The following is a 144179-nucleotide window of genomic DNA, read 5'->3' as shown; positions in this document are numbered from 1 at the left end:
ATAATCCGAAGCTTTTCACTGGAGGCTATGCTCCGGAGGCTGCTGTCAAGTGGATAGAGGAAGTTGAGATTGTCTTTGAGGCTATGAGGTGTACCGAGGAGAGTAAGCTAACCTTGGGTACTTATGTACTTCGTGAGGAAGCTAACAAGTGGTGGAGGAATGCTAAGCTGAGGATGGGAGTTGGTGGTGTGGTAATCACTTGGGAGATGTTCAAGGGAGAGTTCTTGAGGAAGTACTTTCCGGCTGATATTAGGAACAAGAAAGTGGTGGAGTTCATGGAGCTCAAGCAAGGAAACATGTCTGTAGCGGAGTATTCCGTGAAGTTTGAGGAGCTATGTGCGTTTAGTCCACACTACAACACCGTGGAAGCTGAGAATGACAAGTGTGTCAAGTTTGAAAGTGGGTTGCGCCCGGACATCAAGCATCTTATCGGATTTTCTCAAATCCGAGACTTTGCAACTTTGGTGGATAAGTGCCGTATTTGTGATGATGATGGAAAGGCCAAGACTAACTACTACAAGGCCATGAGTGACAAAAGAGGAAAAGGTCAAGACCGTGGGAAGCCTTATGGTGACAAGGGGAAGAAAGTTGTTGAGACTAGTGGTGGAAAGAAGAGAGGTGGTGGACAATGCTACAAGTGTGGTGAGATGGGTCATAAGTCTTATGAGTGCCCAAAGAAGGTGGACAAGTGTTTCAATTGTGGGAGGTTGGGACACAAGTCGGATGTTTGTCAAGTGAAGGTGACTTGTTTCAATTGTGGTGAAGAAGGTCACAAGAGTCCTATGTGCAAGAAGCTGAAGAAGACTATGGGAAAGGTGTTTGCTTTGAGTGGAGATGATGCGGATCAGGGGGATAATCTCATTAGAGGTACGTGTTTCATCTATAACACTCCTTTAATTGCGATTATTGATACGGGAGCAACACATTCTTTTATATCGTTGATTGCATGAAGCGTCTTAGTATACCTGTGTCTGAAATGTCTGGTCGTATGGAAATAGAAACTCCTGCTAATGGTTTTGTAACTACCCGTCTCGTATGTCGTGACTGTCCCGTAACCGTGTTTGGTAGACACTTTGGAATGGACCTAGTGTGTATCCAACTAAGTGGAATAGATGTTATCTTTGGTATGAACTGGTTAATATTTAATCGAGTCCATATCAATTGTTGCGAGAAGACCGTTGTGTTTCCTAAACCGGAGGAGAGTTTGCATTTGATGAGTAAGAAGGAAGTAGTAGAATCGTTGAAGGAACCTGTAGAAGTGTATGCGTTGTTTGCATCCTTGAAGATGGAAGGTGAAGTTAAGGTGGAAGAGTTACCGGTTGTCTGTGAATTTCCCGATGTATTTCCGGAAGACGTGTCAGATGTACCGCCGAAAAGAGAAGTAGAGTTTACAATTGATTTGGTACCTGGTACTAGTCCGATATCTATGGCACCGTATCGAATGTCAGCGTCAGAGTTGAATGAGTTGAAGAAGCAACTAGAGGAACTACTTGAGAAGAAGTTTATTCGACCTAGTGTATCGCCGTGGGGTGCACCTGTGTTGTTGGTTAAGAAGAAAGAAGGGAGTATGAGGTTGTGTATTGACTACCGACAGTTGAACAAAGTGACAATCAAGAACAAGTATCCACTTCCGAGGATAGATGATTTAATGGATCAATTGGTTGGAGCTTGCGTGTTTAGTAAGATTGATTTGAGATCCGGATACCATCAGATTAGAGTGAGAACGGAAGATATACCAAAGACTGCTTTTAGGACGAGGTATGGTCATTATGAATATTCAGTGATGCCTTTCGGTGTGACCAATGCACCTGTCTGTGTTGATTTCTTTGTTATATAAGCTACATATAAATGAATAATTTAACCGTTTGATATTCATATAACTATACTGTTGGTTTCATTACTTTTTGGTATAACTAAGAGGAAATATAAATAAAAGTGTATGGAAGGCTAGTTAATTATGTCGCAGGTGAGTTAGGTCGAAGAAAGTGGAGTTTCATGCATCATATAGGATGTGTATAGCAGAGTTTCTATAGGTAGCCTTTGTGGCTTGGTTTATTTTTAGGGCATGTGTGGCAGAACTTACTTTTAGCCTGTGTGGCAGAACTTATTTTTTAGCCTGTGTGGCAGGAGCCTGTGTGGCAGAATCTACTTTTAGCCTGTGTGGCAGAACTTACTATTTAGCCTGTGTGGCAGATTTTCTTATCCGGATCATTGTCTCATATAGGAAACTCAGTTTGAGGTGGAGTCTTCCATAGTGGTAGACAGTCAACATTAGCTCTTGGTTATCTAATCGGAGATAGGGAGGAGAGTGGTATTGTTGAGCCGAAGGGGATGACCATGGAGACCTTGTGGGTTATGTTTCAATTGTGGCTGAAGAAGTGCAAGACCTTGAGAGGATCTTCAGGGAGGCAATTGAAAGCAACATGTGATCAGACTTGGTAACTTGTGAGACTGCTGGAGGTAGTTGGATACAAGGAGAGTTTGATGTTGCAGCTTGTGGAACCACCTAAAATTCCAAGGTTGGTTTGGAGCCAAGCAAAACTTCGAGAGTACGGAAGGCATTCCGGGGTCGAAGAGTGGTGAAGGCTTGTAGGGTTATCACAAAATCCCATGGATAGTCGGAGGCAAGCGATTCTTCAGGAGGACGGAAAAGGCACAATCCGGGGGTTGAAGAGGGATGGTGGAGCTTGTTGAGCTATCTAAAATTCCGATGATAGTTGGGAGCAAGCGTTTCTTCAGGGAGGTACGGAGTTGACCACTTCGGAGTCTGAAGAGGGTGCGGTGAATCTTGTGGGGCTACCTAAAATCCTATGGTAGTGGGATGCAAGATCTTCATGAGAGCGGAAGGCATTCCGAGGATGAAGAGGGAGGTACAATCCGGTGATCTTGAATAGAAGATTCAAGATGGAGAGAGCAGCACGGTGGTTGATGGGATCACCATCGATTTAAAGGCAAGGTGGAGAATTGTTGGATATGCCTTGAAATCTCAGTTACAAGAAGTCAGAAAAATCTTTGTTGAATCTTTTTGCATCTTTGATGTTTTGAAGATTTTTTGAAGAAAAAAAAAATATATTTTCTTGGAAGATATTCTGACTTGGATTTGTTTTATTTTAAAACAGATTTGTTACTAATTTTTTGGCATATATTTTTCTATAAATAGGGAGTGCTTTATTCATAGAAAAATTGAGAGAGAGAGAAAGAGAGTAGAGATGTAGAGGCAAGGATTAGAGTTTGCCACCACACAAGGGCTAGGGTTTTAGAGAGGAAAAAGAGTTTTCTCTTGGTACAACTCTAGGGTGGGTGAACTATCTTTGTGGTACACCTTGGGAAACACTTATCAAATTGAGTCTCTTGGCCACGGGAAGAGATTCGGGTTTTTGGGTAGAATTAGGATTAATTCTTGTAACTCAATTGAGAATTTCTTTGTAAAGTTACTCGTTTGATATAGTGGAACGGAGGGACTGCTCTCTCTCCCAGACTAGGTCATTATTGGACCGAACTGGGTAAACAAATTATCATGTTCTTTCTTCTCCTTTATCTTTTATCGGTTATTATTATTATTGCTTATTCCGCTTAATTATTGGTTGTTGTTCTATTGCTCCACACATCAAGTTATTCATTGGTGTGATTTTAAGACTAATTCACAACACCATTGAAAGGAAATATAATGTGTCATTACAAACAAAATCAGTGAATTAAAAGGACAACCTTCACAATTAAGAAAATCTTCTTGTCTTCTACTATAACTGAGGCGGCTACAGCAGGGCAAGTTGGGGATTGCAAATTGAGAGATTTAACAAGTGGATGATGGCTGGTTTTGGCGGTGAAAAAAAAAGAGGATGCTTACACTTGAAGACATATTTAATCAAGAGGGTTATAAATAGAGCTTCTTAGTTGCAATTGGGAATTACGCTTTCTTCTATTCACGACCGTGAGAGGAAAAAAAAATCACAAATTGAGATTCATTGAAGTTACTGATCGTGATACATTGGAAGAGCTTTGGATTGAAGATTGAAACTTTGGAGCAACATATTTTCTTCATTCTAGGGTTATTCCTTACTCTTAATTTCATGAATTCTACTTCTATCTTAGTGTTCTTTTTGATTATGGATAGCTAAATATTATTCTAGGGTTTTTCGTGGATCTTGCAATTAAAATTCCTTTTGCTATGTCTTCTTAGCTATATGTTCCAGTTTCTAATTTGAATTTCGGTATTTTGTTCAATTAATTTTATCCTATTGATTTTATCACATAAGTAGGAATGATCAACCTATGAATGTTTATAATCAATTGATTGATCAGCGACCGTACTGCAGTTAATTGATGGACCTATACGATAAATGAGACTATAATTATTGCATGACCAAACTTTAATCTTAGTCTTCCAATCATTCAACCTTTTTGCACTTTATGCTTTTCTTAAATTTCAACTCTTTGCATGACCAAACAAAGGTTAATTTAGGAAAAAGAATATTAATCACGAATGACCAAACGGATTAATAGTTTTAGTAAAAGGATTGGTAATTGAATTAAAATAAAGGAATTCAAATGGAACTAGACATAGGGAACCGAATATTGCAAGTGAAACCATGACCCTACCTCTCTCTACTGGTTTACAACTTCACGTTTTTATTCTTGTTCTTATTCTTACTCGTCAGTATTTTCTCTTTAGTTTTCATGACAACTCAACTACTCGTTAGTTTAAATAATAAATAATCTTAAATAGTTTGGTACTTGTTAATTAATCCATGTGGATACGATAATCTTTTATACTACTTCTGCGCTAGAGTACACTTGCTCTAGGTGTGTTTTTAACGCAACATATATCAATCATTTAGAAAAGTAGATTGTAAAAAAAAATTAGGAAGACGTGAGAAAAAGTAAATATAGTAATTGGAGAAAATGAAGTTTACATAGTTTAAAGATTACATTGCAGTTTCGATGATTAATTAGTCATGGTTAGATCAGAACATGAAAGATATAGTATTTTTTCTTTTTTATCAATTTTGAAATAAGTTACAATGTTTTTTTTTTGAACAAACAAAATTACAAATACTCATTATTTCCACACCAAACAAAGAAGAAGTACTACCTATTTATTTGATTTGAGCAATTTGGTAGTCGATGGTGATGCTTGCGCTTCCTCTTATATTGGTGTTTCCATGTACAACTTTGCAAATTAGATTCAAGTGATTAAAAACAAACAATGAGAAGAAAAAAGAAAGATAAAATATGCAAGTGACAAACTTTATTTAATGTTCGAAATGTTAGATTCAAGTGATAGAACGTCCTTGACAAATTTGTAGAAGATATGTAGTAGATGTGAAATCGTATAATGGAAAGGCTACACCGAATAATGGAAAGGATGCATCAAATAAGTAGGAATGGAAACAAATGATAGTGTGAGAATTCATTAAGAAAAGAAGCATGAATGGAAATGAATAGTATGTCGGTTAATACAAAATAAAAATCGATGGAAGTTTATTTTATTTTAATTTTTTTTAGATGAACTAATGGAAGTTACTTTGTGGTTGTGTTTAAAATAAAGGGTAATTTGGACAATATAAAAAATCAGCCCAAACTCTGAAACTCACCTATCATTTTTATATATTGTTATAGATAATAAAGTTTTGCAATTGGGTTATGCTAACCGGTGCCCCCGGGGCACTGGTTAAGGAAACCAAAAAAGGAAATTTTTAAATTGAAAATAATACTTTTTAGACATTCGAGGCGTTGACTGCACAAAGTTCAATGTCATATTACTATATTTGCTTTCTTAAACAGTGCTTCGGGGGCACTGTTTAGCATTTTCCATTAAAAAATGTATCTTATTTAAATTTCTGCAAGAATTGTGATAGTTGGAAGACCTTAATAAAAAAGAACCATTGTGTTATTTGAATTTAAAATGAAGGGTAATTTGGACAATATAAAAAATTCAGCCCAAACTCACGTATCCTTTTTATATATTGTTATAAATATAGGGTAAATTTAGAATAAGAAAAATTCAGTCCAAACTCATCTATCCTTTTTATATATTATTATGGATGTCACTTTTATACTATTGGATGAAGGCTCGGTCTAGGGTGAGAAACCTTGTAGTCCTATCAGTTTATTACGCGCTTTGTACCTGTTATATTTTACCATTTCGTTGTTTAAGTATCGAGCGTTGTAAAATAATAAATTTGTCATTGTTATCCGTTACCTAAGTCGCGGACTAGTCGGTGATCAATTCAACTGCATAAGTTAAAGGCACGTCATGCGACCAATTTTAATTGGCCACTTATTGTTGTTTTTTATGTTAACAAAGATTTGTGAAAATTGGAACCAAAAAATTATTGGCCGAGTCGCGTACTATGTCGCTCACTTTAATACGTTTTGTAGTACCGCTAAAATTGTGCAAAGTAGACGATCAACCGTGATGTTCTCAAGATGAAACAACATATTTCAACTACACCGTAACCAACCGAAAGAAATACCTTGTTGAATAATACAACAATATCACTTGAAATTGATACAACAATATCAATTGAAACTGATTCAGTGACATCAGTCCACAACCAATCGAACACTAAAATGCCCTTAAAACATCTTATCAAAATTACTGTGCAACATCCTCCTAGCATTGTTTTATTAATTGGATTAATTTAAGCTATTATTTATTTAGATTATTTAAAATGTTACTAGTAAAAAAACAATATTTAAAATGTTATTATTAATTCTTTTTGTTGGAGGATAGTATTAAATTGATTAATTTAATTTTAAGTTTAATAAATCAACGCACATACAACGATTTAAGAAAAGATAAAACAAAACAAACACAATTTTTTGAAGAAACCAATTCTTACTCCCACTGTTCAAGCCAATTCATCCCCAAATTTTTTACAATTAATCCCTGACTAGTTAAAAGACCCGTGCATTCGCACGAGTCTATTGATTTTTATTCGATATTTAAGTTTGTCATTATATTAAGGTAAAAATTTATTTAGAATAAAATATTTAAAAATTTATTGTATAATATTGTTAAAATATAAATAAAACTTTTGTGTTGTGTTATTTCTTGTAAGACTTTTTGAATACTTATTTTTTGTAAGATTTATTAAATGAATAAATTATTAATCACAAATAATGGTCGGTGTATATTTTTTAATAAAAAATTTAGAAATTTGATTAGGAATACTTAGGGTAATTTAGTAAATTTGATAGTAATTAACTTTATTATATATTTTTATAATAACTTTATTATTATTTTGCTTAAAAAGTCTATATTATTGTATTTTTTTATAATAACTTTATTATATTATTATTAAATATTAGTAGTAAATTTGGTGGTAATATTATTTTTTTATGAGAAATATTGTTTACGTTTCTTTTATTTTTTTGAAAAAATATTGTTTATGTTTCTATTTCTATATTTCTATTTTTATGCATACTTATCTTATTTTTTTTATAGTTTTTTTATTCATATTTTTAAGCATAAATATATTGTCTTATTTTATTTCTATCTATAATCTGTTTTATTTCTATTTTTAAGCACTTTTTATTGTATTTATATCTTATATTCTTTCTATATTCTTTTTTTTTTTGTATTTATTATATATTCTTTCAATATATATATTTTTCAATAAAATTACAATGAAGAATATAAAACCTGTCACTTAGTTAAAAGTAATAAGGATAAATTAATAAGTGATAATCGATTTTAATTAATAGATTATCCATATCACTCTTCCCACCTCTCCACCACGTAGTCTTCTTCTTCTCCTCCCTCAACCCATGGCAATGGCAATGGCAATGGCAATGGCAAGGCAGTCTCATTTGACCAGATCTGGCTCTTGCATGTGTCATTAACCATAGTTCCAATAGGGTGTTGATGGTTTTGTTGCTGCTAACGAAGAACAAAAGGGTAAAAAAAGGAAAAGAATAAGATTAAGCTTTCTCTCATCTTTTCTCTTCAGTTTTGCGAAGAAAAAGAAAGCACGTGGGACCCACATGAAAAATTGGCATCTCTTCCCTATTTTCGGTCTTCGAAACGAGAGAAATGTGATCTCTCTTCCCTCTTTCTCTCTTGGATCTCTCTCTCGTCTTTGTTTCTCTTGTTCCAAACACACCCTTAAGAGATTGTGCCTCATTTTAAACCAATCGATCAATATTCAAGGAATTATCTTCTTCCCTCAAACTCTCAGTAAGTCTGAAGCTATATGAAAGGCTATTATGTATGACATTTCCTATGAAGCACGGACTCCGACACGGACACCGCGATGCGACACGACACGTACACCACGACACCATTAATGTAAAAAATATAGGACACCGACACCGCTAGATATTTATAAAACATATAAATTGATAATCAAAATATATACATGTAAATCTAATTTGAGCAAGTTATTTCTTGAAAAAAGTTTTAAAACAAGATACGATAGTATTTTGCCTTTATTTATTCATCTACTATTGGAAAAACTAAAAATATTGTAATCAAAATATAATGTCTTCAATCCTTTATTGATCAATATTGTTGTTTCGACACATCTTTAACTCTTGTAGATATGTCTGATATGTGCTTAAGAAAAGTATAAGAAAAGAAAAATAATTTTTTTGGGACATTGTTTGACACGTGTCGTATGAGTGTCGGACACCAATCAAAGGAGTGTCAAAGTAAAAGAAAAATTGAGATTTTTCCGACACCGCTATGAGCTATCTGACACGTGTTGTACGAGTGTCATACGAGTGTCTGACACTGACATGTGTTGGACACCGCGACACACTTATTCATAGAGGTGTCTGTAAGGCATTTCTACTATCTTTGTTGCATTCTTCATTAATTTGTTACTTTCTTGTTGGTTGTTGTTTCCTAGTTCATTATAATTCAGTGAGAGGGGTAGCGGCAAGTATCGACTAAATTCGTTAAAGCACCATTATGATCTTTTACTTTGTCACTTTTTCTCCATGATAAGCTAAATAAAGCAAAGTAGAGATTGAAATTAAGGTCAATTATGCATAGTATTCAGTTTAATGAACTACTCCTTAAATGTATATTTTTATAAGTTATTTGAGTATATATTTATGTATAAGTTATTTGAGTGCATCAGTTTCACACATTCTAGTATACAATAAATTTTCTTGTTTAAAACAGTCCCTTGCAAAAAAATCTTAACAGTCACAGGACCTACTTTTACTCTTGATAGTTTTTTCTTTTTGAAAACAACCATGACTTTTATATCAAACTTACATAAACGATGATTACCCAACTCATCAATTCCAACACTCAAAACTTGGCCTTTGTCAAAAAAAAAAAAACTCAAAACTTGGCCCATCAAATTTTTTTCCATGAAACTGTAATCAAACATGAACGACCTTTTAATTTACATTGATAGATACAAGTAACCACATTTTGTGGTCCTCTTATGGTACTTGAAGATGATGAAGATGAATCTGCAACCTAAATACCATTTTCTCCAAAACAAGAAGGAATCTCCTTGTGAATCTTGAGTTCTTTGGCATTTTTCCAGATCCAGGGATTTGGAGTTATGTGTGTAAATAGAGAAAGAGATTTGGAGTTATTTGACTTTTCTCTTTCAAAATTCCTACCATTAGATTGAATCAATGACTGAGATTTAGAGAAGGATAAAAATTATGAAGAAGAGGATCCAATTCCGGTTCTCCACTCTTCTTTGACGTTGTGAGAGTAGAGGAACCAAGGAACGATGCAGTTGTGAGGGTAGGAGATAAATTTTTCTTTTTTTCTTTCTATTATTATTCATCAACCAAGGAGTCAAGGACTCAAGGGTTCGATTCACCCAATACAGTTTTATTATTTTTCTTTACTATAGCGCTCATGCAAAAACGTGTTATTATAGGGTATCAACATTAATAGCGCTTTATCAAAGTGCTCTTATAGAGTTCTGCGTTTATAGCTTTAATAGCGTTTTCTCAAAACCGCTATTGTAGCGTTCTCGGGTTTAAGGATTTAATAGCGTTTATATTAAAACAGCTATTATAAGGCTCAATTTCTATGTTTTTAATAGCGTTTTTCAAATAAGCGCTATTAAGGGTGCGTTTGTTACAGATTAAAAAAATAGTGATTTTGATCTAAAATAATTTAGAGATTAGAACTTTAGAAAAGTTGAATTTACTTTGTGTTTGTTTATTATAATAAAAATCATTTTTTTAAATAAAATAATCTTTAGTTTGTTTTGATACAACTTATAAAAGTGATTTTTTTAATTACAAACAATTTTCTCCTTTTAACATTTCTTTTCTCTCTCCTCTACAAAAAATCTATTATTTTATAAGTTACTCTTAGTAGCTTCTCATTTTTAGCTATTTTCTGATTATTTTTAGCTTCTGATTATTTTAAAAATCTGTAACAAACAGACGCAAAACAATTAAAAGTGATTATTTTTATAAAAAAAATGTTTTTTTTTTTCTAAAATAAACTATAACAAACGGCCTCTAAATATGTGCTATTAAAACTTTTTTTTTTTGTAGTAGTGACATAACAATGACTACGTTAAAAGATACACAATTATAATGAACTATGTGAACTTTAACAAGTTTGGAAAGTTTGTTTATGAGGCATGCTTTTATTTGATCTTCTTTTAATATGAAAGTAGGGTATATGTTCTCGTGAGTTTAACTCAGTTGGTAAGAACATCGCGTTATAAACTCAAGAGTTGGGGTTCGAACTCGGACACTCCACTTATCCACCTTTAAGGTGGAATTTCTAGCCACTAGGCATGCTACTGGACCAAAAAAAAAAGTAGGGCATATGAATTGTCAAAATATGAAATGCATATTTTAGTGTTATTGTTATTTATTTATTTATTTTGCGCAAGAAAGTATTAAATTTAAAATTGATGATCTTGTATTATATGTGTATGATAATATGAAATTTATTGTTAATTTCTTGCTTATATATTGATATTAAGATTGGTTGGGTATTGCTTGTTCAAAAAAAAATATTAGTTGGGTATTTTGAAATTATTGTAAGTTGTTAAATGTTTATGAGGAAATTATTGTAAGTAAGTTCACACTCTTACTATCTTTCTCACTTAAAAATCTATCTTTGCTTTGTTTGATTTGAGTGTGTTAGTTCATGCATTTGGAAGATTACAGTGACACAAAACTGCCACTAAAAATAAAAAAACTGTAAAAAGAACCCACTTGGGTTGGTGCATTGGTATTGGCTTGAAACCTGGGAGTGTGCTCCTCTTGACGTCTGAGGTTCGATTCTCTCTGGCGCCAATTTGAGTGGGCTAATTTAGCTTCTTCAAAAAAAAAAATCTGTAAAAAGATCTTACTTTCACCAATACCAGAACTATTTTTCAAAGTAATCTGGTTCACACCTTATTTTTTAAAGTAATCCGGTTTCTTATTTGAAAGTAAATTTGACTTTTAGTGTCAGTTTTGTCTATCACTGTAAGTCAAAATAAACTCAGTTACATCCTGATCCATCGTTCTTATTGTTTGGCAATAATTTAATTAAACCAGTTTCATCGAAATCCTAGCTTCATCTATCGTTTCTTCTTCAGCCAATAATTTAATTAAATTAGTTTCACCAATCCAAAATTAAACCAAATTTGACCCAGGTTTAGAGAAACGAAGGTAATCGGTGGCGACTCCAGGAATAATATTAAGTCTGGGCACAATTTTAACCGCAAATGCACGAATGTTTATTGGTTTAAGGTTTTCCGATCGGGATTCAACCGGACCGAACCGTTTTTAACTAATAAAATATATATTATTTATATACTGAAATTATAATAAAAATAATGTGGTTACACAACTATTTATGAATTATATATATAGATTACATATTTATTAGGATTTGTTTCTATGTTTTAGTTAATAATCCCTACCTTTTAGGAGTTGTTAGTGGGATTTAGATGGTTTTCTCCACCACAATATGATTGATTTGTTTTTGTTAAATTTTAGATTTTGTTTTTTTAGATTTGTATCAATTTTTTTTTTTTGGATTTGATTTGTTTCAATTTTAATTTGTTTTATTTGTTATTTGTAAACTTTAATTGAGGAGAAAACCAAACTGATATAACAGTAGTTTTCATAAGATTTTTTATTTCTAAATTTTAATTTTTTATTTCAAAATTTTAATTTCATTCAATCTATAAACTTTTTTTAAGTAACAAGTTAGTTTGATTGAATGTATTTCTTCTCCATGAACATTAAAACAAATGAGAGACAGAAGCATGGTTGTAAGTTGTAACGTCCTTTTCATCTGTCTCTCTCAAAAGCCAAATGTTGCAGCGCTAATACCTGTTTGATATGTTGCCACTATTGTTGTATTTCTGCTTTGTTGGAATCAATTTCAAAATTCAATTTATCCCACTCTTTTTCAATATCTAAACTCACTTTCTTACTCATCTCTCTCCATTTTTTGTTGATTCCTTTGAACTTCGTCTCTCTCCATGAATCAACCATCTTGGATGGCACAAGCCATAATCTCCAAAGGTTTCAAATTGCTTCTCCATCTATCTGTTGTTTTATGGATTTAATTTCATCATCTGATTTTTATGTGGCCTATTTCTTTTTTGTCTATGTTTGCAAATTAGGTTTTCTTCTCAATCTTCTCAATCGAATCCTCCAACATGTTTCAAGACTCATCCAGCAGGTAATTTCAGTTTTGTTCTTTTTTCCAAATCCCTAATTTTCTTTTCATTCCTCTTTATAATCCTCTTTCTGTTGCCATTGGGTTTTATTGTTCATCATGATGATTTTGTTGTTTTTTTAAATGCAGAGATTTTTGTTGATTTCGAAAGTTGGATGCTTTACTGCTCTAAAAAGTCAGACAAACAGGGGTAAGAACTTAATTGTTTTGCTAATGATAATTATTTTCATGTTTCTTCATCAAATTTTAGTTTCAAATCATATCATTTTTCTTGCTTTGGAATGTTTTATTGTTTGTCAGGTTTACAAATTAGGGTTTGACAGGGTAAGTTTTATAAACTTTAATTGATTAAAGAAAAATATAGCAACACTATGCCTCTTGATTGTAAGTACTATTTATGTTCTTACCTTGACAATCATATATATCATGTTTTTTTTGTTCTTCAATTGGTTGTGGTTATTAGATGGAAAATTTAGTTACACTAGATAATTAGGATTTTATTTAATTACATATTTATTATGATTTGTTTCTATGTTTTAGTTAATAATCCCTACCTTTTAGGAGTTGTTAGTGGGATTTAGATGGTTTTCTCCACCACTATATGATTGATTTGTTTTTGTTAAATTTTAGATTTTGTTTTTTTAGATTTGTATCAATACTAGTTTTTAACCCGTGCGATGCACGGACCGATGAATTTTTTTTGTTCCGCTGGAATATTTTATACTGTATATATTAAAAAACGAATCAAAATAGGATATTTTCTCTTTAGGCCCCCAACATATATTTTATATGTCTAAAAATTCAATTTTGCCTCTGATAAAAACTCTGGTTCGTAGAAACTGAAATTTTTTCTAGTTCAAATTCGGGAAAAATACGGTTGACAGGAACCGAAGTTTTTATTGAAAGACAAAAAAGTAAAATCAAGAGGATAAAAAGATACGTTGGGGGTCTAAAGAGAAAAAATCTCAAAATAATACCTTGTAAATTTTCATAACCAATATTCTTGACTTTTCATGCTACAAAGTTCAATTAGTGGTTTACGTAATACCATAAAAAAGTCCTTTTTTTTTTGTTGGATTAAGAAAAAAACTCATTCTATAACACTTGCTGTTGCACTAATCCAAATATTTAAATTGAAAGAAAATGCATTTGATTAAAAAATGTATATTCACACCGTTGTTTTAATTTTTTTATTGTGAGTGTACCTAAGATGAATTTATTTGGTTTTGTATCTATATTAGTAGTTCTCTATAATTAAAATTCAGTTAGACAATGTACCCAAAAAAAATCAGTGAGGGCGAATAAGATAAACTTAAGATTCAAAAACTAATTCAAACTAGCAGAACACCCGTGCGTTCGCACGGGAGTCGCGGCGTTGCCGCTCCTCACTTGGTAACATGAAATAATAATTTATTGGAAAGTAAATCAAAAGATAAAAATTAGAAAGGATATAATATTTGGTAAAAAAAAATAGAAAAAAAACAATGGTAAAACCACCAAAAAACCTTAGGTATCCGTATTAATATAATATAAATTTTGTTCAAAAAAATATATAAATATAGATAATATACGTAGAAATTATGAAAAAATAGGTTACCTTATTAATATATTAGTAAAAACATAGGTCTTGTAAAAATCACCAAAAACCTATGTCCATGTATTCAATATATGAGTATAAATATAGTCCCGTAAAAATTATTAGAAAATAGGCAACCTTATTAATATGTTAGTGAAAATATAGGTCTCACAAAAATCATCAAAATAATTAGGTCACCGTATTAAATATTAAATATGAGTATAACCCGTAAAATTGTAAAAAAAATAGACAACATAAAAAATAAGTTTTCATGTTAATATATGAGTATAAATATAGGTTCCGCATATATTATAAAAGAACGTGCAAGCTTATTAATATGAGTAAAAAACATAGGTCCCGCAAAAATTACACAAAATATTATGTCATTGTATTAACATATGAGTATAAATATAGGTCTCACAAAAAATAGTAAAAAACTAAAAACTTTATTAATAAGAGTAAAAGCATATAACCCAAGCAGAAATCACACAAAAGATTAGATCATTGTATTAATATATGAGTATAAATATATGTCATGTAGAAATTATGAAAGAATTGACAACCTTATTAATATATTAATAAAAAACATAGGTCACATGATCTACTATAACTCGTAAAATTATAAAAAATTAAAAAGCTTTATTAAAATATGACTAAAAATATAATCTTGTAGAAATAAATGTAGGTCCTACATTTATATATGAGTATAAATGAGTATAAATGTAGGTCCTACATAAATTATTAAAGAACAGAAAACCTTATTAATAAGAAGAAAAACATAGGTTCCTCAGAATTCACACAAAAGATTATGTCCCTGTATTAATATATGAGTATAACTCGTGTAAAATTAATAAAAATATATACAACTTTATTAATATATGAGTAAAAATATAAGATGTGTAGATATAACCACAAAAATTAGGTTTCCATATTAATATGAATATAACCCGTAAATTATTAAAAAAAAAATAGACAACATAATATATTAGTAAACACAAGTTCCGTGCTACTAAATATAGATACTGCATAATGTATTGATGGTCAATCTATTCCAAAAGAATGACCAATGTATTGATGACAAGTGAATTTTTTGTTCCGATAAAATAAAAGGTAATTTATTTCTCAAAAAATTAATAATTAGTCTTTATATCAACCACAAAATATCTTCCCAAAAAAAATCTTCTAAAAAATGTGATTTATTTTTCAACTATTTACAACTTGTATTTAATTCTTATATTTTTTTAAACTAAAAGTATCATCCGCGCAACCTTGTAGAGACAAATCCCCTCGAGATGACTGAGAATTCTTATTGTTTTAGTCTCATCATTTTTTCGGAAGTTTTTCAGTTTTTCTCCCACCATATTCTCATATTAAATTAATTAAATATAGGACAAAACTTAGAAACAGTGCATAGGTACTGTTGATATTGTTCACCAATTAAAACGCGACACCTGAATTAATTTATTCGTCATTAATAATTTATTAAACTCTGTCAGTTCACCGTTATCTAAAAATCTAAAAGTGAAACTCGGTTTTTAATTTCCGCCATTGTTATCAACATTGATTGTATCAATGAAAGTGAAATCAACAACAACAACAACAACAATATAAACATGACAATAACCCCCAACCATGGAGAATCTTGCAACCATATAACATGGAGAGACTTTGATGAAAGGCCAACGAACTGAAATCGTTTGAGTTCTCCCTTGATGAAGATATATATATGTGTGTGTGAGAATCTTGCAGCCATATGTTGTTAAACCATAAGTTGAGATGGTGAAAAAGGAAGGGATGAATTGAAGGAAAGAGTAGTGGTGATCTCCATCGCTTTACTCTTCTCTTCCACTTGCTCGACGAAATTCGAATTGACAACATGAATTTTATTAAAATTGAAATTAGTGATATGAAATAAATTAATCCATGTGTCATGTTTTAATTGGTCACAATAAAACCCGTTTATATGGTTGTACAAAAAAAAAAAAAAACAGTTTCTCTGGAACTGTTTCTAAGTTTTGTTCTTAAATATATTTAGTTGAATTAAAAATCAACTTAATTGAATATTGGCTTGAATTCCATAAATTAAGTTGATATTAAAAAAAATTCAAAAAAATTAAGTTGATATTAAAAAAAATTCAAAATAATATGTGTAGACAAATATAAAATAAACGGACAAATATAGCATTAATATTTTATTTTTTTTAGGTAATTAGTATTGCTGGCTTATTGATGAAAAATTTTCATATAAAAATTTTCAGAAAATAAAAAAACGAAAACATAAAATAAAAGGACAACTATTTTTGTTTTAAGTAAGATTAAAAAAAAAAAAAATTGTGTAGACAAATATAGCATTAATATTTTATTTTTTTTAGGTATTTAAAAAAATGGATTTGTAGATTAAAAGAAAAAAAAATGTGGGAGAAATAACAAATAAAGTGTGGTAATTTACAAACAAATAAAGTGAGGTAATTTGAATTTGGGTTACATATAAAAAATTGGATTTGTATATAAAAAGAAAAAAAAAAGAAATGTGTAATCTACCTATATTAAAAAAAACGTGGCAGATGGTCGATGCCCAATTAATAAATATGTATAGGATATATCGATGCCTAGTTAATAATTGATTTTTATTTAATAAATAAATTGAATTTGTATAAAGTGAGGTAATATGAATTTGGTTTACATACAAAAAATTGGATTTGTAGATAAAAAGAAAAAAAATTGTGGGAGTTTTTAGATAAAAAGAAGAAAAAAAAAGTGGGAGATGTGACAAATAAAGTGGGGTTTTGTGGTTGCAATTGGGCATTTAACTCATATTGATTATATGTTGGTTACAAAAATATATCAAATTAATTGATATGGCTTAATGGTCAATGTAATAAAAAGTGTAACTAAAGGTCAGGGTTTGAATCTTGTTGAATTTTTTTTTTAACATTTTAATATTCTATTAACTTTTGAATAAAGACACAAAATAACCATTTTTTTGAACCAAACAAACTTACTGCATTTCATTAAATATCAAAAGTTCAATACATGAAGGAATAATCTCAAATCTACGGAAACTAGTCCAGGAATTGGCCGCCCTAGCTAAAGTCAGGGCCGGCCCAACATATGTTGAGGCCTAAAGCGAAAAATTAAATGAGGCTTTTTAGAAATGATTAAAAAAAAAGTTTGCCAAAAAAAATAAAAAAAAATGATAAAAAAAAAATATTAATCCTTTTATACAATAATAGTTGTCACACCTCGGCTAAAACAATTGTTTTAACAATTGTTTTATTTCTAATATTATTTTTAATTACTTTTTTCAAGTTTTCAAAAAATAGTGGGATTGGTCCCTTTGATTAGTCGATCCTAGGGCCGGATATCAAGTTTTAAAAAAAAAAAAAAAAGAAGTTATAGGTAATTTTGTAAAAAATAGTTTTTTTTTTGATAATTTTTTGTAAAATATAATTTAATCACTTATGAATAATTATAATAAATAATAAATCATCAGGTCAAAAAATTAACTTTGTTAGTGAATTAATTATATTGGTGTACTCACCAAGAAAGCAATTACGGTGGTGGTAGTGTGTTATTATTCAAACATTGGAAAATGAGGCTTATTAATAATTTTTGGAAAAATAAATTGAAAATGCAACAGTTAAGTTTCGATCCTGTGACCAAGAGCTAAAAAATGCAAGGCCTTCAGCCGCTGCGCTATTACTAAAATACTATCAACAATTAGGAACAAATATCTCTATATTAAAAATTGAGGTCTATTTCCCCAACAACAAAAAAAACAATTGAGGCCTATTTCTTGGCCCAAATTTTGGGGGCCTAAAGCCCTAACTTCACTTGCTTTGGGCTTGGGCCGGCCCTGGCTAAAGTGTGAGCAACCGAATTCACTTGTCTCCTAATAAACTTAACTTCAAAGTTCACACATGATAACATAACAAGGATAATTTCGTTAACGATTGAAAGAAACTCTAAATTGCCTCGCCGTTTGGTACGAATAGCATCAACCAGCACTTGAGAGTCACTTTCAAACTGGACGCTTTCAAAACCTCTACTCTTAGCTTCATTCATTGCTTGCAATAGTGCCCATGCTTCACCCTCCTCTGTTGATAAAGTCAGTTGCTGCCACTGCGTAATTCCAGCCATAAACTCACCAGAACTATTACGAAAACAAGCACCCATCGCGGTCCTACCTGCACCGACAAAAAATGCTGCATCTACATTGCACTTTAACCATCCTATACGAGGTTTTTCCCACCGAATGGTGCTGACAGGCGGAACATCATGATCATCGTTACTTCGTAATTTATGGACGGCAATCCACTCGTTCCACTGATCAAACGCAGCCCGGCCAATTTGGTTTGGGGTTCTAACATTATCGTTCCAAATTTTATCATTCCGGTTATGCCATATACTCCATAACAGCATAGCCACTCTACCTATAGTAGCGTAATCCTCATTCCGACACAAGGCAAACACTCTATCTGCCGCACTACCTTGCTGACAAGCTGCGGAACCCAAGACAGATGACAGTCCAGCTGCTTGCCAACTGGATTGAGCAGAAGCGCAGGTGAAAAAAGCGTGTACATCATCTTCTACCTCATCTTCACACAATGGACAATGAACATCACAGTCAACATGACGTTCTAATAACCGACGCCTTGTTGGAATACATCCCCTACATAATCGCCAAAGAAGATGACGCGCTTTATGTGGAGCATGCGCTTTCCATATTTCTTTCCAGTTACCTTTCACATGGTATTTATCAGTACGGAAAATACACTTCATAGCAAGCTTGTACCCGGATTTGACAGAGTAACACCCATCTCGTTCCTCCTCCCAAACCATTTTATCCACATAAACCGACCCAATGAGAGGTGTCGCAATAATCCTCTCTGCCACCTGGACTGGGAATAACATGCGAATTTTAGTCACATTCCAAGCTTTATAATCATCTATCATCAGATCCCTAACAAATAAATTATACATTCCTTCAGGTTGAGGCGAAGGAATCCAGCGTTCTCCATTCCCACGTAACCAAGGATCCGTCATGACGTGAATCTTGTCCCCACCACCAATCCTCCACCTACACCCAAGTAAAAGAACCTGTCTAGCTTTCCAGATACTACGCCATGCAAAACTAGGATTATAGCCCAAGGACGCCTCCAACACAGTAGATCGTGGAAAATACCTTGCTTTCATAAGTCTAGCCACCAATGTATCTGGATTTTGTAAAATTTTCCATGCTTGTTTCGCTACCATAGCCATATTAAAGGCTTCAAAATTCCGAAAACCCAAACCCCCTTTATCTTTGGGGCAAGCAAGTCTCTCCCATGCTAACCAATGAATACCTTTACTATTACCATTACCACCTCCCCACCAAAAGGCATTTATCATTTTTTCAATATCATCAATAAAAGAAGAAGGGAGGATAAACATACTCATAACATAAGCTGGGATGGCTTGAAACACTGACTTTATCATAATCTCTTTTCCAGCTTTCGATAAGGCTCGTCCTCTCCATGAATTTATCCTCTTCCAAATACGGTCTTTAAGATAGGAAAAAATTGCCTTCTTGCTTCTACCTACCATAGACGGTAGTCCGAGATAAATATCTGTGCCCAACACATGTCGCACCCCAAGTATACCGGCTAAATCTGCTTGAGCCGCCTGTGACATATTGCGACTAATGAACACTTCAGACTTAGACAGGTTAATTTCCTGACCCGAGGCCTGTTCATAAGTTTGTAGAATACTTAAAAGTTGGGTCACCTCAGCAACATTAGCTCTGCAAAATAAGAAACAGTCATCTGCAAACAAGAGATGAGACACTTCAGGGGCGCCTCGACAAATTCGCACACCATGAATGTCTCCTTGTCTGACAGCTTGGTGTATTAGAGCGGTCAGTCCTTCCGCCACAAGTATAAATAAGTAAGGGGACAATGGGTCTCCCTGCCGTAAACCTCTTCCCGGAGTAATAGGACCAACTTTGTCAAAATTCATAAGCACTGAGTAGTTAACAGAACTCACGCACATCATCATCCATTGTATCCACTTCTCTCCAAACCCCATTTTGACTAACATACCACGAAGGAAACCCCAATCCACCTTGTCATAAGCCTTACTAATATCAATTTTTAATGCTAGCTCACCTCTATATCCTTTAGTCTTTCTCTTCATAGCATGTATAACTTCAATAGCAATAAGGGCATTATCAAGGATCGACCGACCTTCGACAAAAGCTGACTGCTCCTGGGAAACACATTTATCCAGGCAAAGCTTCAACCTATTAGCAAGCACTTTAGAGACTATCTTGTAGAGGACATTACAGAGAGAAATAGGTCTCAAATCTTTCATCGAAGTAGGATTATCACATTTAGGGATGAGACAAATATTAGTTTCATTAAGGCTAGAAGGAAAATACCCCCTCTCTAACCAGGCAGATGCGGCTACAAAAATATCGTCTCCGCAATGTTCCCAGAACCTTTGGTAGAAAGCTGGGTTGAAACCATCAGGACCTGGTGATTTATCCGGGTGCATCTGAAATAAAGCTTGTTGTAATTCAATTTTGGTCAGGGGTGCCATAAGTAAATGATTATCCTCCTCTGTCACCCTTTGCTGGATAAGATTAAGCACAGGTTCATGAATACCACTTATATTTCTGAAAAGAGCATTAAAATAATTCTTAGCTACCCCGCACAAATCCTCTTGACTATGAACTGCAGTACCTGCTTCATCCATAAGTTTGGTAATCTTTTTTTTCTTACTACGAGCTGAAGCGGACATATGAAAAAATCGAGTATTCAAGTCACCTTCTTGAAGCCAATGCATCTTGGCTCGCTGAATTGAATGATGTGGCAACAAATTAAAAAGAGGCAAACTTGGAATTTATTATGTATATTCTTTTCTAAGATAGGTAGATTCAACAATAAGCCAGCAGATTTAGGTAGACACTACCTTGTACTAACCAAATATTGGGCTTGCCCCACAATATTTCATTAACCCACAATATTGGTCAGGATTCCCATAACAATTCTATCTATTTTCATTCTGTAACCCTAATACTAAGGTCTTCCATCTCTCCCTGCTCATATACCGCCGCCGCAACCTTCCCGTCGACACCCACCGGCGATCTAGTCCTCCTTTTACCAAAAAATCTCATTTTCTTCATCTCCTCAACTGTTTCTATATATCTATCGGAAAAAATCACCAAAAGGGTCTGTTCTTTTTTGTTACCGAACTATCTCCTCCAAAAGCTCCATCTTCAACCACATCCGAGCTATTTAGTCGAGTTTAGTACCGAATCTGAAAGTTGATCAATAAATGCAACCACCGTTTCGGGAGTCATTGAAGCAGCCAAGATTATTGTTGACCACATTCCTTCATATATTATGTTGGCTCAAAGTGGATTTTCTCTTCTGTTGCATCCAAGGGTAAGTGTTACACCCTCATTTTATTTGTTTTGTATTTTGAAGAAATATCTTTTAGTATGTGATTCTGTTTTATTTAAAAAAAATTATTTCTTTTTAGACAGATTAAGTAAAATAATTTTTTCTCTCCATTTTGATAATATATTGAGTTTTTGTTTTTTAATTCAACAATAAATCAAACTATATATTTATTTTTCTAAGCAAAAATATTCTTTCTTTTTGTACAGAGATTGCATGCAAACCTTTTTACCTTCAAATTAGTATTTAATTAGGTAGTGGTGTTTTAATTGGCGATTCATGATCTAACAACTGATTTTTTGGAATAGGGTTTAATAATTTGAACTTTTTGGTTATATTACCCTCATTGAATTTTAACTGGTAATATATGTCTCCTATCCAATGTTATACTTCATTGAGTAAATGTAGTCTTGTTAGTTAGATTGATTGTCCATGTTATCAAGATTTTAACAGAAAAGGAAAACAGAATGAATGGGAAAAGAGAACCATTAAGTGAGTTTTTTTGTAAATGTTTTATTCTATTTAATCTCATTTGTGCTATGTTTTAATTATTGTTTTCTTTTGTGGATTTTCATTGTTGTTCCATGAGTTTGTGGTGGATACCCATTATGTGAAAAAAAGATGCAAATAAAATGGAGGGATGGAAGTTTAGGTATGTTTTGCGATTGAGTATATCAAAGAAGACAAAAATTTCATGAAAGTCATAAGTTTAAAAAAGAAAATATAACTTTACTCACCTTTTAGAGAATGTAAAGGAGTTGAGATGTATGAATATGTCATGAATATATAATATGGAATTAGTGTTAAATTTTATACCTACACTATTTTGTGATAAATTTTGAATTAATACTCTTCTTTCCTTCCAAATTTGAATTTAAACTTATAATTGTTTTGTTGCCTAAAATGATTTTAGGACTTATTAATATAAATTACGAATTTCAAAGTTCTAATCTGAACTTTAATTTACTCTCAATATTGGTGATATATTGGACTGTTTTGCTTAAAATCAATCTTGCTTGGTTTTGTTCTCATTTCTATTGTTTAAATCTGAAATTAATCAACTTGGAGCATACATTGAACTCTAATTTTTTTTCCTCTGGTCCCAAACCTCATGGATTTTCATATTTTGTGTAGAGTAGGATAATCTTGAAGAAAGGTTACATGTTTTTATCTTCAAATGTACCTGCAAAATCAATCAATTCTAGAGCATGAATTATAAGAATTATAATTTTTGAAAGACCTATATTGAGTAGAATGATAGTATTACATTGGATAAACTGAAACTGATTTTTTAATTTGCATGTACATGATTCTATATTGATTTCAGGATGTTGAGCGCTGTCACTATTGAACAACCATGTTATAATGTCTTCCCTTCCTCGTTAAGTTTTCTATTTGCAAATTATATTGTGATGAAACTTTTAAAAAAACTAAAATGATATTTTATTTAAATAAATTATGTTTATTGCACATATTCTATGCTTATATATATATATATATATATATATATATATATATATATATATATATATATATATATATATATATATGTCAATGAAGATATGTTGGATTTTCTCTATAATAATATGTAATTATAAAAAACATTTGTACTTGCAGCACAACTTTTTGATATGAATGCATAAAAAACATCTGTACTTGCAAATGAATATTTAATCTTGTGGACATAACTATTGTAATACAACTTGTACATGCTTTTGATTTCCATTTATTAATTAATTAGTAAATGCAAAACATATGCAGAACTGCTGCTTATAGAACAATTAGATAGTTAACTCAAATGGAGAAAACAGGATTTCATGGCTATTACAATAAAAATTTGATTATATAATATTTTAATTTTAATTACCATATTACCATATTTGTTTTCAGCAGAAGACACACTCTGAAGGACAAAATAGCCAAGATGCTCATGATGCAAAATAATTTGAACCATGCCTTTGAATATGAAGGACTTCAAAGTGGCTAAGAATCAGGTAAGATTTCTTAGGATTCTTTTTCTTTAATCTACCTTGACCATTAGGTGCCACTTTTTACTCCAAGGGTTTAGATTTGATGGTTTAATTTTTTTTTTTTTTTTTATAAAAACAAATGCTCTTAAACTGAAACAATCATGTCCATCCCATTTACATGTTCCAATTGTTAAAACAAAATAAGTAATAGTTAGTTAAGCTTGAGAAATTCATAAGTGACTCCAATGGCGTCATATGTCTATGAACTTGATTGGTTATGCATGATTCTTTTCTAAAAGAACAATACAAAATAAATACCAAAAACTGAACTTGATAGAAAAACATTTCTTTACCTTTGTGAAACACAAGCAAGATCCTTTGAAGAAGTGAGTCTCACCTATAAAAAAAAGAACAAAAATAATCACAAAACTTAAGTCTCAAACAAAGTAAAATAATAAATTGCACACAAAAATAGTTCATGGGCTTCATGCTTTGTTCATATTCATGCTTCACTAAAAACTGATTGTACATGGAATCTAATAAATTGAGTTTATCATTTTCAGGTTCAAGAAATGAATGCAAAGAGAATGAGAATGAGGAAATGAAGATTAATCACTGAGTTCTTTGCCTAGTGGTGAAGGAAAGAAGGCAAGAGAATGAGGGAATTTGAAAGGAATATGAAGGGCAATTTATATTGTTTAGATTTTGTACAAATAAGACCAAATTGTCCTTCTACTTGCTCTCCAAGTTTTGTATTAATATAATTTATTATTATTTTTAAGCAATACACTGAATCTGGACCATATATGAGACTTTAAATTCAAAATATCATGTCCCTTTGTTTGGGAGGGAAAAAATAAACACAAGTTAAAACTTGCACAAGATAATAGGACCCCAGTTAAAGCCTACACAATAAAGCATACACTTGTCAAAAAAAAAATATAAAGCCTACACTTGTCAAAAAAAAAGATAAAGCCTACACCAGATGCATTTTTAAATTAAAAAACCCATATGCCAAATTAGGTGACGTGGCATACTTGAATGAAATCTACAGTTGCAAAAGACCGTATACCTGTGTCAAGTATATAGATTTTTTTTTTTTTTGGATTTGATTTGTTTCAATTTTAATTTGTTTTATTTGTTATTTGTAAACTTTAATTGAGGAGAAAACCAAACCGATATACCGGTAGTTTTCATAAGATTTTTTATTTCTAAATTTTAATTTTTTATTTCAAAATTTTAATTTCATTCAATCTATAAACTTTTTTATAAGTAATAAGTTAGTTTGATTGAATGTATTTCTTCTCCATGAACATTAAAACAAATGAGAGATAGAAGCATGGTTGTAAGTTGTAACGTCCTTTTCATCTGTCTCTCTCAAAAGTCAAATGTTGCAGCGTTAATACCTGTTTGATATGTTGCTACTATTGTTGTATTTCTGCTTTGTTGGAATCAATTTCAAAATTCAATTTGTCCCATTGTTTTTCAATATCTAAACTCACTTTCTTACTCATCTCTCTCCATTTTTTGTTGATTCCTTTGAACTTCGTCTCTCTCCATGAATCAACCATCTTGGATGGCACAAGCCACAATCTTCAAAGGTTTCGATTTGCTTCTCCATATGTTATTTTATGATTTAATTTCATCATCTGATTTTTATGTGACATGTTTAATCTTGTGTCTATGTTTGCAAATTAGGTTTTCTTCTCAATCTTCTCAATCTAATCCTCCAACCTGTTTCAAGACCCATCCCGCAGGTAATTTTAGTTTTGTTCTTTTCCAAATCCCTAATTTTCTTCATTGGCATTTCTAATCCGCTTTCTGTTTTGGTTTTTCTTTTCATTCACTCATTAGTAGTAAAGTTTTGATACCTGATCGAAGGAATCGCTCTCTCGCATGACACAATCAGGTGAGAGATATCCAAAGATTGTTATCATTATTGCATTCTCTTTGATGAAAGTAATATTCTTGAATTAGTTTTGGAAATGTTTTCACAAATTAAAGAACACACAAATTTCGATTAAAAAATATTGGCTTTTCTGACTTTTTCTATATTCATTTTCATCCATTATTTGACACTTGGAAATAATCAAATTATACAACTTTGGATCCATTATTGGGGTTTATTGTTCATTATGATTATTTTGCTGTTCTTTTTTAAATGCAGAGATTTTGTTAATTTCGAAAGTTGGATCTTTTACCGCTCGAAAAAGTCAAAGAAACAGGGGTAAGATGCCATTATACATTTATACCTTCATTTTTTATATATAGATATAGATATATAGACATTGACATTTAATAACTTATTTTTTTATGTTCCTTGTGCGTTCATCAATTGACTTTTGCACTTTTTATTTGCGTCAATTTACTATTAGGACTATTTTACATGGAAGTGCCTCTTACAGAGTAATTTCAGTCTCATTGTAATGCATGACCATATTTTTGAAATACATATTGAATTGTGCTTTATGTAAGAAATGCGACCCTGTTGTACTGGTGGAAATAAGTTTATTTTTTCATTCCCTTTGTGAAGTACTATTAGATTAGAGGCCTCAACATTTTAGACATTTTGTTACATGTGTTTTAATTGCATAGGTTGGAAGAATAAAGCAGAAGAGGGGTTATAAAGATCGATGGATGTACACGGATGAAAATGGAAAAAATACGGCTGATGCGTGCCTTATTGCTTACAAAGATCCTTATTTAGCTCACTTTGCTGGTAGTTTTTTCAATGGTATTTCTTTGAACTACATTTTGGTTTTGGTTTTGTATAACATGAAATGGCATTAATTCTCATTGCTTTTGGTTTTGTAGTTTTTTTTTTTTAATTATATTCATGATTCATGAGATTATATGTGATGTGTGTTCAATCAGACTTGGTAGTCCATCTAAGATTTAGATTTTTGTAATTATTTTACTTAGAAATACCAAGGGACTTATAGCTCAATGGTGCTTCTAATCATATGGCTTTTTGTGCTGTCAATTATCAGAGCATGCATGCTAGCAGCTAGCTTGGCATCCATCTTCACTATCCTGCAACTATCACCTCTATCCTGCATCTAACAACACATATCGTTTGCTAAGAAGTATTTGATAGATAAACTCTTGCTGAATCTAGGATTGTTACATTAAAAACCATGCATCATGCATATGCCCTTCAACATGACTCAATGAGTTCAAGGCTTGCAATAATGGAATAAGCTTATTTTCACTATATTTGCTTTTGATTATGTTACATTTTCTGCACATGAACTATGGTTTCTATTGTCATTATATAAGACTTTGAATTAGTTAAGAAAATTGTGTTTCAAGTTTGGGAGCTTTTACACAAAAACTGGTGCATGTATTTTGGACGGAACATGCTCCTTTTGTTACTTAACTATCATGCCATATATTTAACCTACTATTTGATGAAACATGTTGCATTTTGTTACTTTACTTTCTCAACTTTCATACCATATATTTGACACTTCTTTTATTGCAGATGCACCTGTAGTAGATATGCTTTTTGAGAAGATAGAATAAGACACTGATACACATGATAAGAACGTTGAGGGATAAAGAGAAGAAAAATGAATAGAATGGTAAAACTGATGCATAGTATAGGGAGGACCGTGTAATGTACATATATGCTATCATACATTTAAAACCACACATTCAATTTGTTGACTCTATATTTGAAGAGATTATTATGCAATGGCTTAAATTTTGAATTTGGAGTTAAGACAAAAGTTATGTATTTTAGGGTTTTACGAAAACTATGATTTAATTTTTTTTCTTATTATGTTTTCTATCCTTGGGCAAGTGAATTATGTAACTTTAGTTGTAGTAATAACTTCATTCTATTTCTTAACAAGTACATTGAAGAATATTTGAAGAACTACATTTTCATTTCTATTATCTAAGAAGTAATGCTTAATTTCTGCACAAAATATTTGAGAATTACTGCCTCTCATACCACATTCTCACCAAAAGAACATGTTAATATGTGAGAAAAACATGGAAGTACTGGTGTTTTTCTTTTCTTTTTTGTAGTGTAGTGTAGTGTAGGATTACAAGTATATTATCTTTTAATGGATATAGATATAACTTATAAGTTTACAAACATAAAAATACCAAGAAAATGAGGTAAGTGAAGCATAGTTTTGTCTTAATTTTTAATTTTTTTTCTTTCTGAAATTAATGAATTAGTTATATATCCAGTTATATGTAAAAGTTAGCATATTTCTATTTTGGAAAAATTTCTTTGGTATAGTGTAAACATTCACTTTGAAAAGGAACAAAGAGTAGTAGGCAATAAGCAGTATCCTTGATTTGAAATGAAGAAAACAAAACGAAAGACCATTGATAGTTAAAAATTTTGTTACTCTTTATTGTTCAATTCTTACAACACGCTACCTTTTGGCACTCCTCGTGAAATGTCAATATTATGGAGGGATTGAATTTTAAGTTATCCCATTCTATGGAAATAATTTTATATAGAATAAATTGTAGGTTTTAAAAGTGAAAATTTGTTGACACAAAACACGGGGAGTGTCCCATATGGATGCTGAATTAAAGGAATTTCAAGTTATCTCAATCTATGGAAACAATTTTGTATAGAAGAAATTGTAGGTTTTAAAAGTCAAAGTTTATTGAGACAAAACACGGGGAGTGTCTCATATGGATGCTGAAGGGAACGAATTTCGAGTTATCTCAATCTATGGAAACAATTTTGTATAGAAGAAATTGCAGGTTTTAAAAGTGACAGTTTATTGACACAAAACACGGGGAGTGTCCCATATGGATGCTGAAGGGAAGAAATTTCAAGTTATCCCAATCTATGGAAACAATTTTGTATAGAAGAAATTGTAGGTTTTAAAAGTGAAAATTTATTGACACGAAACACGGGGAGTATCCCATATGGATGCTGAAGGGAAGAAATTTCAAGTTATATCAATCTATGGAAACAATTTTGTATAGAAGAAATTGTAAGTTTTAAAAGTAAAAGTTTATTGACACAAAACACGGGGAGTGTCCCATATGGATGCTGAAGAAATAAATTTCAAGTTATCTCAATCTATGAAAACAATTTTGTATAGAATAAATTGTAGGTTTTAAAAGTGAAAGTTTATTGACACAAAACACGGGGAGTGTCCCATATGGATGCTGAAGGGAATGAATTTCAAGTTATCTCAATTTATGGAAACAATTTTGTATAGAAAAAATTGTAGGTTTTAAAAGTGACAGTTTATTGACACAAAACACGGGGAGTGTTCCATATGGATGTTGAAGGGAAGGAATTTCAAGTGAACTCAATCTATGGAAACAACTTTGTATCGAAGAAATTGTAGGTTTTAAAAGTGGAAGTTGTTTGTTTGTTGGTTTATGTTCTAAGTATAACAACAATTATATTATTACATGTCTTTATTATATGGTTGTGTCATGTTAACAACCAATTGTCTAAGTGCTGTATTTAATCAGATAATACAATCGTCCTCGCCCATGCGTTGCACGGGTTCCTAACTAGTACACATACAATTAGAAGAAAACACTCCTACTAATGCTAACTACCATTCCAATATAGAAAATCAAAACACTAAGGGCCTCTTTGAAACCGTTTTACTTTTTAGTTTTTAAAATGCGTTTTATAAATTACATTTAAAAACAGTTTATAGGAAAAGGAAGAAAAATGGTAATGTGACTTTTCAAAACTGTTTTACAAATGAGAAAATGAGAAAACTCATTTGGTTATCTAATTTTCAAAAACAGTTTTAGAGACAAGAAAATGAGATTGGAAACTTTTTTACCGAAAAAACTCCGGAGTTGTTTTACCTGAAATCAAAACTTTTTTCCCGGAAATTTTGGGGAAAAATCGGTTTTTTTCCCAAAAAAAGTCGGAAAATTTTTCCCGATAAAATATTGGAAACTTTTTCCCCAAAAAAAACTTCGAATTTTTATTTATCTGAAATCGGGAACTTTTTTTCCGAAAAAAAATTGAAAAATTTTTTTCGAAAAAAACTCAAGAATTATTTTTATCTGAAATCAAAATTTTTTTCCACATAAAATTATTGTAACAAAAAAAAATTGATTTGTAGGTGTAGAGGTATAATTGTAGGGGTGGGAGAATTTTTTTTCCATGTTTCTAAGGGGCGACCCATTCAAAACCGTGGCTAAAGTGCCGACCCATTTTTTTTACAGTTGTAATTATAAGAGGATGGAGGGCAGGGGCAGCCCTAGGGAGGTGCAAACAGCTCTACATAGCTGGACCTCCAAATATTTGGGGCCTCAATTTTTTTTAATAAATGTTTTACCTAGGGGTGCAAATAGTAAGTTAATGTAGCATTAGGGTGTAAACAGCAATCTACTTCCACCAGCCCACTCAATTAGAATGCTGACTTGCTGTTTACACCCCCTAGGCTACGCTGATGTATGCACCCGCTAGTTAAATGATTTCTTTTGGTATTTATTTACAATTTAAATAGAAAATTGCTCTTTTATAACAATTTAAAATTGCTCTTTACGATGAGAGTCGAGCCTCTAATTTAATTGGAACGACCTGTTAATTACTCAGTTTTTCTGATTGTTCTTCTATTCTAATTGCTAAATTATTATTCTATTTTGCTAATTTGTGATTGTATTTGGGAATTGTTAATTATCTATTAATTTTTTTTTGTTGGTTCAACTCCAACATTGTCTATCAATCCATTTTATGTTCAATGAGGGTTATTATTTTGTATTTTTTTATCAGTTCAACTCCAACATTGTCTATCAATCTGTTTTATGTTCAATGAGGGTTATTATTTTGTATTTTTTTTGTCGGTTCAACTCCAACATTGTATTTTTTAACCCACTTGGATTGACCTGATGATACTGGATTGAGACCTAGGAGTGTGCTTCTTCTTGAAGTCTTAGATTTGATTCTCTCTTGTGCCAATTTGGATGAACTAATTTAGCTTCTTAAAAAAAATTGATTTGTATATTTTCATATAGTCGGAATCAGATAGAGGAGTATTAATTTCACTTTTTTGTCTTCTTTCACGAACATCACATCAACGATCAACCAAACCGAGGTTGTCTTGTCAAAGTTGCTTATTACTATTAGACCATCCACAAATGGTTTCAACTCTCAACACCACTTTTTTCAACTCCCAACACTCCACATCATTTTATCTTTCTTCCACCTACTCATTCAACACTCATTCAACTTTTACCCTCTCCAATAGTTTTTTTCATTCAACATTCTACCCCACCACTTTTTATTTCATATTCTTATTTAATTTTTTTTTTATGATTACATAAAATTACAATTATTGATTAAAATTAAATTAAAATAATTAACATTTAACGATTTATTTTTTAGTTTTTTTGTAATAAAAACAAAATTTATTTAAATAATTTATACAATACAAATCATCTTAACTTAATTTAATATACAACACACAAGTAACATAATTAGTACGATACAAATAATTTAAAATGCAATGCAACACAACGTAATTGTTGGGATTTTGATAATTATTGGGATAATTAGAAGAATTTTGGCTGTTGAAATGATTATTGAGATCCATTTCACAAAAAAAAAAAACTAATACTTCAAGATTAACACTATTAGGAAGATAATAATAAGATTAATATAGTGAAGAAATAAATAAAAAAATTATGTGTCCAAATCAAATGAACCAAGTCTCTATTTATAGAAAAAAAAAAATCATGAATTTTGGTAAAAAAATAAAAAAAATAATTTGTGATGAAATAATTGAGTTCAAAATATTAATGTGATAAAAATCCAAGCAGCCCGCGTCATGTGTCCTGCACATGTGCTTTCAACACCTCTCTCATCCACATCATTCAACACTCATTTTCAATCATTTAACACTCATTCAACATACGCATTCAACATCATTCTATATGGTCTTAGTACGTACTACTTCTTTGGAATTTATCAAAAAAAAATTTTGGATCTGAATGTATCAAAATTTTCATAAGCAAGCAAAAGTAGATCTCCTATCTAGTTACCTCCACACCTACTTATCGTATTCGATCCCATTGATAAGCACCCCTCCAACAACTCTCGTCTTTTAATTTTATTTTCAATTCATTTGCCCTCAAAACACTGTCGTATACACTAACTAGTCACTAATGCCAATAATATCCACCTCACCCTTATCTTATTAGCTAGAATATTCTAATTCTAGTAATAAAAATAATAATTAAAATAACAACAACAAAAGGTCAATTAACTTACTTCATTGTATAAAAATATAAGCAAAAATTGATAAACCAAAATAATATTTTTATTCGAATTTTGAACAAAATATATTAAAATTCTTTGAATATTTTTTGTTTTTCTTTGTCAAGAATACTTGTTAATTTTATATTGAGCGAAATAGTTTAATTGTGTAGCAAGCATTATGACATAAATAAATATGATCGAATTTTAATATCATTAATCATAAAACTGCTAGTAGACTTGAACGAGAAATTCTTGTGTGAGTCATCAACTAAGCATTAATGGTTATACACAACCAATCAAATGATTACAAGTAATTAATAGAGTAGTAATTAAAATAAATATCTACAAATTAAATAAGGAAAGAAAAAAAATGTTCACTTAATAAAAAAAAAAATAATCGGTCACATTTTTTTCATTCCAACTACTATTTTTTTTTTAATTTGCTACAAACTAATTAAGCCCTCTTTTTTAATATTTTATTTATTTATTTATTTTGGTTTACAATGACATGGAAATCGAACCCAGTACCTGTGACGTATTACCCAAACCCCTCACTATTAAACCAAACCTAGTAGCTTTAATTTTTTATTTCTTTGTTCCAATTATTTGTATACTATTATTTCTCTGTGTTTTGGAAATTTAGGGACTATACAAACTATTATATCCCGTTTTGTAAAAAAAAAAAAAATAGTGGGTAGTTAAACAAGCCATAAGTTATAAGTTCAAAATTTGACATTACAAAACATAGATATATGAATATGTACAAACTATAACCATAACTTAAATTCAACTAACAACAGTTAGTAAAACTCAATTTAACAAATATTAGAAGAAAAATATTGTATTATAAATTCGTCAAAAAAAAATTGTAGTATAAATGTATAATTTTTTTTTTGTTACAGTATAAATGTATAATATAAATTAAAACATCCTTCACCTTGTTAAACTTAGGGGGGTGTATTGGATTGGGATTTCATGGGATTTTAAAAGACTTTTTTATGACAAAAAAATCTTGAGGTATTCAATCAAGACTTTTAAAAAAGTTAAATAAATCTTGTGGTATTCAATCAAGACAAATAAGATTTTTTTTTCAGGGCAACAAATTCGTTGGTATTCAATTGAGATTTGTTCATACTTTTAAAATGTCCATTGGTATTCAAAAGTCTACCAATTTTGATAGATTCTTGTTTGGAATGGATTTTGATAGACTTTTTAGTTGAAAATACACTTGACCGACTTTTTCAACAATCTCACCAAAAGCCTTGAGACTTTTTTGAACTCTCAAAGACTTTTTACTTTCATCTGTATAAAATTTCTTCTTCTTCTTTATTACTTTCACAGTTCATCATCACTGCACCCAATTTTTTCTTCTTTTCTTTGTTCACCTTTTCAACAATCTCCCCAAAAGCCTTGAGAATTTTTCAAACTCTTCAAGACTTTTTACTTTTATCATCATTATACCGGTTTTCTTCTTCTTCTTCTTCTTTACCTATCAAATATGTTTTTTTGCAAAAAAATATTTTAACAAATTCTCCATTTTTTTACAAAGTTTTTATTAATTACAACGGCAAACAAATTTTTTTCGTCACCCATTCATCTGCTTCTATTTTCCGTCAATGGTGGTGGTGGTGATAACCTTTTTATTGGTGATTAGAAACATATACGTAAAAATGTACCAAAAAAAAAAAAGAAACATATACATAAAAAGAAATGTAAGGTTTTTTTTTAAAATCTTTGGATTCCCAAAAAAATATAATTTCTTTTATTAAAATTTATTGTTTCTTTTAAAATTTTCCTAATATACAAAAGTTTCCTAATATATAAAGTGTTATGAAATCTTGATTGTAAAAAAGTCTTTTGAAAAAATCTCTCAAAATTCATTCAAATCATGTGTTAAAAATCTTGATTGTAAAAAAGTCTTTGTAAAAAAGTCTTTAAAATCTCACAAACTCAATATAGTGCAACAAAATCTCATAAAATCATCAAGACTTTTTTTGCCAAAATTGTCTCATAAAATCTCAATCCAATACACCCTCCTTAAAATATAAATGGAACAAGAAATAAACGAAAATATAAAAAAAATAGAGCTTTTTTTTATTATTATTATTTCTTTCTTTATTTTTAGAGATTTAGTTTTAATGACTACTTCATTAATTACTAATAATTATTTATTATAAAAAGACTTTACTATTAATTACTTGTAATCATTTGATTGGTTGTGTGTAACAATTAATGCTTAGGTGGGGACTCACACAAGAATTTCTCGACTTGAACTCCTCATATGATGGCATATATGTACAAACATTTTCTTATAGAATCGTTCCATTTCTTAATGGTATAGATTGCGTCAAACAAAAATCGACAGCAAAATTGAATGCATTGAAGATTTTTATAATAATATTTCAAAAGGAGAATGTGCACAAGCACAACCAAGAAGTGGTTAATGAGCGGAAAACTAAAAAAAAAAAGTGGTTAATTAGTTGACGGATTTTTTGAAAAAATTCGAATTTGATTTTTATGGAATAATTCTTGACCAAATTTTCCAAATCTGACGGCCGAATTTCAGATTGCTAGGTTTTTCCTATGAAAAAGATTTGGAAGGCGAATGTTTGCGGCTTAAGAAGAATGAATATATGTTACAAAAAGATTTATTGATGTCAAAACATTAAATTAAATTAAATTAAATCAGGTTATATTTGGAGGTTCAATACATAATAAAATTGGGATATATATATACTGTCAAAAAAAAAAAATTGGGATATATATAAAATACCGAAGATGTCCAGTGAATTAAATAACATCTAGCCACAGGTCGATATTTGCATCCGGTGCTCCAAATTTAATGGTCTATAATCTATTGACTAGCTTGAAACTAAAGTGAACAAATAGAGAATAAATAGATAAATAAATAAATCAGAAAATAAACATCAAAACAAAAGTAAAGGAGGATCCATAACTTCTTTACAAACCTATTTATTTAAACCTTTAAGTGTTTAACCTATAAAAGGCACCTTTTGTAAATAAATAAAAAAAACATATAAAATGCAATATAGAAAAATAAAGGAATAATTTGAGAAGACAAACATGAAATAAAATTGTTTTTTTTTAACGGCAAATATATTACTAATACTAACCAGGTTTATGCACAAGACGAACAGAGACCCGTAAACGAGAGGTTACAAAACAAAGGTGCAGTATATAATCTGAACACTAATGAAAATACCAAAACATACATCACCTAATAGAGGTTCACTTCTAATCTCATTCTTATAAAGTCACTCCTCAGCTACCAGACTACCAGAGAAAACATCAACCTGACCCGTAGAGATGTCATTAGACATTAACTCCCGATCTCGAATCAAAAGTGATCGACCCATAAGAATTCAAAAAATAGCTCATCGAGTCAAAATTTGATAGGGCACCGGTAAAATGAGAACCTAGACAGTTAAGTCTCAGCTCGCAGACCACCTCCAAACAACCAACACCGACGCAGTAGAGATCAATCAAATACAAAGAAACATGCAAATCTCAACATATATGGAAACCATCAGAGACTCAGAAAGAATCCTGCAAATCTCATAGAATAAGTATCGTAGAAAATCAATCACACGCGACATTAACCACACACCGACGCCAAATCCAAACACCACCACACCAGAACCGAAACACCTCACCACCACGTCACCACCTCAGCACATCCAACCACCACGATCACCCCATGTCAACACCACCAACAGTCGCCAGAACCAACCACCATCCTAGAGAATCGACGGCGCCGCCACCCACCGCACTACCCACGAATGCAAGATATGTGAAAACAAAACCTATGACCCTTAAAATCACCACGATATAAAAATCCAAACCGTGAAACACCGAAGAATACCGACCACCAAAATACATAAAACCAACAAAAACAGCGGTGCCGAATTGTACCAAGGTGATGCGGAGGGCTGCATTGCTCAACGCACCACCACTGTCCACAGCTACATGATGAAGGGAAGGTTATTCTAATAAAAATGATGTTTTCTCTCCCCACCCCCATGAATCTTTTATCCCCCTTGAATTTCCAATTTTGCCCTTGAAAAAACTTCGGTTTGTAGAAATCGAAGTTTTTTTTTGCCTTGAAAACAAATTTCGGTTTCTAAAAACCGAAATTTACTCTGAATTTGCACTAGAAAAATTTCGGTTTCTGCGAACCGAATGTTTCTGCAAGAGCAAAATTGGAATATTGGGGGTATAAAAGATTCATGGGAGGGGGGAAGAGAAAATATCAATAAAAATTGATTTCGTGCACAAATCCCTTAAAGAAGATAATGAAATATTTAGTTTGAAGTCATTGTGAATTCTGAATTTTCGGCCCAAAGTGTGTTTGTTTGCTTTCAACTATTTGAGTAAAACTTTGTTTTAAAATGCTTATTTATATACTACCTATCCCAAATTATAAGGAAAAAATAAAAATCACATTTATTAAAAAAAGTCAAAACATAATACTCCATCCAGTCCTACATATATATTTTACTTTTAAGGTTCATTCAACGATTAATGTATTTGATTTATAGTATAGACCAAAATAATTTTTAAAAACAAACTTTTAATTTTCCAAAATATGACAAAAGGTATAATTGAAAAATTATACTTTTAAAATACCAAAACTGCAGTCCAACATAAAAAAAAAAAAAACACTTATGTGAAAAATATTTCCAACCATCCACTTAAAGCAAGAGTTTTTTATATTCTAACACACGAAAATTGTAAAGAAGAATCTATAATCTATAATATGTAATAAGCCAGACTTATTTCCCTTTCTCTCTCCTCTCCTCATTCAACCTCATTCCTCACATTTAATGTTGATATACATATTAATTAAGAGAAGAAATACAATGTGCAATTATTTTGTTCGTCTCTCACTTGCCTCAGCTGTTATGATGTGGTTTGTTTCCTTCTAACTTTCTCAAAAGTTTATGGTATTAGTATTACTATTATTATTATTATTATTATTATTATAGTAGGATTTTATTTTTTGACAAATATTAAAGATTTAATTGACTAGCAAACACTAAATAATGATAGTTTTTGTTGTTATTGTATTAAAAAATTTGACTAATAATGAGAAAAATGAGAAAAAAAATTACATGATAAATTACAAAATTAATATAACGATAAAGATTCTTATCAACATATATATATATACACCATAGCTGTCCAATTTTTTCCATATATATTACCATTCTTATCAACAAAAAAAAAAGATGTGTCCAGTCACGAATTATTTTTTCATAATGATATTTTTTTCCATATATATATATATATTCCATATATAATGCTATTAAGATAGTCACGAATTATTTTTGTCCAGTCCAATCCATTTGCAGGTCTTAACTGATTTGATCCTTATCCAAATGATCTGCAAGAATGACCATTAATCTTACAATTAATTACCTTCATAAAATTGATTTGTGTCAACCGTAAAGATGTTAAGGTAACTAATTAAGGTAGTATCATTCTTATATAAAAAAAAAACATTAAGGATAAGCATCAATTACTGCTATTAAGAATCGCATTCCTTTATTATAGAAAGTTTTATCTTTTGACTACTTCTAATTTTTTTTTGGTCAAAATTTTGACTAATAATACCATAGCTGTCCAATTTTTTCCATAATGATACTTTTAATCACGAGTATATATATTAACACACACACACACACACACACATATATATATATATATATATATATATATATATATATATATATATATATATATATATATATATATATATATATATATATATATGTATACACCATAGCTGTCCAATTTTTTCCATATATATATTATCATTCTTATAAAAAAAAAGATGTGTCCAGTCACGAATTATTTTTTCATAATGATATTTTTTCATAATTTATACGATTTTCATAATTACACTATAATGTCGGTTTCATGTATTTTTGGTTGAAATTAAATTTGGGGAGCTTTACACCTATAAATAGACTGTCTACAACAAGTTTATATTCACCCAGATCAAAACAACCATATAATATTTTTGCATCATCAACCTTATTTACAATATATCATAGCTTCATCATATGATTCTGTTGCTTCGATCAATGCTTTGAAAGAGAGTTGGAACCTGATGGTTCGTGTCGTGCATTTGTGGTATGTCAAAGATCTTGATTCTTGAAAATTACCATTTTCCATTGAAATGGAAATGATGTACAAGAATGTAAGTGTTTTTTCAACCAAACTCCTTTTTTTTTTTTATGTATTTGATATTTTTGCGTTTTTTTAAATCAAGTGTACAAGTCCTGTTCAATAATCTATTTTAATTTTATATTTGATTTGTAAGGGTGATCGTATTCAAGTATGGGTGAAAGGAAGCTAGCATTTTATTATGGGAGAAACATGTAAAGTATCAGGTTAGCTTTGTAACCAATAAATTATAGTTCTTAAACGCAACAATTATTCGTAAGTTTTTTCTCTATTTTATTTTTAATCTATTTACCTTTTGATGTGCGAACATTTGAGTCAAAGGGTTCAACTGATTTTGTTTTGCTCTTTTTTTTTTTTTTTGAAATTTAAAGGGGTTAAAAGATCCAAAAGAAGATGTTACGGAGATCAAACAGTAAAGAGAAATTCTCATAACATTGGCAACAACTAAAGACTTATAACCTCAGTTATTGTTAGAAGAATTGTGGTGGAAGGATTGTGTTCGTGATAGAATTTAAGCTATATGTATTATTATTTATATGTAAAATAACTGTAAAAAAAAATTTGATATGTAAAATTGATATTTGATAAAAGTAATCAAAATGATATTATCACGTGGGCCACAATTTTGTTGTTTCTTCCTTATTTTATTTTTTTGGTAGAAATTTCTTCCTTATTCGGTTATTCTTTTTGACATGAATAATTTTCTCTTTTTCTTCGATCAAGCAAGGATTCACATTTTGAAATTATTTATTTTATTTGTCATTGAATTCTTAAATGAATTATTAATCATTTTTTGGTATGTTTTTGTGTACCTAGATCTAATGGGCATGGTTACAGGTGTTGAAGTTGAGGAGCTCTATGAAAGAAACATGCAAGTTCAATTACAATTGTTATTTTATTTTTTGTTCAATCCTAAATAATTCCTAATGGGTAAACTGTCAAGTACCCTCCTAAAATTTTAAAATTTGCCAAATACACCGCTGAAATTTAGAAATAAACAAATACCCCTAAAATTATAAAATGTCAATCAAACTGTCCCCTGTTCCGTTTACTCGGTCTATTTCAGGGGGTATTTCCCAATTCCTAATGCATGTATACAATATAGTCATATTTTTTTTGTTGGTATTTCAACATTTAGAAGAATTCTAATGTTGGAGATGATAATGTTAGGTTGAGTGAATTTTATTTTTTCTATAAACATTTCAAATTGTACACGTGGCATCTCTCATTCTTTCTTCTCCTTATTGTTTTAGCCATTAATCTATTAAATGCTTTATATGGTTTTTTGTTGATAATTATGCATTTTTTTCATAAGATTAGTCATTACGGCATATGATTTGCTGTAAAATAATTTATTCTTCATTTAGCATTCAATATCATTATTTGATTATCATCTCATTATTTCATTGGATTAATTTTTGAATTCGAAAAAAACTGTAAAATAGTTGTCATCTATAATTATTTTCGCAAATTAAATATTGTTGCCTTAAATAATGATATTATAAGAGGTGCCAACTTTCACGTCTATTCATTTGGCAGTAATATCATTTTTATTGCCTTAAATAATATTTTCACAGTAATATCATCATTTTTATTGCCTCAAATAATATTTGAGCAGTAATATCATCATTTTTATTGACTTAAATAATATTGAGTTAAATAACTTATTGCCTTAAATATTATTTTCGCAGTAATATCATTATTATTATTGCCTTAAATAATGAAATTAATGCCCCGTAGATTAAACACAGAATGGAAAAAGACATTTGATGTATATATCAAATCAAGGTTAATTATAATTTGATGTATATCATTATCATTACTTTTAGACTTAAATATCAATGTTGAAGATCTTAAAATTCTGTCTTTGGTCGAGATAAGATCAACAAATCTATTAATATATTATTTGGGAGCCTTTTCTCAAATGATAGTGTATACGTGGCGTCTCCAAATGCATTCTTCTTCCATATTATTTTGGTCATAAATGTATTTAATATAATTCTTTGTTCTTTATTCTTTATATGACAATATATGATTTTTAGTTTTTTCGTTTTTTTTTTCTTTAAATATTGATTGGCAATTAAGGTTAATTATAATCTCATAAGCAAATTAATTAAATGTTGACCAAGGTATATTTGTGGACAAAAAACGTCCGTGTATAGCTGGAAATCCCAATTTACCTTTAATTGTTGTACGTATATTTATTGTTGTACTATTACCGCTAATTTATCGTGACAGAAAATCAAAGAAATTGATGTGTGTCTTTATTACTGGCCACTAATTTGGAAATTTTAATGAGACTTTACAAAATTTTAATATGCAATAAACAACAAATTTTTAAAAGAAGATTAGAAAAACAAGTTTTAAATTTTTATCGAGTGATAAAATCTTTTACAATATCTTTATAGGACCAAACTTATGTACAGTTCCATATACACAGTTCTTACTGTGCTAGATACATGGGGGAAATTATTTTTATTTAAAAATAATTTTCTTTTTGTTATGAACAATTTCTAAGCATGAACAATAATATGGAAGAATAGATGAAGGAGAGAAAGAGAAGAGAGAATAGACTATTGTATTATTCTATTCAGGGTGTGTATTATGAAGATCACTTGTGATATAGTTCTTGAAAAGCTAAAGCTTTAATATTAGCGCATCTTTGATGGATTGCTCAAAGAATATGGATTTTCTTAACCAATATTATGAAAGATTGTAAAATTGTGTTTTTCTCTAGCCATTCTGAATAGAGATTTGTTGTTGAGTTCCTGAAGAACTAATTTTTGTTTACAACATGATTAAAGTTCATATGATCTATTTGATCTTAGTATAAATTGGACCAAAATTAAAAGAACAATTATGTATGTCTCTTGAATATGCTCCTGAAGTAGCAAACTTATGAAAATAATTTAAAAAAAAAAATATTTGATTAATCATATTTTAGATTGGTACAATTTCAATAATTATCAATTGAAATGTGAAAGTTTTTACATGATAATTCGACTTTATTTCTCGATGTACAACTTAGTAAGATCTCTATCTATCTATTTTATATTTTACTATGAGGTAGAAGATTATTATTCCCTATGAAATATATGCCTAAGAAAAAAAGTTACATTTAGCTTTTTATACATTAAACTTTGAATTTATTTTATGGTGATTATGTTTTCTTAAGCTTTGAATACAATTATTTTCTTAATTACTTATAATTATAATTCGGTTACAGTTTGTAAATATAAACTGATTTTAATTATTCCGGTTACATATTTAAATCAATTGATTGATTTTAATTTTAAAATCTTTTAATTGTTACTATATTTTAATTTCTAATTCTACTGAAATCCACATAAAAAAAAATTTGTTATACTTTATTTTTACTCTTTTAATTCTCATACAAATAAATTATTACTATTTTTTATTGTGTTCCACCGAAAAGATTTTTTGTAGAAACATATTTGTTTAGCTTGAAAATATTCATCGATACTACTATTCATGAAAAATTAAATTTTATATTCGGTAGTACGAAAATTATTGAAGACTCCAGAAGAGTCAATGCATTGTTATATCGAGAAACAAAGTTGCACTTTGCTAATGTATTTTATATTTTAAGTCTTAAAGAAATTTGTTACCGAAGGATATTCACATAAATGAATATCATATTGAAACAAGAAACGACGGAGATATTTTATCACTATATTACGAGACATATTATCAACTTTTATCTCTAGTTTGTGGTGTACTTATGATATTAGTGCAACTTAAGCACATGTTTAAGTAAACCAGAAGTTTACAATTTAAATTATATTAAGTTTGTAATTGGCAAGATCGGATGGGTCATCCCGAATCTATTATGATGTGAAATATAAAATAATTTTATATGAATTGAAGGGCCTGAAGTTTCTTCAATCTAATAATTTTTATGTGTTACTAGTTCCCGAAGGAAGTTGATAAATTAAGTAAATGAGCATCTTTTATTTTTTAGAATATATATATAAGGTGATATTTGTAAATCAATACACCGATCATGTGGACCGATTAGATTCCTAAAATTTTAATTGATGCATCAACTAAATGGTCACATGTATGTTTGTTATAAACTCACAACCAGAAGTTTGTGAGATTATTTTTAAGAGATCGTTTTATATATATTATTCTAGAAAATATTTGATAAATATCATATGTTAATTGAAATTTATACCAAACATCTTGTGAAATATGTTCATACAAACAAAAATAATGGACCTGAAGATTCATTCTAAGTTATAGTTGGGAACACTCAAACATGTATGTTGAGATATTGAATAGCATCATGCCAACAAATTATTATATACATAAGCTCTCCCCTAATTTATTTGAATTTTAGTTTATAAACCTATTTTCCCATATAAACATTTTTGGATGTGTTGGGTACGTCTCAATTGCTCCAATATAATGCATTTAAATGGGTAGTAAAAGAATATTGGGAAAATAATTTTTATATGAATCTCCAAAGTGAGCCAATAATTGGAGATTTTTTTACTTATGGGCTGATTATCAATTGGTGAATTAGTTTTCCCAATATTAGGGGGAGATAATAAGCAGCTAAAAATATGAACTAGAAGTTCAATTGAAATGTTTTGAAATAAATTAATAATTGTTATTTTGATCCTCTTAGAAATCAATATGAACCAGAAGTTCAAAGATAACTCATTTGCAAAGTTTATGAAATCAATCAACAGCTGCTAATGCTCCAATAAAAATGAATGTCCCTGTTGGACAATCTAATATTGCAAATGATTCCTAACCACGCGTGAAGCATGGTAAGCAAATCGGTTCCAAAGATAAAAATCCTCAAATAAGAAAATGAGCTAAAAACAAAGATGACCCGAGTGAGGATATGAAAATAGTATTTGACATAATTAATTTTCCAGTTCCAGAAGAACTTATCAGGTACCTGTAATTTACGAAAATATAGAGATCTCGACAAACTATGTCATGAATAGAATACGATGGAACCGAGATGAAGTCAACGTTGACAATATTTTTGCACATAATAAAGCGCTATATATGTGATAAATGACAATGAGGATCATAAATCAAAGTCTATTAAGGATTATAGACAATGAAATGATTGACTAAATAAGATAGACGCAATTGATACAAAATTAAACTAGCTTTGCAAAGCGAAATGTTTTTGGACCAGTAGTCCATTTCATCTGCAGATGGAGATAAATCGATATGAATAAGTTTTCAAGAGAAAAATAATAAAAACAAAATGTTTAGAGTTTGAATTGTTATTCAAGTATATTGATAAATGTCAATCATTGATTTTCAAGAAGCATATTCACCTGAAGTGAATTCAAAAATTAATTAAGTTGAGTAGCATCTGAAAAACTCAATTCATGTGAAATATGTGTTTTAACGTATTTTACTGGCTCACTTGATAATGATGATCCCTGAAGGATTTAGTTATATTTGACAATGAATTATTTATATCCGAGGCTTATATTAATGATAAAATATCATCTAGACTCCCGAAGAGCTTATGAGATATTCTCATTTAAATTTATAATTTAAATAAGATTATATAGCAAAAGTGTTAAAACAGTTTGACATTGACAAATCTAATTTGTTGTATACTAAAAATGGTTGCAATGTCATTTGATGTGTCATGCCTCAAGAAAATGATGAACAATTTGAATTGGTCCTGAAGTACCATATCTTAATTCAATTAAGCTCACTAATATATTTGCTATAATTTCGTAGTATTTTATTTTTGCCTATTCATCCAACCCAAATATTGAAGTAAAGCAAAACATAGAATTATTATATACTTTAAAGAAACAACAATATCATCCAATCATGTGAAGATTTTAGCACTACATCAAGCAAGCTGAGAAGATGTTTTTGTTGAGGATTGTAATTCAACACATACAAGAAATTCGTTGTTTTATTACAAAATGATGGTTCCTGCAACAACTCAACATGAAGATAATATCAGACGCAGTGCTAATTTAGAGAAGAGTATAATAAAGAAGATATAACAGATTTTTCTACAGAGTCAACTTTTAGTAAAACTTTGGAGCAGCTAGTACATAAGATTATTTGATTTTTCATCTCATGTATAATAATTGTCTTTATGAGGGGGAGATATAAATATGTTCTGCACTCTTTTTCCCTTCACCGTGGTTTTGTCCCACTGGGTTTTCTTGGTAAGGTTTTTAATGAGGCAGTTCACACACAAATGATGATGTACTCTTTTTCCTTCACTAGGGTTTTTTTTAGAGAAAGAATATCCTTCATGGACATTCAAGGGGGAGTGTTATGAATAATATGTAATGAATGTCCATTATTGTGTAGGTTTTCTTGTCCCCTAATTGTGTCCTATAAATAGGACCTCTTTGTTACAATGTAATACACACCCTGAATAGAATAATACAATAGTCTATTCTCTCTTCTCTTTCTCTCCTTCATCTATTCTTCCATATTATTGTTCATGCTTAGAAATTGTTCATAACACTTTTTCTTTTTTTAATTAAAAAATATAAATAACTATCTTTTTGTGAGAGGAACATGAAAAACTGTATCTAAAGAAATGCATATAAGTTTTGTCCATCTTTATATTAGTATTATATACACAAGTATACAATATAAAATATAGTTATTTTTTTGACGAAAAAAATAAAATATAGTTATTGTTTAATTTCACAAATATTATATTTCTTTTTTATTTTTGAAAAAAGCATACATCTCATATTTATGCACATTTACATAAATAAAATGAGTGTACACGTGTTTATAAAAATAATGTCTGGTATTCTCTTTTAATTTATTTTTAAAAAATTTCAAACTGGGAGGTTTTATTTAATACTACAATTTTGCTTTTATAATTCAAATTTACAAATTTAGGAAATTACTACTACTGTGTAGACTTTTTTTTTAGCATTAATGTACAATTTTAATTTCCTGCTATTTCATCTATAATACAAGGACTATTATTTTTAATTACTACATAAATTTATATTTCTTTTGACATATTAATACTGGATCTATTTCATTTTTGTAATTTATATTATAGTTTATATTTTTATTCATATATTAATACAAAATCTTTTTATTTTTATTTTTAATTTCTATGTGGCATATATTTCAACTCATACATCAAAATTGGGCCTATTTTTTATTGTAATTACTACGGGAACATATATTTTTACTTATGCATTAATACCGATGACTTTTTTTATTTATAATTTCTACTAAGATCTACTATTTTTATTCATATATTAATACGAAGATCTATTTATTTTATAATTTTTACGGGATCTATATTTTTAGTCATACATTTTAATTCCTATATTTCTTTCTACTTAAATAGTAATACGGGAATAGATTTTTTTTTTTTTTTTGTTGTTATTTATATTGTAGTCTTAGGGATGACAATTTGACCCATACCCAGAGGGTACCCGCAAAAATTACCCACAACAGGTAGGGTAAAAACCCGCATTTTGGATACCGCCACGTGTATGGGTAATTACCCGCAAAAATGAACGGGTATGGGTGCGGGTACGGGTACCTTAGTACCCACCCCGCCCCATACCCGCATAATATATATTTATTTATTTTATTTATATTATTATATTATAATATATGTAAATCAATTTAAAACAATACAACTCTACTAAACTATTACATATTTTTAATAAAAATGTTTATTTATAACATAATATAAAAATAATGTGAATATTTAACATAAATATGAACTTTAACATAATGTTAGTAATAATTTTGTTTATAATTTTCATTAGTCAATATTAAAATCTTTGAATTTTTTTTTAATTCTATTAAAATTATATGATATTTTATAATTGATTAATTTATTTTTAGTAAAAATGCGGATAACGGGTACGGATATGGGTACCTAGGTACCCATAGGGTATGGGGATGAGGGCAAAAGTTGTTACCCACACGGGTATGAGAATGGGTACGAGTATTTTTTCAATCCGTGGGTATGGGGATGAGTACTATAGTACCCTACCCATACCCTACCCATTGCCATCCCTATGTAGTCTATATTTCTACTTATATATTGATACATACTTTTTATTTGTAATTCATATACACCTCAAAGTCTTTTTATAAAACATTAAAGTTTCTTCCATATATCCCATAGAGAAATTATTTTCCATCAATTTTATAATTCTTTTAGTGGAGAATAATAGAAAAACAACTATGATACATTTTTAATTTGATAAAAAAAAATACGAACTATAAGAATCTTCTCTAAGAAAACCTATGACACTATACATAAATTTTACAGTGTTATTTTAATTATTATATTATATAAGATTATAAATATAAATATTTATGTAATTGTCAATCTTCTTTTTGGTTTACAATGTTGACAATGAGGATCGAACCTAAAACCTCATGCATACTACCCAATTCCCTCACCACTAGACCAAATATAGTGACTTATGTAATTGTCAATCTTCCATTAACAACCAAAATTTTAATTTTTCAATTTAAAGTAAAATTTATTAAAATATATTATTTATAAGTCAATAATTCTATAAATGCATTTTTACCCGGGCTTGGCAATCACGGGTTGGATACTAGTTGAAACTAAAACCTTAGAAAAAGGTGGAGCACACTCGAAGCCAATAAATACCCCGTTAGTTACATTGATGAAACCATTAAATTGAGGAGAAGAAAAAGATGAGGGTGAAGTGAAAATAAAGAAGAGATCGATAGAAAAGAAAGGTGAAAATCACACTAAAGACACGTGACATGAATTTATTTTCGCAGTAGTATAGTAGTATTTATTTAGAGTGAAGAGTCTCTCTCTCTCTCTCTCTCTCTCTCTCTCATTCTATCATAACTTTGTTTCTCCCCTTTCTGGCGATTTCTTTCTCGTTCGTTCTTCCTCTTTATCGTTCCACTTTGTGTGTTACAGATTTCATCACGTTGCGCGGTGAAAGAGGGTGATTTGCCCTACCTGCATGTCAGTGTACTGTCTTGATACCTATTGTGGTGCTGGAATCGGCGAAATAGCGAATCCTTTGCAATGGCCTCAGCTTCGAAAAAGACGGCGCCACCATCGTCTTCTCCTTGTTGTCCCCCTGTCGACTCTCCCCGCTTAGCCGTCGTCCAATCCGACCGCGTTCCTAACAGCACCGTTGCCTTGATTCGTCCTCTCGATTCTCTTCCAGAACCTTCCACCACCAATGCCCCTTCTGCTAAGGGTATATAATAACTTACTTTTTTACACCTCATTAAATTATATTAATAATTATCATATTATTTGATTAATAATTTCACCTTAAGTTATCTATATGTTCATGTTCAAGGATCAATGGATCATAGTTGCCAAGTTCATGGAAATCAATACTATTTTAATGATTTGTTAATTTATTTCTAGTTGGAGTTTCATCTGTGGCTTTTCAGTTGGATTTTAATATCATGGAATCTTGATTTGTTAATTTTTTTCATGTATTTTAATGAATTGTTCATTTAGTTAGAGGAGCCTGATCCTAAGCTCTGTAGTTGCAAATATTATTTTTGCATATATGTTTAGCTTACCAGATCACTGAAATTGGTGCTGATAAAATGTTCTTTGCGTTTTCCCCCTTCCATTTGTTTGCAAATTCTTGAATGCCGAGTCTGCTTGTTTTCACTTCTTTTCCATTTATTTGCTGTAATGTTGCGCAGGAATCACTTCAATGACAAGGCCTCAGTCAAGCCATCCTTTGGACCCGTTAACTGCGGCCGAAATTTCCGTGGCAGTGGCAACTGTGAGGGCTGCTGGAGCCACTCCAGAGGTTGTTAGCTATACTATGTATTTTTTATTTTTATTTTTAAAATAATATATATGTATAGTGTGGATATTATTAGAGAATGAAGTTTGTATTGAAGAAGTGATTACATATGATGTGTCTTCTCCTCCCCAATTGTCTTTATATCTTACAGCTTAGAGATAGTATGCGCTTCATTGAAGTAGTTTTGCTGGAACCAGATAAACATGTTGTTGCACTGGCAGATGCTTATTTTTTTCCACCTTTCCAACCATCATTACTTCCTAGAAGTAAAGGAGGGCCTGTAATTCCCACTAAACTCCCTCCAAGATGCGCTAGACTTGTTGTTTACAATAAGAAATCAAATGCGACTGCTCTGTGGATTGTCGAATTATCACAAGTGCATGCTGTAACTCGAGGTGGCCATCATCGAGGAAAAGTAATTTCTTCACGTGTTGTTCCCGATGTTCAGCCTCCAATGGTATGTTCATATCTTCCTTGTGGCTTCTGATTTCATTTTTAACCTCAGCGTACATTTATAATGTTTTAGAAATAATTTAACTCCTGAATGTGATTTCAATTGGTTTTGCACCGAAACCCTTGCACAGACAATCTGATAAACAATTGCAGAGTTTGCAGTATAAATTGAAGCAGTATATGTATAGAGTGGGACGAGAGTTTCTTATAACAGTATTTAATATTGAAGCAGATTAAAATATTGAAATTCAACTGCAATTTTTTGGTAGTATTACTTGCTAATACATATTTTCTTTCCCTCAGCAGTATAAGGATAAGGATCAATAGTAGGGGTGGCAAAACAAGCCCGAACATCCGGGTCAGTTTGTTTGCCCTGCTGATTTTGGCTGGTTGGGGTTGTTTGCTCAACCTACCAACCTGTTTTGACCTATCTTGACTAACCCTACATTATACAAGTTGGGATATCTGAACTATTAAGGGTCATATTTATTTATTTCTTAAGTTTTTGGTGGGCCAGTCTACCAGTCTTTAATTTTTTTCCCCCCCGCATGAATGCCTAAGTTAGACTTTTCAACCCAATTTTTTTTTGCAAGAAGTTGATCCAAACTTTGCTCAATCTATGTTTTCAATACAAGCTCATTCGGTATGTATTGGTTTTTTCAATCTTACAAAGTGAATAAAGAAAACTGCATATCCCTCTTCATCATGAGAGTAAAAGAAAATAATGTTTCTTTCTTTAGATTGGTAAACCTGAAATTAGATGTCTAGATTTTGTAATGAAAGAAAATCAAAATTTTTGAGCTTTCAAATGCTGTTATTTATACATATACATTCGTTTTACTCACATTTGACAAGCTGCTTTTTTTTGAAACAGCCAATTGTAAGTAGTTAGTAATTTGTATTGTTAGTTTTTGCTGTGGGTGGGAATTGAACCCCTGACCTCCTTATCACTCCACTCCCTATTTCATCCACCACCCTAGCCACCAAGCCATCCTTATAACTCCAAGCTGCTATGGTTCTAATATGCTACAATACTTAATTCCATAATATTCTCTCTTATCTTTAGGATGCTGAGGAATATGCAGAATGCGAGGCTGTTGTTAAAAGTTTCCCTCCTTTTATAGATGCTATGAAGAAAAGGGGTATTGAAGACATGGACCTTGTAATGGTTGATCCCTGGTATTTTTAACTGGATGTCCATTGTTGATAACTTTCTTGTCTGGAGACATTGCTATTCTTTGCATTTTCTGTATTGAAACTTTGATCTGCATATCTCTGCTTCAGGTGTGTTGGTTATCACAGTGAAGCTGATGCTCCTGGTCAAAGACTTGCTAAACCTCTCCTATTTTGTCGATCTGAGAGTGACTGCCCTATGGAAAATGGTTATGCCCGCCCAGTTGAGGGTATCTATGTTCTCGTTGATATGCAAAACATGAAGGTGATAGAGTTTGAAGACCGTAAACTTGTTCCTCTGCCTCCAGTTGATCCCTTGAGGAACTATACTCCTGGTGAATCCAGAGGTGGCTCCGATAGAAGTGATGTCAAACCCTTACAAATTATTCAACCTGAAGGTCCAAGCTTTCGTGTCAATGGGTATTATGTTGAATGGCAGAAGGTAGATTTTATTATGTTAAATTACATATTGATTCGTCTCTGGAATATCAAAATAGTTGATGCCTAATATTAATTACTAAATTTGATTATTACTTGTCTCTTTGTCTTTTCTTTACCAACAGTGGAATTTTCGTATTGGGTTCACACCCAAAGAAGGGTTGATTATATATTCTGTTGCATATGTTGATGGTAGTCGAGGGAGAAGGCCTGTTGCTCATAGGCTGAGTTTTGTGGAAATGGTTGTACCCTATGGAGATCCAAATGAACCTCATTATAGGAAAAATGCTTTTGATGCCGGGGAAGATGGCTTGGGGAAAAATGCACATTCCCTCAAGAAGGTTTTGGACTTGCATATTTGTTCTCTTGTATTTGTATTGTTTGACATGTTATTTTTTTGTTTGGATTCCCATTTGTATAAAGTCAAACTTTGTTGTTACAGGGATGTGATTGTTTGGGCTACATCAAATATTTTGATGCTCACTTTACAAATTTCACTGGTGGGGTGGAAACCATTGAAAATTGTGTATGTATGCATGAAGAGGATCACGGGATTCTCTGGAAGCATCAAGACTGGAGAACTGGCTTAGCAGAAGTCCGGAGGTCTAGAAGACTTTCAGTTTCTTTTGTATGCACGGTGGCCAACTATGAGTACGCATTTTTTTGGCATTTTTATCAGGCAAGTAGGGTATCATCCTTTTAAGGGATAAACACGCTTAAATTAATGACATTTTGAATTGATCTGGTTTCAGTTATTGCATAATTTCACCAATATCCAAGTCTCCGAGCACCCTTTAAACTATTGAGACTTTGCGACTATATGCTCCTGTGGTTACCTTATTAATTTTTTCTTGAAGATACTGTCAGCGTTATAAATAATTCTTGATATGCTATTCAAGAAGATTAGGTGTTTCTATATTTTCTGCAATCTTCCTGATATATGGTATTTGACTGTTGAAAATGATGCCATATGTTGTTGCAGGATGGAAAGATTGAAGCCGAAGTCAAGCTGACTGGAATTCTCAGCTTAGGCGCCTTGATGCCAGGAGAATATCGAAAATATGGAACCATGATTGCACCAGGGCTATATGCTCCAGTTCATCAACACTTTTTCGTTGCTCGCATGGACATGTCTGTTGATTCTAGACCTGGTGAAGCTTTGAATCAGGTAACTTGAATTGAATTACTAAATTTTACCTTTATATGTTATGCTATAATATTGTTGCCTCTATGTCTCTATGTAGCCAATTTTTCCACTTCATCATTCTTAACACTGAAATGACTCAAATAACTGAGTTGGCTACTTTTTTGTGTTGTTTTTAATTTTGCATATGAACTGCATCCACTGTGCCCAATAAAATATACAACTTGGCTAATGCATCATAATTATTTCATGAGTGCAAATTTTTAGTCTTGATACGTTTGGTAGGTTGTGGAGGTCAATATGAAAGTTGAAGAACCCGGTGAGAATAATATTCACCACAATGCATTCTATGCCGAAGAGACTTTGCTCAGATCTGAATCGGAAGCAATGCGTGATTGCAATCCTTTAACTGCTCGACATTGGATTGTAAGCCTTGATCTTTACAACCAACTTCTGAATAAAGATTTTATAATTTAATACTTGTCAAACTGTTGAATACTTTGTTTGCAGATGTGAGAAAATGTTGTTTGCAATCTTTAAAAAAATTATTTATTTCTTATGGAAGTAAGCATAGTGTCAGAAACTATGTAGTACCAAAACTTCAAATAAAGGTGTGTCCAAAGTCTGACACATGTCAGTGTCGAACACCAACACACAACCGATAAATTTGGTTACATTCAATCACTTTCACATTCTTAAATAATTACCAGTGCCTACGTGATGGTGTCAACGTTGTTGTGTCCGGTGTCTATGTATCAGTGCTTCATAAGTTGGAATTCCAAATATATGTCTTTCTGTACTAGGTTTTTTCTTCCGGAAAATACTTACCATGGTATGGTATCTGGTTTTGGACCTTGCTTTTTAACATGGAAGACTAGAGCTTTTTAAATTGTGTTAAACAATTGTTATAACATATTTTGACTCCATGAAGTAACTCTTTGATGATAATGCTTCAGGTAAGGAACACAAGAACTGGCAACAGAACCGGACAATTGACAGGCTACAAGCTGGTACCAGGCTCAAACTGCTTGCCATTGGCAGGTTCTGAGGCCAAGTTTTTAAGAAGAGCTGCTTTCTTGAAGCATAATGTTTGGGTAACAGCATATTCACGTGATGAAATGTTTCCTGGAGGAGAATTTCCTAATCAAAATCCACGTGCTGGGGAAGGACTAGCTACATGGATTAAGCAAAACCGGTCTTTGGAAGAAACTAATATAGTTCTTTGGTCCTCTCTCTCTCTCTCTCTCTCTCTCTCTCTCTCTCTCTCTCTTCCCCCCTCTCTGTCTCTCTCTCTCTCTCTCTCTCTCTCTCTCTCTCTCTCTCTCTCTCTCTCTCTCTCTCTCTCTCACACACACACACACACACACACACTGAATACGGTGCATGAATAGGTTACTCGGGATTTTGATTTCATGTTTTATAAAATTTGTAATGCTAAATTAGTTATCTTGTATCAGCAAAAATAGTACCCTGTAACTCCACAAAGCAATAGGGTGTTTTGTGTTTACTTGTTTTATTAAAATAGATCCCACATAAGCTTCCCAGATTCTATTTTCTCTCCCAGTTCACTTTATGTTCCCAAAAATGTTTTCACATTTTGCCTTCTCCAGACTAACTATGTTATCTTCAGGTATGTATTTGGAATCACGCATGTTCCTCGTCTAGAAGACTGGCCTGTTATGCCAGTGGAACACATTGGTTTTATGCTCATGGTAATTACATGTGTTACTGTTTTCATGTTCTTATTTTCCAAGAGCCTTTGGTCTCTGTTGTTTGCTTATTCTCTAGAATTACTGGATATGGTGGCTCTGTTACTCATGCTTTTTAGCTTTTCAATGTTATTATAAAATGCTTGAATGCGAACAGGCAAAAAGCTTTGAACAGTACTAAAATATCAAGAATTGTTGAGTTGGCTTTGTTGTTGTGGACAATGTTCGGTGGAGCACATCTTTTCCTTCAAATGACTACTGATCTTAATATGATCGTCCTTTTCATGTTTTTTTCTTGCTATTTTATTGTTTTTGGTGATTGGGTTTTGTTATTTTGCTCATTTTATGTATTTATGTGCATTTAGAGCTTTTCCAATTGTCTGACATGAACGTGTCTTCTTGTGTGCAGCCTCATGGATTCTTCAATTGTTCCCCTGCAGTAGATGTCCCGCCTAATTCATGTGAAGTGGAATCTAAAGACACTGACATCAAGGATAATGGTGCTTCGAAGCCAATTCAGAGCGGTTTAGTGTCAAAGCTTTAGGCGCTTGTCTCATTCTGAAGTTATGGCTTCCCGCTGCTGAAACAGGAGAAACACCAAGTTGAGCAGATTACATGTTAATCTACAATAATAATCATAATCAAGCTATAAACTTAAATCCTGATTTTATAGTTTATGCTGGGTAGTTGGCTGGTAATATCCATTAGGTTTTTCTTTGTACTTGATACGGTTATGTTTTCAAATTCGATGTGAAACTACTGGTTAGATTTTTCTGGTGGTCTTATTGTGTTTGCCTGTTTTTTTTTTTTTTTTTTCCTTTTCATTATATAGCTCAAATCTATAAATTTTTGTGATAGCATTTGAGGGATGGACTCGAACAGGATAAAACCAATTCAGCAACGAATTGGGACTAAGTTGTCCCTTGTAAGTTTTAATTATTGGAGACAACTGACAATCGGAACATGGTTTTTTTTTTAATGAGATGAGCTTTGGTTGACTAATCGTTTGAAAGGTCCGGGTCCGTATGTGTTTGTTGTGGGGCTTTGGTCGATTTGGAGGGCCAGAAACAAAATGTGCATGAGTAACAGGGTATAATTTCAATTCAAGCAAACTTATATCAATTTTTATAGAAACAATAGCGATTATGATTGATTGGTTTTGAGAGTTTAGTGATCAAACAAGCAATTGATTATATTTCTTATATTATTTAAGGCCTCGAGGTCATAGGTCACATTCCTAACATAATTTCCTAATTCCTTCCATATGAATTCATATTGTGTGAAACCCTATCTTTTTAAAAGCAAGTAAAGAGATACCTTAGCATTGTGAAAACACTTTCCTTTATCAATGTGGTGGTTAATTGCATCAGTTCGTCATAGACAAACACCAAGACATCCCAACACTTCCATTTCCGAGAACATATGTTCCTTGTGACACTAGAGCGCCCTAGTGTACTAGAGGATTCTTCTATCGAATATGAATAGAAATATTGCTCACCAACTACGGAGAATCCAAGTACCGGCTTCACCTCTTGATTCTTCACAGAATACTTTAAGGTTTTGACGAAGAACAGTTGCAGATAGGAAACATTTGTTCCTTGTCACCACACCTGAGCGCCCTAGTGTGCTAGAGGGTCTTCTAACGAATATGAACAAAAGTATTGGCCACCATCTGCAGAGAATCCAAGTATCGGCTTCACCTCTCGATTCTTCACCGAATACTCTAAGGTTTGGACCAGGGGCGTCTCCGAGTTTTAGGAGACTCTGTGCAAAATATAATTTAAAAAAAAAATTGTTGATTTAAATTGCATATAAAATAAAAAATCAATCTTATAAACATATAAATTATCAATATTAAATCAATTGCATTAAATTAAATGGAACAAGAAATACAAAATAATTATCTTTGTATATAACGTCAAAAAGGAACATCCTAATCTAAGATCAAATTGTATGCAAAGATTAAAATGGACTAAAACTATATTTACGATTATAGATAACTAATCTATTGATACATATGATATTTTATGAACATTAACAATATATAACTATTATTTTAGGGCCTAAAAATTAATCTATTAATATACATTTGATATTTTATAGGTATAAATAATATATAAGTAATATTATAGGACCTCAAAATTTTGAGTTGAGGCCCTCAAAATTTTGAGGCCCGATGCCATTGCACACCTCGCACATGTGTGCGAGACGCCTCTGGTTTTGACGTAGAACAACTATAGATAGCAATAATTCTTGCTAGTAAGTAGTAATCATCAACAACAATCGTACACATGGAAACAGATTAAGAAACTAGGCTATGGAATGATCACCGTAACATCAAGGTGGGAGTGGACTACTCACACCTTGACATGGTGATACTATATCAATATATCTATATGAACAAAAAAAGAACAATAAGGACACACAAAAACAACAAAAAAAAACTTTTATTTGATTATTGGAAATGTGATAAAGCTTGCATGATGCATTACAAGAGTGTTTATAGGCCTTTAAAACTGAGAAAAACGTAGGAAAATAGATAAGCTAAGGTTAATGGAGCTTTATTATCATGATATTTTCTCTTCCCACCTCCCATGAATCTTTTATACCCCCTAATATTCCAATTTTGCCCTTGTAAAAAAATTCGGTTCGCAGAAACCGAATTTTTTCTAGTGCAAATTCAGAGTAAATTTCGGTTTTTAGAAACCGAAATTTGTTTTCAAGGCAAAAAAAACTTCGGTTTCTACGAACCGAAGTTTTTTCAAGGGCAAAATTGGAAATTCAGGGAGGATAAAAGATTCACGGGGTGAGAAGAGATAACATCTATTATCATTAATGGACCTTTATTGTGTCTGTCATGGCCGTGTGAGTTCTGCCACGTGACGGGCTTCAGACCTTTGATTTTTGATTTTTTTCCTTCCTCAATGCATAGTGTAACAGTAGGAAATGCCATAATGCACGATTTTAACACTTTGGCCTTCAATTTCCATCATCCCTTCATAAAGGAAGTGTCCCTTAAGAACACATATGATGTCATACTTGAATAATCATTAAATTGGGCTTAGAAAATACTCATTTCCACTTATTCATGTTTTTGGACCTACAAAATGCAAAACAAGAGAATTTTAGTAAAATAGCTCAAGTAACTTAAGCAACAAGCAATGTTTATTAAGTAAAATTACTACTAAAACTATGCATATTTTAGAGGCATAATGATGTTTATTACGAAGACTTGGCCACAAGAAAGTAAAGAATTACACTGTTGTAAAGTTGAAATTACCATGTATGGTATATTGGTACGTGGGTTTTGATTTCGTCAAATTGTGTCGGCTGTTTCCCGTGCTATATAGCAATGTTGTATTTTGAGTTCAGATCCACTCCATTAGTTTATCCTCCACTACCCTCCAGTTTTCATCCGGATGAGTGACATGTGGCAATTAAACTTTTCAATGGGTGAGATTAAAAACATCAAATTATGCTGTTACATAGAAACAACAACAACGACAACAACCCTTGTTCTTCTTTGCTTCATCTTCTTGCCGCCCCATTTATGTTGCTTCACCATGATCTCTTTGACTTCTTGCCGCCGCCGTCGTAGCGCTTCCGTTCATCCGTAGCGCCGCCGTTCATCTCCCGCCGCCCATCTCGATCCCACTGTCATCTCTATCTCTAAGTGATAAAAAAAAAATCCACTTTGATTAAATCTGATTTTGCAGTGGTGAGAGGGTGATGGGGGTTAGCTATTGTTTGTTTCCGTCTCAAGATACATGGCAACAAAACCTGGGTTAAGAACTGATTTCTTATTTCCATGGCACAAAACAGAAACTTGTTACAATTGCAGAAAAACTTGTTTCCATGGCAACAACTTTATTTAGAGAAGCTTATTTCCATGGCAACAAAACCTTTTGAAGGAAAAACTTGTTTCCATGGCAGAAATTGCAAAAAAAAAAGAAAACTGATCAATTTTAATTTTTTTCTTCAGTGGCAAAAATTTTGTTCCGGAGCCTTCTCCGGTGAACACCTTCTCCGATTCAACCGTGTTGTAGCCGTGACGGCTAGGACTGACGGGGAGAGGTTGTTCTGGGCAGAGATGGATGGCGGCAAGAAGATGAAGCAAAGAAGAACAAAGGTTGTTGTTGTTGTTGTTGTTGTTGTTTCTATGTAACATGCTTAATTTGATGATTTTAATCTCACCCATTGAAAAGTTTAATTGCCACGTGTCACTCATCCGGATGAATACTGGAGGGTAATGGAGGATAAAACAATGGAGTGGATCTGAACTCCTGTATTTTAGAGGAATCATTTGTTTATACTTCTTTAATGTTAAACAATTTCTTGGTTGTCCTTAAATGGTAACATGAAAATGAATCAAATTGTTTTATCAAAGTGAGACTTCATTACTTTTCATAAAAACCATTGATTATAAAATCATTTAATTTTAATAATTATATTTTTTTTATAAAAACTTTAATTTAGTAACAATATACATTTTTTTTTGCAATCAACGTTGATTGTGTCAAAAAATAAAAAAAGTTGATTGTGGCCTGATTTTTTTTTTATAACCAAAATAACAAAATTATTATCGAATAAAGGTATTGTCCAATTGGACCTGAAAACAATTACATTTATATAATCTTCAATTCACATCCGATAATTTCTCTTCAGGTCCCTGTGTTTTTTTTTCTCCCCTTAGATTTCCTTTTTTGTCCTTCAATAAAAACTTCGATTTTTATTTACCGAATTTTTTTTGCTTTGAAAAAAAAATTGATTTATGTTTACCGAATTTTTCCTGAATTTGAACTAGAAAAAACTTCGGTTTCTGCAAATCGAATTTTTTTTCAAGGGCAAAATTGGATTTTCGGGAATAAAAAAGAATCACAGGGGCCTAAAGAGAAATAATCTTCACATCCTATCAATATTATTGGGATTAAGCATAGGCAGCCCAATTGCATTTTGTACAACAATGACAAGCACTAGCAACATAATAAAAACCCTAATTTGGTAGTTATCATTTCAGCCCCAGTATCATTTCTGAGGTCAATGCATCTTCACTCGCGGTCTCTAATAGGTTTCCTCTTGAACTAAAAGTCCATCTCTTCACCACATTCAACCACTTCTTGCTTGAATCTGACTCTCTTCTTTTTGCACAACAAAATATTCTCCTAGTTATTGTGAGATCCCTACGCATACACCACCCATCCTCCACTACCTCCTCAACATCATCTTCCTTTAGCCAAATGTTTTCGAATCGGAATGAGTAAGTTTTCCCATTTCTAATTAGGTAAATTTTGGAGTAAAATGGGGCTATGATCATAGTGTGAGGCAAGAAGATTCAATAGTTTGACGTTTGAGTACGCCAATCTGAATTTGCTTTTAAACATATAATTATCAGAGTTTAGATATGTAAGAATTCACCATTTTTTTTTTTGGTTAGCATATCAAAATTAATTTCTCTAAAAGTTTTTGAAGCCAATAACACCTATTTTTTGTGACATGAATTTTCCCATTTAGTTCATTAGGTCTTCTTTTTGTTCTCTCAGTTAGCACATCAGAAGTTACTTACGAGACTCTCCAACTTACTCCCTCCGACATAAATATAAGCAAAAAAATACTTCAAATTTTGGTCATTATTATAAGCAAAAGTTAACTACTTTTAAACTAATTAATACTACTATTCATAATATACCTTATTTAATTCTATTTTATTTTAGACATTTATTTCACTTTTACACTTTTACACTTTCAAAATAGGCTAAATAGTTAACTTAACTCATGTTTTGCATTAAATAAAAAAATTAACTATACTTAACTAAATTTCTTAAATACCGCGTAAACAGTTTTTTTACTTCTTAACTAATTTCTTAACTGTACATAGGTCTTTTGAAAGGAAAAAACAACTCATAATATAGGTTGGAATAACTTGAGTTGCGTATGATGAGAATTAGAATCTCTCTCTCTCTCTCTCTCTCTCTCTCTCTCCATATATATATATATATATATATATATATATATATATAGAGGATATATATACACACACAGAAGATAAACATTTTCCATCTCATCCTTTTAGTCTTGTCCATATTCTATATGCTAAGTAGTTAGCGGGTTTAAACCCTAGCTATTTAGCAATTCCGATATTATAATTAGAATATATATACCTTGATATAAATTTGAACGAAAGACCTTATAGTTGTGTATATGAGTTTTAGTGATACTTGCCACTTTGTTTAAAGAAGAAAAAAAATAAATCAAGTTTTGCACCAAAATTGGAATGTAAATAAAGTTTTTTTATGTTAACCCTTTAGTTTCAAGGGAAGAGGATCATGATAATTTAGTATTTAGAATTTGGCTGAGAGTTAAAGTGAAATCCGGATAAGAATTATTTCTCTTATGATCAAACTCTATTTTTCCTGAATGATTCGTCTTAAGAGGAAATCATTAATCACTCAGGGCCCATTTGGTGCACATGATAAGAGACAGGATAGGATAACTGTATCATATCCTATTTCAGTCCAGTGTTTGGTGACACAGCAGGATATGATAAGTTAATCCTGTAGCTTATCCTATCCTGTCTCTCTAGTTTAAATTTTTATCCTGAATTTGAGCCGGTTACCAACAGGATAGGATAAAGTATTTTTTTTACTGATTTATTCTATAAAATATATTTTAAAATAAAAAAAATGAAAATTAATAAAATATAAATAATAAAATAATTTGATAGTAAATTAATAATAAAATAATTAATTTTTAAATATACATGTGATTTTTTCACAAGGGTAATTTTGTAATTTACATAATCTAAAAAAATCAAAATTATACTAAAATTACAATATTTTAAAGTAAACTAATTATTAAAAAATCGTAAAATATGGATATTAATTTAAATTTTATAAGAAATTAAATATAATTATTTTGCAATGATATTTTTATTATTTACGTATGAGATATATCATATATTTATTTAGCTTATCTAGCATGTATATATCATTGGGTTATTTATTTGATCATGATTCATATAAAAAATTAAACTTTATTATTTTCTCATTTTTTTTTATTTAAAACTATATAAATTTATTTGATTACTTATTTATATTTTTTATTTAAAAAAATTCAAAGTATTACAAAATAATTTTAAAAAAATAACAAATGATTTACAAGGGTAATTTTGTCATTTAAATATTTTATATATCTTATCCTATTATTATGAGCAAGTATGTATTAAAAATATGATATAATAGTTATCATGTTTGTTATCTTGTATCCATTCAAAAAAAAAAATGTTTGTTATCATGTGTGCACCAAATACAAGATAAGATAACTGTTATCCTGTTGATATCCTATCCTATCTTTATCCTGTTTTATATCATATCCTATCACTATCCTATCCTGCGCACCAAACGAACCCTTAAACTCAATTATTTAGTTTAGATATTAATAAAGTTCGAATAATATCATTTGTGTCATTTTTATTATTTCCTGAGTTTTAAATTCATCTCTCGGTGTATCAACTTGATGTCATTTTAGTCTTTACATTTTTAAATTCATCTCTCCCGTAAACAAAAATGTATTTTTTAAGTTATTGTATATTTAATGAATTTAGTGTATAATAATAATAATATAGATGAGATTCATTAAATATACAAACCTACAAAAAAATATGTATTTTTGCTTATAAAATACTGCTGAGGAGAAAGTTATAAATCAGTAGTCAATTAAATTAAACCCTTTTTCTGTTGTATATATGTTTAATAAAAAATTATATATAGTTGTGCGTGCGTAGCAGCATCAGAGTAAAAGGAACAGAGAAGTAGAAGAAGGGTTTGTGAGTGAAACGAAAATCTGAGAATTGAGAGAGAAATGGGAAGCGGTGAAATGGGAGTTGCAGAAAGCGGTGGCGCCTCACTACCATCCGTCGGCACCGACGCAATGAAACGAAGAGTAACATACTTCTACGAACCAACCATCGGTGATTATTACTACGGTCAAGGTCACCCAATGAAACCCCACAGAATCCGCATGGCTCACAATCTCATCATTCACTACGCACTTCACCGTCGTATGCAAATCAACCGTCCTTTCCTCGCCGCACCTGAAGACATCCGCCGTTTTCACTCCGACGACTACGTCGACTTCCTTTCTTCCGTTTCTCCTGAGATCCTTTCGGAGAATTCTCATTCTCACTACCGTCAGTTGAAGCGGTTCAATGTTGGTGAAGATTGTCCCGTTTTTGACGGGCTTTTCCCTTTCTGTCAAGCATCTGCTGGTGGATCTATTGGTGCTGCGGTCAGGCTTAACCGTGGTGATGCTGATATTGCTATCAATTGGGCTGGTGGTTTGCATCATGCTAAGAAAGCTGAAGCTTCTGGATTTTGCTATGTTAATGATATTGTTCTTGGTATTCTTGAGCTTCTCAAAGTTCATAGGGTATTTTTCCTTTCTCCTTTTCATTCTATTTATGATAATTCATTCTGTAACTTATTCATCATGCTTTGTGTTTGTGCCCTAGATAGATTGTTTGGAACTGATTTCAACTTAGTCATAGATAGGAGGACATGGTGTGTATGAAATGAGGTTAAATTTCAAATTAAAAATTAATTCAATACTCATTTAAATTTTGGCATGAGTTTTAGTAAACAGAATTATTTAATGTTACATGATAAAACCATTTCACACAAAATACCTTTTATCATTTTATTATAATAATAATAATAATAATAATAATAATAGTTGGAATTTAGCCATTTACTTTGTATTTCTATGAGAAACTTTTTTGCCCTATTGACACTTAATGGAATTTTACACCTCTTGTATCCAGCCGTTCGTGCACTGGATCTTTACTAGTTTGATATGTAAATATAAGAGTATTTAAAGTGACCCGCCCACATGTATGTTGTATAGATACTACTTTGATAGGCTAATATTTCTTTGCTTTTGCCAAACATAAAAACAAAATTGAATTGAATGCATGCTTGTAATGTTAATGCCAATTTTCGTTTTTTAGTTGTCTTTCTCACATGTCTTTTATTCCTATCCTGAACTTATTGTTCATTATGTTACTTGCCAGCGTGTGCTGTATGTTGATATCGATGTCCACCATGGAGATGGCGTTGAGGAGGCATTTTACACTACTGATAGAGTGATGACGGTTTCTTTTCACAAGTTTGGCGATTTTTTCCCAGGAACTGGGCATATTAAAGACACTGGGGTTGGCCCTGGAAAGGATTATGCTCTAAATGTTCCTTTGAATGATGGAATGGATGATGAAAATTTCCGTGCTCTGTTCCGTCCCATCATGCAAAAAGTCATGGATGTTTATAAACCTGATGCAGTTGTTCTTCAATGTGGAGCTGATTCATTGTCTGGTGACAGGTTGGGTTGCTTTAACTTGTCTGTGAAGGGTCATGCAGATTGCCTTCGTTTCCTGAGATCTTTCAATGTTCCTCTAATGGTCTTGGGCGGGGGAGGATACACAGTACGGAATGTTGCCCGTTGTTGGTGTTATGAGGTTCCTTTCTTCTACTTGTGCACTTTTATAAATAATGTTTTTATAGTGATGGCCTAATATGCTATTTATTGATTATTGGTTATTACTCTCTGTCTTTTTCTTTCTTTTAGACAGCAGTGGCAGTAGGAGTGGAGCCTTGCAATAAGTTGCCATACAATGAGTATTATGAATATTTTGGCCCAGACTACACACTTCATGTTGAACCAAACAACATGGAGAACCTAAACACAGCCAAGGATATGGAAAAAATTAGGTGTGATTTTATACTAATATCTTTTTAATTGTATTAGAAATTATCGATGACTCTGATTTTAATCATAATTATGAATTTAAATACTAGCCATAAATAATTATGAATTTTTACTCGTTTTCTATATTTTTCTGCTGCTTAGTTACATCCTTTATACTAAGTTTTTGACTTTCAAGACTCAAATAGTTACATTCCATGAACAAGCTGTAGTTACACTTCAAATGTGGCCCTTTCCATCGTTGGAAAATTGGAGTTGTATCGACCATGTAGACTTTGTGTGTTATTCTAGATTTCAAATATTCTAAAGTCTGTGGCAGAGCTTGATCCAGTTTGTTGAGGGAGCCTAAATAGTTAATTAAAATACTCAATTTGAAATTATACATACTAAATTCCTTAATTATATTAAATTTTGTTGTACCGCGAGAGTACAAATGTTTTTGGTAGCAAGGTGCTCAAGTTGGATTATAGGAATAGATGCTATTTTATGTGGAGAGCATATTTTCTCTCACAGGGACAGGGCGGGTAAAATTACAAAAACTACTCACCCAGGATCGATACTGTTCCCTGGTACTTCTTAAAGAAGCCTAACCACTCTGGCACTGCGATTTCATGTGAGATAGATGGAAAAAGTTATATATTATACTATAACTGAATAGTATAATATCTATATACATCGATCAATTAAGAAATTTTTTTAGGTGTGTCATGGCACCTCCTGTCTCCATCAAGTAGGCCTTTGTGAGAAAAGTCGCCATGGCACACGTTGTGTCTTGTGCATATAGTGCCATATATGTGTGTATAGAGGTGGTGGGCTACTCTGCACAGCAGATAAAGTTGTGCAACAACTTTATATAACTGCTTCAGGGAAAAACCTTGTTTTTTTAGCAAGTATTTTGATTTTTTTTTTTTGGTATTTACTTAAGACCCATTATTTTTATTCTCATTTATGAATGTTTCATTAATTTTGAGTATTATTTTTATTTACTTTCCAGGAACACTTTACTTGAACAAATTTCCAGACTTCCTCATGCACCCAGTGCTCCTTTTCAGACAACACCATCAACTACAGAAGTTCCAGAAGAGGTTTGTACTTCTTAAATTAGTGGAACATATTGTCCTTCTGCCATTTTCTTTTGGTTTGATTTTACTTAGTGAATGGATTCAGGAAGAAGAGGACATGGATAGAAGGCCAAAACGTCGTATATGGAGTGGTGAACATTATGATTCTGATCCCGATGAAGATGAAGATGAGAAGGCCGGCACAAAGAACTCAAATTTAACTGCCCATATAAGGTAATGGTTTTATTTTGTTTTAAAATATTAAAAATGCCTTTTTGTTTCTCACTCTTTATAGTGTAGTAGCAGTAGATAGGTAGTTATGGATTTTGTTCCTGGCGGATCTAGAAATTTTCTATAGTGGATGCAATAAAATATAGTCTATTTTTTTCCGAAAGAAACATAACATAAACTTGGTAATCTTGGTAGCCTCCTACTACATAACATAAATCTGCCACTATATAGGCTGGAGACTCTACCCTCAAATTTAAACTTTTGTATAGGATTCTATACCTCTATTCTTTTATTTTGAAGAAGCTAAATTAGCCCACCCAAATTGGCACCAGAGAGAATCGAACCTGAGACCTTAAGGAGGAGCACAATCCAGGTCCGAAGCCAATACCACCGGACCAACCCAAGTGGGTTCTATACCTCTATGCTTAGCCATTTGTGTTAATCAATTTGCCAACTTCCTTTTTCCAAAGCAAATTATGTACGTGGTTGCCATGTTATTTGATGACTTGATGAGAGACTGAGCTGTCCTACTAGCCTGAGAATTAATCCAGTATCAAGGCCTGTGTAAGCCATGTCAATGGGCTTGACTATAGTGTTATAAATGCAGAGTGATTATTCATGTTTATGATTGTTAACTAACTTAATTTTAATTTAAAGATAATATTGCAAATGAAATGTTAACTAAGGGTCTAATAGGCTAACATTAGTTGGATTGGAAGATGCACGAACCATACTGAATTACAGTGATTAGGAGGGTGTTTTTTTTTGACACTGATAAACTTCCTGCATTTCATTATCAATAATGTTTCTAATACATATATGGGTATATCAAGGAGGGTGTTTGTTTCATGCATTTAACATTTATGAAAATTTTAATTACTTACCAAACACGTTAATAGAAATAACACTCTCGAGATTGTGATTTTAATTCTCGAAATAAAAACACTTACTTTTAAGATCGTTTTTTATTTCAGTGTGGTTATTTTATCATTTGCAAATGAATTTGATTACCATTTGGTTCCTCTATTAAAATCTAAGAAATATACGCTACTTGAAGCAGGCGCACAACTGATGAGATGGAAGAAGATAAGCCAGATATTATGCATGATGTGCATCCTTCGTGCTAATAGTGATACAACTGAACAAGTTCTAGATTGTCATGTTTTTTTAGTGAGAAGCTCATAATGTTTGAGCTCTGATACAGATTTTCTTCCTTTGTGACAAGTGTGTTTTGAAGTTTATATATCTTTTGTTGTAGATGTATAAATTAGGAAGTATATTACCTGGGGATGGTGCCATTGTGCTGGCAGGTTTCTAGAAGTACATTGCACCAAAAATATATTTGGTGCTTTGAGTGAACGAGTGACCACCAATATATAGATATAGGGGTGCAAAATCTTGGAGTTACTTTTTTGGTTTATATTTTGTTATGCTGTTTGTAGCGCGCAGAATAGAAGAAAGAGTTCTAAAAAATGATTAGAACTCACTGGGGTTTGATCTTTACAAATATTATTCTTTGACTATTTCTTTGATCCCCTTCACTTTGTTTCGACTTGTTATTATTAGCCAGCCAGCTAAATTATGTTTAAAATAGCCTGATGGAAATTTTGTTTACAAATTGATATGAGATAGGATAGGGGTGGTAATAGTTATGGTAATATGTTACTCATTTGCATCTGTATTTGAAAAACAGGGATTCAATTCAGATTTACGTTAGTATCAACTTCAATGTTTGTTTTCCCATAACATCAACCGAGCCTTACATGGATTAAACGGTGTTATATTGGTCTTTCTTAATAGTGTCTCATTTAGTTTTTCCATGTCTTCTTCAGCTTCTAGCAATTTGACTATCCCACATCTGATATACTCTCTTTACTATATAATCTGCACGTTTTCTAAGCCTAGTTTCTACTATCTGTTCTATGACAGGGGCTTACCCAAAATCTTTCTCTGTTGGAGTCATTCCTAATGCAATCTCATTAAGTCTTGCCTTACATTCAACACAATATTTTCATCTATGCTCCGGCTTTAAATGGGCCCCCCGTCAGCGGTGGGATTGGTCCCTCGGATTAGTCGGTTCTAGAGCTAGATACCGTTTTTTTTTTTTTAAAAAATAAAAATTCATCTTTGCTGCGTTTGTTGCGTTTATTTGATTCTAGAGTTGATTTTTTTTTTTTAATCACCCAACATCTGTCTGATTGTTGATCTCAGAATTGTATGATAAAGTTTTCCTTCAATTTGAGTTGGAAATTTTGTATGACATAAACTTTTGCTAAACTTACATTCTATATACTTTATCTTTTTTCTACTAAGGTGGAAGTCACATTCTTCTGAGGATTGTCTTCAAGTGTCTAACCTCTCCTATTTTCATTAACAATGATTTTTTCCTTCTTCTAGTGGTTCTTTGCACAACTCCTCTGCCTATCACCCGCAGATTAATAGCCAAACTATCTTGAAACTTGTTTTGAGATGAATGCGTTATGAGCAGCTTTCACCCTTGAAGACAATATTGTTTTAAAGGGACGATTATTGTTGCAATGAAATACCTGAGAGAAATATTTTGCTAACATCCTTTTTATGCATTATTACTTCGATATTTTACTACTTAATTGAGACAATGTCACACAATAATATGACGTGGTGTAAGGTAATGCTTTTATGCTAGAATAACATACTACCTATGGTCTTTAACCACTTTATAAATTTATTAAATGAATCTACTTGTTTCATATATATATATATATAGGTTTAACGCTTTAACGAATTCATATACACTGCTCAATAACGCTTTAACGAATTCAAATTTTACAAAATCCACCGTTGGATTGAAAGCTTATATCGTATAGATTATTCATGTTGAATTTTACCAAAATCTAAAATTGTTTGATATGCTATTGAGACGATGAAGATTAATGGTTTATGCGTTTTTATTGAATACCGTTAATCTTGATTTATCTCAAAAACATATCAAACGATTTTAGATTTTTATACAATTCAACATAGATGATCTATACGATATAAGCTTTCAATCCAATGGTGAATTTTATAAAATTTGTATTCGTTAAAGCGTTATTGAGCGGTGTAACATTACTTAAATGTTACACCGGTGTAATTTGATCTCTCCCTATATATATATATATATATATATATATATATATATATATATATATATATATATATATATATATATATATATATATATATATATAATATTTCTATTTAGTAAGAAATATTTAAACAAGAAAGAAAAGAATCCATAAAATTAGGGAATTTGACAAATCAAAAATTGGCTAATCATACATGGGAGAGAGAGAGAGAGAGAATGATTCTAATTTGTAAGTGTTAAAACTTAAATGTTGCCACAATAGATTCTTTTCTTTCTTGCATCAAAAAAATCTTATGAGCAATGGATTCTTCTCTTTCTTGCATCAAAAAAATCTTATGAGCAATGCTATGGACACACCTTTAAACACACTCTTTTTAACACACCCTATAGTGTGAAGCCATGTCACCTTATTTTTTAATAATTTTGTTTGGTTACCGGATACAGATTTAACTCTTTTTCTTTTCTTTTTTATTATTTGGAATTTAATCGTTTGTCTTCTACACTCACCCCTAACCAAAAGTTGTCTTTGTTAAACTCCCTTAGACCTTTCGATTCAATGTTCTCCGTTTTTGGGTATTTTGATTTTGATTTTGATTTTGGATTTGGAGATAGAAAGAATGATTGTACCCAATTTCCTCCCCTCCTAGACTAAAAAGGCAGAATTATTTTCTCTCTCTCTCCCTCTTTCTCTCTCTGGCAAAATTGTTTTTAAGCTTAGACAGTAGGGATCTATGGTGTAGGGATTTGGGGAGGTTGGTGAACTGTAATCATTCAAAAATCAAAATCAGGTGTTGGTGATACAAAGAATGATGATGAGTATCTTGTGAACAATTTTATTAAGGGACTTAGAATTAGCAATGTAATGTGTGAATGAGTGAAATGCTTCTGTGTTTTAAAGATGAAACTTTTTTTTTAATGGCTGTGAAGATGAAATTGAGATCTCACCGATCCGAAGTTGCTCTTGCTACCATATTACTCATACTGAGTCAAAAAAAAATGAAAATAATCAATACTTATATGAAAAAAACCTTGCAAAAGAAAACGAACCACCTAGATCTAGGAGGATTCTCGGTGACTGTGGGAAGAAGATGCAACAGTTTAATTTTTCCAATAAAAAAAAGAAAAAGAAAGTCTTTTGGTCTTTTTCAACCTGCAGAACCGGTTATCAGGTAAAGGGGTGTGAAAAATGGGTGACGTGGATCTATATTACCGGGTGCGTTTAAAAGAGTGTGTTTAAGAGTATGATATTATCATTACTCAAATCTTATTTTTTTGACAATAACAAAATGATATTCATTCATTCAAATTGATAGATTACATCAAAAACAATCACATAATCAACATCGCTAAAAACGTAAAGGATGAATCTGCGAACAACACTCACAGCATCCGAGTTAATAGCATACAACGGCAAAATGCCTACAACAAATAATATGATAAAGTTAAAGTCACCGAAGTATCCATGCCTCCGGATCTGCAGCGTTGAAGCCCAAATCATTGGTTGAATCTGTAATTGACTGAAGCCGGTCTTTTCAATAGAAATCGAATGAACACCGCACAATACGGGACAACAAAAACGTCGCACAAGACGATGAACAACACAACGCCGCACTCAGACGACGAAATCACAAAAAAGAAAACACAAAAGAAAAACTTGATCAATGTGAAGATCACTTATTTAAATAAAGAAGAAAAGGAAAAACAATTATGAGGGGTGATTTTGGGTCAAAAATTGACCCTAAAACCACCCCTCCTTGATAGATCAAGAAGAAAAAAACTAGGTTAAAGTGGGGGGCGGCGGCTATGAAGAAAAGGAGAAGAAAGGTTAGTTGTTTATTACTCAAATCTTATTAAATAACATTTTCTTTGTAAAATAGGGAGCGGTGGCAAAATTGTAAATAAAACAAATACAAGAGGGCTTATGAAAAAAAATAATACAAGAGGCCAAAGAAAAAGTTGACACCGTAATGTAAATAAAACATGTTAACGCCCGGTTTAGATTAACTTATTTTTGAGCTTATACAAATAGTTTATGCAATATAAATTAGATTTATCCTATTTTATAAGTTCACGAATTTTATTTTTATAAATTATTTTATCATAAACTACATTGACAAACTTATAATAATACATAAAAATTATTGTTTGCATAAACTTAAAAATAAGCTAATCCAAACGGGGCGTAAGTATACTACACTAATTTTACTAACAAATAGAAGAGGCCTTATGAAAAAAAAAAATACAAGAGGCCAGACAAAAAGTTGACACCGTACAAGAGACCCGCAAAAGATGGGTTACAAACCAAGATGCCGTATATAAGCGAAATACCAATGAAAATACAAAAACATACACTATCTAATAGAGGTTTACTTCTAATCTCATTCTTAGACAGACACTCTTCAGTTTCCAGACACCCAAAGAAGACAAAAATATAACTCATAGAGATGCACTTGAGGCGTTCTCTTCACTCACAATTGAGAGGTGCAAAAACTATTTAAAAAAACAAAATTTTTGACAAGAGGTCGGAATAAAAATTTGACACCTCTCTCTCTCTCTCTCTCTCTCTCTCTCTCTCTCTCTCTCTCTCTCTCTCTCTCTCTCTCTCCCCTCACAATATGGATACCAACGTGTTCTCTTTACTCATAATACGAATAGTGAGGGGTTCAAAAAATATAAAAAAATATAGTTTTATTGTATGTATTTCTTAAAAAATTGTGTTTAAATACTACTCCCTCTATTCTTATATATAAGAAAAAATTTACTTTTTATATTTATTGTAGAGTTGATGCATTACTTTTTAGATTAATCTTCATAAAAGTCATTTTAATATTAATTTAATAATTTTTATTCACACCGTGTCAATACCATATTACCTTCTATTTTATTTTATTTTTGACGGAATTACCTTCTATATTTTTTTTTTGAAGGAACCTTCTATATTTTTGTTGTCCCATAAACTGTCAAAATATTGATTGTTGAAATAACACAATTTTTTCCTTTTACTGTAATTTTATTTTTTATTTTTTTTTTTAATTTTATTCTCTCTGTTTTATGAAAGTTTCAGTCTCAAACCCTCAAACAGACTCGTGTTGTCTCGTGCTCCTCCGTTCTGAACCTACTTTCTGGTAGCGCCTTCTGAACTCAGTTACTTGTTATCATAATTAATTAATGTTGGCTTCTTAGTTTCAATGCCTCCATTCTGAACTCACCAACGTTTGCAAGTCCCTATTGCGGGTGAAGTAGTTACATGCTTACCTTTTGAAGACGACTCATTTCTCACAAGACCCTTTTTATGCAACTCAAATCATTAGACACTTTATGCATTTAACAATCACATTAACTATGCATACCATGTGTTCGACAAAACTTCCATTCGAAGTGTCTACCTTTGGAATTCCATGATTCGAGCGTTTGCAAAGACTCAAAGATTTCGGAATGCAATCTCTCTTTTTAGAACCATGCTTCAGGCTGACATAAGGCCTGATAATTAGGCATGACAATAAAACCCATACTCGCGGGTATCCACCCAAACCATACCCGCTTTGACGGGGAAAATCCGAGTTGACTGGGTTTGGGTTTTCCCCGATTTCAAAAGATGGGTTTGGGGCGGGTAATGAGTACATTGATACCCACCCCGAACCCGCCCCGCTTATGTTAAAAATTAGATTTCACCTATTGTTTACGTAGGAATTTGGTAAACAACCGCTAGTTTAAGTATTTAAACTCGAGAGATCAACTAGTAAATCTCAGGACAATTTTGTGTTTTGTTTACTTAGAAAAATGTTTGAGTGTTCGTCTAAAAAGTATAACAAACACTTAAGAATTAAATCTTGTGCAAACAATAAAAGAAAAAGCTAGTTCGAATCGCCTCGAAACAGCAGTTTTATGAATATATATCAAATAAAACTAAAGAACATTGCTGGAAAGTAAATTGCATTGAATGAAAATCAATTACAAACTAAATGGTTCACAAAACATACATCTTCTCTTCAAGATTCATTTCGTTCGATCGCCGAGTACTTAGAATTTTCAGAGAAAGTTTTGTATAAAATTTTGTGACCCTGATTCTTAGTGAAAAACTACTATAAATACTATGGCGAAGTGGTAACTGCTCCTTGATCATCTGGACGTTCTTTGATTTGCCACGTCGACCTACGTTCGACTCTTCTTTCTTCAGTGCGCGCCAATTCTCTATTGGGTCAGTGTTGTTTCTTTGGGCCTGGATCGACTGGCCCTTTGATCTGCTTCACCGTTTCGACGCGCCTCTTGGCGAACTAACCTTCAAGCAATAAACTTCGATGCCTTCGAAACTCCTTCCCACTTCGACACAGTTGAAGTTTCGACACAATATTTGAAAGTTTTATTTTAACAACATAACCTTCAAATAAATATTGGACCCACCACTTGTATTTAATTGATAAATACCAAATTTATGCCCAATAAATTGCCCCCCAAAAATGCCATTTTCGACTATGTCTATCGAAAGAGGAAGTGGCATTTTTGAAAGTATAAAGAGATATCTCTCTTTTGTCGTTTCCTTTCTCCTATCTCTTAGGCTAATATCCAAATTTTAAGATTGGCTCCAATACTTACTCTCTTTTCCACCTTTCAAGGGAATTAGACACTTATCAGCGTAGGAAGTTGAAGAAGTAGTTGTTTTTCCTTTTTGGATTATTTAATTCCAAAATAGCGCGCCCCTATATATAGGCAACTCCTTTCTTCATTGTTCTCTTTCCAAACCTTTCAACTGTTTCTCTTTCCAAACCTTTCAACTGTTCATCTTCCTTCTCAACTTTGGTGATTTTCTGCTGAATCTTTCGCTTTCAAACATCTTTAACTTTGAAACCTTGTTTCACTTCAACCCATCGTTCCCTTTTTCACTCGATTTCTATTAAAGTCGTTGTACCATCTCGCGATTCCCAATTTCAACCATAATCACCAACTCTGTAAATTTTTGAACCTCATCAATGGCGTCAAGTTCAAACACTAGAAAGTTGCTTCCTTACGCTGGAAAATGGACCACCAACACGCTCTCTACTTACGAAGAGGGTACGGTTCCAGAACCATCACTCAGACTTGATTTGCAAAAGATTTGGGAGAGTCAGGTAATCTTCCCATATTCTATTAATAACCTGGTGCATGCGTTTGGTGGACCTAAACCAGATGATAAGAACCGAAACCCCAACACCATGTCTATTTTCCCTATTTACAAGCTTTGTGCTCCTAGGGTTTTCATTAGCGAACCTTATAACTTTAGTTACATCAAAGCACCAAACAGGGTATTTCGATCAGCTCCTTCTTTAAATGAACAATATCTTGCTTGGTTAGAGAGGGTACAGCGCGACAAAGCTGATATTTGGCAAGCTTGTGGTATTTATGACCTTATTCAACTTTCTAGGACATGCCTCAAATACCAGCAAGAGATGATTATTGCTGCTTTGCACTTCTTTGAGTCTTCTACCAACACTTTCCACTTTGAATGTGGTATGATGACTCCCACTTTGTTTGATGTTGCTGCTATCACTGGTTTACTACCAATTGGGGATACTTATGACCCTTTTAAAGCCTCTGACACCATCAAATTTGACTTCCATAACAAATCCTACTCCAAGTACATCCTAGAAAACCAAAAGGATGATGATGAAGTGAGTGCTGAAGAGCATGTTGCCTTCTTAACTCTTTGGTTATCCCAACATGTGTTCTGCACCCAATCTCTCCAAGTGGCCAAGAAATATATCCCCATGGCCATTCAGCTTCATGAGTGCCAGCAATTCAGCTTTGCTCGACTCCTCCTTGGATGTCTTTACGAATCCATGAGAGATGCTTGTGAGCACATCAAGAAAACAGGTGATGGATCTACCTTCTTGGGTGCTGGCCCCTTCTGGTTACTGCAATTATGGCTGAATGCCACATTTCCTACAGAATTAAACCTCTTCTTGCTAGAGCAATTCTATGCTGAATCAAGTGCGCGCCAAGTCGAAGGCACAAGGCTAGCAAGATTGGTTCCTAGGATAAGAGGCCTTTCTTATGATGCACTCTTCCAACAGTATTTCAACACCTTTTTGAACTTAAAGGCATTTAAGCCTAGCTTCGCCCCTTTTATAGACAGACCACTTGGTCCTCACTAGTTTGTTCATCAATTTCCTCCTCTACCAGACTTTGAAGAATTGATCACCAACATTTGGAGGGCCTACTTAATGCCTATAGTCCTCTCTTGTCGAGTTGGACCAGCTGCTGGGGAATTTGGGTTAGTTGGTTATTTCCCAAATTTGGTATCTCGCCAATTTGGCCTAACCCAAATACTCCCAAAAAGCATATACTTAGAGGAAAGGGAAGTTTGCTTAGGCAAGTATGGCATGACAGAACCACAATATCGTTTGTTCTTGGAACATTTCGACAAGCCTACTTATGAGCTCACCCCTTTCGAATTTGCACCTTCTCATGCTTGCACTAGGGAGTTATCCAAATGGTGGTCTCTCCATTATGAAGGGCGACTGGTCGACAAGACTGTCCTGCTTACTGCTATTTCTAATGGATTCGACTCATCCATTTTGAACAAGATCAAGTCCAAACTGAACACCAGAGGTAACCTTTGCTTCGAATCATACTTGTGTAATCCCTAAAGCTGGCTCCAACAATTCTAATAAGCCTCTTCTTCCACCAACAAAGGTTGAACTAGGGGTAAGTGTTTTACCTTTGAATACACTCCAAATTCATATGTGGAATTTGGCTGAGCTTTTGCTATGCTCTTTCTCAGGTTACCACGTGAGGCGGGTGAAAAAAAATGCGCGAGCGGTAAGCGTTCGCTAGATAGTAAAGTCGCCACCGAACTTTATTTATTCCATGAGGGAAGAGGAAAAATATCGATAAAACCTCGGAAAGAACGGAAAGGTGGTCATCGCAACCAAATTTCAGGTTCGGGAGTCGGTTATGCGAGGGGAAGGTATCAGCACCCCTCACATCCGTTGTACTCAACGGGAACCTTCCCTCTAGACTTAGGTTTAAAAAATGCTTGCTTGTGTGTGCTTATAATTAAACTATTTGACTATAACTATACATATACAAAAAAGGTTTTTTTTTTATTATTGTGCTTGACGAGATCTTGAATCTCGCTCCTACGTATTCCCCGGTGCGATGGGAAATTCAAAGCTACACGCAGTTCTGGGGTAGAAAATACTTGTGGGTTGATTTGATTTTACAAAAAAAAGGACTCACATACACATAATTTTACAAAAGAACTCAAAATTTGATGGGTTATGTTCATTTTATCATTATTTACTTTTTTTGAAATAATATTCCTTATGAACGCTAATTATTCGAGTTGCTAGGTATCTACCAAGAACCCAAATAACTAGAGAATCGGAAAGCCATTTGACGGACCAATCATTTTCATTCAAGTTTTTATTTTAGTTACAGTTTTTTTTTTCAAGAAATAAGCACTTAAAGAAATTAATTTACAGTTAAAGTGCATAGTAGGCTATCACGGATCTGGGCCTTTCTGATTCAATCAGGTGGCTTGGATTTAAAGAAATCCTATAACAGATCTCGGCCTTACACTAGATCTAACGGATGGGTTTTAAAAATAAAGGGATGGGGGGCGCGCTGAGCAAGAAAGGGTGTGCGATGAGTAACAACTCATCTTCTTCCTCACATCCTCTTCCTCAACGACATCTTCTTTCATTAAAGCTCAAACGGAGCTTTTCGAAAAAAATCATTTTGGCCTCAAAAATCATAAACGAATACACTATTTCGCTTCATTTTTCGCATTGATCATGAATCTATGCTTAGATTTCACAGTGGAGGCTTATAATTCGAAAACCGAAACAACAACTTAAGAACATAAAAAAAACCAAAACGTGACTCAAGCAAAACCACACAAAATTGATGTTTGGAAAAGCTTCAGAACGTGTTTATAAACATAGATACACTGAAAACTCACTTGGTTTGAACCTCGAGTTGTGTTAACCGACCCAAGTTTTTCTTAGCAATTTTAGAGCTTCGGGTATGCTTTCTCTGGTGCTTTTCTTCGTATTTTTCTTGTGTGTTTCGCTACTGGTATGTGTTAGAAGATATTAGTGAAAGAAAATTGAAGTTTGAAGGTGGTTTGAAAGGATTTCGAAAATATGGAAAAGTGGTGAAAAGATGAGTTTTTTTGGTTATTTTTCTGTCTCTCTCGTGTTCTCTGTGTCCTCTGAAATCGCCTCCCTTAGCTGGTTCTCATTTGGTTGCATTTATAGGCAAAGATTAGGGTTTGATGTCAACAAAAGAGGGAAGAGGAGACCACTACTTTGGTTGTTTAGAGATGTTTGATCTTTTTTGAGAAAAGGTTAGAAAAAATTGGTTTTGAAGAAAATGGTGGGGAGTGGGAGGAGCATGTGATGCTGCGTGCTGTTGTTGTTGGTTTCCTTTTGATTTTTTTTTTTTTTTAATAATAACAACAATAATAATAGAAATTAATTTTTTTTAAAAAAAAAGGTAGGACAAAATTAGGGTACAACAGCTGCCCCTATTTAATTGGCTTTCATCTGAGGCCATGTTGACGACAGTCTTTACATGCTCATGACGGAAGATAATTAAATACTAAATGACCCGGATTTTGACCAGAAACAAGACGAGCCTCTAATTTGCTGATAGGGTAGGACTCTAGAATAATGAAACTCAAAGCAAATCGCTCACATGAAGCCCAAGTAAGACCCAAAATATTAACTCAAGATAAGACCTTGACATCAACTCTTAATAGGACCCATTTGAAATCCCAACACAGATAGGACTTAGGTACGTCTCTAAAACACCACATATAGGACTCAGGTAGGACCCTTAAACACCAACACATATAGGACCCATTAAAAACTTAACATCTACATAAGCAAGACTCAACCAACATTCATACAGGTAGGACTCACTTCACATTCATACAGATAAGACTCATCAAAAACTCAACACATACACAGGCAAGACTCAATCTACATTCATACAGATAGGACTCACTTCACATTCATACAGATAAGACTCATCAAAAACTCAACACTTACACAAGTAAGACTCAATCTACATTCATACAGATAAGACTCATCAAAAACTCAACACTTACACATGTAAGACTCAATCTACATTCATACAGATAAGACTCATCAAAAACTCAACACTTACACAGGTAAGACTCAATCTACATTTACTCGGATAACACATATCTAAAACTCAACATCTACATATTCTACATTTACACAAATAAAGCTTAAGCAAAACTAATTCAGATAAACTTCAAACTTAACGTCACCTCTATACAACACTCAAATAAGACCCAACTATGCTAACTCAGATAGGGTCTTTACTTGGACAGATTTTCCTCCCAGACGAACTAATTGCTAAGGTAAACTCCTAACAGCATCCTCGCAAGGTAAATACATCTCTGTGAGATACTATCCCATTAAATGAAAAAATTTGATTCCTCTTAGAGATTAAAGTGGGTTTAACCGGGAAAAGGTTCAGAATCCTCTAGATTATTGGGTTTCCACATACCATGTATGAATGCTATATGCGAGCACGTTTGTTTATGCAGAACGTTTTTTCTTTTAGGTCCAGCGTAATGATGTGATCTCTAAGTGCATGGTTTCTTTTGAGATGCATGAAATGACATGTCAGTACACGCCATCCTTCTCATCCCTTCATAGGCGTGCCTCTATTATTCTCTTTAAAACTGGTAGTATTTCTGACACTCCATGTGCTTTATGCTGCATTTTTATTCTTCCTTCAAGGAACATGATCTCTACATCTTTGTTTACTTTTATGGGACTTTTAGTCTGTACTACAGATACAAAGTTGGGAACCAAAGATCATCTTTTCATTACTTAAAAGTAAATATCTTTTTCTTGGAAAAACTTTGGCTGTATCTCTTTTTTTTTTTTTTAAAAAAAAAACCTCATGTTTTTTATGCATTATCAAGAACAAAAACCACGTTTTATGAAAAATAAGACACAAAAACAAAAACAGGGGAGAAAGAGAGATTTTATTGATGAAATACTGACCCAAGAATGGGTGTCAGTACATGAGAAAGTAATTCCTACAAGAGGAAATTACTGGTTAAGGACCAAAAATGGCAACATGAAAATAATCAACAACGTCATACACGCTGTTTCCCTTGTGACTTCCAACCTACAGAAAACCTCGTCCTCGAAGTTGATGATTAGACTGTTTACTTCCACTTGAGCTTTTACTGTGATGCTGACGCTTGCATTCTTTTGCCTTTTCTTTTGTTTTTATCTCCTTTTTTTTTTTTTTTTTTTTTTTTGACAAAATCCCTAACTTTTGCCTGGACCGCCCTTTCAGGTTTTCAGCCCACCGGGATTACATTTCCTTTTTTGATGCCCCTAATTTTTGCCTGGACCGCCCTTTCGGGTTTTCGATCCACCGGGACGCTCTCTATTGCCTAAATCTCCCTTTCGGGTTTTCGATTTAGCGAGCTTTTATTTTTCACAATAATTTTTTTTAGGCATAATATTTTTTGACTGCGTCAGCATTCACCGAGAGCGGGAATTCTTCTCCATCCATGGTGGTAATGATCAAAGCTCTCCTGAGAATACCTTCTTCACCACGTACGGCCCTTCGTAGTTTGGCGTCCATTTACCTCGTGGGTCTTTGTGGATAGGCAATATTTTCTTTAACACCAGCTCGCCTTCTCGAAACTCTCGGGGTCACACTTTCTTATCGAAAGCCCTTTTGCGTTGTTGTTGGTACAGCTGACCATGGCACAATGCTGCTAGGCGCTTTTCTTCTATAAGATTCAATTGGTCAAACCTAGTTTGGACCCATTCAGCCTCCTCCAATTTAGTTTCCATCAGGACCCTTAATGAGGGAATTTCCACCTCGATAGGAAGTACTGCTTCCATGCCATATACTAAAGAGAAGGGGGTTGCTCCAGTAGAGGTACGGATTGTTGTTCTATACCCATGCAATGCAAATGGGAGCATCTCATGCCAGTCTTTATATGTCTTAACCATCTTTTGGATGATTTTCTTGATATTCTTGTTAGCTGCTTCTACGGCGCCGTTCATCTGTGGTCGATATGGTGATGAATTATGATGTTCAATTTTGAAGCTTTCGCACAATTCCCTTACCACTTTGTTATTCAGATTTGACCCATTGTCCGTGATAATCTTGTTAGGAATGCCGTAACGACAGATTATCTCTTTCTTGATGAACCGAGCTACCACTTGTTGTGTCACATTCGCATAGGAGGCCGCTTCAACCCATTTGGTGAAATAATCAATGGCAACCAAGATGAACCTGTGCCCATTAGACGCTTTTGGCTCAATCATGCCAATCACATCAATACCCCACATAGAGAATGGCCAAGGTGCTGTCAAGACGTTCAACGGGGTTGGTGGCACGTGTACCTTATCAGCATAAATTTGACATTTATGACATGTCTTGACATAACGAAAACAGTCAGCCTCCATGGTCAACCAGTAGTATCCTGCCCTCAAAATCTTCTTTGCCATTGCATGCCCATTGGCGTGAGTCCCAAAAGATCCCTCATGGATTTCTGCTAAGAGAAGGTCTGCTTCTTGCCGATCTACACATCTGAGCAGGACCATATCATGGTTTCTCTTGTAAAGTACTTCTCCATTCAAGAAGAACTGTGATGCCAGCCTCCTCAAAGTTTTTTTATCATTGGTCGAGGCATTTTCTGGATACTCTTGCCTTTCGAGGTACCGCTTGATGTCATAAAACCAAGGTTTACTATCACATCCATCAGCGATCACTGTGTATACAGTTGGTTCATACTTGTAATCCACCTTTATGAGTGGCGCTTCGTTGTGGAAGTTCACTTTGTACATTGACGATAACGTAGCTAAAGCGTCTGCCACCTGATTTTCCTCCCTAGGAATATGGTGAAAAGTGATTTCGTCAAAGTGTTTTGCTAACTCCATGACACGAGCACAATATGGGATTAACTTGGGGTGTCGTGTCTCCCATTCTCCTTTTACCTGACAAATGACCAACGCAGAATCTCCATACACTTCTAAGATTTTGATCCTCAGATCAACTGCTGCTTCGAGGCCCATGATACATGCTTCATATTCCGCCATATTGTTTGTACAGTCAAAGCCTAATCTCGCTGCAAAGGGTTTATACCCATCCCTTGGTGATATCAGGACAGCTCCAATTCCATGCCCCATAGCGTTTGAAGCTCCATCAAAAACTAGTTTCCAACGAGCACCTGGCTCAGACCCTTCTTCATCTCCTATGACTTTTTCTTTTTCTAAGACCATGATATCCTCATCTGGGAAGTCAGATTGAACTGGTTGATGCTCTTCTAAAGGTTGATGAGCTAAGTATTCTGACAATACACTTCCCTTAATCGCCTTTTGAGTGACGTACTGGATATCATACTCAAAGAGCAACATCTGGCAACGTGCAATTTTTCCTGTGAGAGCAGGCTTTTGAAAGATATACTTGATGGGATCCATCTTCGAAATTAACAGTGTAGTGTGAGTCAACATATACTGCCTTAAACGTCGGGCAGCCCATGCTAGCGCACAATAGGTCTTCTCGAGGGCGGTGTACCTTGACTCGCAATCAGTAAATTTCTTGCTTAAGAAATAAATGGCATGCTCCTTCCTTCCGGCTTCATCTTGTTGGCCCAACATGCAACCCATCGAACCTTCAAGCACTGTCATATACATGAGGAGAGGCCTGCCCGGCACGGGAGGTGCTAAGATTGGCGGCTCTTGCAAATACTCTTTGATTTTGTCAAATGCTTTTTGACAATATTCATTCCATTCAATAGCCTGATCTTTTCTTAACAACTTGAAAATGGGCTCACAAGTGGCTGTAAGATGTGAGATGAATCGGGCGATGTAGTTCAATCTCCCTAAGAAACCACGCACCTCTTTTTCAGACTTTGGCGCGAGCATTTCTTGGATTGCTTTGACTTTATCGGGATCCACTTCAATTCCTCTTTGACTGACTATGAATCCTAGCAACTTTCCCGATCTGACTCCAAAAGTACATTTGTTGGGATTCAATCGCAATCTAAATTTCCTCAAACGGGTGAAGAGTTTGTATAGGTGAACCAAGTGGTCTTCCTCCTTTTGAGATTTGGCAATCATATCATCCACATACACTTCTATTTCTTTGTGAATCATATCATGAAAGAGTGTCACCAATAGCCCTTTGGTAAGTTGCCCCAGCGTTCTTTAAGCCGAAGGGCATGACCTTATAGCAGAAAGTTCCCCATGGGGTAATGAAAGTAGTTTTCTCTATGTCTTCAGGATCCATCTAAATCTGATTATATCCTGAGAAACCATCCATAAAGGAGAATATTGATGACTGGGCTGTGTTGTCTACCAATACGTCAATGTGGGGCAAAGGGAAAACATCCTTCGGGCTTGCTCGATTCAAGTCTCGGTAATCAACGCACATTCGCACTTTACCATCTTTCTTCGGGACTGGCACAATGTTGGCAACCCATTGAGGATATTTAGAAACAGCAAGGAATCCAGCGTCAAATTGTTTCATAACTTCTTCTCTAATCTTGAGGGCCATATCAGGTCTTGTCCTCCTCATCTTTTGCTTTACCGGTGGGCATTCGGGCCTGAGTGGTAGCTTATGTACGACTATGTCAGTATCTAACCTTGGCATATCTTGATAGGACCAGGCAAACACGTCGACATATTCTTGCAACAAACTGACCAAATTCCTCTTTACATCCTCTTGTAACGATGCGCCTATTTTGACCTCTTTTCTATCCACATCAGTTCCCAGGTTGATTACTTCTACGAGCTCTTGGTGCGGTTGAATCATTTTTTCTTCTTGTTTCAAAAGACGAGCTAGCCCTTCAAGAATTTCACAATCATCTTCATCAACTTCTTCGGCTTGGTTTATTGGAAGTTCGAAGTCAATAGGGACCCTAGCGGTGTAGGTTTCAAAGGGTATATCGGTAGATCTGCATGGGGATGTTTTTTCTTATTTTAGGGAATATGCAAGTAACAAAGAAAGAACTAAAAATAAATTGCACGAGTTTTTTCAAAAAGAATGTTGCCATTTGAAACGAAATAAAAGGAAAAAGGTTCTTATTAGACATAAAAATGCACTTTTATTGATGATAAATTTTCAAAACAAGAGGTGCCCTAAAAGAGATATCCATTTGCCTTGGGCAGAGCAAAGGAAATTTTTATTTTTCCAAGAAAAACAAAAACATTACTTAAAAGAAATTGCTGGGATCTCCTTGGCTTCCCAATTGCTAAGGACCTCATCTGGAACACAACTGCGTACTAAGCCGAGCGCATTCCCTTCAACGTCTTCAATCATGTTCACTTGCCCTTCATAGCTGAACCCTGCACTGCAGAAAGTCTCTTGGAGAGTGCGAGCTTTTCCTTGGTCAGCATTTAACAGCCCTTTTGCTGATGGTTGGTATCCCAACCCAAAACGGTTTTTTTTCTCATGGATTACTGGTATCTTTCCCCATCCTTCCTGTTGGTGTAAGCCCTAGAGGCCAATTATTTATACATAATAAATGTATTGAATAATTTACTTATCAAATAAAAGGCTTTTCTTTATTAATTTTATATATGTTAAAATGATAAAGTCCCTAGAATAGTGATAACACTGAAAAATGCACTATTTATTTAATTAAATTAGCTTAGTATTTTACTATTTCTTTGCATTTTTCGTAGTACTATTACTATTATTTTTATGTATTTCAGGTACTTCCGGAAACCGTCAAATAATTTCCTAAGTTACAAAATAAATGCTAATAAAGAATTGGATCGGAGCAGGAAGTAAAAAGGGGGTGCATGCCAAGGAAAACAACTAAAGCAAAGAAAGAAAGGCCCAAACACCAAACATATGGCTCACGCCACATAGAAGATGGCCATGCACCTTGTGGCACTCGCCACACAAACAAACACATGGCGTTGGCCATGCTTGTGGCACTCGCCACACCTATAAGCCATGGCGCCGGCCATGTGGCTTGTGGCACCCGCCACGTAGTGTTTGTTTCCTATTTTCACGGGCACGTTTCACACCGCTTTATCCTCAACTGCTCCTCAGATTACGGTGGAAATAACTACGATTGGGATGCACGTTTCTTATAACGGAACAACGAATTCAAAGGAGATATTTTTATCTCATAAAGCCTATAAATAGAGAACACTAGTCAGTGTTTTTCAAACCTTTTCTACGCTGACTTAAGAGAAAAAATTCAGTTTAAAATTTAGTTGTTAAGTGTTTTAGTTTACGGAGCAAAAAGGTGTGGTGTTGCTGCTTACACTTCCAGTTCCAGTTTCAATCAGTTTGTCTTTGATTTCCTTCGTTCCTGTGTACCTGTACTAGTTTCACTAGTATTTGTAAGTTTTAATAACAGTACTTTTATTTTATTCAGTTTCAATATTCAGATTTATGCTTTAATATAATTACCGATTCAAGTTTAATTTTATTATATTCCAGTTTGATATTCGTACCGTTTTATTCATATGCTCTGTTTGATTTACGGTTACTCTGTTTAAATGTTTCGTTTAACTAATAATTATTTAATCAGTATCCTGTCAAATAAAATCATGCGCAGCTAAATCTATTTAACTGGAATGTGAACTAGGAAGCTAATCTGGATTTGGTAATTAATCTGTGACTTACGTTTTTTTTAATCTAGTTTTCTGTTCAGTTTTTAATAATTAAATTAAAGATTTTGCACGAGAGTGAAAATTAACTAAGGTATAAATTAATAGCGCGACAGTGTGAGATTTATATCGGATAGTAAAAACTGAACATTATTTTTAAACACCGCGACAGCTCTTTAAAGATAATTAAACTATATTAGTTTTCAAAAAGTATTTTATAAATAGATGTGAGAACGAGAGTGAAGCATTCATTTATATAATATAGTATCAGTTCAATAGCGCGACGGCGTGAGACTATATTTTTAAACTAATGTTGTTTTGAGAAAACTAGATCTTTTTAATTAAATCGAATTGATTTTCAAAAAAAGTATATTTATAAGTAAGTGCGAGAGCGAAAGTGAAACATTTATTTTATATCTATACGATATTACTCAATAGCGCGAGAGTGTGAGACGCGTATCTTTTAATCAATTTCAGTTTATTAAAAAGTAACATTATTTCAAAACGCAGTTTAATTACCGAATCCATTGAAGCAACTTAATTCACATTCCGGTTAGTTTAATAATATTTTATTTAATACAGTTTAATTAATTATCTAAAACGCCTTCTTTAATTAATATCTAGCCTTAACCTTACGATATATTAAAAACATAAGCGAAATATTAACAAATAGTCCCTGTGGGATCGATAATCTTTTATAACTACACGATATACCTGTGCACTTGCAGAGTTATCGCATCAAGTTTTTGGCGCCGTTGCCGGGGACTAATTTAGTCAATTTTCGCTACTTAGTTTTTAATCTGTAACGATTAAGGCAACCCTTTTACTTAGGTTGTATGCCCAGTACTCGTACCTCCGAGGAACCATTAGAACAACCTATCCCAGAAATAGAGTGTTATATTCATTTACAACGCCGAATCCGTGAATTTCAAAAACAATTTAACCTCATACCGATGGCTCAACGCGAACGTCCTCTCAAGGACTATGCCGTTCCCTCCGAAGAGGAACCTCATTCGAGTATCGCGCCCCCTAACATCGAAGCAAGGAACTTCGAACTGAAACCCGCGCTGTTGCAAATCGTGCAACAAAACCAATTCTCTGGTTCGCCCACGGAGGATCCGAACCTCCACCTCTCGGTGTTTGTGCAGTACGCAGACACGATAAAAGCCAATGGTGTCGAACCCGAAGCAATACGACTCCGTCTTTTTCCGTTCTCTTTAAGAGACAGAGCTAGAGCTTGGCTTCAAGCTTTACCTTCGAACTCCATCACTACATGGAACGAATTGAAGAAACAATTCTTGGCCAGATATTTCCCGCCAAGTAAGACAGCTATGTTAAGAGCCCAAATCAACGGATTTAGGCAAAAAGAAGGAGAATCACTCTTCGAAGCTTGGGAAAGATACAAGGATATGATGAGACTCTGTCCACACCACGGTTTAGAACAATGGCTTATTATCCATACCTTCTACAATGGGCTGCTATATAACACTAGACTTACCATTGATGCAGCCGCCGGCGGAGCGCTGATGGATAAACCTTACCAAGAAGCCACCCAGCTTATAGAAAACATGGCCCAAAACCATTATCAATGGGGAAGCGAACGCGCTGCCATAGAAAAATCCCAAACGAAAGGCGGTATGTACGAAGTAAGCGGCATAGACCATGTCAATGCCAAAATAGAAGCCCTTTCCCAAAAGATAGAGAGTTTAACTTTATCTCCCACTGCTACCATAGCCGCAGTACAACCGAACTGTGAATTATGTGGAGTTCCTGGACACATAACCTCTGAATGTCAATTACTGGCCGGACTCGACCAAGCAAATTATGTGCAAGGAAACACGTACAACCCTGGGTGGAAAAATCATCCAAGCCTCTCCTATAAGAATAATAATGATTTATTTGCGCCTAACACTCCTCCAGGCTTCCAAAACCAAATAGGAGCCCCTGTTGCTCCGGTTGCCCCTCAAAAGTCAAACTTTGAACTTATGATGGAGAATTTTGTCCTAGCTCAGACTCAACAAAATAAGGAATTCATGAACCAAAATATTCACACTAATGAGTTGATTAAGCAGTTAGCTAACAAAATCGATTCCATTTCCACTCATAATAAGATGCTAGAAACTCAAATTTCTCAAGTGGCTCAACAACAGGCAGCTACAGCTGCCCCAACCGGAACATTACTCGGCCAACCGCAATCAAATCCCAAGTGCCACGTTAACGCTATAATGCTGCGAAGCGGAACAGAGTTAGAAGACCCCGTTGCTAAAAGAGTTAGAGCGAGAGACTTAGGAAAAAATGTAGAGAAAGACTTAGAGAGTGTAAGTGACAAGGACACTAAGAGTGAACCAATGACAGTGGAGGATGGACAAACATCGAAGGCCAAAGAGGTGATTGAGAATGATCAAGAAAAACCATATGTACCCCCTCCTTACAAGCCTCCTATCCCATATCCTCAAAGACTTGCCAAATCTAAGAATCCAGGGCAGTATGAGAAGTTTATCGAGATGCTCAAAAAGCTTCATATTGACATACCCTTCATTGAGGCTATAACCCAGATACCTTCCTATGCCAAATTCTTAAAAGAAATTCTTTCAAACAAGCGAAAGATGGAAGACATTGGGCAAGTGGAATGCAATGCAATTAGTGAAAACAAGCTAGCCCCAAAACTCGAGGACCCAGGAAACTTTTCTATTCCTTGCGTTGTTGGTAGATATGTCATAGATAAAGCCCTTTGTGATTTAGGAGCAAGTGTAAGTTTGATGCCTCTATCTATCTGCAAGAGGCTCGGACTTGGAGAGTTAAAACCTACTAAGATGTCCTTACAGTTGGCTGACAGATCTATCAAATACCCATTAGGAATACTGGAAAATGTTCCAGTAAGGATCGGCCAACTATTTATCCCTACTGATTTTGTTATCATGGACATCAGGGAAGACGTTGATATTCCCATTCTGTTAGGTAGACCTTTCTTAGCTACTGCGGGCGCTATAATAAATGTAAAGAAAGGGAAGCTTACCTTTGAGGTTGGGGATGAGAAAATCGAGTTCATACTGTCTCAATTCATGAAAGGCCCCACCTTTAAGAACTCTTGTTGTAGACTCGACATAGTTGAAGGACATATCGATAAAACCACCTCTGAACAAGTCCCTCCCGACATCCTCAAACCCCGCCCAGTAAATGATATCTTCCAGGATATAAAACACAAGAAGGGTGAGGATTATGAGACTGTGCTAGGTGGATTTCCCGATACTCACGACCAGATTTTTAAAGAATGCCAAATGCTGGCACATGGGAAGATTCACACGGTAAAGAAGAGACCTTCACCTCCTCTCACTAGAAAGAAAGCAAAAGGGAAAGAACCTATGAGATGGTTTGATGTGTTCAAATGGATCTCTAAGAATGTTGAGTACAGTGTTAAGGATATCAGTCTGAAAGAGGCGCCCTCTTGATTTAAGGGTCGTGCAAAGTCGAGCTAACCGACTTTAAACAAAGCGCTGCGTGGGAGGCAACCCACGAGTTTTTATTTTAATGTTTTCATTTGAATTTGCAGAAAATAAAGAGATCGATCGCTTAACACCCATAAGTTGCAAATCTCCAGGTTTTGCACTCCAATTATACTCTAGAGTTGCAACAGTGAGGACACTGTTGAATTTAAGTTTAGGGGAGCATTTCACTACTTTTATTTATTTTTCAGTCATTTCAATTTATTTCCCTTTTCGCATAATAAAAAATTAAATTTATAGTGTTTTCTTTGGTTTTTCTAAATTTTTCCTTTTCTTGAGCCAATTTAAAATTTTTTTCTAAATATTTAGGACAATTATTCACTTAGAAAGTATATAGGTTAAGAAAGGATGAGAGGCTAAGTTAAGGAAATTAGGGAATTTTACAACAAAATCGGTATTTTTCCAACACCCAGAAGTCTCCCTAGTATAGATATCAATTTGAATAGCCATTGTGCAAAAATCTCCTTATTTAAATTTGTGGATTCCTTTAGTAGTTTATTTATCCAGTCGGACACCATCTATAGTCACACATTAAGTAAGTTTGTCGATGAATATAAGCGAATCATCAAAGTAAATTAAAGGTCATACTGTGGTAATACGGTTAAACCTTGGAAAAAAAAATTTGAATATTGCTTGTGAAAGTAATACGAAAATTTGCATCATCAAGATAATTTGCGAGAAAAAAAAGAGTAAAATCGCTAACCGATTTTCTTACCATGTGTGTGACATAGATAAAGGGTCTTAATGTGACTGTCTAGAATGAAAAAGGATAAAACAAAGGAAATGATCTAGATTTTAGTACAACGGCATGATCCGAATTCGGTATGTATAAGAGGGAGAACTTTGTGTGTCGTTGAAATACCCTTCTTGATTGAATAAGCACCTAATTAATTAGTCTTAGCTGATTTGAATTTATGACCACGTATGAGTATTTGTGGTATTGTTTTTCTAAGTCTACATTTATGAATTGCTTAGTATTTTAAATATTTTCCATATGCAAGCAAAATTGCTTGAGGACAAGCAATGGTTCAAGTTTAGGGGAGTTTGATAACACCGAAAAATGCACTATTTATTTAATTAAATTAGCTTAGTATTTTACTATTTCTTTGCATTTTTCGTAGTACTATTACTATTATTTTTATGTATTTCAGGTACTTCCGGAAACCGTCAAATAATTTCCTAAGTTACAAAATAAATGCTAATAAAGAATTGGATCGGAGCAGGAAGTAAAAAGGGGGTGCATGCCAAGGAAAACAACTAAAGCAAAGAAAGAAAGGCCCAAACACCAAACATATGGCTCACGCCACATAGAAGATGGCCATGCACCTTGTGGCACTCGCCACACAAACAAACACATGGCGTTGGCCATGCTTGTGGCACTCGCCACACCTATAAGCCATGGCGCCGGCCATGTGGCTTGTGGCACCCGCCACGTAGTGTTTGTTTCCTATTTTCACGGGCACGTTTCACACCGCTTTATCCTCAACTGCTCCTCAGATTTCGGTGGAAATAACTACGATTGGGATGCACGTTTCTTATAACGGAACAACGAATTCAAAGGAGATATTTTTATCTCATAAAGCCTATAAATAGAGAACACTAGTCAGTGTTTTTCAAACCTTTTCTACGCTGACTTAAGAGAAAAAATTCAGTTTAAAATTTAGTTGTTAAGTGTTTTAGTTTACGGAGCAAAAAGGTGTGGTGTTGCTGCTTACACTTCCAGTTCCAGTTTCAATCAGTTTGTCTTTGATTTCCTTCGTTCCTGTGTACCTGTACTAGTTTCACTAGTATTTGTAAGTTTTAATAACAGTACTTTTATTTTATTCAGTTTCAATATTCAGATTTATGCTTTAATATAATTACCGATTCAAGTTTAATTTTATTATATTCCAGTTTGATATTCGTACCGTTTTATTCATATGCTCTGTTTGATTTACGGTTACTCTGTTTAAATGTTTCGTTTAACTAATAATTATTTAATCAGTATCCTGTCAAATAAAATCATGCGCAGCTAAATCTATTTAACTGGAATGTGAACTAGGAAGCTAATCTGGATTTGGTAATTAATCTGTGACTTACGTTTTTTTTAATCTAGTTTTCTGTTCAGTTTTTAATAATTAAATTAAAGATTTTGCACGAGAGTGAAAATTAACTAAGGTATAAATTAATAGCGCGACAGTGTGAGATTTATATCGGATAGTAAAAACTGAACATTATTTTTAAACACCGCGACAGCTCTTTAAAGATAATTAAACTATATTAGTTTTCAAAAAGTATTTTATAAATAGATGTGAGAACGAGAGTGAAGCATTCATTTATATAATATAGTATCAGTTCAATAGCGCGACGGCGTGAGACTATATTTTTAAACTAATGTTGTTTTGAGAAAACTAGATCTTTTTAATTAAATCGAATTTATTTTCAAAAAAAGTATATTTATAAGTAAGTGCGAGAGCGAAAGTGAAACATTTATTTTATATCTATACGATATTACTCAATAGCGCGAGAGTGTGAGACGCGTATCTTTTAATCAATTTCAGTTTATTAAAAAGTAACATTATTTCAAAACGCAGTTTAATTACCGAATCCATTGAAGCAACTTAATTCACATTCCGGTTAGTTTAATAATATTTTATTTAATACAGTTTAATTAATTATCTAAAACGCCTTCTTTAATTAATATCTAGCCTTAACCTTACGATATATTAAAAACATAAGCGAAATATTAACAAATAGTCCCTGTGGGATCGATAATCTTTTATAACTACACGATATACCTGTGCACTTGCAGAGTTATCGCATCAAATAGTCAGTTCACTTATGGAACGTTAAGTATGACTTAATCGTGAGATTCCATTAAATATAAGAACACTATTCTTAAACATATCCATAGTCAAGTTTTATTGTGAAATGGGATAACGATAAAGCATAAAGACTATTATGTTGGTAGACTGATGATCATATCTCACTGATCATGGATAATGAGTTATCAAGTCTTCACATAGATATAAATGTTAAGGGTAACTTTATATCGGATTGACCCACCATGAGAATACTACATAGAGTGTTATGAAATGTCATAAGTTTTCTCATAGTGATAAAAGGTGTATTCCACCCTTCGACCTAAAACCACTATGTACCCTAGATGCAGGAGTGTAATACCTTGTTGCCATTCAAACGTTATCCGTAACTGGATAATTATAAAGTTGGTTGACGGGTATCCCACGAATCATGCTGAGGGACATGAGTGACCTAGATGGAATTTGTCCCTCCTACATAACGGGAGATATGTCTATGGGCCCAATGTAACGACCCAAAATTTAGTATTCGTTATTTAATTATTTTATTACGCGAGGGCGTGATTTATAATTAAATTATTAAGCGGCGAATAATCATTTAGCGAGAACGTAAGTTAATGAGCGAGAAGTTATGTTGATTGGGCCTTGGGGCGTGTAAGTGGTTATTGGGCTTAGCCAATTGGGCTTTGATCCATGAGAATAGAGAGAGCTATAAGTAGCAAGTCAACCATGAATAGTCTCATAATTTATGTTTCATGAGAAAGGAAGATTGAGAGCTAGGGCAAGAGCCAAAGAGAAAGAGAAGAGCAAGCTTGTGGATTCGTCGAGCTAAGGTACGAGAGTTAGATTACATATTCGTGAGTGATTCGAAAGAGGGGAGGATGTCGATTCCTCCATTCCCAAACTCTTTCCACTCTATTTTCTTATGGGTTTTGTGAGAGATTTACTCAATGATAAGTAAATGTTTTTGATCCTAAAATGAGTAGTAAACTCCTAGGACATGAGGTGAACAACTTTGGGGAGTTGGAAATGGGTATGTGTAGATGTTTTACTATGTTTGTGGTTTTTGCTTAAAAATACAATTTAATGCATGATCTTGCATGCTTGGAGGTGTTTGGTTGTTTTTGAATGTGTATTTATGTATATATGTATGGTATATGCATGATTGATGGTTTACTTTGCATTTATAACATGTTATAATGTATTTTGGATGGATTTGGATGTTAAACTGCCTTAGAAAACTCAAGAACAGATATTTTTCTGGTGTGGTTCGCTACCTGCTCGCTACAGCGAACACGCTCGCTAACAGCTCGCTAATTGGTTTTTGGCTCTGTGTCTGTTCGCTACCTGCTCGCTATAGCGAACAACACTGTGACAGCAACTTTTTGATAATTGTTTTAAGTGCAATTAGGCACTTGTAACATGGTTTAAGGGTATCCTTACATGATTGTTGATACATGTTGATGCTGTTAATGCTTATTGTTAATCGTTATATGATTCGCACGCGTATGCAATGACTTGTAGTTTAAGTGACTATGTTTATGTTTTAGCATTAATTTGCAATGTTAAGGAAATGATGTGTGTTTTATGACATAAGTGTAAATGAAACTTTATGTGTATAAAAATGGTTATGCAGATAATTATCATGTGAATAATTATGATTTGAGTGATAGGATATTGTGTTATCCTAATGTGTTAGATGTTGGAATTGTGTTTCCGCATCAGTGAATGAATAGCTTCGAGCTAGATAGCGTCATGTATTTGATGTGTTTAAAAGTAATCATGCATTCATGAATAATTGTGTTATGGGAATCATGTGAATTCCAATAATTGATGAAAATGGTTTATGTTTATGAAAAGTGGCCGAAGATGGGATTGTGTTATCCGAGATCTGGAGCCCATATCCAAACATGATATAAAACTGTGTGACTCCTCTTTATGGGAGAGATGGTTGATGATAACCATATCCTACATGATATAAAACTGTTATTGAGCTTATCCAAGGGAGATAAGGTGGTTCGGTAAGTTCCGACGCATCCAACAAGATGTAAAACTGGGTTCATCTTAAATGGGGTGAATAGCAGCATCCAACATGATGTAAAACTGGTTTGGTCCACCATTGGTGAGACGCTTATCCTGCATGATGTAAAACTGCTGATGTAGAGTCCGTACATGACTATAATCTGAATAGTCCGTACATGACTGAAAACTGAACAGTCCGCCATGACTGAAATCTGAACAATGTAAAATTGGTACCACATGCATTAGTCGTGTCTAGGGATGACATGACATTGGATAATTGGCATTAGATGCATTAGGGTAAATGCACATGTATTTGATAATTGTTATGTGACATTATCTTATTTGATTGTGATGAGTTAACCATTTGTGCAATGTTTTACTAAGTCGTATTTGACGATGTATGCTTGAATGACAATACATGTTGATGTGTTAGAAATGCATTGTTTAGCCATGTGGATATGTATGCGAGTTAGAATATATTAAGATTGAGTGAAGAGCAAGTATATACTTATGCTTGTTTATTATTGTTTATGTTTTCTAACTCTCTGCTATGTGTAATTGCTGGACCTTTGGGGGTCCAGGTTGACAGGTTATATGTTAGCCTCGTCTGAGTGCAATGGTGAAGCTCTGCTCTGATTGAGACACGGGAAAAAGGGGTTTTTATATGTATATGCATGTAGTCCTCTTAGTAAACTCTGTTGGTCTTAAGCTTTCATTGAAAAGTATCCGTTTTGTATAACTAATAACGCATCGTTCGATGCGAGGTTTTGTTTTTAGTTCATTCGAATATTTTACTAGATAAATGTATTAGTATTATCTTTGAATGAAGTCTGTAGTATTCAAACCAGCGCTTTATAATCAGATTTTCAATTTTTCCGCTGCGTATTTTCGAAAAGGATTTTATAAAGGCAGAGTTAATTAAATAACGGGTTTGGGTGTTACAAAAGTGGTATCAGAGCAGGTCGTCTTCGGACTGTGAGGTTATGTGTCAATCAGAGCCGTTCTGTGCAGTCAGATCGAGTGAGCGTGTGTGCCAGTTGTGTCTGTCTTTTCTTGTTGTGTGTACTTGATGCGATTGATACTTATCATTGTTATAAGTTATCAAGTCAAGTAGTGGTTGTGTATTTTTATGCTTAAAGTTTTAAAAATTTGTGTGGTTTGAACTTTTGGTTTGTAGATGCTTATTGCTAATTGTTGATGATCCGGCATGATGTAAAACTGCATGTGATGAAGATTTTGTTGAAAATATAAGATTATTTTCTTTTGAGTAAGTGAAAATGAATTTTTCACTAGAGTGAGAAAGGAGTAGGATGTAAGTAGATCCTAATGTGTGTTGTTATATGTTTGTTTATAACATGTGGTAGATTGATTACTAGTACTTAGTGTGGTTCTTTAATTGAACTATGTGAATGTATTCTCATGATGAGAACTTGTTTGAGAACATGCTATGTTTTATACATGTTTGAGTAGATGTTGTAAGTATGCGAACAAACGAAATGTAATGCATGTACTTGACTCGATGTCTTGTGTACATGGATGTTTCATTGTCTTACATATAGTTTAGTTATAAATATATGTATAGACATGTGGTAGTAATTATGTATGCTAGTTGTTACGTAGGTTGTTACGTTAGCATAGACGGGAATAGTGTGTTTATGTATTTTGCAGTGGTGTGTATGTCAAGAGGACTGCACCGGGGTTTTGAGTAGAAGCTTAGATATCTTACCTTATGTTTACCCTTTTCATACGACATGCATGTGAATGCTGTCGGTATTAGATTTCTCTTGGGAGGAATAGATTTGGAATCGATAGGACGGTTAGGTGCTTACACCGGATGTTCTAGTGGAAGTGTAAAGGTGGGTTTGAGATAAGTGGGGGAGAAGATTTTGTCTCTCCAAGATGTTTCGAACGCGAGAAGTAAGGACGAATAGAGATGTTCTTGAAGTGGATTGTTTAAGATTGAGTAGCGTTGTTCGAAGTGGAGTTCTTATTTGGAGAATATTTTGGAGGAAGTATCAGATGATCATTTCGGAGTGAATCGGAATGAAGTTATTTAGCCGTAGGGAGAATGTGGCCATTGGGGAACGATGGAGCAGATTGAATGTTAAGTGAAAACCGTTGCTGGGAAACGGAGAAGACGTGTGCGTCGAGGGTAAGAAAACCTAGTGATGATCATACGACGAGTATGCGAATGGTGGATACCTTGAGAGTTAAGTTAAGTGGGAGATTGATGTCAAGGATGGAAGGTGTGGTTAGGGAACTGAAAACCCGATTACAATAAGTGGGACTGGTGGTGTTTCTAGCGGAACTCGTAGCAAGAATGTTCCATTGTTTGGTTGTCTTTCACTTGATGGTTCATCCTCAAAGAGGAGGAAGAGTGATAAAGATGGAAGCTTTGTTGATGAAAAGTTTTCAGAGGAATCTGATGAGAGTTGTGTTGGAATCAACAAGACGGAGATCATGGTTGTTTGGAAATCAACTTTTGATAGTAGCTGAGATTTAAATACAGAATTACTAGGTGATCAAGAAGAGCCTAGGAAGGATTTATAAAGGTTGAGTATGTTTGAACCGAGTAGTCATTTCTTGGAAGGATTTGAGAAGCTTAGAAATAGAGGAAGGAAATGAATCCATTTGGACGATAATCAGACAACTAGTGTCTAAGATTGGATGAAACCTTAGAGGTTGATGATAAGCTAAGTGCGAAGTGTTACCTTTGGATGTTTGGGGATAAGAAAGTTAGCCTTTGGAAACGTGTCGAGCACGAGTATTAGAGAGACGTAAGAAAGTGACTTATGTCAAGTAAGAATTTGCGGAAAGGACTATCTCACACATAAGTGATTGTTGTGTTCGGAAAATAAAACAGTTATGATGGGGTTCGACGCAACGATTTGGGAATTGCGAAGGAAAAGAATTTGACGGTTGGAGATAATATATTTTTGGAATGTGTTAAGAACTTTGAGAAGTTGGACAACAAATGAGTGTAGAAGTTGTACTACCGAATGAATGGTTGGAGTGAGATTCGATGCAGTTAAGAACTTATGGAATTTGAAAAGTTGTGAAGTATGCAACGGAAGGGTCTTTCGGAGTATTTTGGGTTAAGTGGTTTTGTTTTGGAGTGGTGCTGCGAGTACCGTAAGATGTTAAGTTGAAATTTTAAGTAGTTTGATAAGAATGATTTATACCGTTGTCACGATTGTTGACTATCTATCGACAAATCGAGGGATTAGCTATCCTTGATCTATTGTTGGTAGTAAACTTCATTGTGTAGATTGGAATAAACTGATTTTGTCAGACTTGGTTTGTTTGGAATTTGAATGATTGTTGGTGTGAATCCGGAAGAAGTGTTATTTTGACCGGAGAGGGTATAAAGGAATACCGAGGGAAGTAAAATGATTCGGAAAAGTGACGTATAGGATTGCTTTGCCGCCATCATGGGCGAATTTGCATGAAGTGTTTTGTATGTTTTGGTTAAGGTAGTATGAGGAAACCCATTGGTTAGAATGTAAGTTGGAATTAGAAAGTCGGATGAGAGAGTTCATCCGAGGTTGTTCTTAGTCGAGCCATTTTCGAGGGCGAAAATATTTTTTTAGTGGGGGAGAATTGTAACGACCCAAAATTTAGTATTCGTTATTTAATTATTTTATTACGCGAGGGCGTGATTTATAATTAAATTATTAAGCGGCGAATAATCATTTAGCGAGAATGTAAGTTAATGAGCGAGAAGTTATGTTGATTGGGCCTTGGGGCGTGTAAGTGGTTATTGGGCTTAGCCAATTGGGCTTTGATCCATGAGAATAGAGAGAGCTATAAGTAGCAAGTCAACCATGAATAGTCTCATAATTTATGTTTCATGAGAAAGGAAGATTGAGAGCTAGGGCAAGAGCCAAAGAGAAAGAGAAGAGCAAGCTTGTGGATTCGTCGAGCTAAGGTACGAGAGTTAGATTACATATTCGTGAGTGATTCGAAAGAGGGGAGGATGTCGATTCCTCCATTCCCAAACTCTTTCCACTCTATTTTCTTATGGGTTTTGTGAGAGATTTACTCAATGATAAGTAAATGTTTTTGATCCTAAAATGAGTAGTAAACTCCTAGGACATGAGGTGAACAACTTTGGGGAGTTGGAAATGGGTATGTGTAGATGTTTTACTATGTTTGTGGTTTTTGCTTAAAAATACAATTTAATGCATGATCTTGCATGCTTGGAGGTGTTTGGTTGTTTTGAATGTGTATTTATGTATATATGTATGGTATATGCATGATTGATGGTTTACTTTGCATTTATAACATGTTATAATGTATTTTGGATGGATTTGGATGTTAAACCGCCTTAGAAAACTCAAGAACAGATATTTTTCTGGTGTGGTTCGCTACCTGCTCGCTACAGCGAACACGCTCGCTAACAGCTCGCTAATTGGTTTTTGGCTCTGTGTCTGTTCGCGACCTGCTCGCTATAGCGAACAACACTGTGACAGCAACTTTTTGATAATTGTTTTAAGTGCAATTAGGCACTTGTAACATGGTTTAAGGGTATCCTTACATGATTGTTGATACATGTTGATGCTGTTAAAGCTTATTGTTAATCGTTATATGATTCGCACGCGTATGCAATGACTTGTAGTTCAAGTGACTATGTTTATGTTTTAGCATTAATTTGCAATGTTAAGGAAATGATGTGTGTTTTATGACATAAGTGTAAATGAAACTTTATGTGTATAAAAATGGTTATGCAGATAATTATCATGTGAATAATTATGATTTGAGTGATAGGATATTGTGTTATCCTAATGTGTTAGATGTTGGAATTGTGTTTCCGCATCAGTGAATGAATAGCTTCGAGCTAGATAGCGTCATGTATTTGATGTGTTTAAAAGTAATCATGCATTCATGAATAATTGTGTTATGGGAATCATGTGAATTCCAATAATTGATGAAAATGGTTTATGTTTATGAAAAGTGGCCGAAGATGGGATTGTGTTATCCGAGATCTGGAGCCCATATCCAAACATGATATAAAACTGTGTGACTCCTCTTTATGGGAGAGATGGTTGATGATAACCATATCCTACATGATATAAAACTGTTATTGAGCTTATCCAAGGGAGATAAGGTGGTTCGGTAAGTTCCGACGCATCCAACAAGATGTAAAACTGGGTTCATCTTAAATGGGGTGAATAGCATCATCCAACATGATGTAAAACTGGTTTGGTCCACCATTGGTGAGACGCTTATCCTGCATGATGTAAAACTGCTGATGTAGAGTCCGTACATGACTATAATCTGAACAGTCCGTACATGACTATAATCTGAACAGTCCGTACATGACTGAAAACTGAACAGTCCGCCATGACTGAAATCTGAACAATGTAAAATTGGTACCACATGCATTAGTCGTGTCTAGGGATGACATGACATTGGATAATTGGCATTAGATGCATTAGGGTAAATGCACATGTATTTGATAATTGTTATGTGACATTATCTTATTTGATTGTGATGAGTTAACCATTTGTGCAATGTTTTACTAAGTCGTATTTGACGATGTATGCTTGAATGACAATACATGTTGATGTGTTAGAAATGCATTGTTTAGCCATGTGGATATGTATGCGAGTTAGAATATATTAAGATTGAGTGAAGAGCAAGTATATACTTATGCTTGTTTATTATTGTTTATGTTTTCTAACTCTCTGCTATGTGTAATTGCTGGACCTTTGGGGGTCCAGGTTGACAAGTTATATGTTAGCCTCGTCTGAGTGCAATGGTGAAGCTCTGCTCTGATTGAGACACGGGAAAAAGGGGTTTTTATATGTATATGCATGTAGTCCTCTTAGTATACTCTGTTGGTCTTAAGCTTTCATTGAAAAGTATCCGTTTTGTATAACTAATAACGCATCGTTCGATGCAAGGTTTTGTTTTTAGTTCTTTCGAATATTTTACTAGATAAATGTATTAGTATTATCTTTGAATGAAGTCTGTAGTATTCAAACCAGCGCTTTATAATCAGATTTTCAATTTTTCCGCTGCGTATTTTCGAAAAGGATTTTATAAAGGCAGAGTTAATTAAATAACGGGTTTGGGTGTTACACCCAATATTGAACTAGACAAGGATGACATACTATGCCTTGTGTTCAATATAGACATGAGGGCAAAAGGGTAATTATGCACAAGATATTTATCACAGAAAGGTTAGTCAGATCACGTGACATTCCTGTGACTTGGGTAACAGTGATGTGTTGCTAGATACCGCTCACTGTTTATAATATTACGATTAATATTATTGCCAACGTCATAAGAACCTACAGGGTCACACACATAAGGACAGTTAAGAAAGGGAAAAATAAGTAAGACTTATTGTGGGGGTGCAGTTAGTGACAAACGGTTATTGGGCTTGAGAAGCTCAATTTCGTATAAACTAAAGACCTCATAAGAAACTCTATAAATAGAGCCTTATGAAGTTCAATAGTTACGTTTTGACAAACCCTAACTGAATTTAGAGAAATTCTGAATTTCTCTAAACCCTAAACCGCACAAAATTCCCTCAGCCTTCATCCAAGAACAGCTAGCACTGTGAGATCGAAGGTTCCTGTTCGTGTGGACTAAGTGGAGGTGCTGCAAGTGCGGTGCTTGTGATCAAGAAAGGCGGCCACACATTTGTTCTTCAAAGGTAATATTCTAGACCTGATTATGCTCATTCACAAGAATCCGTTGATGGGAAATTTTAATTTTAAAAATCCGCTGCGTTTATAAAAGTGTTTTATGAAACGATTTCCCAACAGTGGTATCAGAGCCACTTGTGAAACCATGAATCGGTTTGTTGTTTTATTACTGTTTTATTAATATGGTTTTGAATCGGTATTAATAATAAGAACAACAAGGATTAATAAAATTTGATTGATCGGTTTTAAAATATATATGTGATATATATTTCTGATACGACGCATCGGTGTATGTGATACATTGATCGTGTCATTCATTCGAATGTTTGAGTGATTGGCGTTTAATTTGGATGATTGTGAGCGTGAGCTTCGGAACCGTTTATGGTGAAGCATCATATATCCGATCGTTCATCTAGAACTAGCAGTCCTGAAACGTTTTGATGAATGGTGGTTGTATTAGGGTTTATAACAATACAAGTGTTGTATTGTTATATAAACAGAACATATTGTTCATTGAAAGTTTTAAGTGATTGTCGTGAGCATGGATGATTGTGAGCGTGAGCTTCGGAACCGATAACTGGTGAAGCATCATATATCCAATCGTCTATGGTGAACAAAATCCTGAAACGTTTTGATGAATGATTACTGTAACAATACAAGGGTTGTGTTGTTATAAAAAACATAGTACGGCTAGGGTTTGTATCTGAAGCATCAAGTGTTGGTGCGATTAGGATTCATTGATGAAGTGTTCATCGAAATTTAGCTTCCGGGGCTCCGCCCCGGAGGCCCCGCAAGGGGCGCTGACCGGGCAGCGGAACCCCCGGCTAACTCTGCGTAAGGTGATCAATCATGGTATTTTATTAATTGGACTAATATAATAATAATAAATTGTGTGTTTATTGTTATTAAAGTTGCATGATGAATGGTTATGGCCTTAGTTCTTCTTTTCGTCTTATTTGGGATTTAAATACGGCCTGCGTGTCGTGCCTCTCTTATATTTTCTTGATGTAATTTCTTTTCTCATCTCACTCCCTCGTATGAACACGAGTTTCTTGTAGTGATGTAATATAAGATTAGCAAATAGGACAGGAAGGACAGCATTGAAGATCTATCTTGGAGAAGTATAGGTCGTTCTTAGATATAGCATAGGTTCTCTCATTGGCTTGAGGGAACAATCACGCTAGGGGCCATAACCATATCATTTTATTATATTATGTATGTTGATGCATGTTATGTATGGAGTGACGTCATTGTATGTAAGCCGTGGTAAGGTGAGATCAAATTAATTATAAAAGCCCTCAAAGGAATTAATATTAAGTTTTATCACTTTCCAACGAATAGCGCCCTTCAAGATCAATATCGATCAATGTAGGTTTTGCCAACGCGAAGTGCATTGTCAATATTGATAAGTTGCGGTGAGGTAATTTATTTATCCGATCGCTATTTAATGGGTCTAACTTAACTAAAGAAAATATAATAAGATTATATGACTTTAGAAGCAAGTATTGGGTTATTCCATGTGATGGATTAGAATAAGTGTTATTCACCCAATAGAAAGGATATGAGAGTTGTATGAGATACAATTGGAAAGGAGTTTCCTACCTAAATAACTAAGTTTTGTGTAATCAGCCCAACGCTGACTTAAAACGAAGTGAAATATGGATCTCATTCTCACTAGAAAATCTTCCAACGGGATTTTCCGAATCAAATGTCGAGGGTCATTTGTTTTGAGTAAAATAGTGAGAGAGCATGTTTAATTAAAGGCCTAATTAAATATGTATTAAAATTGTTCAATACTTATATTTTCACTTTTACAATTGTAGATCACCATGTCAAACACCAATACTTCAAACAACATTTTGCGAAGCATTCTTGACAAAGAGAAATTGTCTGGGACAAATTTTCTTGATTGGCATCGTAACTTGAGGATAGTCCTCATGCACGAGAAAAAGCTGTATGCTATTGAGGAACCCCAACCTAACCCTGAGGATGAACCTGCGGCCAATGCTCCTAAGGCTCAAAGGGATGCTTATCAGAAGCGTCTTGATGATGCCATGGATGCAAAGTGCCTCATGCTGGCTACCATGACCTCTGAGCTTCAGAAGCAACATGAGGACATGAATGCGTTCGATATGATCGAACACTTGAAAACGCTCTATCAAGAGCAAGCCAGGATTGAGAGGTTTGAGGTTTCCAAAGCCCTGTTTTCAGCCAAGCTATCTGAGGGATCTCTAGTAAGTCCACATGTGCTCAAGATGATTGGGTACGTGGGGAACTTAGAAAAATTGGGATTTCCACTTGGAAATGAGCTTGCAACTGATCTGATCTTGCAATCGTTGCCGGAGAGCTTTAATCAGTTTGTTCTGAACTTCACCATGTCGGACATGAAGAAGACTCTTCCACAACTGCTAGGCATGTTGAGGCAAGCTGAGCAGAACATGAAAACAAAAGGGAAGTCCAACCATGTTCTTATGATTGACAATGGAAACAAAGGGAAGGGCAACAAAGGGAAGGGAGTCAAAGGGAAGGGCAAGGAAGTTGCCAAACCCAAACCTACCCCTAAAGCCTTGAAGCCCACTGGGGGAGTTGCAAAGGAGGGTAGGTGCTTCCACTGTAACAAGACTGGACATTGGAAGAGGAACTGCCCAAAATACCTGGAAGATAAAAAGAATGGAGTAGAGAGCTCCAATTCAGCAGGTATCTTTGTTATTGAAATTAATTTATCTACTTCTTCTACATGGGTATTAGATACCGGATGTGGTTCTCACATTTGTACTAATGTGCAGGGGCTGCAAAGGAGTAGAGGATTGGCTAAAGGTGAAGTCGACCTACGAGTGGGAAATGGAGCAAGAGTTGCCGCATTAGCTGTAGGAGTTTATAATTTGACTTTACCTTCTGGTTTAATAATACAGTTAGAGAACTGTTTTTATGTACCTGCCATTAGCAGGAATATTATTTCTGTTTCTTGTTTGGATAAACTTGGCTTTTCATTTATAATAAAGAACAATTGTTGCTCCATTTATTTAAATGATATATTTTATGCCACGGCACAAATGAGTAATGGATTATATATTCTTGATCTTGAAATGCCAATATATAACATTGATACAAAAAGGATTAAACCTAATGAGTTGAATCCTACATACCTTTGGCACTGTCGCTTAGGCCATATAAATGAGAAACGTATTTCCAAGCTCCATAAAGATGGGCTCTTGGATTCATTTGATTATGAATCTTTTGAAACATGCCGATCTTGCTTATTGGGAAAAATGACAAAGACCCCATTCACTGGTAAAAGTGAAAGGGCAAGTGATCTCTTGGCTCTCATACATACTGATGTATGTGGACCATTGAACACACATGCTAGAGGAGGTTTTCAATACTTCATCACATTTACTGATGATTACAGTAGATATGGATATGTGTATCTAATGAAGCATAAATCCGAATCCTTTGAAAAGTTCAAAGAATTTAAAAATGAAGTACAAAACCAACTAGGAAAGAAAATCAAAATCCTTCGATCAGATCGAGGAGGTGAGTATTTAAGCCTAGAGTTTGATGACCATCTAAAAGAGTGTGGGATCTTATCCCAACTCACTCCTCCTGGAACACCACAATGGAATGGTGTGTCTGAGAGAAGAAACCGAACCTTGTTGGACATGGTGCGGTCTATGATGAGTCACGCTGATCTTCCAAACTCCTTTTGGGGACACGCCCTATTAACAGCAGCTTATACACTTAACCGTGTTCCTTCTAAAACGGTTGAAAAGACACCATATGAGATGTGGAGTGGCAAGAAACCATATATGTCTTACTTAAAGATTTGGGGTTGCGAAGTTTATGTAAAATGTCAAATTTCTACTAAACTTGAACCTAAATCTGACAAGTGCTTCTTTGTGGGATATGTAACGACCCAATTTTCATATTATTATTTTTATGTGTTAAAATATTTTATTTAACGTGGAATTTTAATTAAGTTAATAACTAGAGTTATTTATCGAGTACTTTAGTTATTAAGCGAGTAGAGAGAGAGTTAACGTGTTATTGGGCCAAGCCAATTGGGCTTGAGGCCCAATGGGCCTTGTGTGTGTGAGGGGGCGCCATATGGCCATGAAGGAAGGGAGAAACATTTCATTTCTCATGGTTCTTGTGTTTTTGAGAGGAGAAGAGGAGAGCTTGGGAGCTAGAGCAAGGGGAGAGCTAGGGATTCGAGATCTTCGTCGTGTTTTCTTCGAATCCAGGTAAGAGAGTAGATTTCATATTCGTGGGTGACTCGAGGAAGGGGAGAATGTCGATTTCTCCTCACCCGAACTTCCTCCACCCCATTTTCGTTTTAGTTTGGAATGGATTTTCTTGATGGAAATCGTTCCTAAGGTTCTTAATATGTTTAACATGCTTTTAACATGATTAATGAACGGAAATAATGGTTAAAACGAGTTTTCTAATGGATTAAACTCAAGAACTTTGTGTTCTTGAGAGTTTTGAGTAAAAGTGTTAAATCTCTACTTTTTCGTAGTAAAAATGGTAGATCGGTGAAATGAACCGTCCTTTTGTGTTTAGATATGTTTGTAGCACTTGAATACAAACTCTTTTGGGATTTATAACATGAAAAATGGGATTTTTGGGCGTTTTTGTGTAGAAAACGCATGTTTTTCCGCCTCAGGCGCAATAATTTCCGCCTGAAACGGCAGAGCAGTGAGCAGCCAGCCTTTCAGATGTTTTTCCGCCCCAGGCGTAAACATTTCCGCCTCAGGCGTAAACTTCCGCCCCAGGCGTAAATATTTCCGCCCCAGGCGGAAATACTGCAGATTTCACCAATTTTCATCTGCTGTCTTCCTTTGCATGTATTTTCAAATCAGTGTTTTATTCTTACATGATTGTTGATGCATGTTGATGCTTATAATGCTCATTGCTAATCGTTAGTTGATTGTTAATCATGTATGAAGTATAAATGAAGTATATTAAGGTGTTAATCAACTTAATAAAGAAGGATATTAGAATTATGTTATTCTAATAAAGACGGATATTAAGGTATTGATTATCTTAATAAAGACGGACGTTGGATAGTGTTCCACGTTATTGTTGACGGGCTATATGCCAAAATTGTTGATGTATATATTCATGAGTTTTGAGTGCATGCATCATGAATATTTAGGGATATTGGCTTGTCCAATAAAGAAGGATATCGAACTATAATTGTTTGATAAAGACGGATATCGGAGGTGAAATACTCTGATAAAGACGATGGTACCACATGCATTAGAGGTGTCTAGAGGACATAACATGAATGTGAAGCATTAGATTGCATTAGGGATTATGTGTGCATTTTATAATAAATGATGTTTGACACATACTTGGTAAATGTTGATTGTTAATCCGTATATGAGGAGCAGAGTTCGTCATGACTATAAAATGAACAATGCAGGGTCCGTCATGACCATAATCTGAACAATGTATTTGTTGATGTTTTGGTATTGTCCGAGACGACGTGAAACTATATGTTTGGTGTATTTTGTGGATGATTGATTAGGTGATAAATGAAGTATATGCATGATATATGAATATGCATGAATGATGGTGATGTATATGTATAATGTATGATTATGCATGTTTTTATGAAGAAGTGTTTAAGTACCATTTACTTACACTTGTATATTTTGAGTATGTTATCTAACTCTCTTTTATGTGTTATGTGCTGGACCGTTGGGGGTCCAGATTTACAGGTTTTGTGGTATTCGATGTCGAGTCGTCGGCGAAGCTCTGCTCTGATTGTGACACGGGAAAAGGGGTTTTATATGTATATAGAGTCTCCTTATCTAGGTTGTTTTGTATAGCTAATAAATACATTAGTTGATTTAACATTTGTATAAACAAGTATTTTTACTAATTAACTACATTAGTATTATTTTGGTAGAGGAGTGTAATACTCGAACCGACATTCAATAAATTAAATGTGATTTTCCGTTGCGTATTTTGAAAAAGATTTTACTAAAAGTATAAATATATAAATAATGGGTTTGGGTGTTACAATTGGTATCAGAGCCCCGTTGTCTTCGGACTGTGTGGGTTATGTGTCGATCAGAGCAGGTCTGTGCAGTCAGACCAAGTGAGTATTGTGTGTCAGTCGCGTTTGTCTAACAATTTTGTGTTGTTTGTTTTGTGAAATCATTCATGTTGTTCATTTAGGAACTATGAGTGGTGTGAATTGGATTAATAGATCCATTGTTTTGTTGAGTAATGGTGTGAGTGCTATACTTCTATGTTTATAATATTTGTATATGCGTAGAGTTTAACCTTTTTGTAGTTTAAACTTGATGGATTGATGCTTATTGCTAATTGTTGATGATCCGGCATGATGTAAAACTGCATGTGAAGATCCGGCATGATATAAAACTGCATGTGGTAATGATTTGAAATAATTTTAAAAACTAATATTATTTCTTGAAGATTTTGGTGAAAATATAGAGTTATTTTCTTTTGAGTGAGTGAAAATTAATTTTCAAAATGGTGAGAAGAGTAGGATATTAATGTGTCCTGGTATGTGTTTGTTATATGTTTGTTTATAACATGTGCTAGATGATTACTAGGCATTTGAATTGCTATGCGTTTTATGAGTAAAAACATGAAGATCTCATAATTCTATGTTGTAATTGTGATGCATGATTCTAATTTGTACTTTCAAGTCTATAATGATGTTATATGCTTGATGTTTTGGATTTTGTGGATTAGTGAGTCGAGAAAACGAGAGTTTAGTGAGCGTAAGTTCAAAACCGTAGCAGAGCACCCAGATTTTTGGATGTGCTCGCTAGGCGAAGAATGAACCTCGCTGAGTCTCGCTAAGTCTTGCTAAATCCTGTGAATGTTTTTGACTTGTCTCGCCGGGAGCTCGCTAGCTTTTGCTAAGCGAGGGAGCCAGACAAGAAATTTATTTTGTTGACGTCTTGTTCTGAGTTGATTGAATGTGAGTATGAATTATTGCTATGCAATGTTCATTTTTCTTGTGTTGTTTTGATTTCCTAACTTTGAGAAGTGAGGGAAGTATAGGTTACTTGAATGCTTGCATGAATTTGTGTTAGTGTTTAGGTATCGTGGGTTAGGTTTTGTCCCCTGTATGCGACATGCGTATAAACGATGTCGATACTAGTTTCTTCTTAGGAAGAATATGTTTAGAGACGATAGAACCGTTAAGTGTGAGCACCAGAAGTTCTAGTGGAAGAGTGTAGGTGGGTTTGAAATAAGTGGGGGAGAAGGTTATATCCCTCCGAGATGTTTCGAACGTGAGAAGATGAGATGAGTAGAGATGTTCTTGAAGCGGAATATTCAGGAAGTGGTGACGTTGTTCGAAGTGGAATGAATGGGAGCAACAAGTTGTGAGAAACTATTAGAAGAGGAGTTGTCGGACCAAGTGTTTCGCCGTGAGGCGTTAGTGAGATTGGTTAAGTGAGATGAAGAGTATTCAGAACGGTTGGAGATCGTGTGTTGCACTAAAAGTATGGAGGCGTGTTTTGTGGACCAAAGTTGAAGTACCTGTTTGATCGAAATGAGTCGAATATGAAGGAGAGGGAGCGATTAAGATTCTTGAGGAGGTGATGATTTTGAAGTAAGTTGTCATCCAAGTGGATCGGATGTTGTACCGGATTCTTGAGTAAGAAGTTTTATGTGAGTCGTGCATATGGTAGTAGGATGAATTGGTTGAACAATTTGGAGTTCTAAGTCTAGTGTGTGGAGTGACTTTCGGAGGAGATTTGAGAAGCTTAGAGAAAGAGATGTGAAGATTAGTGAACCGTTGGTGTTAATTAATCGATGAAGGGAAGTAGGTTTTAAAGTAAATGAGAATAGAATTGAGAAATATCATAATAGGATTGGTATGTTTGTTGAATCGTTGGAAGTGAGGATTGTATGAGTAGTCGAGTTTATTCGAAGATGGAAGTAGGATAACAATTCGAAAGATTTTGTGAGAGGTTTGCCGAAGAAAGGGTAATTGGATTTGGATAATGACAGGGCAATTTGTGTCGAAGTTGAATGAGATCCTAGAAGTGGAGATGAAGCTAAAAGAGAGGTATCATTTTTGAATGATGAAGAATAAGAAAGTTAGCCGTTGGAGAACGTGTTGAGAGTGAGTAATAGGAGGTCATGTTGGAAGTGACTTGTGTTAGGTGAGAGTTTGCGAAAAGGATTACCGCACATATGAGTAGATGTTGTGTTTGAGCACATATAGTAAGGAGTTGAAGGTGATGCCTAAGGTAAATGTCAGAGAGCATTTGGTAGTGCCCACAAGATAAGAGTGAGTAAGTATTTGCTAAGGAATTTGGATTTGTGGAATGGAAGAGTCGGTAGAGACTAGTTTTGTTAGATGCATCGTGGATGTTGATGTAGTATGGTCGTAATCGGTGACAATGAAGTAAAGGATTTTAAATTGTTTCATCATGGATGATGAAACGGTAGTGACTTGGTGCATAACTTAAAATGTATTTGGACGAGAATTTTGGAAATTTTCTAGAGATGTCATATTGGGATTAGACAAGGAGTCATGAGTAAGAATACTAAGACAAAGGTTGATTAGAATTTAATGGATGGGATTAGATCGTATGACGAGTATTTGGAGCTTTGTGGATTTAATTCGATGAGTGAATAAACGGAGAAGAGTGTGCTTGTTGCAATACAAGATGATGAGGAACATCGATAGATGGATTATGGGCAAATTGAAGATGTCGTTTGGAATCAACGAGATAGAGGTTATGATTGTTTGGAGAACCAATTTTAGGCGGTAGCCTAATTTTGAAGTAGCAAATTGCTAAGGGATAAGGAGAAGTGGTATTGGAAAATGTTTGCGTTAAGGAATGCAAATATTGGTTGAGAGATTACTTGGGAACAGAGTAGTCGTATTGGATTCGACTCAATGTGAGAAAAGGAATTTGACGGTTAGAGACGGTAGTTTTTAGCATGTGTCAATGGAGTTTGAGAATGTTGGTCATCAAGTGATTGTTGGAATTGAATTATCGAGTGATAAGTTGGAATAAGATTCGAATATGAATAAGTGATGTAACACGGTTAAGTGATTCATGAGGGAATCAGAGACTTATAGGATTTGTGGAGTTATGGAGTATTCCACGGGAGTATCTTTTCGGAGTGTGTTCGATTAGTTGTACCTGTTTTGGGGTAGAGTTGTGAGTACCGTAGAATGTGAGTCTATGGATGTTTTGTGCGAAGTTGACGTTTTAGCGGTTTGATAAGAATGGTTTGTGCCGATATCATGATTGTTGAATATTTATTGACAAATTGAGGAACTGGCCGTCCTTGATCTCTTGTTGATAAATGGACAAAAATTGTGTTGGATGGGATAAACTAATTTTGTCAAACTTAGTAATGTGTAGCGTTTTGAACGTTTCGTTGGAAGGTCGGATACAGGAGTTATCCGGAGTTGTTTTAGTAGCGTAATTTTCGAGGGCGAAAATCCTTTAAGTAGGGGAGAGTTGTAACGACCCAATTTTCATATTATTATTTTTATGTGTTAAAATATTTTATTTAACGTGGAATTTTAATTAAGTTAATAACTAGAGTTATTTATCGAGTACTTTAGTTATTAAGCGAGTAGAGAGAGAGTTAACGTGTTATTGGGCCAAGCCAATTGGGCTTGAGGCCCAATGGGCCTTGTGTGTGTGAGGGGGCGCCATATGGCCATGAAGGAAGGGAGAAACATTTCATTTCTCATGGTTCTTGTGTTCTTGAGAGGAGAAGAGGAGAGCTTGGGAGCTAGAGCAAGGGGAGAGCTAGGGATTCGAGATCTTCGTCGTGTTTTCTTCGAATCCAGGTAAGAGAGTAGATTTCATATTCGTGGGTGACTCGAGGAAGGGGAGAATGTCGATTTCTCCTCACCCGAACTTCCTCCACCCCATTTTCGTTTTAGTTTGGAATGGATTTTCTTGATGGAAATCGTTCCTAAGGTTCTTAATATGTTTAACATGCTTTTAACATGATTAATGAACGGAAATAATGGTTAAAACGAGTTTTCTAATGGATTAAACTCAAGAACTTTGTGTTCTTGAGAGTTTTGAGTAAAAGTGTTAAATCTCTACTTTTTCGTAGTAAAAATGGTAGATCGGTGAAATGAACCGTCCTTTTGTGTTTAGATATGTTTGTAGCACTTGAATACAAACTCTTTTGGGATTTATAACATGAAAAATGGGATTTTTGGGCGTTTTTGTGTAGAAAACGCATGTTTTTCCGCCTCAGGCGCAATAATTTCCGCCTGAAATGGCAGAGCAGTGAGCAGCCAGCCTTTCAGATGTTTTTCCGCCCCAGGCGTAAACATTTCCGCCTCAGGCGTAAACTTCCGCCCCAGGCGTAAATATTTCCGCCCCAGGCGGAAATACTGCAGATTTCACCAATTTTCATCTGCTGTCTTCCTTTGCATGTATTTTCAAATCAGTGTCTTATTCTTACATGATTGTTGATGCATGTTGATGCTTATAATGCTCATTGCTAATCGTTAATTGATTGTTAATCATGTATGAAGTATAAATGAAGTATATTAAGGTGTTAATCAACTTAATAAAGAAGGATATTAGAATTATGTTATTCTAATAAAGACGGATATTAAGGTATTGATTATCTTAATAAAGACGGACGTTGGATAGTGTTCCACGTTATTGTTGACGGGCTATATGCCAAAATTGTTGATGTATATATTCATGAGTTTTGAGTGCATGCATCATGAATATTTAGGGATATTGGCTTGTCCAATAAAGAAGGATATCGAACTATAATTGTTTGATAAAGACGGATATCGGAGGTGAAATACTCTGATAAAGACGATGGTACCACATGCATTAGAGGTGTCTAGAGGACATAACATGAATGTGAAGCATTAGATTGCATTAGGGATTATGTGTGCATTTTATAATAAATGATGTTTGACACATACTTGGTAAATGTTGATTGTTAATCCGTATATGAGGAGCAGAGTTCGTCATGACTATAAAATGAACAATGCAGGGTCCGTCATGACCATAATCTGAACAATGTATTTGTTGATGTTTTGGTATTGTCCGAGACGACGTGAAACTATATGTTTGGTGTATTTTGTGGATGATTGATTAGGTGATAAATGAAGTATATGCATGATATATGAATATGCATGAATGATGGTGATGTATATGTATAATGTATGATTATGCATGTTTTTATGAAGAAGTGTTTAAGTACCATTTACTTACACTTGTATATTTTGAGTATGTTATCTAACTCTCTTTTATGTGTTATGTGCTGGACCGTTGGGGGTCCAGATTTACAGGTTTTGTGGTATTCGATGTCGAGTCGTCGGCGAAGCTCTGCTCTGATTGTGACACGGGAAAAGGGGTTTTATATGTATATAGAGTCTCCTTATCTAGGTTGTTTTGTATAGCTAATAAATACATTAGTTGATTTAACATTTGTATAAACAAGTATTTTTACTAATTAACTACATTAGTATTATTTTGGTAGAGGAGTGTAATACTCGAACCGACATTCAATAAATTAAATGTGATTTTCCGTTGCGTATTTTGAAAAAGATTTTACTAAAAGTATAAATATATAAATAATGGGTTTGGGTGTTACAATTGGTATCAGAGCCCCGTTGTCTTCGGACTGTGTGGGTTATGTGTCGATCAGAGCAGGTCTGTGCAGTCAGACCAAGTGAGTATTGTGTGTCAGTCGCGTTTGTCTAACAATTTTGTGTTGTTTGTTTTGTGAAATCATTCATGTTGTTCATTTAGGAACTATGAGTGGTGTGAATTGGATTAATAGATCCATTGTTTTGTTGAGTAATGGTGTGAGTGCTATACTTCTATGTTTATAATATTTGTATATGCGTAGAGTTTAACCTTTTTGTAGTTTAAACTTGATGGATTGATGCTTATTGCTAATTGTTGATGATCCGGCATGATGTAAAACTGCATGTGAAGATCCGGCATGATATAAAACTGCATGTGGTAATGATTTGAAATAATTTTAAAAACTAATATTATTTCTTGAAGATTTTGGTGAAAATATAGAGTTATTTTCTTTTGAGTGAGTGAAAATTAATTTTCAAAATGGTGAGAAGAGTAGGATATTAATGTGTCCTGGTATGTGTTTGTTATATGTTTGTTTATAACATGTGCTAGATGATTACTAGGCATTTGAATTGCTATGCGTTTTATGAGTAAAAACATGAAGATCTCATAATTCTATGTTGTAATTGTGATGCATGATTCTAATTTGTACTTTCAAGTCTATAATGATGTTATATGCTTGATGTTTTGGATTTTGTGGATTAGTGAGTCGAGAAAACGAGAGTTTAGTGAGCGTAAGTTCAAAACCGTAGCAGAGCACCCAGATTTTTGGATGTGCTCGCGAGGCGAAGAATGAACCTCGCTGAGTCTCGCTAAGTCTTGCTAAATCCTGTGAATGTTTTTGACTTGTCTCGCCGGGAGCTCGCTAGCTTTTGCTAAGCGAGGGAGCCAGACAAGAAATTTATTTTGTTGACGTCTTGTTCTGAGTTGATTGAATGTGAGTATGAATTATTGCTATGCAATGTTCATTTTTCTTGTGTTGTTTTGATTTCCTAACTTTGAGAAGTGAGGGAAGTATAGGTTACTTGAATGCTTGCATGAATTTGTGTTAGTGTTTAGGTATCGTGGGTTAGGTTTTGTCCCCTGTATGCGACATGCGTATAAACGATGTCGATACTAGTTTCTTCTTAGGAAGAATATGTTTAGAGACGATAGAACCGTTAGGTGTGAGCACCAGAAGTTCTAGTGGAAGAGTGTAGGTGGGTTTGAAATAAGTGGGGGAGAAGGTTATATCCCTCCGAGATGTTTCGAACGTGAGAAGATGAGATGAGTAGAGATGTTCTTGAAGCGGAATATTCAGGAAGTGGTGACGTTGTTCGAAGTGGAATGAATGGGAGCAACAAGTTGTGAGAAACTATTAGAAGAGGAGTTGTCGGACCAAGTGTTTCGCCGTGAGGCGTTAGTGAGATTGGTTAAGTGAGATGAAGAGTATTCAGAACGGTTGGAGATCGTGTGTTGCACTAAAAGTATGGAGGCGTGTTTTGTGGACCAAAGTTGAAGTACCTGTTTGATCGAAATGAGTTGAATATGAAGGAGAGGGAGCGATTAAGATTCTTGAGGAGGTGATGATTTTGAAGTAAGTTGTCATCCAAGTGGATCGGATGTTGTACCGGATTCTTGAGTAAGAAGTTTTATGTGAGTCGTGCATATGGTAGTAGGATGAATTGGTTGAACAATTTGGAGTTCTAAGTCTAGTGTGTGGAGTGACTTTCGGAGGAGATTTGAGAAGCTTAGAGAAAGAGATGTGAAGATTAGTGAACCGTTGGTGTTAATTAATCGATGAAGGGAAGTAGGTTTTAAAGTAAATGAGAATAGAATTGAGAAATATCATAATAGGATTGGTATGTTTGTTGAATCGTTGGAAGTGAGGATTGTATGAGTAGTCGAGTTTATTCGAAGATGGAAGTAGGATAACAATTCGAAAGATTTTGTGAGAGGTTTGCCGAAGAAAGGGTAATTGGATTTGGATAATGACAGGGCAATTTGTGTCGAAGTTGAATGAGATCCTAGAAGTGGAGATGAAGCTAAAAGAGAGGTATCATTTTTGAATGATGAAGAATAAGAAAGTTAGCCGTTGGAGAACGTGTTGAGAGTGAGTAATAGGAGGTCATGTTGGAAGTGACTTGTGTTAGGTGAGAGTTTGCGAAAAGGATTACCGCACATATGAGTAGATGTTGTGTTTGAGCACATATAGTAAGGAGTTGAAGGTGATGCCTAAGGTAAATGTCAGAGAGCATTTGGTAGTGCCCACAAGATAAGAGTGAGTAAGTATTTGCTAAGGAATTTGGATTTGTGGAATGGAAGAGTCGGTAGAGACTAGTTTTGTTAGATGCATCGTGGATGTTGATGTAGTATGGTCGTAATCGGTGACAATGAAGTAAAGGATTTTAAATTGTTTCATCATGGATGATGAAACGGTAGTGACTTGGTGCATAACTTAAAATGTATTTGGACGAGAATTTTGGAAATTTTCTAGAGATGTCATATTGGGATTAGACAAGGAGTCATGAGTAAGAATACTAAGACAAAGGTTGATTAGAATTTAATGGATGGGATTAGATCGTATGACGAGTATTTGGAGCTTTGTGGATTTAATTCGATGAGTGAATAAACGGAGAAGAGTGTGCTTGTTGCAATACAAGATGATGAGGAACATCGATAGATGGATTATGGGCAAATTGAAGATGTCGTTTGGAATCAACGAGATAGAGGTTATGATTGTTTGGAGAACCAATTTTAGGCGGTAGCCTAATTTTGAAGTAGCAAATTGCTAAGGGATAAGGAGAAGTGGTATTGGAAAATGTTTGCGTTAAGGAATGCAAATATTGGTTGAGAGATTACTTGGGAACAGAGTAGTCGTATTGGATTCGACTCAATGTGAGAAAAGGAATTTGACGGTTAGAGACGGTAGTTTTTAGCATGTGTCAATGGAGTTTGAGAATGTTGGTCATCAAGTGATTGTTGGAATTGAATTATCGAGTGATAAGTTGGAATAAGATTCGAATATGAATAAGTGATGTAACACGGTTAAGTGATTCATGAGGGAATCAGAGACTTATAGGATTTGTGGAGTTATGGAGTATTCCACGGGAGTATCTTTTCGGAGTGTGTTCGATTAGTTGTACCTGTTTTGGGGTAGAGTTGTGAGTACCGTAGAATGTGAGTCTATGGATGTTTTGTGCGAAGTTGACGTTTTAGCGGTTTGATAAGAATGGTTTGTGCCGATATCATGATTGTTGAATATTTATTGACAAATTGAGGAACTGGCCGTCCTTGATCTCTTGTTGATAAATGGACAAAAATTGTGTTGGATGGGATAAACTAATTTTGTCAAACTTAGTAATGTGTAGCGTTTTGAACGTTTCGTTGGAAGGTCGGATACAGGAGTTATCCGGAGTTGTTTTAGTAGCGTAATTTTCGAGGGCGAAAATCCTTTAAGTAGGGGAGAGTTGTAACGACCCAATTTTCATATTATTATTTTTATGTGTTAAAATATTTTATTTAACGTGGAATTTTAATTAAGTTAATAACTAGAGTTATTTATCGAGTACTTTAGTTATTAAGCGAGTAGAGAGAGAGTTAACGTGTTATTGGGCCAAGCCAATTGGGCTTGAGGCCCAATGGGCCTTGTGTGTGTGAGGGGGCGCCATATGGCCATGAAGGAAGGGAGAAACATTTCATTTCTCATGGTTCTTGTGTTCTTGAGAGGAGAAGAGGAGAGCTTGGGAGCTAGAGCAAGGGGAGAGCTAGGGATTCGAGATCTTCGTCGTGTTTTCTTCGAATCCAGGTAAGAGAGTAGATTTCATATTCGTGGGTGACTCGAGGAAGGGGAGAATGTCGATTTCTCCTCACCCGAACTTCCTCCACCCCATTTTCGTTTTAGTTTGGAATGGATTTTCTTGATGGAAATCGTTCCTAAGGTTCTTAATATGTTTAACATGCTTTTAACATGATTAATGAACGGAAATAATGGTTAAAACGAGTTTTCTAATGGATTAAACTCAAGAACTTTGTGTTCTTGAGAGTTTTGAGTAAAAGTGTTAAATCTCTACTTTTTCGTAGTAAAAATGGTAGATCGGTGAAATGAACCGTCCTTTTGTGTTTAGATATGTTTGTAGCACTTGAATACAAACTCTTTTGGGATTTATAACATGAAAAATGGGATTTTTGGGCGTTTTTGTGTAGAAAACGCATGTTTTTCCGCCTCAGGCGCAATAATTTCCGCCTGAAACGGCAGAGCAGTGGGCAGCCAGCCTTTCAGATGTTTTTCCGCCCCAGGCGTAAACATTTCCGCCTCAGGCGTAAACTTCCGCCCCAGGCGTAAATATTTCCGCCCCAGGCGGAAATACTGCAGATTTCACCAATTTTCATCTGCTGTCTTCCTTTGCATGTATTTTCAAATCAGTGTCTTATTCTTACATGATTGTTGATGCATGTTGATGCTTATAATGCTCATTGCTAATCGTTAATTGATTGTTAATCATGTATGAAGTATAAATGAAGTATATTAAGGTGTTAATCAACTTAATAAAGAAGGATATTAGAATTATGTTATTCTAATAAAGACGGATATTAAGGTATTGATTATCTTAATAAAGACGGACGTTGGATAGTGTTCCACGTTATTGTTGACGTGCTATATGCCAAAATTGTTGATGTATATATTCATGAGTTTTGAGTGCATGCATCATGAATATTTAGGGATATTGGCTTGTCCAATAAAGAAGGATATCGAACTATAATTGTTTGATAAAGACGGATATCGGAGGTGAAATACTCTGATAAAGACGATGGTACCACATGCATTAGAGGTGTCTAGAGGACATAACATGAATGTGAAGCATTAGATTGCATTAGGGATTATGTGTGCATTTTATAATAAATGATGTTTGACACATACTTGGTAAATGTTGATTGTTAATCCGTATATGAGGAGCAGAGTTCGTCATGACTATAAAATGAACAATGCAGGGTCCGTCATGACCATAATCTGAACAATGTATTTGTTGATGTTTTGGTATTGTCCGAGACGACGTGAAACTATATGTTTGGTGTATTTTGTGGATGATTGATTAGGTGATAAATGAAGTATATGCATGATATATGAATATGCATGAATGATGGTGATGTATATGTATAATGTATGATTATGCATGTTTTTATGAAGAAGTGTTTAAGTACCATTTACTTACACTTGTATATTTTGAGTATGTTATCTAACTCTCTTTTATGTGTTATGTGCTGGACCGTTGGGGGTCCAGATTTACAGGTTTTGTGGTATTCGATGTCGAGTCGTCGGCGAAGCTCTGCTCTGATTGTGACACGGGAAAAGGGGTTTTATATGTATATAGAGTCTCCTTATCTAGGTTGTTTTGTATAGCTAATAAATACATTAGTTGATTTAACATTTGTATAAACAAGTATTTTTACTAATTAACTACATTAGTATTATTTTGGTAGAGGAGTGTAATACTCGAACCGACATTCAATAAATTAAATGTGATTTTCCGTTGCGTATTTTGAAAAAGATTTTACTAAAAGTATAAATATATAAATAATGGGTTTGGGTGTTACAGGATATCCAAAAGAGACAAAAGGATATCACTTCTACAATCCTTCTGAGGGCAAAGTGTTTGTCGCTCGAATAGGAGTATTCCTAGAAAAGGACTTTGTTTCCAAAGGAATCAGTGGGAGGAAAGTAGATCTTGAAGAAATTCACGATCCACAAAGTAATGACACACCAATGGAGGAACAAGAGCGGGATGCACAAGATGTTGTGACAGAGAATCCTGCTCATATAACACAAGAACCACGTAGGTCCAACAGGATACGTCAAGAACCTGAAAGATATGGATATCTCATATCGGAACAAGGTGATGTATTACTCATGGATCAAGATGAGCCTGTGACTTACCAAGAGGCCATTACTGGCCCTGAATCTGAGAAGTGGCTTGAAGCCATGAAATCTGAAATGGATTCCATGTACACAAATCAAGTTTGGAACTTGGTGGAAGCTCCTGATGGGATTAAACCCATAGGATGCAAGTGGGTCTTCAAGAAGAAGACTGACATGGATGGAAAGGTACAGACCTACAAAGCGCGATTGGTTGCTAAAGGTTTCAAACAAATTCATGGGGTAGACTATGATGAAACATTTTCACCAGTTGCGATGATCAAATCCATTCGGATCTTACTTGCCATCGCTGCATACTATGATTATGAAATCTGGCAGATGGATGTAAAAACTGCCTTCCTTAATGGGAGTCTCCTTGAGGATGTGTATATGACACAACCTGAAGGCTTTTGCATTCCAGGAGAAGCCAAAAAGATATGCAAATTACAGCGATCAATCTACGGATTGAAGCAAGCTTCCAGAAGTTGGAATCTTCGTTTTGATGAAACTGTAAAACAGTACGGATTCATTCAAAATGAAGATGAGCCTTGTGTTTACAAGAAGGTTAGTGGGAGCATAGTCGCATTCCTAGTATTATATGTAGATGACATATTACTAATAGGAAACGACATCCCTACCTTGCAACAAATTAAAACTTGGTTAGGGAATTGCTTTTCTATGAAAGATCTGGGTAAAGCAGCCTATATATTAGGAATAAGAATCTATAGAGATAGATCACAAAAACTGCTTGGCCTGAGCCAGAGTACATACATAGATAAAGTGTTAAGACGCTTTAATATGCATGATTCCAAGAAAGGATTCATTCCTATGCAACATGGCCTATGTCTTTCAAAGACACAGTCTCCTTCATCTAAGGAAGAAAGAGACCGCATGAGTAAGATCCCTTATGCATCGGCTATAGGATCTATCATGTATGCCATGATATGTACTCGACCAGATGTTTCATATGCCTTAAGCGCAACAAGCCGTTATCAGTCTGATCCTGGTGAGGCTCATTGGGTGGCTGTCAAGAACATCCTTAAATACTTAAGGAGGACTAAAGACTCATTCCTAATATATGGAGGCCAAGAAGAGCTAAATGTAATTGGTTACACTGATGCTAGCTTCCAAACAGATAGGGATGACTTTAGGTCGCAATCAGGCTATGTGTTTTGCATAAATGGTGGCGCTGTGAGCTGGAAGAGTTCAAAGCAAGATACAGTTGCTGATTCTACAACCGAAGCTGAGTACATCGCTGCATCAAATGCAGCAAAGGAAGCTGTTTGGATAAAGAAGTTCATTACTGAACTTGGCATATTCCCTAGCATTGTGAATCCCATTGAATTATTTTGTGACAACAATGGTGCAATCGCACAAGCTAAGGAACCTAGATCTCACCAAAAGTCCAAACACATACTCAGGCTCTATCATCTTATTCGAGAAATAATTGATAGAGGAGATGTGAAAATATGCAGAGTACCAACACTTGACAATGCTGCTGATCCACTTACAAAGCCTCTTGCTCAGCCGAAGCATGAGGGCCACACTAGGGGCATAGGTATTTGGAGTATGCCTGATTGGCTCTAGTGCTAGTGGGAGATTGTTGGTGTAAGCCCTAGAGGCCAATTATTTATACATAATAAATGTATTGAATAATTTACTTATCAAATAAAAGGCTTTTCTTTATTAATTTTATATATGTTAAAATGATAAAGTCCCTAGAATAGTCAGTTCACTTATGGAACGTTAAGTATGACTTAATCGTGAGATTCCATTAAATATAAGAACACTATTCTTAAACATATCCATAGTCAAGTTTTATTGTGAAATGGGATAACGATAAAGCATAAAGACTATTATGTTGGTAGACTGATGATCATATCTCACTGATCATGGATAATGAGTTATCAAGTCTTCACATAGATATAAATGTTAAGGGTAACTTTATATCGGATTGACCCACCATGAGAATACTACATAGAGTGTTATGAAATGTCATAAGTTTTCTCATAGTGATAAAAGGTGTATTCCACCCTTCGACCTGAAACCACTATGTACCCTAGATGCAAGAGTGTAATACCTTGTTGCCATTCAAACGTTATCCGTAACTGGATAATTATAAAGTTGGTTGATGGGTATCCCACGAATCATGCTGAGGGACATGAGTGACCTAGATGGAATTTGTCCCTCCTACATAACGGGAGATATGTCTATGGGCCCAATATTGAACTAGACAAGGATGACATACTATGCCTTGTGTTCAATATAGAGATGAGGGCAAAAGGGTAATTATGCACAAGATATTTATCACGGAAAGGTTAGTCAGATCACGTGACATTCCTGTGACTTGGGTAACAGTGATGTGTTGCTAGATACCGCTCACTGTTTATAATATTACGATTAATATTATTGCCAACGTCATAAGAACCTACAGGGTCACACACATAAGGACAGTTAAGAAAGGGAAAAATAAGTAAGACTTATTGTGGGGGTGCAGTTAGTGACAAACGGTTATTGGGCTTGAGAAGCTCAATTTCGTATAAACTAAAGACCTCATAAGAAACTCTATAAATAGAGCCTTATGAAGTTCAATAGTTACGTTTTGACAAACCCTAACTGAATTTAGAGAAATTCTGAATTTCTCTAAACCCTAAACCGCACAAAATTCCCTCAGCCTTCATCCAAGAACAGCTAGCACTGTGAGATCGAAGGTTCCTGTTCGTGTGGACTAAGTGGAGGTGCTGCAAGTGCGGTGCTTGTGATCAAGAAAGGCGGCCACACATTTGTTCTTCAAAGGTAATATTCTAGACCTGATCATGCTCATTCACAAGAATCCGTTGATGGGAAATTTTAATTTTAAAAATCCGCTGCGTTTATAAAAGTGTTTTATGAAACGATTTCCCAACACTTCCACATCCGCCTCTTCTAAAGCTTCCCTCACTGCCTTCCATGAAGTGAAAGCCACCCCATCCTTCTTTTTAGCCATATGCTTCATAGTAACAACAGTTGCCACCTCAAGTGCTTGAAAAGGGACCTCCACAGCTTCTTCATCCGCCTCGATGTATTGAAAAGATGAGAGGTGACTCACCATTATATCCTCTTGCCCTAACACTGTGATCATCTTGTTATTGGCCACAAATTTAAGTTTCTGATGCAAGGTGGATGTAACTGCGCCAGCAGAATGAATCCAAGGTCTCCCAAGGAGGCAACTATATGCGGGGTTGATATCCATGACCTGAAAAGTGATAGTGAAAAGCTGAGGACCGATCAGGACTGGAAGGTCTACCTCCCCCATAACTGCTCTCTCAGAACCATCAAAAGCTTTTACTATTAACGAACTCAGCTTCATCGCTGCTCCCTCACTACCCAACTTGTCAAGAGTCCTCTTCGGCATGACGTTCAAGGATGAACCGGTGTCTACCAATACTTTAGACAGGATGTTGCCCAAACACTTGACAAATATGTGTAAAGCTTTATTATGATCATGACCCTTAGAAGGTAATTCACTCTCATTGAATCCCAGGTACCTACTCGAGGTAATGTTAGCTACTACTCCATCAAACTGACCCACAGTAATATCCTTCGCCACATGCGCTTCTTCTAGGACCTTCATTAAAGCATTCCTATGAGCCTCAAAAGTTAGTAATAATGACAGCATAGAGATTTTGGAAGGGGTATGTCCCAGCTGATCGACAATCTGATAATCACTCTTGTGAATGATTCTCAAGAACTCTTCGGCATCGCTTTTAGGTATGGTTCCACGAGGTGGCCCATCCCTTATTTCTTTCTCCTCCACACCTTTTCCTTTAGCAAGCTCCACCGGTGTCTTCTCGATACTTTTACTTGGTTGACCGGAGGAAAAGATTCTTCCACTTCTTGTCATTCCTCCAATTCCGGTGATATTGTCAACATGAGGCTCAACAATGGTTAACTGCTCTTTTCCCATAGATACAACAGGCAGGTAATTCCATGGTACTTTTTTGGTACTCTCGAACGGGAAAGGTGCGGGCACTTGGATCACCATAGAATCCAATGTCTTCATTGGTGTCTGAATTGTACTTCTCTGATATGGGATCTCAATGGGTTCAAAGTCTTGAGATTCTAATGTGGCAATAACAGGGTTCACCCTTAAATAACCAATTTGGACCAAACCTTGGTCCATTAGCTCTTGCAAACATCTCCTCATTTTCTGACAATTGGAGGGGTTCTTCAAGCACACCTCACAATCAGAGTGCATCTCTTCAAATACATCGTATCCAATTAACTTCTCCCCTACCACAGCCAAAGGGGTTCTTATTTCAGAAACTTCACTTACCAACTTGAATTCCTCACTTTCCTCTACAGCATTTACTGATGGACCGGCATGGCCTGGAAGTGGATTGGTTTTAACATTGGGACCCTCTTCTTTAAACGATAACAACTTTTGATCAATTAGTTCTTGGACCTTGTGCTTGAAGGCCTTGCAATTCTCAATGGTGTGTCCAAGTGCCCCAAAATGGTACTCACATTGGATATTACTGTTAAAATGAGGTGGATAAGGAGGCACCATTGGAGGAAGGTGCTTTAGTTCCACCATGCCCTTTTGTAGTAAATAGGGTAAGATTTGACTATATGGCATTGGTACACGATCCAAGTGCACAGTCTTCTTTTCATAGTTGTTTCGAAAACCAGGTTGATTCCTATGCTGTAGTTGCTGTGGCGTGGTTGTGGAATAAGGTATCTGGGCAGGAGCCCCCACAGAAATAGCATTAGCCTCACCCTCCTTTTTTCTTTGGCTTGTATTGAAGAATCTCTTACCTCCGGCTGGATCCTTAACGATCTTCGGAATCTTGCCACTTTTAATCCCATCCTCTACACGCTCACCAATGATAACCAAGTCCGCAAAATTAGACGAGATACCTCCTATCATCTTCTCATAGTAGGGGCCTTGTAAGGTACTCATAAAAGTATCAACCAGTTCCCTGTCTAGTAGCGGTGGTTGAACTTGTGCAGCTAATTCTCTCCACCTTTGGGCGTACTCCTTGAATGATTCATTGCTCTTTTGTGATAATCCTTGCAGCTGCATGCGATTAGGGGCTATGTTCAAGTTATAACTGTACTGCGTGAGAAAAGCATCAATGAGATCCTTCCATGTCTTAATCTGAGTCCTCTCTAGCTGCATGTACCAATCAAGAGACGCCCCACTCAAGCTGTCCTGAAAAACGTGAATCAACAGCTTCTCGTTGGTTGCGTGTGCAGCCATTTTCATGCAGAATCTCTTTAAATGGATTTTTGGGCATCCAGCGCCTTTATACTTTTCAAACTCTGGCGTTTTGAATTTCGGCGGGACTATCACATCTGGCACCAAACACATGTCTAGTGTGTCAATCCCGAAAGCACTGAATCCCTCAACTGCCTTTAGCCTTTCTTCCAAGGCTTTATACTTTTGCGCAACTTCATCCTTCCCATGATTGACTGCAGGCACTGGTGGGGCTTGGGCTAACTGAGCATCCTCAGAAATATTTTGCTCGGGGGTCACATGGGTTCCTTGAGTAGTAAGGGCCTCATTCACGACTGGAATTTGCGTGTTACTGTCATCCTCAGGAGGGGTATAACCAACAGGAAGACCCAGGGGTGGCCAATCCACATTCCCAGCGTTTGCAGTTGACCGGGGGTTATTAACTAATGTTTGTACAATTTCAAGCATCTTGTCCATCTTGATTTTCATGGCATCAACGTCCTCTCTTAACGCAGCCTGATTGTTCTCTTGCTGATCCATAATTCTTTGAAGATTAGCACGTGTTCCGTGGGAGTGCAGGGGAATTGGCTCTTGGGCCGATTGCTTTCTTGGCTTCCTCGCTATGATGGTAGATGAGCCCCTGGAGTTTTGAGAAGGTATGAGTGTTCTTTTCTTTTATTTTTTTTTGAAAAAGAATGATGCATGTATGAATGCAATGCATGAGAAAACACATTTTCTTTGCTTATAGGATTCTTAGGATACACAAATCAAAGGCAAGTAAGAACGTTAAAATGATTTTATTCCATTAATTCTTAGCTGAAGATTACAACAGAGAGTTCATAATGAATCGAGCTCATAACAAATTAAGTGGCCAATTGTTGCTTAGCAATCTTCACAGCCTCCTTGTAGGAGTCCAGGATGTCCCTACAATACTTTATAAAGTCTCGGATGTCTTCGGGAGCATCACACCAAAGTGTAGCTATCTCAGCGTTCATCAGCTTCTCAGGAATATCAGCAATGACTGCATTTGAAAAAGCGGCCAACCTAAAGAAGTCTTCCTTTAGCTTAACATTGTCATTCCACAGTTTGACAGAGTCTTCCCACACGAAGTCAAGTACCTTTCCGCGCTGGGTGAATCTGGTATTCACAACTTCAAGTTCCTCCTTCAACAATGCAATTTGGTTCACATGGGATTCTACGTGCTGATCCAGAAGGCTTTGAATGCTATTTTAGAGATGCTCGCGCTTTGCCTTCTCTTGGAGATAAAGATTTTCAAATTCCCTCACTCGGTGACCTTCCAAATGCAGCTGCTTCTTGACCTCTTGAGTCTTCAATACTTGCTCTTCATGTGCCAACCTCCACTTTTTCTTTGCTTCAATGGCAATTTTCCAGAACTTTTCCACTTCTCCATACGAGTGTTCTAGCCCTTTGATTTCTTCCTTGTAGGCATTAAGATTGTCTGTTGCACTAACCAGACCATCCCCAATCTTTTCCTGCTTTTTCTCAGATTCCCTTAACCTTTTCTTCCCTATTTGAAGAGATTCTTCTTTTTGCTTTTGATCCCTCTTCAACCTTGCTAATTCTCCTTCCACTTGTAGGTATTTAGCTTCCCATTCTTCATTTTTACCTTGTAATTCCACAATCTTACTCTCCATCTTCACTGCTTCTTCAATTGGAATGGTAGTAATTGGTGGTGGAGATGGAGGTCTATCATAAGTCACTACAGGAAAGCGCAGCTTAATTACCTTAACCCTTTCCTTCACCCACTGAGTATATGGAGGTTTGGCCACACAATTCTTCTTTTCCATCTTCTTTTTATACACTTGCCCCCAAGCCTTTTGAATCCTCTTTATCAATGCAGGGTCCTTATCTCCTTCTTTGAGAATGAAGCCTTCCAATTAACGATCTTCTGGCTTGTCGTTCATTGGATATCCCAATTGTCGAAGAGATAAGACAGGGTTGTAGTTGATGCAGCCTCTAGGTCCCATGAGTGGTACATTAGGGAAACCACCACATCTGAGAATTACCTCGGTACCATCAAACTCTCGTGAATACCAAGAGATATCTTTCTCGGTGAGTGCAGTCATTCTTTCCGGCCAACTGAAATTGCCTTGATTTTCCACAAAAGCTCCTTTTCTTGGCAAATGCGAACTTAACCATAATTACATTAAAGGTGCGCAACAGGTAGTAGTGCCCCCTCTTTCCTTCTCATGTCTAGAGCAGAGAGAGAGATGGAAGTCAGCTAGCAATGAATGGACAGGGTTTCCATCCATGAATACTCCTATGGCTGCCATATCTATAAAGCCATCAAGTTTTGGGAACAAAACCATCCCATACATCAACAAGGCCAAAACTGCATTGAAAGACCCCCATTCCTTTTTGATCAACAAATCTGAGGCTTTAGCTTCCAATATTTCCTTCGGGATTACCTTAACACCATTTTTCTTAGTCACCAACCATGATATTACTTCATTAATGTCAAGATGAAGAGCCTTGGAAAGTGCTTCCATAGTGGGTTCTTCCTCCATAGCTAAATAAGGCTTAGTATCTTCCAGCTTGCAACCCAGAATCTTGGCAAACTCTTCTAATGTTGGGGCTAACTGAAAGTCTTGGAAGGTAAAACATCGGAGCGGTGGATCATAAAATTGAGCCAAGGTGATCAGTGCATTTGCATTTATTTTCACATGAAGGAGGTCCAATAGCAAACCATAGTGAAACTGGAAACTGTTCTTGGCAAGTGTAGTCATCTGACTGCTCAACTGTTGAAGTTTCTTCATATCTGGAATCTTGGCCTTAAGTGCGAGTGGAAATCTCTTCTCGGGAGCCATGTTCTTTACCTTTCAATTGTTATCCTTTTATCCTCCTATAAGCAAAATTGGTATGCAAAAATTAATTTTCATGAATGCAAATGCCATGGTATGTGGAGGCAAAGTTTATAGGTAAAAGTATGGGTGTTTATAGGCATATCCACCCTGTTCTCACATGTTTATTCTAAGTTTTATAAGATCCTAAAATCATTGATCTCTATTTGGAAATATCGTCGCCATTACAAATACTCGGAAGACAACAATCTTTCCAAATGGGTCTCCTTTAGGTGAGGCTTGCATATTGACCTTACGAGACACATGCCGGGAAGGTCAACATTACACATCCTCGACTCAGGTTCTAACAGGGGTCCCTAATAACAAGTTTAAGGGTTCTAATTTGAGAAAAGGTCCCTAGAGTCATGGATCCTAAGAAAATAATTTGCTCCCATCGCGAACATTCGCAAGTTAACAAATATTTTTCGAAAAGATCTATTCTAGGCGGAGCTTTTGCATTAACCCCACAAGGCATAACGCCAAGTAGATTAATACTCAACCCCTAACTTAACTTAGGCTTTGCTCAAGGCTCGGGTGTAGAGCCCCACTCATAGTACAACCCAACCACCAAGGACATTTTCAAGAACAATATTGACCATATGAATATATATGCAATATAATAAACATAATAAAACAAATAATAAACAAATAAAACAAATAATAAACAAATAAAACAAACATAAATACAAAAACAAATAAAACAAACACAAGCAAATGCGAGAGAAAAAACCTAAAACTAAAGGGAGTGGGCTTGACTCTCTTAATTAAATATCCCCAGTGAAGTCGCCAGCTGAAGCGGGTGAAAAAGAATGCGCGAGCGGTAAGCGTTCGCTAGATAGTAAAGTCGCCACCGAACTTTATTTATTCCATGAGGGAAGAGGAAAAATATCGATAAAACCTCGGAAAGAACGGAAAGGTGGTCATCACAACCAAATTTCAGGTTTGGGAGTCGGTTATGCGAGGGGAAGGTATCAGCACCCCTCACATCCGTTGTACTCAACGGGAACCTTCCCTCTAGACTTAGGTTTAAAAAAATGCTTGCTTGTGTGTGCTTATAATTAAACTATTTGACTATAACTATACATATAAAAAAAAGGTTTTTTTTATTTATTATTGTGCTTGACAAGATCTTGAATCTCGCTCCTACGTATTCCCCGGTGCGATGGGAAATTCAAAGCTACACGCAGTTCTGGGGTAGAAAATACTTGTGGGTTGATTTGATTTTACAAAAAAAAGGACTCACATACACATAATTTTACAAAAGAACTCAAAATTTGATGGGTTATGTTCATTTTATCATTATTTACTTTTTTTGAAATAATATTCCTTATGAACGCTAATTATTCGAGTTGCTAGGTATCTACCAAGAACCCAAATAACTAGAGAATCGGAAAGCCATTTGACGGACCAATCCTTTTCATTCAAGTTTTTATTTTGGTTACAGTTTTTTTTTTCAAGAAATAAGCACTTATTTAAATAGGCACTTAAAAATGGACAAAAACGCCACTGGGGTGCAAAACTGGGTCTGGGGGTGAGGCAATAGCAAAGCTGCAACACCAAGCCCAGCCCAGTTCGTCCAAAAAAATGAACAGAACAAAAATACTCTAGTGCAGCGTCAGAGTTAAAGTGCATAGTAGGCTATCACGGATCTGGGCCTTTCTGATTCAATCAGGTGGCTTGGATTTAAAGAAATCCTATAACAGATCTCGGGCTTACACTAGATCTAACGGATGGGTTTTAAAAATAAAGGGATGGGGGGCGCGCTGAGCAAGAAAGGGGGTGCGATGAGTAACAACTCATCTTCTTCCTCACATCCTCTTCCTCAGCGACATCTTCTTCCATTAACGCTCAAACGGAGCTTTTCGAAAAAAATCATTTTGGCCTCAAAAATCATAAACGAATACACTATTTCGCTTCATTTTTCGCACTGATCATGAATCTATGCTTAGATTTCACAGTGGAGGCTTATAATTCGAAAACCGAAACAACAACTTAAGAACATAAAAAAAAGCAAAACGTGACTCAAGCAAAACCACACAAAATTGATGTTTGGAAAAGCTTCAGAACGTGTTTATAAACATAGATACACTGAAAACTCACTTGGTTTGTGTTGGAACAAAATTGATTTAAAAATGTTTGCCCCTAAATCTTTTAAGGTTTTGATGATAACAAAGTATTAATAAACAATTGGAAGGACTAAAAATTTAATTTAAGTGTGCAGGACTTAGATTCAATTAAACTCTGATTAAAGATCAGAAGATAAGGAGTTCAGAAGTTTGCAAGCGTTCAGAAGATTTTGAAACTCAGAAGTTGTAATCTTCAGACGATGAAGTCTTCAGAACTTCTTAAGGTCTAAGCTTCATCAAACTCTGATGATCTTCTTGAAGTTTGTAAAGATTCTCTTTTGCAAGTCAACTCTTCTACCAATGAAGAAAAAGACCTTTCAAGCCTGATCAGAACAGCTACTCTCTTTTTGTCTGTCCTCTCTTGAGAACGTGGGTCATCAGTTGTGTTAGCTGAATAAGGAAAGTCTTCTCTGCAGTAGTCAAAGTACCTGAAACTCTTACTCAGTTTTAGATACAACCAAACTGCATCAAGACAGGCTGCTTGAAGACAAAAGGTTATCTACTTCAACGGTCATCTTTGCAACGACTCTTTTCTAGTTATATATATACTAAAGGAATCAGTTGTAAAGATAATCAAGGATTATTAACACGCACGAACAAACTCTGAATTCCACATACAAGCTCTGAACCTCTGAACTGTGTTGTTGCACTTTTAGTTCAAATATTTAGTATTTGTTCTTCTAGGTTCTGATTAAGAGCTGTTGTATTCATTCTATTTTTCATTACATTTGTACTTGAGAAGTCTCTTGCTTGTGTGCTTGAGCATTGTGGTGAAGTCTCTTGCTTGTGTGCTTGAGCAGTTGTAATCTTGTGTGATTATAGTGAAATCCCTTGGAAGTGCAAGGGGACTGGACTACTCTCGTTTTGTGAGAGGAACCAGTATAAAGTGCTTGTGTGATCTCTCTCTATCTCTTAACTTGTCTTATTGTATTATTTATCCGCTGCTGTTGAAGTTAAGTTAAGAACACAATTCAACCCCCCCTTCTTGTGTTTTCACACCTTCAATTGGTATCAGAGCACTGGTCTGTTACTTTCACTTAACAGTGAGACAGTAAAGATCTTGTGAGAACACTATGTCTGGAGGAGACGATAGTAGCACTAGAACAACCGGTGAAGCCGGTGATGCTAGTGGTGCTGGTGGTGGTCCTAGAAATGCTTTTGGTTTTGACTACTTGAGTAATGAATCACATGAACATTGTAACGACCCATTTTTCGTATTCGTATATTTTATTAAATGTATTTTATTTATTAATTGGCTTTTATTATTTTAGTGAGCGACGAATAATTAATTAGCCGAACGTAAGTTATTAGACGCGAGAACCTTGGTTTTGGGCTTGAAGGGCGTGAGAGGCATTGGGCCTAAGCCAATTGGGCTTGGTTCATGACTTTTAGGGAGAGGTATTTAAGGAAAACATGTCATGAGACTTAGCTCATTTCATGATCTTTTGTCTTAGAAGCAAGAGCAAAACCATAGAGCAAGGGCTAGGGTTTGATCAAGAGAGAAAGCTTGAGCAAGAGAAGGCTTGGATCATCATCTTTGCTTAAGGTAAGAGATTAGAATTCATGATTCTTGAGTGGCAAGGAGAGGGGAGATTGTCTATGTCTCCATTCCCGAACTCTCCCACTCAATTTCTTTTAGACTTTTGATTAAGCTTTTGTATGTGAGTGTGATGTTCTTTATCATCACTTTGTATGTGTTAATCACTAGCTTGATTTCATGAAAAATATGCATGTGTTTGGATCATGTTGAAAAAGTTTATGAAAGTTGCTTAAAACCCAAGAAATTGGCATGATTTTGATTGTTTGAGGTATTTGGATGTTTGGAAGGGATGATTAATGTTCCTTGATACCATATATGCTTGAAATAGCTGTTTATAAGAATTTATAACATGTTTGAATGAATTTTTGAGTTGATTCAATGTTAAACCGCCTTAGAAAACTAAAGAACAGATTTTCTTTCTGGTGTAGTTCGCTAAGCGACCAGGAGTTCGCTACAGCGAACCTGTTCGCCACAAGCTCGCTACCTGTTCGCCATGTACCTGTAATCCTCTGATGTAGTTCGCTACAGCGAACTGAGCTTCGCTTAGCGAATAAGTTCGCTACCTGTTCGCTACGGCTTCGCTTAGCGAACAGTACTGAACCTGCAACTTCTGTTATTGGTGGTAAGTGTGTTTAGGCACTTGTAACATGGTTTAAGGGTATCCTTACATGATTGTTGATACATGTTGATGCTGTTAATGCTTATTGTTAATCGTTAAATGATTGATAAACGTGTATGCAATAAGTTGTAGCTTAAAGTGAGCAATGTGATGTTTTGACATCAATTTGTAATGTTAAGTGAATGTGTTAGGATTGTGTTCCCGCATTCATAAAAGAGTAGCTTCGAGCTAGAGAATATCATATGGTTGATATGTGTATGCATGCATGCATTCATGAGGGTATGTGAACATTGGAAACTTGGGTTCCAATAACGAAAATGGATTATGTGTCCATAATGAAGCCGAGGATCGGATTAGATGAATCCATGAGTCCGGAGTTGCTATCCAACAGGATATAAAACTGTGTTGGCTTATCCAAGGGAGATAAGATGGTTCGGTAAGTTCCGACATATCCAGCAAGATATAAAACTGTTCTTGGTCCACCGTTGGTGAGACACCTTGGTACCACATGCATTTAGTTATGTCTAGGGATGGCATGATGATGCGATAGCTCTGCAAGTGCACAGGTATATCGTGTAGTTATAAAAGATTATCGATCCCACAGGGACTATTTATAATATTTCGCTTATGTTTTTAATATATCGTAAGGTTAAGGCTAGATATTAATTAAAGAAGGTGTTTTAGATAATTAATTAAACTGTATTAAATAAAATATTATTAAACTAACCGGAATGTGAATTAAGTTGCTTCAATGGATTCGGTAATTAAACTGCGTTTTGAAATAATGTTACTTTTTAATAAACTGAAATTGATTAAAAGATACGCGTCTCACACTCTCGCGCTATTGAGTAATATCGTATAGATATAAAATAAATGTTTCACTTTCGCTCTCGCACTTACTTATAAAAATACTTTTTGAAAATCAATTTAATTTAATTAAAAAGATCTAGTTTTCTCAAAACAACATTAGTTTAAAAATATAATCTCACGCTGGCGCGCTATTGAACTGATACTATATTATATAAATGAATACTTCACTCTCGCTCTCACATCTATTTATAAAATACTTTTTGAAAACTAATATAGTTTAATTATCTTTAAAGAGCTGTCGCGGTGTTTAAAAATAATGTTCAGTTTTTACTATCCGATATAAATCTCACACTGTCGCGCTATTAATTTATACCCTAGTTAATTTTCACTCTCGTGCAAAATCTTTAATTTAATTATTAAAAACTGAAACAGAAAACTAGTTTAAAAATAGAGTATACGAATTAATTACCGAATCCAAATTAGCTTTTAAGTTCACATCCCAGTTTTAATAAATTAGTTATACATAGTTGTAAGTAAAAACATAGTATTTAAATAATTGACAACTGTGATAAACATGAAGAACATAAGTAATTAAAAAGGACAGACTCAATAACCAAAGCAATATTAAAGTAACCGGACAGAAGCTAAAAAATAAAGAACAAAATTTCAATTAAATAAAACAAGCAGTGACACTGCAACATAAATAACAAAAGTGAATTGAAATTAAACAAACCAATAATAACATGTAACAATGAGAACCTGTAGGAACAGCAAACTGGAATTGAAAATAAACTTGAACCGGAACAAGTTGCTGCAATACAGAGTTGAACAGAATGCAAAAGAAGTAAATTGTTTTTTGCTCTTAATTATCTAAATTTTTGCGTCCTCCAAAAAATCTAACTAGAGCCATCTATTTATAGGCTGAGAAAACAGATTTTTTTTCCTAATCGTGCGAGATTTTCCGTTGCTTGTTGCTTGTTATTCGGCGAGATATATATGGAAAGAGGGATAGTGGCGAGAGCCACGTAAGCCACATGTTCAATATGCCTAAATAGAAAACCTGGGTGGTGAGGGCCATCTTCTATGTGGCGTGAGCCATATGTTTGGTGTTTGGGCCTTGGGCCTTTCTTTCTTTGCTTTAGTTATTTTCCTTGGCATGCACCCCCTTTTTACTTCCTGCTCCGATCCAATTCTTTATTAGCATTTATTTTGTAACTTAGGAAATTATTTGACGGTTTCCGGAAGTACCTGAAATACATAAAGATAATAGTAATAGTACTACGAAAAATGCAAAGAAATAGTAAAATACTAAGCTAATTTAATTAAATAAATAGTGCATTTTTCAGTGTTATCAAACTCCCCTAAACTTGAATCATTGCTTGTCCTCAAGCAATTTAGCTTGCATATGGAAAATATTTAAAATACTAAGCAATTCATAAATGTAGACTTAGAAAAGCAATACCACAAATACTCATACGTGGTCAGAAATTCAAATCAGCTAAGAATAATTAATTAGGTGCTTATTCAATCAAGAAGGGTATTTCAACGACACACAAAGTTCTCCCTCTTAAACATACCGAATTCGGATCATGCCGTTGTACTAAAATCTAGATCATCTCCTTTGTTTTATCCTTTTTCATTCTAGACAGTCACATTAAGACCCTTTATCTATGTCACACACATGGTAAGAAAATCGGTTAGCGATTTTATTCATTTTTTTTTATTTTTATTTCTCGCAAATTATCTCGATGATGCAAATTTTCGTATTACTTTCACAAGCAATATTCAAATATACATATATATTCACAAGGTTTAACCGTATTACCACAGTATGACCTTTTATTTGCTTAAATGATTCGCTTATATTCATCGACTGACCTACTTAATGTGTGACTTATAGATGGTGTCCGACTGGTAAATAAACTACTAAAGGAATCCACAAATTTAAATCAGGAGATTTCGGCACAATGGTTATTCAAATTGATATCTATACTAGGGAGACTTCTGGGTGTTGGAAAAATACCGATTTTGTTGTAAAATTCCCTAATTTTCTAAACTTAGCCTCTCGTCCTTTCTTAACCTATATACTTTCAAAGTGAATAATTGTCCTAAATCTTTAGAAAAAATTTTAAATTGGCTCAAGAAAAGGAAAAATTTAGAAAAACCAAAGAAAACACTATAATTTTTTTTTTTTTTATTATGCGAAAAGGGAAATAAATTGAAATGACTGAAAAATAAATAAAAGTAGTGAAATGCTCCCCTAAACTTAAATTCAACAGTGTCCTCACTGTTGCAACTCTAGAGTAGAATTGGAGTGCAAAACCTGGAGATTTACGCCTATAATGCACTGATGGGTGTTAAGCGATCGATCTCTTTATTTTCTGCAAATTCAAATGAAAACATTAAAATAAAAACTCGTGGGTTGCCTCCCACGCAGCGCTTTGTTTAAAGTCGGTTAGCTCGACTTTGCACGACCCTTAAATCAAGAGGGCGCCTCTTTCAGACTGATATCCTTAACACTGTACTCAACATTCTTAGAGATCCATTTGAACACATCCAACCATCTAATAGGTGCTTTCCCTTTTGCTTTCTTTCTGGTGAGAGGAGGTGGGAGTTTCTTCTCCACTGTGTGAATCTTCCCATGTGCTAGCATTTGGCATTCTTTAAAAATTTGGTCATGAGTATCACGAAATCCGTCTAGCATATTCTCATAATCCTCACCCTTTTTGTGTTTCGTATTCTGGAAGATATCATTTACTGGGTGGGATTTTAGTATGTCGGGAGGGACTTGTTCATAGGTGGGTTTATCGATATGTCCTTCAACTTTCTCGAGTCTACAACAAGAGTTCTTCAAGGTGGGGCTTTTCGTGAATTGAGACAGTATAAACTCGATTTTCTCATCCCCAACCTCAAAGGTAAGCTTCCCTTTCTTTACATTTATTATAGCGCCCGCAGTAGCTAAGAAAGGTCTACCTAACAGAATGGGAATATCAATGTCTTCCCTGATGTCCATGATCACAAAATCAGTAGGGATAAACAGTTGGCCGATCCTTACTGGAACATTTTCCAGTATTCCTAATGGGTATTTGATAGACCTGTCAGCCAACTGTAAGGACATCTTAGTAGGTTTTAACTCTCCAAGTCCGAGCCTCTTGCAGATAGATAGAGGCATCAAACTTACACTTGCTCCTAGATCACAAAGGGCTTTATCTATGACATGTCTGCCAACAACGCAAGGAATAGAAAAGTTTCCTGGGTCCTCGAGTTTTGGGGCTAGCTTGTTTTCACTAATTGCATTGCATTCCACTTGCCCAATGTCTTCCATCTTTCGCTTGTTTGAAAGAATTTCTTTTAAGAATTTGGCATAGGAAGGTATCTGGGTTATAGCCTCAATGAAGGGTATGTCAATATGAAGCTTTTTGAGCATCTCGATAAACTTCTCAAACTGTCCCGGATTCTTAGATTTTGCAAGTCTTTGAGGATATGGGATAGGAGGCTTGTAAGGAGGAGGGGGTGCATATGGTTTTTCTTGATCATTCTCAATCACCTCTTTAACCTTCAATTTTTGTCCATCCTCCACTGCTATTGGTTCTCTCTCAGTGTCCTTCTCAGTTACACTCTCCGAGTCTTTCTCTACACTTTTTTCTAAGTCTCTCGCTCTAACTCTTTTAGCAACGGGATCTTCTAACTCTCTTCCGCTTCGCAGCGTTATAGCGTTAACGTGGCCCTTGGGATTTGGTTGCGGTTGGCCGAGTAGTGTTCCGGCTGGGGCAGCTGTAGCTGCCTGTTGTTGAGCCACTTGAGAAATCTGAGTTTCTAGCATCTTATTATGAGTGGAAATGGAATCGATTTTGTTAGCTAACTGCTTAATCAACTCATTAGTGTGAATATTTTGGTTCATGAATTCCTTATTTTGTTGAGTCTGAGCTAGGACAAAATTCTCCATCATAAGTTCAAAGTTTGACTTTTGAGGGGCAACCGGAGCAACAGGGGCTCCTATTTGGTTTTGGAAGCCTGGTGGAGTGTTAGGCACAAATAAATCATTATTATTCTTATAGGAGAGGCTTGGATGATTTTTCCACCCAGGGTTGTACGTGTTTCCTTGCACATAATTTGCCTGGTCGAGTCCGGCCAGTAATGGACATTCAGAGGTTATGTGTCCAGGAACTCCACATAATTCACAGTTCGGTTGTACTGCGGCTATGGTAGCAGTGGGAGATAAAGTTAAACTCTCTATCTTTTGGGAAAGGGCTTCTATTTTGGCATTGACATGGTCTATGCCGCTTACTTCGTACATACCGCCTTTCGTTTGGGATTTTTCTATGGCAGCGCGTTCGCTTCCCCATTGATAATGGTTTTGGGCCATGTTTTCTATAAGCTGGGTGGCTTCTTGGTAAGGTTTATCCATCAGTGCTCCGCCGGCGGCTGCATCTATGGTAAGTCTAGTGTTATATAGCAGCCCATTGTAGAAGGTATGGATAATAAGCCATTGTTCTAAACCGTGGTGTGGACAGAGTCTCATCATATCCTTGTATCTTTCCCAAGCTTCGAAGAGTGATTCTCCTTCTTTTTGCCTAAATCCGTTGATTTGGGCTCTTAACATAGCTGTCTTACTTGGCGGGAAATATCTGGCCAAGAACTGTTTCTTCAATTCATTCCATGTAGTGATGGAGTTTGTAGGTAAAGCTTGAAGCCAAGCTCTAGCTCTGTCTCTTAAAGAGAACGGAAAAAGACGGAGTCGTATTGCTTCGGGTTCGACACCATTGGCTTTTATCGTGTCTGCGTACTGCACAAACACTGAGAGGTGGAGGTTCGGATCCTCCGTGGGCGAACCAGAGAATTGGTTTTGTTGCACGATTTGCAACAGCGCGGGTTTCAATTCGAAGTTCCTTGCTTCGATGTTAGGGGGCGCGATACTCGAATGAGGTTCCTCCCCGGCAACGGCGCCAAAAACTTGATGCGATAGCTCTGCAAGTGCACAGGTATATCGTGTAGTTATAAAAGATTATCGATCCCACAGGGACTATTTATAATATTTCGCTTATGTTTTTAATATATCGTAAGGTTAAGGCTAGATATTAATTAAAGAAGGTGTTTTAGATAATTAATTAAACTGTATTAAATAAAATATTATTAAACTAACCGGAATGTGAATTAAGTTGCTTCAATGGATTCGGTAATTAAACTGCGTTTTGAAATAATGTTACTTTTTAATAAACTGAAATTGATTAAAAGATACGCGTCTCACACTCTCGCGCTATTGAGTAATATCGTATAGATATAAAATAAATGTTTCACTTTCGCTCTCGCACTTACTTATAAAAATACTTTTTGAAAATCAATTTAATTTAATTAAAAAGATCTAGTTTTCTCAAAACAACATTAGTTTAAAAATATAATCTCACGCTGGCGCGCTATTGAACTGATACTATATTATATAAATGAATACTTCACTCTCGCTCTCACATCTATTTATAAAATACTTTTTGAAAACTAATATAGTTTAATTATCTTTAAAGAGCTGTCGCGGTGTTTAAAAATAATGTTCAGTTTTTACTATCCGATATAAATCTCACACTGTCGCGCTATTAATTTATACCCTAGTTAATTTTCACTCTCGTGCAAAATCTTTAATTTAATTATTAAAAACTGAAACAGAAAACTAGTTTAAAAATAGAGTATACGAATTAATTACCGAATCCAAATTAGCTTTTAAGTTCACATCCCAGTTTTAATAAATTAGTTATACATAGTTGTAAGTAAAAACATAGTATTTAAATAATTGACAACTGTGATAAACATGAAGAACATAAGTAATTAAAAAGGACAGACTCAATAACCAAAGCAATATTAAAGTAACCGGACAGAAGCTAAAAAATAAAGAACAAAATTTCAATTAAATAAAACAAGCAGTGACACTGCAACATAAATAACAAAAGTGAATTGAAATTAAACAAACCAATAATAACATGTAACAATGAGAACCTGTAGGAACAGCAAACTGGAATTGAAAATAAACTTGAACCGGAACAAGTTGCTGCAATACAGAGTTGAACAGAATGCAAAAGAAGTAAATTGTTTTTTGCTCTTAATTATCTAAATTTTTGCGTCCTCCAAAAAATCTAACTAGAGCCATCTATTTATAGGCTGAGAAAACAGATTTTTTTTCCTAATCGTGCGAGATTTTCCGTTGCTTGTTGCTTGTTATTCGGCGAGATATATATGGAAAGAGGGATAGTGGCGAGAGCCACGTAAGCCACATGTTCAATATGCCTAAATAGAAAACCTGGGTGGTGAGGGCCATCTTCTATGTGGCGTGAGCCATATGTTTGGTGTTTGGGCCTTGGGCCTTTCTTTCTTTGCTTTAGTTATTTTCCTTGGCATGCACCCCCTTTTTACTTCCTGCTCCGATCCAATTCTTTATTAGCATTTATTTTGTAACTTAGGAAATTATTTGACGGTTTCCGGAAGTACCTGAAATACATAAAGATAATAGTAATAGTACTACGAAAAATGCAAAGAAATAGTAAAATACTAAGCTAATTTAATTAAATAAATAGTGCATTTTTCAGTGTTATCACATGACAGTGAATTGATTGGCATTAGATACCTTAGGGTAAATGCGCATATATTTGATAAATGGTATGTGACATTAATTGGTTGAATTGTGTTGAACTTCATTAATTGATAATTGTTTAGTGCGATGTTTTGGCGTGAGTTAGAATATGCATGATGTAGTTCGAAAGTGTAAGACCTTTCTTATACTCGTATGATATGCAATTATGTTTTCTAACTCTCTGCTTTGTGTTATTTGCTGGACCTTTGGGGGTTCAGATATTCAGGCTGAGGACTGTGCCGACGTTTAGACTGCTGTTTTAGCTCGGTGTTGAAGTACCTTTTGGTGAGGAGACTTAGCATAGATTACTCCTCTTAGTACTAGCTTTTGGTTAGAGTTTGTAAATAGTAAATGCTCTGGTAATGTAACATCGAGTCGGGGATTACGCTTGGATTTCATCGTATATCGGTGTTACCTTTTGATATGCTAGTTCTTGTATAAGTGACATCCTTAGGGATGAATATGGCTTATGTATATATATATATATGTATATATATGCATGCTTGGTTTGATTGAATCCGCTGTTGTTTTTCATGTTAAACTTCATGACGCTCTGTGTGTGTATGCTTGTGTTTTAATTACCGCGTGGCACTCTGCCTTTACACTTGTTAAAAAGTTTTTAAAATTACATTTTTAAGGGTAGTATGGGTTAGGGTGTTACAATAGTGGTATCAGAGCAGGTCGGTTCGTGTGAACCAATTAGGACTTTTCTTTTCCCCGTATGAGCATGTGTAGGGAACACTGTTAGTACTTTCTAACGTCTAGTTGTGATTCGTTCAGGAATCATGGCTGCTGCGAGAACGAATGCTCAGATTGCGGAGGCTTTGGCCGCACTCACCAACATGGTGGTTAGAGATCATCAACCTGGAAGAGAGGTAGAGATGAGGTTGGAAAGGTTCATGAAGCAGAAACCGCCAACATTTACCGGAGGTTACAACCCGGATGGAGCTCACAAGTGGCTGGAGGAACTTGAAATAATTTTTGAAGCAATGGATTGTTCCGAGGAAGGGAAGACAACCCTTGGAACATATGTGCTGCGCGAGGAAGCGAACGTGTGGTGGAAGAACGCCAAGTTGAGGCTAGGACCCGGTGGTATGGCTATACCATGGGCAATGTTTAAAAGAGAATTTTTGGTTAAGTATTTTCCTGTGGATGTGAAGAACAAGAAAGTGGTGGAATTCATGGAGTTGAAACAGGGAAATATGACGGTAGCTGACTATGCCGTCAAGTTTGAGACTTTGTGTGCGTTTAGCCCGCATTACAACACTTTGGAAGCGGAGAACGACAAGTGTGTGAAGTTTGAAAGTGGTCTACGTCCAGACATTAAGCATATGATTGGATTTTCACAGATAAGGGATTTTGCGACCCTTGTGAACAAGAGTAGGATCTGTGATGAAGATGGTAGAGCTAAGGTGAACTACTACAAAGCTGTGAACGACCGAAAAGGGAAAGGACAAGAGCGCGGAAAACCTTATGACAACCGCGGTAGAAGTAATACAAGTGGTGGTAAGAAGCCGGTGAATGGAAATTGTTACAACTGTGGAGAACGGGGTCATATGTCTTATGATTGCCCGAAGAGAGGGGATAGGTGTAAGAATTGTGGAAGGCTGGGCCACAAGACCGAAGTTTGCAGAGGAAAAGTGGTGTGTTTCAACTGTGGTGAGGAAGGCCACAAGAGTCCGACTTGTAAGAAGCCCAAGAAGGTGATGGGCAAGGTGTTTGCTTTGAGTGGAGAGGATGCTAGCCTTGAGGACAATCTCATTAGAGGTACGTGTTTCATCTATGACACTCCTTTAATTGCGATTATAGATACGGGAGCGACGCATTCTTTTATTTCTTTGGATTGTGTGAAGCGTCTTAGTATTCCTTTAACGGATATGATGGGTAGGATGGAAATAGAAACTCCTGCTAATGGTTCAGTGATTACTCGACAAGTATGTCGTAACTGCCCCGTAACCATTTTTGGTAAGCACTTTGGTATGGATTTAGTATGTATTCCACTTAGTGGTATGGATGTGATTTTTGGTATGAATTGGTTAATCTTCAACCGGATTCATATCAACTGTCGTGAGAAGGCCGTTGTTTTTCCGAAGCCGGAGGAGAACTTGCATTTGATGAGCGGGAAGGAAGTATCGGAAGCGTTGAAAGAACATGCCGAGATGTTCATGATGTTTGCATCATTGAAACTCGAAGGAGGAGTTAAGATAGAAGAGTTACCGATCGTTTGTGAATTCCCAGATGTGTTTCCAGATGATATATCTGACGTGCCTCCGAAGCGAGAGGTAGAGTTTTCTATCGACCTAGTACCTGGAACTAGCCCGATATCGATGGCACCGTATCGAATGTCAGCGTCAGAGTTGAATGAATTGAAGAAGCAACTTGAAGAGCTGCTTGAGAAGAGGTTTGTTCGACCGAGTGTTTCGCCATGGGGAGCGCCGGTATTGCTTGTAAAGAAGAAAGATGGAAGCATGAGATTATGTATAGACTATCGTCAGTTGAACAAAGTGACGATCAAGAATAAATATCCACTTCCGAGGATAGATGATTTGATGGATCAACTAGTTGGAGCTTGCGTGTTTAGTAAGATCGATTTGAGATCTGGATACCATCAGATTAGAGTGAAGACGGAAGACATACCTAAGACTGCATTCAGGACGAGGTATGGGCACTACGAGTATTCAGTCATGCCGTTTGGTGTGACCAATGCACCCGGAGTTTTCATGGAGTATATGAACCGAATTTTCCATTCATTTTTGGATAGATTCGTGGTGGTGTTCATCGACGACATTTTGATTTACTCAAAATCCGAGGAAGAGCACGAAGAGCACTTGAGGATTGTTTTGCAAGTCTTGAAGGAGAAGAAGTTGTATGCCAAGTTGTCAAAGTGTGAATTTTGGATGAAAGAGGTGAGTTTCCTGGGGCATATAATTTCGAGTGGAGGAATCGCGGTAGATCCTGCGAAGGTTGAAGCTGTGTCACAGTGGGGAACGCCGGAATCTGTTTCAGAGATTAGGAGTTTCCTTGGTTTAGCCGGTTATTATAGAAGATTCATAGAAGGTTTTTCGAAGTTGGCTTTACCGTTAACCAAGTTGACGAGGAAAGATCAAGCGTTTGTTTGGGATGGTATTTGTGAGAAGAGTTTCCAAGAGCTCAAGAGAAGATTGACTACTGCACCCGTGTTGATTTTACCTGATGCCAAAGAGTCGTTCGTCGTGTATTGCGATGCTTCGAAGTTAGGACTTGGCGGAGTGCTTATGCAAGGGGGTAATGTGGTAGCATATGCTTCAAGGCAACTGAAGGTTCACGAGAGGAACTATCCAACGCATGATTTGGAGTTAGCCGCAGTGGTGTTTGCTTTGAAAGTGTGGAGACACTACTTGTATGGATCGAGGTTTGAAGTGTTTAGTGATCACAAGAGTCTGAAATACTTATTCGACCAGAAGGAATTGAATATGAGGCAACGAAGATGGCTCGAATTCTTAAAGGACTACGATTTTGAATTGAGTTATCACCCCGGAAAAGCCAATGTGGTGGCCGATGCATTAAGTAGGAAAACTTTGCATATGTCATCATTGATGGTGAGAGAGTTAGAGTTGATTGAAGAATTCCGAGACTTGAGTCTTGTGTGTGAGGTTACTTCTTCAAGTGTGAAGCTTGGGATGTTAAGATTGACGAATCCTTTTCTTGAAGATATTAAAGAACGTCAGAAATCGGATAAGAGATTGATGGAGAAGATGGAACTCATCAATGAAGGTAAGGAGACCAATATCAAGATTGACGAAAGTGGAGTCATGAGATTTCACAGAAGAGTTTGTGTACCGGATGTACCCGAATTGAAAAGAATGATCATGGAAGAAGGTCACAGGAGTGGTTTGAGTATTCATCCTGGAGTAACCAAGATGTATCAGGATTTGAGGAAGTTGTTTTGGTGGCCAGGAATGAAGAGGCAAATTTCTGAATTTGTTTATTCCTGCTTAACTTGTCAGAAATCGAAGATTGAGCATCAGAAGTCGTTTGGTTTGTTACAACCAATGTTTATACCAGAATGGAAATGGGATAGCATTGCAATGGATTTTGTAGGAGGTTTACCGAAGACCAAGAAAGGTAACGAGGTGATTTGGGTAGTGGTAGATCGTCTGACGAAGTGTGCTCACTTCATTGCTATCAGGAAAGGTACTTTGGTGCCTAAGTTGGCCGAGATTTATGTGGAGCAGATTGTGAAGCTACATGGTATTCCAACAAGTATTATTTCGGATAGAGATCCGAGATTTACTTCCAGATTTTGGGAAAGCTTGCAAGAAGCTTTAGGAACGAAGTTGAGGTTGAGTTCAGCTTATCATCCTCAGACAGATGGTCAGTCGGAGAGGACGATACAATCCTTAGAGGATTTGTTGAGAGCTTGTGTTTTGGAGCAAAACGTGAATTGGGATTCTTGTTTGCCGTTGGTAGAGTTTACATACAACAACAGTTACCATTCTAGTATCGGAATGGCACCGTTTGAGGCTTTGTATGGGAGAAGGTGTAGGACACCTCTGTGTTGGTATGAAACTGGAGAAGGTGCAATTCTTGGACCAGAGATTGTACAAGAAACAACAGAGAAGATTCGGATGATTCGTGAGAAGATGAAAGCGTCTCAGAGTCGACAGAAGAGTTATCATGATAAGAGGAGGAAGGACATTGAATTCCAAGAGGGGGATCATATATTCCTACGAGTTACATCGACTACTGGAGTAGGACGTGCGTTGAAGTCAAGGAAGTTGACATCGAGGTTTATTGGACCGTTTGAGATTTTGAAGCGAGTTGGGAAAGTTGCATATAGGATTGCATTACCGCCATCATTGGCGAATTTGCACGATGTTTTCCATGTATCACAGTTGCGCAAGTATGTGTCTGATCCGACACACGTGATTGAATCGGACGATGTTCAAGTGAGGAATGACTTGACCATCGAGACTGTGCCTTTGAGAATCGAAGGAAGAGAAGTGAAGAGGTTGAGAAACAAAGAGATTGCATCCGTGAAAGTCGTGTGGGGAGGACCGGCTGGTGAGAATGCAACGTGGGAGTTAGAAAGCAAGATGAGAGATTCTTATCCCGATCTGTTTCTAGGTAATTTCGAGGGCGAAATTCTTTTAAGGGGGGTAGGATTGTAACGACCCATTTTTCGTATTCGTATATTTTATTAAATGTATTTTATTTATTAATTGGCTTTTATTATTTTATTGAGCGACGAATAATTAATTAGCCGAACGTAAGTTATTAGACGCGAGAACCTTGGTTTTGGGCTTGAAGGGCGTGAGAGGCATTGGGCCTAAGCCAATTGGGCTTGGTTCATGACTTTTAGGGAGAGGTATTTAAGGAAAACTTGTCATGAGACTTAGCTCATTTCATGATCTTTTGTCTTAGAAGCAAGAGCAAAACCATAGAGCAAGGGCTAGGGTTTGATCAAGAGAGAAAGCTTGAGAAAGAGAAGGCTTGGATCATCATCTTTGCTTAAGGTAAGAGATTAGAATTCATGATTCTTGAGTGGCAAGGAGAGGGGAGATTGTCTATGTCTCCATTCCCGAACTCTCCCACTCAATTTCTTTTAGACTTTTGATTAAGCTTTTGTATGTGAGTGTGATGTTCTTTATCATCACTTTGTATGTGTTAATCACTAGCTTGATTTCATGAAAAATATGCATGTGTTTGGATCATGTTGAAAAAGTTTATGAAAGTTGCTTAAAACCCAAGAAATTGGCATGATTTTGATTGTTTGAGGTATTTGGATGTTTGGAAGGGATGATTAATGTTCCTTGATACCATATATGCTTGAAATAGCTGTTTATAAGAATTTATAACATGTTTGAATGAATTTTTGAGTTGATTCAATGTTAAACCGCCTTAGAAAACTCAAGAACATATTTTCTTTCTGGTGTAGTTCGCTAAGCGACCAGGAGTTCGCTACAGCGAACCTGTTCGCCACAAGCTCGCTACTTGTTCGCCATGTACCTGTAATCCTCTGATGTAGTTCGCTACAGCAAACTGAGCTTCGCTTAGCGAATAAGTTCGCTACCTGTTCGCTACGGCTTCGCTTAGCGAACAGTACTGAACCTGCAACTTCTGTTATTGGTGGTAAGTGTGTTTAGGCACTTGTAACATGGTTTAAGGGTATCCTTACATGATTGTTGATACATGTTGATGCTGTTAATGCTTATTGTTAATCGTTAAATGATTGATAAACGTGTATGCAATAAGTTGTAGCTTAAAGTGAGCAATGTGATGTTTTGACATCAATTTGTAATGTTAAGTGAATGTGTTAGGATTGTGTTCCCGCATTCATAAAAGAGTAGCTTCGAGCTAGAGAATATCATATAGTTGATATGTGTATGCATACATGCATTCATGAGGGTATGTGAACATTGGAAACTTGGGTTCCAATAACGAAAATGGATTATGTGTCCATAATGAAGCCGAGGATCGGATTAGATGAATCCATGAGTCCGGAGTTGCTATCCAACAGGATATAAAACTGTGTTGGCTTATCCAAGGGAGATAAGATGGTTCGGTAAGTTCCGACATATCCAGCAAGATATAAAACTGTTCTTGGTCCACCGTTGGTGAGACACCTTGGTACCACATGCATTTAGTTATGTCTAGGGATGGCATGACAGTGAATTGATTGGCATTAGATACCTTAGGGTAAATGCGCATATATTTGATAAATGGTATGTGACATTAATTGGTTGAATTGTGTTGAACTTCATTAATTGATAATTGTTTAGTGCGATGTTTTGGCGTGAGTTAGAATATGCATGATGTAGTTCGAAAGTGTAAGACCTTTCTTATACTCGTATGATATGCGATTATGTTTTCTAACTCTCTGCTTTGTGTTATTTGCTGGACCTTTGGGGGTTCAGATATTCAGGCTGAGGACTGTGCCGACGTTTAGACTGCTGTTTTAGCTCGGTGTTGAAGTACCTTTTGGTGAGGAGACTTAGCATAGATTACTCCTCTTAGTACTAGCTTTTGGTTAGAGTTTGTAAATAGTAAATGCTCTGGTAATGTAACATCGAGTCGGGGATTACGCTTGGATTTCATCGTATATCGGTGTTACCTTTTGATATGCTAGTTCTTGTATAAGTGACATCCTTAGGGATGAATATGGCTTATGTATATATATATATGTATATATATGCATGCTTGGTTTGATTGAATCCGCTGTTGTTTTTCATGTTAAACTTCATGACGCTCTGTGTGTGTCTGCTTGTGTTTTAATTACCGCGTGGCACTCTGCTTTTACACTTGTTAAAAAGTTTTTAAAATTACGTTTTTAAGGGTAGTATGGGTTAGGGTGTTACAAACATAGTGGCAACAGAAAAGCCCCTATATTCAATGGTGATGCATCATTATTTGAGTGGTGGAAGGAAAGACTGTATAGCAATATTACTGCTATTGATCATGAGTTGTGGGATTTGGTTGAGCTGGGAGTAACTTTTGAAAACTTAAATGAACATGGAAGATTGTCCATTGAGCATAGAATGTTGGAACAAAATTGATTTAAAAATGTTTGCCCCTAAATCTATTAAGGTTTTGATGATAACAAAGTATTAATAAACAATTGGAAGGACTAAAAATTTAATTTAAGTGTGCAGGACTTAGATTCAATTAAGCTCTGATTAATGATCAGAAGATAAGGACTTCAGAAGTTTGTAAGCGATCAGAAGATTGTGAGACTCAGAAGTTGTACTCTTCAGACGATGAAGTCTTCAGAACTTCTTAAGGTCTAAGCTTCATCAAACTCTGATGATCTTCTTGAAGTTTGTAAAGATTCTCTTTTGCTAGTCAACTCTTCTACCAATGAAGAAAAGGACCTTTCAAGCCTGATCAGAACAGCTAATCTCTTTCTGTCTGTCCTCTTTTGAGAACATGGGTCATCAGTTGTGTTAGCTGAATAAGGAAAGTCTTCTCTGCAGTAGTCAAAGTACCTGAAACTCTTTCTTAGTTTTGGATACAACCAAACTGCATCAAGACAGGCTACTTGAAGACAAAAGGTTATCTACTTTAACGGTCATCTTTGCAACGACTCTTTTCTAGTCGTATATATACTAAAGGAATCAGTTGTAACTAAAAAAAAAGATTATTATCACGCTCGAACAAACTCTGAATTCCTCATACAAAGCTCTGAACCTCTGAACTGTGTTGTTGCATTTTTAGTTCAAATATTTAGTATTTGTTCTTCTAGGTTCTGATTAAGAGCTGTTGTATACATTCTATTATTCATTTCATTTGTACTTGAGAAGTCTCTTGCTTGTGTGCTTGAGCATTGTGGTGAAGTCTCTTGCTTGTGTGCTTGAGCAGTTGTAATCTTGTGTGATTATAGTGAAATCCCTTGGAAGTGCAAGGGGACTGGACTACTCTCGTTTTGTGAGAGGAACCAGTATAAATTGCTTGTGTGATCTCTCTCTCTCTTAACTTGTTTTATTGAGTTATTTATCCGCTGCTGTTGAAGTTAAGTTAAGAACTTGAAAAAGTTTTTAAACTTGACTAAAACACAATTCAACCCCCCCTTCTTGTGTTTTCACACCTTCAATTGGTATCTAGAGCTCTGGTCTGTTACTTTCACTTAACAGTGAGACAGTAAAGATCTTGTGAGAACACTATGTCTGGAGGAGACGATAGTAGCACTAGAACAACCGGTGAAGTCGGTGATGCCAGTGGTGCTGGTGGTGGTCCTAGAAATGCTTTTGGTTTTGACTACTTAAGTAATGAATCACATGAACATAGTGGCAATAGGAAAGCCCCTATATTCAATGGTGATGCATCATTATTTGAGTGGTGGAAGGAAAGACTGTATAGCAATATTACTGCTATTGATCATGAGTTGTGGAATTTGGTTGAGCTGGGAGTAACTTTTGAAAACTTAAATGAACATGGAAGATTGTCCATTGAGCATAGAAAGTTACTCACACCAGCTAACTTAAAAACCTACACTAAGCATCATAGAGTAAAGGATATTGTTGTTGGTGCTATTAGACATGAAGATTATGTCAGAATAGAAAACAAGTCTACTGCTAAATCTATCTTTGATTCTATGTGTGCTACCTATGATGGAAATGAAAAGGTTCAAGAGGCTAAGGCTAGTCTCTTGATAAGGCAATATGAACTATTCACTATGCAACAAGATGAAAACATTGAGACTATGTTTACAAGGTTTCAAATCCTTGTATCTGGTCTTAAAGCTCTTAAGAGAAGTTATTCCACCTATGACCATGTTCAGAAGATTCTGAGAAGTCTTCCTATTGCTTGGAGACCTAAGGTCACTGCAATAGAAGAAGCTCAAAATCTCAAGACTCTGAGTCTTGAGGCTCTGATAAGCAATCTCAGAAGCCATGAGATGGTTCTGAATGCTGATTCAGAAGCTAAG

The 144179-nt window shown here is 34.9% G+C and overlaps 5 protein-coding genes, 1 long non-coding RNA gene and 2 other non-coding genes across 12 annotated transcripts; 5 read left to right on the top strand and 3 right to left on the bottom strand.

Annotated features, from left to right (window-relative positions):
• Positions 1-21489: 21489 nt before the first annotated feature.
• Positions 21490-27326, top strand: LOC123898593. 3 transcript variants are annotated; one of them, XR_006805352.1, is made up of 7 exons: positions 21490-21628; positions 23537-25214; positions 25312-25370; positions 25471-25522; positions 25781-25840; positions 26209-26347; positions 27098-27326. It is a non-coding gene; the product is annotated as an uncharacterized LOC123898593 (long non-coding RNA). The 3 variants fall into 3 exon arrangements; XR_006805353.1 differs by having other exon boundaries at positions 25468-25522; positions 26209-26332; XR_006805351.1 differs by having other exon boundaries at positions 25468-25522.
• Positions 27327-46651: 19325 nt separating this feature from the next.
• On the top strand, positions 46652-53534 carry LOC123898592 (copper methylamine oxidase-like). Of its 2 annotated transcripts, XM_045949586.1 has the most exons (13): positions 46652-46777; positions 46971-47259; positions 47726-47835; positions 47984-48289; positions 49352-49464; positions 49570-49900; positions 50022-50237; positions 50339-50575; positions 50879-51064; positions 51326-51466; positions 51997-52265; positions 52671-52752; positions 53159-53534. In XM_045949586.1, the coding sequence occupies exons 2-13, from the start codon at positions 47082-47084 to the stop codon at positions 53291-53293; spliced, it is 2304 nt and encodes a 767-aa protein (XP_045805542.1). In that variant the 5' UTR covers positions 46652-46777; positions 46971-47081; the 3' UTR covers positions 53294-53534. The 2 variants fall into 2 exon arrangements, with proteins under 2 accessions (XP_045805542.1, XP_045805543.1); XM_045949587.1 differs by lacking the exon at positions 46652-46777 and having other exon boundaries at positions 46800-47259.
• A 6918-nt stretch (positions 53535-60452) lies between these two features.
• LOC123898591 (histone deacetylase 6-like) lies at positions 60453-65335 on the top strand. Of its 2 annotated transcripts, none has more exons than XM_045949585.1 (6): positions 60453-61173; positions 61814-62254; positions 62365-62507; positions 63497-63587; positions 63670-63797; positions 64855-65335. In XM_045949585.1, the coding sequence occupies exons 1-6, from the start codon at positions 60607-60609 to the stop codon at positions 64919-64921; spliced, it is 1437 nt and encodes a 478-aa protein (XP_045805541.1). In that variant the 5' UTR covers positions 60453-60606; the 3' UTR covers positions 64922-65335. The 2 variants fall into 2 exon arrangements, with proteins under 2 accessions (XP_045805541.1, XP_045805540.1); XM_045949584.1 differs by having other exon boundaries at positions 60510-61173; positions 64852-65335.
• Positions 65336-83473: 18138 nt separating this feature from the next.
• LOC123896176 lies at positions 83474-85969 on the top strand. The gene has a single exon (XM_045946599.1). The coding sequence runs from the start codon at positions 83474-83476 to the stop codon at positions 85967-85969; it is 2496 nt and encodes an 831-aa protein (XP_045802555.1).
• LOC123900183 lies at positions 83852-83958 on the bottom strand. The gene has a single exon (XR_006805835.1). It is a non-coding gene; the product is annotated as a small nucleolar RNA R71 (small nucleolar RNA).
• Positions 85970-87536: 1567 nt separating the features above from the next.
• Positions 87537-120744, bottom strand: LOC123896175. The gene is made up of 2 exons (XM_045946598.1): positions 117893-120744; positions 87537-87606 (listed from the first exon to the last, which is right to left on the bottom strand). The coding sequence occupies exons 1-2, from the start codon at positions 120742-120744 to the stop codon at positions 87537-87539; spliced, it is 2922 nt and encodes a 973-aa protein (XP_045802554.1).
• Positions 120745-129966: 9222 nt separating this feature from the next.
• Positions 129967-134148, bottom strand: LOC123898590. Its single transcript, XM_045949582.1, has one exon. It carries the CDS (start codon positions 132761-132763, stop codon positions 130643-130645), a length of 2121 nt encoding a protein of 706 aa, XP_045805538.1. The 5' UTR covers positions 132764-134148; the 3' UTR covers positions 129967-130642.
• On the top strand, positions 132657-132763 carry LOC123900182. Its single transcript, XR_006805834.1, has one exon. It is a non-coding gene; the product is annotated as a small nucleolar RNA R71 (small nucleolar RNA).
• Positions 134149-144179: the final 10031 nt, after the last annotated feature.

This window comes from Trifolium pratense, linkage group LG7 (genome assembly GCF_020283565.1).
Source record: "Trifolium pratense cultivar HEN17-A07 linkage group LG7, ARS_RC_1.1, whole genome shotgun sequence".
Taxonomy (NCBI): domain Eukaryota; kingdom Viridiplantae; phylum Streptophyta; class Magnoliopsida; order Fabales; family Fabaceae; genus Trifolium; species Trifolium pratense.
The sequence above is the reverse complement of the archived record's forward strand: the minus strand, read 5'-3'. Positions and strand labels throughout refer to the sequence as shown.

Bases quoted from the DNA above. Each gene is read 5' to 3' on its own strand.
- LOC123896175 (XM_045946598.1), bottom strand. From the start codon at position 120,744: ATGGATCAGCAAGAGAACAATCAGGCTGCGTTAAGAGAGGACGTTGAT. The intron at 87,607-117,892 runs GTTGGGAAATCG...CTCTATTTATAG, and splicing joins GAAGAGGCGGATGTGGAAGT to GCTTTATGAGATAAAAATAT.
- LOC123896176 (XM_045946599.1), top strand. From the start codon at position 83,474: ATGGCTCAACGCGAACGTCCTCTCAAGGACTATGCCGTTCCCTCCGAA.
- LOC123898592 (XM_045949586.1), top strand. From the start codon at position 47,082: ATGGCCTCAGCTTCGAAAAAGACGGCGCCACCATCGTCTTCTCCTTGT. The intron at 49,465-49,569 runs GTATTTTTAACT...TCTCTGCTTCAG, and splicing joins CTTGTAATGGTTGATCCCTG to GTGTGTTGGTTATCACAGTG. The intron at 51,065-51,325 runs GTAACTTGAATT...TACGTTTGGTAG, and splicing joins CTGGTGAAGCTTTGAATCAG to GTTGTGGAGGTCAATATGAA.
- LOC123898590 (XM_045949582.1), bottom strand. From the start codon at position 132,763: ATGTTAAGAGCCCAAATCAACGGATTTAGGCAAAAAGAAGGAGAATCA.
- LOC123898591 (XM_045949584.1), top strand. From the start codon at position 60,607: ATGGGAAGCGGTGAAATGGGAGTTGCAGAAAGCGGTGGCGCCTCACTA. The intron at 62,255-62,364 runs GTTCCTTTCTTC...TCTTTCTTTTAG, and splicing joins CCCGTTGTTGGTGTTATGAG to ACAGCAGTGGCAGTAGGAGT. The intron at 63,588-63,669 runs GTTTGTACTTCT...GAATGGATTCAG, and splicing joins CTACAGAAGTTCCAGAAGAG to GAAGAAGAGGACATGGATAG.